The sequence below is a fragment of the Muscardinus avellanarius genome, assembly GCF_963383645.1.
Source record: "Muscardinus avellanarius genome assembly, chromosome: 3".
Lineage (NCBI taxonomy): Eukaryota > Metazoa > Chordata > Mammalia > Rodentia > Gliridae > Muscardinus > Muscardinus avellanarius.
The window spans coordinates 113519238-113651066 of NC_137788.1; the positions used below are offsets into that span (position 1 = coordinate 113519238).

General features: G+C 48.5%; 5 protein-coding genes across 9 annotated transcripts; 4 read left to right on the forward strand and 1 right to left on the reverse strand.

Moving 5' to 3' along the window:
* Positions 1 to 4871: 4871 nt before the first annotated feature.
* LOC308260268 (uncharacterized protein) lies at positions 4872 to 26305 on the forward strand (the record flags this gene model as incomplete). The annotated part of the gene is made up of 8 exons (XM_080691576.1): positions 4872 to 5146; positions 7317 to 7434; positions 14116 to 14154; positions 18832 to 18979; positions 19061 to 19100; positions 20665 to 20758; positions 20953 to 21055; positions 26181 to 26305. The coding sequence occupies 8 exons, from the start codon at positions 4872 to 4874 to the stop codon at positions 26303 to 26305; spliced, it is 942 nt and encodes a 313-aa protein (XP_080547702.1).
* Positions 26306 to 26709: 404 nt separating this feature from the next.
* ARHGEF2 (Rho/Rac guanine nucleotide exchange factor 2) lies at positions 26710 to 59957 on the forward strand (the record flags this gene model as incomplete). 5 transcript variants are annotated; one of them, XM_080692910.1, is made up of 22 exons in its annotated part: positions 26710 to 26772; positions 37891 to 38035; positions 40193 to 40260; positions 40577 to 40640; positions 41280 to 41409; positions 42233 to 42342; positions 42462 to 42608; positions 43667 to 43917; positions 44099 to 44224; positions 44542 to 44659; positions 44850 to 45098; positions 48465 to 48541; positions 50512 to 50681; positions 53022 to 53089; positions 54016 to 54216; positions 54528 to 54647; positions 54739 to 54806; positions 55403 to 55438; positions 55618 to 55672; positions 55838 to 56277; positions 57777 to 57960; positions 59884 to 59957. In XM_080692910.1, 22 exons carry the CDS (start codon positions 26710 to 26712, stop codon positions 59955 to 59957), a joined length of 2964 nt encoding a protein of 987 aa, XP_080549036.1. The 5 variants fall into 5 exon arrangements, with proteins under 5 accessions (XP_080549036.1, XP_080549035.1, XP_080549037.1 ...); XM_080692909.1 differs by having other exon boundaries at positions 55618 to 55668; positions 55834 to 56277; XM_080692911.1 differs by having other exon boundaries at positions 42468 to 42608; positions 55618 to 55668; positions 55834 to 56277.
* Positions 59958 to 65651: 5694 nt separating this feature from the next.
* RXFP4 (relaxin family peptide/INSL5 receptor 4) lies at positions 65652 to 67898 on the reverse strand (the record flags this gene model as incomplete). Its single annotated transcript, XM_080691577.1, is given in 6 exon segments — positions 65652 to 65955; positions 66358 to 66470; positions 67163 to 67350; positions 67353 to 67610; positions 67613 to 67703; positions 67707 to 67898. Coding segments are annotated over 6 exon segments (1146 nt in total).
* A 7180-nt stretch (positions 67899 to 75078) lies between these two features.
* Positions 75079 to 103963, forward strand: KHDC4 (KH domain containing 4, pre-mRNA splicing factor; the record flags this gene model as incomplete). Its single annotated transcript, XM_080692099.1, has 14 exons — positions 75079 to 75116; positions 75536 to 75752; positions 80550 to 80678; positions 80894 to 80973; positions 87033 to 87085; positions 89355 to 89518; positions 90318 to 90529; positions 92678 to 92738; positions 94190 to 94247; positions 94482 to 94735; positions 98546 to 98707; positions 101132 to 101244; positions 102858 to 102949; positions 103764 to 103963. The coding sequence occupies 14 exons, from the start codon at positions 75079 to 75081 to the stop codon at positions 103961 to 103963; spliced, it is 1833 nt and encodes a 610-aa protein (XP_080548225.1).
* A 2840-nt stretch (positions 103964 to 106803) lies between these two features.
* Positions 106804 to 115664, forward strand: RIT1 (Ras like without CAAX 1; the record flags this gene model as incomplete). Its single annotated transcript, XM_080693414.1, has 5 exons — positions 106804 to 106915; positions 107090 to 107146; positions 109355 to 109428; positions 109639 to 109830; positions 115434 to 115664. Exons 1-5 carry the CDS (start codon positions 106810 to 106812, stop codon positions 115662 to 115664), a joined length of 660 nt encoding a protein of 219 aa, XP_080549540.1. The 5' UTR covers positions 106804 to 106809.
* Positions 115665 to 131829: the final 16165 nt, after the last annotated feature.

A 131829-nucleotide genomic window follows, 5' to 3' on the forward strand; every position in this document is an offset into this window, starting at 1 on the left:
TTTGTGGTACTGGGCTACCTCCGGGCTACACTCCCAGACCTATTTTATACTTTATTTGGAAACAGTTGCTGAGAGCCTTGCTTAGTAGCTGAGACTGGCTTCAAACCTGCACAATCCTCCTGTCTCAGCCTTCCAAGTTCTGGGATTACAAGCAAGCGCCACCACACCACCACACCTGTTTTTTTTTTTTTTTTTTTTTTTTTTTTTTTGGTGGTACTGGGGTTCCTGGAAGCCCTTCTACCTCCGGGCTACACTCCCAGACCTATTTTTACATTTTTACTTGGAAACAGGGTCTCCTAAGCCAGCACGCGGCTGGCTTCGAACCTGCGCGATCCTCCTGTCTCTGCCTCCCAAGCGCAGGGATTACAAGCATGCGCCACCACGCCCAGCAACCTGGTTTATTTAATTGTTTTTATTGTTATTACTTTTCTATTTTGGTACTGGGGGATAAACCCAGGGACCTTCTACCTCCAGGCCATAACCCCAGCCCTATTTTATTTTCTATTTGGAAACAGGCTTTTGCTAAATTGCCGAGAGCCTAAGTTGTTGAGGGTGATTTGGAATCCTCTTGTCAGCCCCCCAAGTACTGGATGCATAGGCATGTACCACCATGCCTGACTGTATTTATTTATTATTTGTTTATTTTGGTTCCTAGGATTGAACACAGGGGCATTCTACACCTGATCGACACCCCAGCCTCCTTTATTCTTTGTTTTGAAAAAGAGCCTCGCTAGGTTTCTGAGAGTCTTGCTAAATTGCTGAGATTGGTCTCCAACCTGCGATCATCTTGTCTCTGCCTTTCAAGTACTAAAATTACAGGCATGTGCACCAAGCCCAGCTTACTGTTTCCAAACAGGGTCTTGCTAAGTTTCTGAGGGCCTCGCTTATTTGCTGAGCCTGGTCTTGAACCTTCAACCCTCCTGTCTCAGCCTCCTAAATATTGGGATTACAGGCATGAGCCACCACACCTGGCTCATTTTTTTTTAATTTGTGTTGGGCATTGAACCCAGGGGTATTCTAGCCCCGAGTAATGGTGCCAGACCTATTTTTTATTTTTATTTATTTTTGCAACACTGGAGATGGAACCCAAGGGCATTCTACCTCTGAGAGGCACCCCCAGCCTGATTTTCATTCTTTATTTTGAAATAAGGCCTTAATGAGTTGCAAAGGGCCTCGCTAAAATGCTGAGGGTGGCCGGGCGTGGTGGCGCACGCTTGTAATCCCCGCGCTTGGGAGGCAGAGACAGGAGGTTCGCGCAGGTTCGAAGCCAGCAGTGCGCGCTGGCTTAGGAGACCCTGTTTCCAAATAAAAAATGTAAAAATAGGTCTGGGAGTGTAGCCCGGAGGTAGAAGGACTTCCAGGAACCCCAGTACCACCAAAAAAAAAAAAAAAAAGCTGAGGGTGGTCACAAACCTCGATCCTCTGGTCTCAGCCTCCCAAATGCTGGAATTACATGCGTGTGCCACCATGCCCGGTTGTAGAAGGACTTCCAGGAACCCCAGTACCACCAAAAAAAAAAAAAAAAAAGCTGAGGGTGGTCACAAACCTCGATCCTCTGGTCTCAGCCTCCCAAATGCTGGAATTACATGCGTGTGCCACCATGCCCGGTTGTTGTTGTTGTTGTTGTTGTTGTTATTATTATTTACATTTTTGCAGTACTGGGGATGAAACCCAGGGGCATTCCACCTCTGACTCTGAGCTACACCCCCAGCCCTATTTTTTTTTATTCTTTATTTTGAAACAGGGCCTCACTAAGTTGTGGAGGGCCTCACTAAGTAGCTGAGGCTGTCCGTGAACTGTGATCCTCCTGTCTCAGCCTCTGAAGTACTGGGATTACAAGTGTGCGCCACAACGCCCGGCTCTGGCTCTTTTTATTTTGAAACAAGGTCTTGCTAAATTGCTGAGGACCTCTCTAAATTTCTGAAGCTTGTCTCCAACCTGCAGTGCTGTCTCTGGCTACTGGGATTACAAGTATGCACCACCACGCCGGCTAGGTCAGGTGCTCTTAAAGTTAAAAGTAAACTCCACTTCAGAAAGACATTCTAAGTTCCAGAGCACCTGGGAGGCGAAGAGGCAGGGAGGGAGGAGAGTGTGCTGCATACTTCTGTATACCTCACCCCAAAGCCCTGACTCTCTAGACCCCCACCCCTCACCTGCTGGAGGGTGTCTCCCAGCTCCCATTCTCCTGGGACCACCCCCAACCACTGAGACGGTAGAGTACCCTGGAGTCCCAGGATCCTTCTCCTCCCTTCCTTCCTTTTTTTTTTTTTGGTGGTACTGGGGGTAGAACCCAGAGGCTTTCTACCTCCGGGCTATATTCCAGACCCATTTTGTATTTTATTTGGAAACAGGGTCTCACTAAGTTGCTGAGAGCCTCACCAAGTAGCTGAGGCTGGCTTCGAACCTGCGTGATCCTCCTGTCTCAGCCTCCCAAGTGCGGGGATTACAAACTGCGCCACCATGCCCCGCTTCCTTTCTTTCTTTTTTGTAGGCTGAGACAAGAGGTTCTCAGGTAGCCAGGCGTGGTGGCGCATGCTTGTAGTTCCAGCATTCAGGTGGCTGAGACTAGAGGATCACAGTTCATGGACAGCCTCAGCTACTTAGCGAGGCCTTTTGCAACTCAGTGAGAGCCTGTTTCAAATTATAAAGACTTAAAAAGAAAAGTAGGACTAGCCAGGCTTGGTGGTGCAAACTTGTAATCTCAGCGCTTGGGAGGCTGAGACAGGTTCGAAGCCAGCCTCAGCTACTTAGTGAAGCTCTCAGCAACTTAGACTCTGTTTCCAAATAAAGTATAAAATAGGTCTAGGAGTATAGTCCAGAGGTAGAAAAGCCCCTGGGTTCCACCTCTAGTACCCCCACCACACACACACACACACAGGACTGGGAGTATAGCTCAGAGGTAGAATGTCCCTGAGTTCCATCCCTGGTACCTAAAAAAAATAATAATAAAATAAATTGGATGTAGTGGCACACACTTGCAATCCCAGCATTTGGGAGGCTGAGATAGAAGGATCTGGGTTCGAGGCCAGCCTTAGCTAATAAGTGAGGTCCTCTGCAATTTAGTGAGACCCTGCTTCAAAATAAAGAATAAAAAATCAAGCCAGGTGTGGTGGCGCTGTAATCCCATCATTTGGGAGGCTGAGACAGGAGGATCTGGGTTCATGCCCAGCCTCAGCTACTTAGTGAGGCCCTCTGCAACTCAGTAAGACTTTCTTTCAAAATAAAGAATAAAAAATAGGGCTGGGGGTGTAGCTCGGAAATAGAATGCCCCTGGGTTCAGTCCCCAGTACCACAAAATAAATAAAATAGGCCTGGGGTAGTACATGCAGCTCATGCGGCTCAGAGGTAGAATACGTCTGGTTTCAATCCTCAGTTCTACAAAAAAAAAAAAAAAAAAAGGATCAGCGGTGTCCCCGGGGTGCAGGGCACCATCTGTTTCCCCTTCTTCCTGTAAATCAGGCGGACTCAGGGATGGGGGCGCTTCAGTTCATTTCATCCATCTTGCCAAATCCAACCGGGGCAGAGACGGGAGGTCGATGCCGACTGGATGCATCCTCTCCTGCTTCTAGGGGGTCCTCAACCCCGGGGCTCCCCAGATCCTCCAGTGCCCTGCAGCGTCTTCTCTCCAGTCCACATCCCTGACTTTTCCTAAGGAGCATCTCCTGTTCCTGCTTTTCTCCCCACCCCCACTTCTCACCATGCCTCTTTGCCCCATATCTTAGGGTTGGAGGCTCCTGGTCTCCAGGGACCAGGCCCTGGGCTCCACCCTGCCCCCTGTGGATCTATCCTTCCTGTTTATTTTCAGGTACTGGAGATTGAACCCCGGGGCTTTCTACCTCCAACATACACCCCCAGCCCTTTTTATTTTTATTTTTCTATTATTAGTAGTATTTGTATTAATTAATTAATTAATTTGCAATATTGGGGATAAAACCCAGGAGCATTCACCTCTGAGCTATACCCCCAGCCCTATTTTTATTCTTTTTTTTCTTTCTTTCTGTGGTACTGGGGGTGGAACCCAGAGGCTTTCTACTTCTGGGCTATACTCTAAGACCTATTTTATATTTTATTTGGAAACAGTGTCTCACTAAGTTGGGAGAGCCTCACTAAGTAGCTGAGGCTGCCTGTGCAGCAATCCTCCTGGATCCTCCTGTCTCAGCCTCCCAAGTGCGGGGAGTATAAGGGTGCACCACCATACCCGGCTTATTCTTTATTTTGAAACAGGGTCTCTCTGAGTTGCAAAGGGCCTCACTAAGTAGTAGCTGAGGCTGTCTGTGAACTGCAATCCTGTCTCAGCCTCCCGAATGCTGGGAATACAAGTGTGGGCCGCCATGCCCAGCTTAGCACTTTTCATTATTTATTTATTTTATTTTTGCAGTACTAGGATGGAACCCAGGGGCATTCTACCTTCAAGCGACACCCCCAGCCCTGTTTTTTATTCTTTGTTTTTTTGAAACAGGGTCTCACTGAGTTGCAAAGGGCCTCACTAAGTAGCTGAGGCTGTCTTTAAACCATGATCCTCCTATCTCAGCCTCCCAAGTACTGGGATTACAAGGGTGCACCACCATGCCCGGCCCTAGCCCTTTTTTATTTTTATTTTGGAACAGTGTCTTATTATATTGCTGAGAGTCTCACTACTTGCTGAGGCTGGTCTCAAACCTGTAATCTTCCTGTCTCAGCCTCCCAAGTCCTGGGATTCCAGGCCTGCACCACCCCACGGGGCTCCTGATCGCCTTCAGCGCCTCAGTTATGTGAGGGCACCTGGGGCCCGGTAGCCCGGCTGACTGTGACACCCTTCCAGTTCCAAAGTTCTAGAACCCCACTCACCCTTCTCTTCCTTCTGGACTCAGCCTGGCCTGCGTGCGTCTCCCATGAACACAGCCGTCCCAGAGGTGTTCCTCGCAGGTGGAGACCCAGTGCCCCACGGAGTCCGCACTCGCCGCTGCCTGTCCGCAGTGGAATTCAGAGAGCAGCTGGAGGAAGAAGAGGAGAGCGAGGAGGAGCAGGAGGGACAGAAGAAAGAGGATGGCTTCCACGCGGTACCCCTCCGGAGATCCGGGGCTTTCCGCGCCCATGGGCACACCTATGACCCCTTCAAAAGACACAGTTGGGGGCCTGACCGGGATATCCAGGATCCACTGAGCAGGTAAGTCACGGGGAACCTCCTTGTCCCTTTCCCCAAGCCCTGGACCTTAGAGCAAGTGGTTGAGAGAAGTAATCCAGTGTCCTGGCTGCCCAGTGATCTCCCCAGAGACACAAGTATCTATATCTATAGATATATAGATATGTATTTGTATTGGGGATTGACTCCAGAGGCATTCTACCTCTGAGTTACACCCCATCCTTAGCCCTACTTTTTTTTTTTTTTTTTTGTGGGTCTGGGGCATTCAACCTCTGAGCTACACCCCCTGCTCTATTTTTTTAATTCTTTATCTAGAAATAGATCTCACTAAGTTGAAGAGAGCCTCACTAAGTAGCTGAGACTGTCTGAGAACTGTGATTCTCCTGTCTCAGCCTCCTGAATGCTGGGATTACAAGTGTGGGCCACCCAGTTTCTCAGCCCTACTTTAAAAAATTTTTTTAATTTTTAAATTTTTTTTTGCTGGTACTGGGGGTTAGAACCCAAAGGCTTTCTACCTCTGGGCTATACTCCTAGGCCAATTTTTTAAATATTTTATTTGGAAACAGGGTCTCACTAAGTTGCTGAGAGCCTCACTAAGTAGCTGAGGCTGGCTTCAAACCTGTGCAATCCTCCTTGTCTCAGCCTCCCAAGCGCAGGGATTACAAGCATGTGCCACCACTCCCAGCTAGCCCTACTTTTTATTAAATAATTCTTTACTTATTTTTGTGATACTGGTGATTGAACCCGGAGGCATTCCATCTCTGAGCTAGACCCAATCCCCAGCCCTACATTTATTTTATTATTATTATTATTATTATTATTATTATTATTATTATTATTATTATTTGTGGTACTGGGGATGAAGCCCAGGGGCATTCTACCTCTGAGCTACACCCCTAGCCCTATTTTTTATTCTGTATGTATCTTTATCCACCCTCAGTACCACCAAAAAAAAAAAAAAGAATAGTGACAGGCATCCTGGGTCTCAGTCTTCTCCCTGGAGCATCAGAACTGAGCCCATTTTTGGAAGATGGACATTGCCTTCCAAACTGGGACCCTCCCCAGGGGCCCTAGAGCCTCATCTCTACCAAATAGAGCAGGCTATCGGTGGGATAAGAAAGGAGGTCTGGAGCTGAGGTATCAGGACCCTTGGCTCCCACTAGGGTTTCACAGAACCAGCAATAACTCAGAGTCACATGGCCCCAGCTCCTCATTTTACAGATGAGGGAACTGAGGCCCAGAAAACGAAGATGTTCCTGGGGAGAAGCGGGCTCAGGGTTGGGACGTTGGGCCTGCTCCGTTCCCAGATGCCCGCCAACCCTCTGGTTCCAGGCCAACCATGGATGTTGAGCGCATGGATGGGGCACACAGCTGCTCTCATTCAGAGTTCTGCATATACTTGGCCGACTGGGGGAGAGGGATCCATCTCTTCCCCTCCCCCTGGAAAATCCCTGACCACTTCCCCAAACACAGAGGAAGTCAGAAAGAGAAGGCCGGGGGGTCGGCGTAGAGAGTTTAATGTGAGCGGCCATCGTAGGGGCCTGCTAGCCATGGACCGGCCTGTCTCCGCAGTGGTAATGGTCCCCTGGGACCAGTTCCTTTAGGTCTGGTGAGTGGACCGACCTTCTCTAGCTCCTGGGCACGGCTGGCTGGGCTGAGCCAGTGGAGAGGACTCTAGATCCTGTCCCTGAACTGGCGTGGGTGGGAACTCGGGTGCAGGACTCATGACACCTTGTACCAAAGGCAGAGATGCCCGGGGTGCTCTAATGTGATGCCCGCTGCATCCAGTGTCGCCCACCTTTTATGATTACACATTAATTCTGTGCCTTGGGTGGCGAGGGAATGGAGCCCTGAGGGCACCATGCAGCCGAGGGAAGGTGAGGGTTGACAGGAGAAACCAGGCCAGGAGCTAGAGTCTAGCGTATGTTCCCCTCCCCCAAACACTGCTGCAGCTCTGTCTTGGGTGCAGTAGCACCCTCTGACCAGCAGGGGGTGCCCTTGCCCGCAACCTGCTCTGCAAGCGAGGCAAAGAGGAGCCCCTAAGAGGAGTTTGCATTTTGAGTCTGGGCAGTGATGCCAACAGGAAGGGCTGGGCTGGGGGCACAGAACAGAGCCAGGCAAGGGCGGTGTTCCTCCCTGGTGCCCATCTCAGGCCACTGACTACTGAGGACAGTGGTGGCAATGTGTGTTGCAGGAGGCGGCTGCAGGCATCGGGATGCCCAAGCCCCCAGGAAGCCCCCTTGCTGCAGAGCCAAGAGGAACTGGACACCTTTCTGGGACCCCAGCAGCAGGATAGCCAGCCCTCCAGCCTGGTATGCACAGATGCCCATGCAGGCCACTGCCTGCCCCCACTGCAGCCGCTCGCCTGTCCAGCCTCCACTCTGTGCCTCCTCTGTTCAGCCAGCTGCCTGCCTCTCTGTGCCCGGGCATGGCTCTGACTTGGTCTCAGTCTGAATCTGAGAATCTGAATCCATCGTCTGTGTGCCTCTGTCTGCTTCCTAGGGTCTGTATACTGTCCCCACCGCAGTTCTCTGCCTCTGCGTCTTCCTCTAAGGCTCTTTCTTCCTTTCTGGGTCTGTCTCTGTTTTAATGTGGCTGTCTCTGTTCCTCTCTCCTGAAAAGAGGCCTGTTCTCTCAGCTATTATAACCCCATTTCCCGTAGTTGGAGCTAGACTTTGTGGGATAAAACTAAACATCTGGTACTCCAAAAGACACTAGTTCTTTTTTTTTTTTTTCAGTACTGGGGTTGGAACCCAGGGGTATTCTATCTCCGCGCTACACCCCCAGCCCTAGTTTTTGTTCTTTATTTAAAAACAGGGTCTCACTGAGTTGCAAAGGGTCTCACTAAGTAGCTGAGGCTGTCCGCAAACCACGATCCTCCTGTCTCAACCTCCCAAATGCTGGGAGTACAAGCGTGTGCCACCACACCCAGCAAGACACTAGTTCTTAACAGCATAACTGGAGGCGTACTGATTGAGAAAGGACTTAGATTGTCCAACCTTTGGCTTGAGGGAGCATACCTGGGGGTGGTGTCTCAAATCAGGATTTGAGGACCACTGAGGATTCACAGGGGCTTTGGAGCTGGGCATCGTGGCGCATGCCTGTAATCCCAGTAGTTGGGAGGCTGAGACAAGGAGGACCACAGGTTTGAGGCCAGACTCCCCAGTTTAGTGAGGCCCTCAGCAATTTGGTTGTTTCAAGATAAAAAAAAAAAAATTAAGCCAGGCATGATGGTGCAAGCTCGTAATCTCAGCATTTGGGAGGCTGAGACAGGAGGATCACGATTCATAGCTAGCCTCAGCTACTTAGTGAGGCCCTTTGCAACTCAGTGAGACCATGTTTCAAAATAAAGAATGGAAAATACACCGGGCATGGTGGCGAACGCTTGTAATCCCAGCATGTGGGAGGCTGAGACAGGAGGGCCACGGTTCGCGGACAGCCTCAGCTATTACTTAGTGAGGCTCTCTGCAACTTAGTGAGACCCTGTTTCAAAATAAAGAATAAAAAACAAGGCAGGGGGTATATCGCGGAGATAGAATGCCCCTGGGTTCCATCCCTAGTACCACAATAAATTAATAAATATATAAATAATAAAAAATAAATAGGATCTTGATACACTCCTGAGGCTGGCCTCCATCTTGCAATCCTCCTGTCTTAGCCTCCAAGTACTAGAATTACAGTCAAGTACCACTGTGCCTGTTCTAGACAGCATTTTGGAGCGTGTACCCTAGGTTCAAAGGAAACCTGTGAAGTTAGTATTGACGTCAAGTCCCAGTTCTGTCACTGACCGGGCAGGTAACCTTGAAGCAAATGTTCTTTATGTAACACCTTGGATCCCAAATCTGAAAAATGAGATTATTATAGTATTTTCAAATTTTCAAAGGGAGCTGGGTGTGGTGATGCCCACGCATAATCCCAGCATTCAGGAGGCTGAGACAGGAGGATCGCAGTTCTCAGACAGCCGCAGCTACTTAGTGAGGCCCTCTGCAAATCAGTGAGACCCTATTTCTCAATAAAGAATAAAAAAAAATAGATCTGGGGGTATAGGTCGGAGGTAGAATGCCCCTAGGTTCCATCCCCCCCAGTATCAAAAAAAGAAAAAAAATTACATCCATACACACACACACACATCTGTGGATGAGGTTGTAGCTCAGAGGTAGAATGCCCCCTGGGTTGAATCCCCAGTAACCCCCTCCCACACACACAAAAGAAGTTTTGGAGTCACTGAGTCTAGTAGAGGTTCCCTGAGGACACGGAGAGGGCTCAGATCTGCAAAGTTGCTAGCCTGTGGGGTCAGCCCTTGGCTGTCCAGGGTTCCAAGCCCAGACTCCCAGCCTCCTAGCCTCCACCTACAGCATGGAGGGAGGCTGAGACCAAGGCCTGCCTGCCACCGGTAAGAGGAGTAGCAAGGGCCCAGTTTACCATATCACGTGCTTTTTTTCTCCGAACGAATGGGTGCATGTCCTCTCCCTGCCACCTCGTGGCCCATTTCAAGGGGACAGAGTACAGAAAGGAGGACTTTGGCCAGCCAAGCCTGCCTTGCATCTTGAAATTTTAGTATTTGGGAAGTGAGACAGGAGGATGGCAAATTTGAGGCTAGCCTCAGCAGCTTAGCAAGGTCCTCAGCAACACAGACCCTGGGAGTGTAGCTTGAAGGCAGAATGTCCTAGGTTCAATCCCTAGTAACACACACACACACACACACACACACACACACACACACACACACACATACACAGCCGGGCGAGGTGGCACAGATTTGTAATCCCAGTACTTGGGATGATGAGACAGGAAGACTGCAGTTCGCGACCAGCCTCAAGTAGTTAGTGAGGCTCTCAGCAACTTAGTGAGACCCTGTTTCCAAATAAAGTATAAAATAGGGCTGGGAGTGTAGCTCGGAGGTAGAAAAGCCTCTGGGTTCCACCTCCAGTACCACAAAGGAAAAAAAAAAAAAAGCTACCCAGCCCAAAGGCTGGCGTGCATGATAATATCAGGGTTATATTTTCTCTTTCCCTTTCTTTGTAACTCTTCTCTCTTTCATCATAATCTTCTACTCCCATTTCCTTACTTATTGGTATTATTTTTTTCCCTATAGGTGTGTGTGTGTGTGTGTGTGTGTGTGTGTGTGTGTGCACATGCGTGTGCGTGTGTGTGTTACTGGGGATTGAACTCAGGGGGCATTCTACCTCCAAGCTACACCCCCAGCCTGATTTTATTTTTGGAAACAGGATCTCACTAGGTTGCGGAGAGCCTGGCTAAGTAGCTGAAGCTGGCTTTGAACCCTCTATCGTCCTGTCTCAACCTCCCAAGTACTGGAATTACAAGCATGTGCCACCACACTTGGCTAAGTTTTTGTTTCTAAACAGGGTCTCACTAGGTTGCTAAGAGTCTTGCTGCAAAGCTGGGCGTTGTGGCGCACGCTTGTAATCCCAGCATTGGGGAGGCTGAGACAGGAGGATCACGGTTCGCGGCAGGCCTCAGCTACTTAGCGAGGCCCTTTGCAACACAGTGAGACCCTGTTACAAAATAAAGAATCAAAACTAGGGCTGGGGGTGTAGTTTGGAGGGAGAATGTCCCTGGGTTCCATTCCCAGTACCAGAAAAAAAAATTATAATACTTTATTTGTGGATTTGGAGGGGGCAGGGCTCTCTTTTCTTTTTTGCAGTACTAGGAATTAAACCCAGTGCCACTAAACTATATATTCAGCCCTCTGCTGAGGCTGGCCTAGAATTTGCAATCCTCTTTTCTCAGCCTCCCAAGTAGTTGAGATTACAGTGTGTACTGCCCTGCCCGGCTAAATTATTATTATCTATATCCTGCTGGGTTCTTTTTTTTTTTTCCCAGATCCAATTATCTACTGCTATATAATAAACCAACCCCAAACTTCGTGGCTTAGAAATATACTTTTATTGGTGCAGTGTAATTATATGTCATGGTGAGGTTCAAGGTGATACAATCATACAGGTACACATCACTTGGAAAGGAGGTTTTTTATAGCTCAGGATTCTGTGGGTGGGTTTTTGTTTGTTTTTTTTTGGTGGTGGTACTAGGGGTGGAACTCAGAGGCTTTCTACCTCTGGGCTACACTCCCAGACCTATTTTATATTTTATTTGGAAACAGGGTCTCACTAAGTAGCTGAGGCTGGCTTCGAACCTGTGCGATCCTCCTGTCTCAGCCTCCCAAGTGCAGGGATTACAAGCGTGCGCCACCACGCCCAGCTTGTGGGTGGGTGTTTTGACGGGGCTCAGCCGACTTCTGCTGCTGAGCTCAGCTGCCCTTATTAATGTGTCCATAGCCGTCTGGTGTCTTGGGGTCAAGGATGGTGAATTGGTGGACTGCCGGTTCAACGCCTCAATTCTTCTCTACAAAGCCTGTCCAAATTCTTGCTTAGGCTCACTGGGCATTTTAACATGGATGAGATTAGAAGCTTTAAGCTATTTACTTATTTATTACTAGGGATTGAACTTAGGGGCATTCTACCTCTAAGCTATAACCCCAGCCTTATTTTATTTATTTATTTTATTTTATTTTTTTGTGGTACTGGGGATGGAGTCCAGGGGCCTTCTACCTCCGGGCTACACTCCCAGACCTATTTTTATATTTTATTTGGAAACAGGTTCTCTTAAGCTGAGGCTGGCTTTGAACCTGCACGATTCTCCTGTCTTAGCCTCCCTCCCAAGCACAGGGATTACAAGCGTGCGCCACCACGCCCGGCATTTTATTTTATTTTCTGCTGGGGATTATACCCAAGGGCATTTGACCTCTGAGCTATACCCACCAACCCTATTTTTTATTTTGAAACAGGATCTCATTAAATTTTGTTTTTTAAGCTGGGCATGGTGGTGCACGCTTGTAATCCCAGCAATTGGGAGGCTGAGACAGGAAGATCACACAGGTTCGAAGCCAGCCTCAGCTACTGAGTGAGGCTCTCAGCAATTTAGTGAGACCCTGTTTCCAAATAAAGTATAAAATAGGTCTGGGAGTATAGCCCAGAGGTAGAAAAGCCCCTGGGTTCCACTCTGAGTACTACAAAAACAAAAAATTTAAAATAATATATATATTTTTTTTGTGGTACCGGGGATGGAACCCAGGGGCATTCTACCTCTGAGCTACACCCTCAGCCCTACTTTTTATTCTTTATTTTGAAACAGGGTCTCACTGAATTGCAAAGGGCCTCACTAAATAGTAGCTGAGGCTGTCTTTGAACCCTGATCCTCCTCTTTTGTGTGTGTGTGTGTGTGTGGTACTGGGAATGGAACCCAGGGGCATTCTACCTCCAAGCTACACCCCCAGCCCTATTTTTTTTTTTTTTCAATACTGGGGATAGAATCCAGGGCCATTGTACCTTTGAGTTACACCCTCAGCCCTAGTATTTATTTATTTATTTATTTATTTATTTATTTATTTATTTATTTATTTTGTGGGTCTGGAGATGGAACCCAAGGGGATTCGACCTCTGAGCTATACCCCTGCCCTATTTTTTCTTTTTATTATTATTATTTTTTTATTATATTTTTATTGGTGCATTGTAGTCAAACATCTCAATGGAATACAAGATTTGTGAGGATATACAAGCACACAATACCCAATTAGCCTTTATCCAGGCCCCATCCCATTCCCTCCCCCTCCCTCGATCCCATGCTTGATTTAGTGATTGACTTTGATATAGTTAAGTACATATGTGCTCTAAAGAGATTCCATCGGCCGGGCATGGTGGCGCACACTTGCAATCCCTGCGCTTGGGAGGCGGAGACAGGAGGATCGCACAGGTTCGAAGCCAGCCTCAGCTACTTAGTGAGGCTTTCAGCAACTTAGTGAGACCCTGTTTCCAAATAAAATATAAAAAAGGTCTGGGAGTATAGCCCAGAGGTAGAAAGCCTCTGGGTTCCATCCCCAGTACCACCAAAAAAAAAAAAAAGAGATTCCATCTTCCCCCCTCCTGTCCCCTCTGATAAGTCACCTTAATTGCTCCTCCATAGGGCCCTTTCTTCAACTAGGTCTCCTCCTATTACCCATTTCTTCCTAGTTTTTGCATATGGGGGAAGCATCTGATTTTTTATTTTCTGTGATATTTCCCTGTGGATGCCACATTGCAGGCTCTGATCCCACTCTCAAAGGCCCTGGCACTGGCCTTGCCCAGGCTCCAATCCTGGCCTCGCTGGCCCCAGCACCGGCCTCATCACCTGTCATGCTCCAAACCCAGCTTCAGAGGCCCCAGCACCAGCCTTGCCTTATGGCAGTCTCCTATTCCGGCCTCGCAGGCCTCGGTACCGGCCTCGCCACATGGCAGGCTCCAATCCCATTTCTTGGAGGCCCCAACACCAGCCTTGTCTCACGGCAGGCTCCGATCCTGGCCTCGCTGGTGCTGGCATCAGCCTCACCACATGGCAGGCTCTGATCCTGGCCTCGGAGGCCACAGAAATGGCCTTGCCTTTTGACAGGCTCCAATACTGGCCTTGCTGGCCCCGGCACCGGCTTCACCACATGGCATGCTATTTTTTATTCTTTATTTTGAAACAGGGTCTCACTGAGTTGCAAAGGGCCTCACTAAGTAGCTGAGGCTGTCTGTGAACTGTGATCCTCCTGTCTCCGCCTCCCAAATGCTGGGATAACAAGCCTGCGCCACCACACCCGGCTGACTCCTTCTTAGTATGAAAAGCTGCAAATGATTTGTGGTCTGCTTAAAATTCTGCTACAATTTGCTAGTATTTAGTTTGGGACTTCTGTACTTCTGTGTAGAAGAGAGATAGCCATGATTTTCTTTTGTTGTATTGTCTGCATAGTTTTAGAATCAAAGTGATAACTTGTGGAGCCTTGCAGAAAGAGTTGAAGCATTCTGTTTTTAATCTTTGTTTTCAATATTTTGGAGGGACTTATATAAGATTTTTAGTGATTGCTTCTGGAAAAATCTGTCCAAAACTGTTTGGCCTGGTGTTTTGTTTTGTTTGTTTGTTTATAGGAAGATTAACTACTGATTCCATTTCCTTAATAGGACCACTCAGATTTTCTATTTCTTCTTGATTCAGTGTTGGTAAGTTATATATTTTTCACGAGAATTTCTTTTCTTTGTATATTCAAAATTACTGGTACAAAGCTGTAGGTAGTATTCTCTGATCTTTGAGGTTGTTGCTCTTGCTGTAGTCAGGGCCACTTCTTCTTTTATCTCGTGGTGTCAGGGCCCGAACCCAGCAGCATGGTACCTCTGAGCTATACCCCAGCTAAGACGTGCTAGAATCACAGGCAGGTGCCCCGGGTCCAGCTTAGGTCCACCTTTTTTTTTTAATTTTTTTTTTTTTTTTTTTTACGGGTCTGGGGATGGAACCCAGAGGCATTTGACCTCCGAGCTACACCCCCTGCCCAATTTTTTATTCTTTATTTTGAAACTGGGTCTCACTGAGTTGCAAAGGGCCTCACTAAGTAGCTGAGGCTGTCTGTGAACTGCGATCCTCTGGTCTCAGCCTCCCAAATGCTGGGATTGTAAGCATGGGCTACCATGCCCAGCTCTTAGGTCCACCTTTTCAAATTTTATTTTATTTTTTGTGGATAGATTGAACACAGGGGTTTCATCCCCAGCACCACACACAAAAAAACCCAGACTGGGAGGCTGAGGATGGTGGCTCATGCTTGTAATCCCAGTACTTGGGAGAGTGAGACAGGAGGATCACACAGGTTCAAAGCCAGCCTCAGCTACTTAGTGAGGCCCTCTGAAATGTAGTGAGACCCTGTTTCCAAATAAAATATAAGAAATGGGTCTGGGAGGGTAGCCTGGAGGTAGAAAACCCCTGAGTTCCATTCCCAGTACCACACACACACAAAAAACAAAACAAAACAAAACAAAACAGGTTGGAGGTGTAGCTTAGTGCAGAGCACTTGTTTTCTATGTGCGAGGCCCTGGGTTTGGTCTCCAGCATCATAAATAAATAATGGAATAATAAAATGACAGAGATCACTAGAGTCCCGAAATCTCCTGTGTTCCTTCCCATTCGAGGCCCTCTTTCTGGCACAAAGGACCACTTCCTTGACTTCTGCAACCAATTTTCTTTATAGATTCCTACCTAGGTGTATATAGATGCATCTCTGAACAGTCCGGATGGTTCTGTCTGTTTTAAGCTGGATACAAATGGAATCATTCAGTCTAAGTCTTTTGGGTCAGCCGGGTGTCTGCAACTCAGCGAGACCCGGTTTCAAAATAAAGAATAAAAATAGGGCAGGGGCTATAGCTCGGAGGGTGAATGACCCTGGGTTCCATCCCCAGACACACACACACACACACACACACACACACACACACACACACACACACACATCTTTTGGGTCTTGATTCTTTTACCCACATTCTCTTTGCAGAGATCCATCCAGAGCAAGCGAGCTGTGGTTTATTAGTTTTCATTATTGAATTGTATTTCAGCGTATTCCTTATCCAGTTTACTGAAGCAGGACCTCTGGGTTATTTGGTGCACTCTCTAAGAGACAGAGAGACTGTGTGTGTGTGTGTGTGTGTGTGTGTGTGTGTGTGTGTGTGACTGTAGATTGAACCCAGAGGCAGTCTACCTTCAAACTACACCGCCAGCCTGATTTTATTTCTTATCTGGAAACAGGATGTCCTTAGGTTGATGAGAGTCTCACTGCTTGCTGGGGCTGTCCACAAACCTCTGATCTTCCTGTCTCAGCCTCCCAAGTACTGGAATTACAGGCATGTACCACCTTGCCTGCCTCCAGATAGATTATTTGAAATGTGTCAAAACTTGCTTTATGGCCTCAAATGTGGCCAGTTTTTGTGGTACTCCATGAAAATTTAGACACAGTCTATGAGTATTCCTACTGCTTCTTAACCTTAGATCTAGACTGCTCCAATTTATTTCATTATAGCTGGGCATGGTGGCGCACGCTTGTCATCCCACCATTCGGGAGGATGAGACAGGAAGATCGCAGTTCACGGCCAGCCTCAGCTACTTAGTGAGGCCCTTTGCAACTCAGTGAGACCCTGTTTCAAAATAGAGAATAAAAAATAGGGCTGGGGGTGTCGCTTGGAAAAAATTATTTCATTATCTTCCTGGCCTGTACAGGTAGAGTTTGTAATCTCTAGAAAACATTCAGGTTAATGTGTTTTGTTTTGGTTTTCAGTACTGGGGAAGGACTCCAGGGGCATTCGACCTCCAAGATATACTTGTTGCTCTGTTTTTTATTCTTGATTTTTTTATTTTTTTGGTGGTACTGGGGTTCCTGGAAGCCTGTCTACCTCCGGGCTACACTCCCAGACATATATATATATATATATATATATATATATATATATATATATATATATATTTTTTTTTTTTTTTTGTGGTACTGAGGGTGGAACCCAGAGGCTTCCTACCTCTGAGCTATACTCCCAGACCTATTTTTGGAAACAGGGTCTCACTAAGTTACTGAGAGCCTCACTAAGTAGCTGAAGCTGGCTTCAAACCTGTGTGATCCTCCTGTCTCAGCCTCCCAAGTGTGGGGATTACAAGCGTGTGCCACCATGCCCAGCTCTCTATTTTATATTTTTGAAACAGGGTCTCTTAAGCCAGCACAGCTGGCTTCAAACCAGTGCGATCCTCCTGTCTCCGCCTCCCAAGCACGGGGATTACAAGCGTGCGCCACCACGCCCGGCTTATTCTTGATTTTGAAACAGGGTCTCACTAAGTTGCGGAGGGCCTCACTAAGTAGCTGAGGCTGTCTGCGAACCCAGATCCTCCTGTCTCAGCCTTCCAAATGCTGGGATTACAAGTGTGCGCCACCACACCTGGAGATTATATATATATATATGTATATTTATGTATATGTATATATATGTATGTATGTGTATATATATATATATATATGTATATTTTTTAGAGTTATGAACCCAGGAGCATTTAACTCTGATATACCCCCAATCCTATTTTTTATTCTTTATTTTGAAATAGGGTCTCAGTAAATTTCAATAGGCCCAATTAAGTAGCTGATGCTGGCCGCAAATATGTGATCTTCCTGTCTCAGCATCTAAAGCACTGGGGTTTCAAATGTGCACCACCATAACCAGCTAGGGTAAATCTTTTCAAAAGTACTTACTTTTATTGGGGGGAGGGATACTGGGGATAGAACCCAGGAGTGTTCTACCTCTGGGGCATGCTACCTCCGAGCAACACCTCCAGCCCTCTTTTTTTTTGGTACTGGGGATGGAATCCAGGGGCATTCGACCTCAGAGCTACACCCCCTGCCCTATTTTTTATTCTTTATTTTGAAACAGGGTCTCACTGAGTTCCAAATGGCCTCAGTAAGTAGCCTAGACTTTCCACAAACTGTGATCCTCCTGTCTCAGACTTCCAAATGCTGGGATTACAAGTGTGCGCCCCCACGCCGGGCTTCAAGAGTACTTTCTATATTAAAAAAAAAAAAAAAAAAAAAAAGGCTGATACACCGCTGGGCGCAGTAGTGCATGCTTGCAACTCCAGTACTCTGTGAGGCTAAGATAGGACAATGGCAGTTTACATACAGTCACAGCAACCTCCTGAGGTCCTCCATAACTTAAACTGTTTCAAAATAAAAATAAAAGCTGGGCGTGGTGGCACACGCTTGTAATCCCCATGCTTGGGAGGCTGAGACAGGAGACTTTGCATGTTCAAAGCCAGCCTCAGCTACTTAGTGAGACTCTTATCAACCTAGCAAGACCCTGTTTCAAAAAATGTATATAAAATAAAATAAAGTAGGGCTGAGGGTGTAGCTAGGAGGTAGAATGCCCCTGGGTTCAATCCCCAGAACCACAAAATAAAATAAAGCTGGGCGGCCAGGCGTGGTGGTGCACGCTTGTAATCCCCGCGCTTGGGAGGCAGAGACAGGAGGGTCGCGCAGGTTTGAAGCCAGCCACGCGCGCACTACCTTAGGAGACCCTGTTTCCAAATAAAAATGTAAAAATAGGTCTGGGAGTGTAGCCCGGAGGTAGAAGGGCTTCCAGGAACCCCAGTACCACCAAAAAAAAAAAAAAAAAAAAAAAACCTGGGTGTGGTAGCGCACATTTGTAATCCTAACATTGGGGAGGCTGAGACAGGAGGATCGTGGTTCACGGACAGCCTGAACTACTTAGGCCCTTAGCAACTCAGTGAGACCCTGTTTCAAAATAAAAAATAGGGCTGGGAGCGTAGCTCAGAGGTGGAATGCCCCTGGGTCCATCCCCAGACCCGCAAAAAAAAAAAAAAAAAAAAAAAAACAACTCCCAGAAACAGAAAGCTTAGAAATTTAGGAAGAAATCCTGGCTTTATTGTAGTTGGTTCCAAGCGGACTATCCAGATGTGGGTGGTGGAGAGGAATGAGGGGCCCAGCCTGGTAAACTGAGGAAAGCGGGGAGGGGGTGTGAAACTCGACCTTCCCTTGGCGTGAGGGCTCTCGTGGTTTCAGGCTCTGGATTCCTGTTGTCCATCCGCTGGCTCTCCGGAAGGCTCCGCCAGGGGCGTGCGCTCCAAGTCTGTATCCATGAGTGGCATTAGCGACCTCCTGGACCCCTCAGATCCAGAGAGTGAGTAAAGGCAGGGTACCAGGGATGGTGCGGGCCTCTCCCCTCCGCCTCACCGCTGGGCCTCGGGCTGCAGGGCTCCAGCTTCGCTGTTAACCAAAGGCGGAGGTCAGTTACCTGCTATATATGCCTTTTCCTCAAGATGGACTATTAGGAGTTTAGTGTGAAACCTCGAGCCTCCCCATTCATCAGAAACCGAACGGAAACCGCACCCCCCTTCTCTTCGCGCTGGTTCCCAAGTTCTTGGGCTCCCTGGGGCTCCCACAGACCCCGCCCTCTCTCCCCGAGCCGCCCTCAGGAATGGCGTCACAGGCACCTGTAGCCTGGGAACCTGACCCAGGTGGAGGGGGCGGGGGAGGCAGCCCTGGGCGCCTTTGTCTGGCTTTAGCTGGACACTTCTCTTCTCCTCCTTTGTTGGCAGGAAATTTCTCCCAGCTTCCAGTCACTGACCTCAGCACACGGTGAGTCCCGGGACTCAGCCCTTCCAAGGCCTAGATGGGGGAGGAGCGATGGGGTCCATGGATTCTGTAGCCCCGAGGGTCCCTGCTTCCCCAAACACATCTGTCCCAACCTTCCTGTTTAAAGACTCCAAATATCCTTTGCCCTGGGCTTCATAGAAACCTCTTCTCTTTGGTTCCAGTCGCCCCTTGGGATGGGGTGGGGGTTAGGGAACGGGAAGGTGGGTAGCCGGATCTCAGGGTGCTGGCTGGAGGAGAGAAAAGAGAGTCCTTTGTGGTTGTAAGTGACCTAAGGGGTAAATGGGCTGTTGGACAGTCTTAGAGAAGGTTGTGACTAAGGACCACGGATGGGCTTTGAATGGCTCAGATACCTTTTTTTTTTTTTTGTATTGGAGATTGAACCTACCAGGGGCATTCTACTTCCAAGCCACACCCCCAACCTTTATTATTATTTGAAAACAGGGTCTTGTTAAATTGCTGAGGCTGGCCTCAGACCTGAGCTCCTCCTATCAGCCTCCCAAGTACTTAAATTGTACAGGCATGCATCACAGTGTCCGGTCTGTCCTTCTCACTTGGAAGGGTGCCAAGTTATGGCAGTGATAATTGGCCAATAAGGAATCAATAAGGAGTCAGTAAGGAGGACTATAGAGCTCGCATAAGAAAGGGGCCTTGAGGCAGAGTTCAGGAATCAACTGGCGGCTAGGAAGTTCAATTACTATGTAAATAAGCATGCAAAATCAGCACCTGTTTACTTGGCTCGCAAGGCTGAAGCCTGATTAGAGTGGACTCCTTCCCCAGACAGTATGGCTGTGTGAGCCAGCTAAGGGCCCTTTAAGATACCGGAGTCTGATTTGTGTCCCGAGCTCCCGGGGCCGACACACCCTCTGGCTCCGAGTTTGGGATTAGCTCATGGGATGGGGCTGATGAAATCCCAGGAAATTCGGTCCTTATTGGCTTTTGGCCCAGAGGCTCTTTCCAAACAGCAGAGGGTCCACACAGGGCTCTTGTTCTGAGAGGGGAAAATGCCTGCCTCGAGGGCCCTCGCCCCATTCCACTTCCGCTGAGGAGCCACAGGAGAGAGGCCCTCCCATCTGCCTGGATTAGGTAGGAAGGGGAGGCCGCAGGCATCTGGGAGGAGCTTGGAGTTTTGTTCATAGAGGGGCCTAGCCGGGCGGGCGTGGTGGCACAAGCTGGTCATTCGGGCAGCTGAGACAGGAGGATCACAATTCCAGGATAGCCTCAGCTGCTAAGTGAGGCCCTTCACAACTCAGTGAGACTCTGTTTCAAACTAAAGAATAAAAAATAGGGCTGGGGGTGTTGCTCGGAGGCAAAATGCCCCTGCGTTCCATCCTCAGTACCACAAAGAAAAAGAAAAGAAAAAGAAAAAGAGAGGAGCTTGGAAAACCCAAGTGTCCACCTGCAGGAAGCTGTAGGAGGCAGCTGGGCTGGCTTCCTCCCTGGGAGGCCTTGGTCCACTCCTGTGACCCTGGCTTTGCACCGTTAGCCAGCATCTCTCTTAGAGCCTCTCTTTCTTCTTTTCTATCTCATCTGTTTTTTTTCTCTGCAGCCAAAGCCAGCTGGAAGGGGACCCGGGGACCTGGGCAGGCTCCTCCCTGCGACGGACCTTCAGCTTCCTCTTGAACATGACTGGGAAGTCCAAGGTAAGGACCCGGAACCGAAGCAGGAGACCTGGACCTGCTGCTCTCCCAGCTCTCTTCTTCCCACCGCACCCCATCCCACCAGGCCAGCCCTCCCCGACTCCCCTACTAGAGACTTAGGATAGTGGCTCTCAGGATGAGCGCACACAGGCTCTCTCCTGCTGTGTGCAAGTAAATCGGCTTTTCCCCACCTCCAGCTTAGCAGCCAGCTGTGGGCAGCTGGAAGAGAAAAAGAGGGGAACCTCAGGAGCTACGGAATAGCCCTAGCATCCCTCACGTGGGGCCCCACGCAGCTAAGAGGTGGGCAGGCGAAACCTTACCCACTGGACACGATAATAATAATTTCAGCAATACTTTTTCCTTCTCGGAGCATTAGCACTTGCAGAGGGCTTTTACACTCATAATTTTATGGTGGATTTAGCAAGTGGGGGAGTTGAAAGCAGCACAGAGCCGGAGGGGAGTCTCAGAGGTCATGAAGCACACGCACCCCTACGTGCGTGGCTGTGTGCATTCCCAGCCCAGGAAGCCAAGGCTCAGGTTCTCTGCCCTGCCGATCGCTCTGGTGTAACTGGGTGGCTCTGCCTGCAGCCTGGGTTTATTGTTACTGTCTTTATTTGCTGGCAGAACTAGCCACCCCCCCATTTTCCTCTCCTGGCCTCCCCAAGTATTCACACATTCTCCAGCCACATGAAAGCCAGGCGTGGTGGTGCACACTTGTAATCCCAGCGTTTGGGAGACTGAGACAGGAGGATCATGGTTCGTGGACAGCCTCAGCTACTTAGTGAGGCCCTTTGCAACTCGGTGAGACCCTGTTTCAAAATAAAGAATAAAAAATAGGGCTGGGGGTGTAGCGCGGAGGTCGAATGCCCCTGGGTTCCATCCCCAGTGCTGCAATTAAAAAAAAAAAAAAAAGCAGCAGCTTGGGACCGCAGCCTGGTAGTGCCACCCACCAGCAATCCCAGTACTTGGGAGGCTGGAATTAGAGGCTGGTGGTCTATCTTGGAGGTAGAACACCCCTGGGTACATTCTCTCCAAAAAAAGTGGGGTTCTCTGCCTGTAAGGTTGCTAACTACCTCACCCCTCTACCCAAGGGGCCAGGGCTCTCCCCCGGTCCAGCCTGGAGGTCCAGATGCCCTTCCCTAGGGCGGGCTGGGAATGAAGCAATGTAAACGGGTCGCCTCCTTAGCACAGCCTGTGGGCCAGGAGTTGAGGCTGGGTCTTAGGATCCGGTGGCTCTGAAGAACAACTGGAGAATTCTCACAGCTCGCCAGCTGTGGGACGGGTGGGTGAGGCCACTGGGAAGATTAGGATTCTTCTTTGCCAGGGGGGGAGCAGGGCTTTCTACAGAGCAGAGGAAGCACAGAGTCCTTGGGGTCTGAACCCCATTTGCCCATAAGCATCAGCCGCGTGTGTGTGTGTGTGTGTGTGTGTGTGTGTGTGTGTGTGTGTGTGTACTCGGGGATCAGTGCTCTTTTAATGCAGTCAATAGCTGATAAGGTCAGTACCGCCCAGGGCCACCCACTCAGGTCTCATCTGTCTCTGCTCACCCTTGGCCTACCAGCCAGGTAGGAGGTTGAGCACCCTGAGGAAGGGGCCGTGGGCAGAGGCTCTGGAGGCTGTCCAGAAGGAGGCAGGAAGAAATCAGAGTAGGCCAGGACCTGGGCCTTTCCTCCCCTGGGCTCTCCCTCTGTGGTCCTCTCTGTCCTTCTCTGCCCCACCCCCCCTTTTTTTTTTTAATATGAGGGATGGAACCCAGAGGCATTCTACCTTTGAGCTACATCCCCAGCCCTATTTTTTACTTTGAAACAGGGTCTCACTACATTGCAGGGACCTCACTAAGTAGCTGAGGCTGGCCACGAACCTGCCATCCTCCTGTCTCAGCCTCCTAAGTACTGGGATTACAAGCATGAGACCCAGGCCTTTTGATTTATTACTTATTATTATTATCATTATTTATTTATTTTTTGTGGTACTGGGGATTGAACCCAGGGGCCTTCTACCTCCGGGCTACACTCCCAGACCTATTTTATATTTTATTTGGAAACAGGGTCTCTTAAGCCAGCTGAGGCTGGCTTTGAACCTGTGCAATCCTCCTGTCTCAGCCTCCCAAGCACGGGGATTACAAGCGTGTGGCACCATGCCTGGCGATTTATTATTAATATTCAATTTCTTTGTGGCATTAGGGATTGAACCCAGAGGCATTTTACCTCCAAGCTACATCCCACCCCCTAGTCTTTTTTTTTTTTTTTTTTTAACTTGTTCTGGCTGGGGATTGAACCTGGCTGCTGGAGGCAGTTAAGCCTTAATTACCCCTTCCCAGAACACACAGGGCCGGGGTGATGAAAAGAAGCCAAGGCATATCCTGGATAATACAGAGCCCGGTACAGGTACTCTGGGGCTCTCTGCTTTCCTGAAACTCTTCCCGAGCCCTAAAGTGAGAGGGATCTATTTCGTCAAGTTAAATGGACTGAAGAAGGTGGTGGCTACTTTTAAATTCTGCCAGCCATTTGTGTTTTTGTGTATCTAAAAAATTATTTCTGAGAATCTGGAAGACATCACTGGATAGGGGTGGAGGGGGAGTTGCAATGAAAGGGAAGGGGTCTTGGGAAAAGGGTGGAGGGGATGAGCAATCCTCATGCCCCAGAGGATACAGAAAATGGAAACTGAGTCAAGCTGCAGGTTTAGCTCACAAAATGAGGCTTGTATTTATTTGTTTTGTTACTTTATTTTTTGTGGATCTGGGGATGGAACCCAGGGACATTTGACCTCCAAGCTACACCCTCTGCCCTGTTTTTTATTCTTTATTTTTAAACAGGGCCTAAGTTGCGGAGAACCTCACTAAGTAGTAGAGGTTGTCTGCGAACCACTATTCTCCGGTCTCAGCCTCCTGAATGCTGGGATTACGAGTATGCGCCATCATGCCTGGCTATTTATTTATTTATTTATGTCTGTCTGTCTGTCTGTTCTGGGAATTGAACCCAGGGGCATCTATCACTGAGCTTTAACCCAGCCCCCCCCCCCTTTTTGTGGTACTGGGGATGGAATCCAGGGGCATTCGACCTCCAAGCTACACCCCCTGCCCTATTTTTTTTTAATATTCTTTATTTTGAAATAGGGTCTCACTGAGTTGCAAAGGGCCTCACTAAGTAGCCAAGGCTGGCTGCGAACCGTGATCCTTCTGTCTGAGCCTCCTGAATGCTAGGATCACAAGCGTGTGGCACCGCGCCCGGCTGCAGGTGTTTTTAAAAGGTAGTTTTCTTTATCCCTGGCTTTTTTTTTTTTTTTTTTTTGGTGGTTTATGGACTGAGAGGTCCTTCAAGGGACCTAGGGTTCAAGTCTTAGGCATACTAGATGCCCAGGCAGAGTTTGGCCCTTTAAGATTCTACCCTCAGCTAGTGGCACCCCTGCTCCAGGCGTGGGAGAACAGCTGAGCTTCCCAGCTCAGGCCTGGTCTCTGGGCCCCCAGTGGGTGGAGCCATGAGGCCAGGATTTTGGCCTCTGCTGGCTGTTTTTAAATTTAGTACATTCCTTAGCCCTGGCTGACCACTGAGGGGAGGTAAGTCTGGGGTTCTGGGGCCAGGAACCTCTGGGCTGCTGGTTTGGGGGAGTTCTTGGGATCTTACCATAGTTCCCCCGCCACAGGTGCAAAGCTGGAGGGAGCAGTCTGGGCCCAGGACAGTCTTTCCTGCTTCTAACTGCCGTCCAGCCTGGACTAGACATGATTCATTTCCTCTTCTATCCCTTCCCCCAACCTCTCCCGTAGTGGGGACTGGACCCAGGGGCACGTACCACTGAGCTACGTGTACTCTGTCCTTCCTGTTTTGTTTTGTTTTTTTAAGGGTCTCCCTGAGTTGCTGAGGCTGGCCTCAAACTCTTTTTATTTTTGGTGGTACTGGGATGGAACCCAGAGGCTTTCTACCTTCGGGCTATACTCCCAGACCCATTTTTTATATTTTATTTGGAAACAGGGTCTCACTAAGTTGCTAAGTTGCTGAGAGCCTAAGTAGCTGAGGCTGGCTTCGAACCTGCGTGATCCTCCTGTCTCAGCCTCCCAAGCGCGGGGATTACAAGCATGCGCCACCACGCCTGGCATGGCCTCAAACTTTCAATCCTCCTGTCTCAGCCTCCCAAGTACTGGGATGATGGGCATTTGTGATGCCCTGGCTCCCCTCCTGTTTTCTGATCTTTGCTATATAAGGATCCTAAACAGGAGAATGGGTGAAGGTGAGGAGTTGCTAGGCAGGGGGGAGCAGAGGAGCAGTGTGGGGGCGGTGCTGGGGGTGAGGAGCCCAAGTGGCTCAGCCAGTGGCAAGGCAGTGGAGCCCAAAATAGAGGCAGAGGCTAAAATTGGCACCCAGGGAGTGCTGAGTTGCTGGGAACCTGCAGCCGGGTCTTGCAGCCGAGCAGGGGGCCGAACCTGGGTCAAGCCTGGGTCCTTCCTCCACTCCCTGAGGGATCAGAACCAGGCAGGACCCTGCCAGCACAGCTCACTCTGTCTCAGGCTCCCGGAGCAGCTTGCTTTTACCCAGAAACGGGAAATGAACCAGAGTGTGATCATAGTTAGATTGGAGGAGGAATTTTCCCCATAGCAGGAAGCTCAACAGGGGTTCAGCAGGGCGTGGCGGCTCAGGCTTGAGATTCCAGTACTTGGGATGCTGAGACAGGAAGATCCTAAATTCAAAGTCAGTCTCAGCAAATAATGAGACACTCATCACTCTAGTGAGACCTTGTTCCCCCCCCCCAAAAAAAAAAATAGGACTGGGGGCTGGGGGCGTATCTCGGAGGTAGAATGCCCCTGGGTTCAATCCCCAGTAACACACACACACACACACACACACACACACACACACACACACGGAGGTTCAGCCAGGTTGGGACAAAGGGTCCAGAAAGAAGTAAGTCTGCCTGCTCTCCGCTGTAGCACTTGGTGGTGCTCTGAGTCTGATCTCGGTTTAATTTGTAGCAGAGAGAACTAGGGTTAGACTCACAGAAGGACTTCCTGGGCTTCAGGAAAAGGGGGCAGATCCCACCTCCACCTCCGGGAGGAGCCGGCAGAGGCGGAGCCAGGAGGGTGAACCGTGGTGTCCGGAAGGGCCCCGAGGGTGGCGGCTTGTGGGAGAACTGTCTCCCCTGGATTCTTTCAGTCTGGGGAGCGGATCCTGGGCTTCCTACCTACCGGCTTTTAATTCCCCCTTTGACTTGCCCTCCCTCCCGCCGCCACCCCTGCCGCCACCCCTGCCCCCAGTCGTAAAAGAGGTCTGTCTGTCCTGGCCTGCTTTAGGGTGGCGGCTTGTGGGAGAACTGTCTCCCCTGGATTCTTTCAGTCTGGGGAGCGGATCCTGGGCTTCCTACCTACCGGCTTTTAATTCCCCCTTTGACTTGCCCTCCCTCCCGCCGCCACCCCTGCCGCCACCCCTGCCCCCAGTCGTAAAAGAGGTCTGTCTGTCCTGGCCTGCTTTGATGGGCCTGGAGTCCAGGAAGGAACTGGCCCCGGGCTCCCTGGAGAGCAGGGGGCGGATGGAGGCCTCCCACCCCATCTTTGAAGCCTGAAGTTTCGCGGTGGGGGAAGGGGAGGGGAAAGCGACCTGGGGTCCGGGGAGGGGAAAGCGACCTGGGGTCCGGCGAGGACTTGGGGCTGAGCACGGGGCGGGGGCTAATGAAAGCAGAGTTAAGGGGCAGGTCGCTGGGGCTGGGGGTGCCCCAGGCCCTGCAGGGAAGCCCGCGGAGGGGCTCTCCTCCCGAGCTGCCCCAGCGCTCACCCCCAGCCGTCCCGCAAGCCCGCCCGCCCTCGCGCTCCGCCTCCCCCCTTCCTGAGCCGGTCGTCGGGGGAGGAGACAGGGTTTGAGGAACTGGCCTGGGTGCCCGGCTAGGGGAGCCAGACTTCCTGTCCCCGGGCCAGCGTGCGGCGGACCCCTCCCCCGGCCCCCACCGCAGCCCACCCCGTCGGTCGGAGTATGTCTCGGATCGAGTCCCTCACGCGGGCGCGGATCGAGCGGAGCAGGGACCTGGCGAGCAAGGTGGGCTTGGTGCGCCCTGGGGGTCTTCCGCGCCCCCCACCCGGGCGGGCGGAGGCTCGGCGGGCGGAGCGGCCGGGCCGGTGGGTGGGGACTGTGCGCGTGGGGAGGGGGCTGGGGGCGCGCCACCCATCCAGACCCGCGCTCCAGCTCCGCGCGCGCTTCAGTGCGGCGGACCCGGGAGAGAGCACGCTCGCGCTGGGTCTGCTCCGAGCGGTCCGTCGGCGGGAGCGGGGGCTCGGGGGCCGCCCGCCAGAAAGTTGCTCCGGTAAGGGACCGAGCGGGAAGAGGGAGGCGCCCCCACCCGCGCTGGCTCGCGGTTCCCCCTTTGTCCCCGCCAGCCAGCCATCCATCCATCCGGTGGAGGGGGCGGGAGGGCGGTGCGCACGCTTCCTCCACCACCCCTCCAAGACAAAAGTCAGCTCCTCCCCGCCGCGAATGGACTTTCCAGCTTGATTCAGTTCCCCCCGCGGGCGACGGGTGGCTGGGGTCGGGGCGGCCCCAGTGCCGCCCACCCCCATGAACCCAGGTGTAGGGAGCGGAGCCCTTTGTGTCGCCGAGATCCTTCCCTCCGTCCTGGAATAAAAGGGAGGCCCCCAGCCCCATTTGCCCCTTGGGCCGCCTTCCTGCCCCCTGCACCGCGCTGGGCTCTGGGTACCTGGTCAGCTCCTGTCCCGACCCTCACCTGTCTCATTTGGAGTCTTGCTGTAGAATTATCCGACCCCTCCCCAGCCTGACCTCCTGACCACTCCTTAGAAAGGGGTCTGTGTACCCAGGCCTGCTCCCAAATGCTGTGACCTACCCACACCCCAGCCTGGATTTGTAGGTGTGGGGGAGGTGGCGGCCGGCAGCGGTTCCCCAGGGCGCCAGCACAGAGTTGCTTACATTCACCCTCGGCCGCCCTCCCTGCCCCAGCCGCCTTATCCACAGGAGGGCAGCCGCACCCCCTGCAGTCCTGGGGGGGGCGCCCCTCCCCCAGGCTACCTGCCTGGTTGGTTGCTAATTTGGGACGGGGTCCATCCTGGGGTGTGGACAGGGAAGAAGGTCTTAAGACTCTGGGGATCTGAGTAGAGAGAGGCCCTGGGGAGGTGGTCAAAGCGTGGAGAACTGAGGTGGCGGGCGCCGCCTCGGCCGGGCCAGGCCTCCAAAAGTCTGTTTATTTTTGCAACCGTTAGAGCCGAGACCCTGGATCAGGGCCAGGGAGGGAAGGGGGTGGGAGAGGCTTTTTGAAACCGCGGAAATTTGGTTCCACCCTAAAAAGGAAAGCCACTTGGGGGGCAGACCTGGCCAGAGGGTGTAGACAGAGGTCCAGGGAAGGTAAATACTTGGGGTCCTCTCTCCATTAATGGGAGGTGGGAGGCCAGATACCCGGATCCTGTGCCCTGTTATTTTTTTGGACCTGTTGTTTTTTTGGACCTCTCCCATAGCGAGGAGACTGGGGACCCCATAGTCTGGCTTTTCCTATCCTGGGTTGGCCATGGAGGGGTTATTTGGGAATCTGGCTGGGGTAGGGAGCTGGGGTCTGAATGGGTGGCTCCCAGAGGGCCAGGAGGCCACCAGGGGAGGGCGGCTTTCAGTTTGGGCTGGTCGGAAGGGGAGGGCCACCTCCGGAAAGCTGTGGTTACCCAAGGGGGGAGGGTTGGTTCTTAGCCAACAAACCCTGGGTCCCCTCTTCCCCCTCCCCCAAGCGTACCAGCTGTCTCCTTTCTTTTTATACTGTGGTGGGAAGCCGAGGGGGCCGCTGGAAGCTAGATTCTTTGAGGAAGATGGTCTTCCTGTACCTACATGGGGGGATGGGTCAGCGCTGAGGTCGGGCGCTCCACCTCCCCATCCCTCCCCGGCCTCCAGGAAGGAGGGATTGAAGTCTAACCTGCCCCTTCTCCTCCCCAGTCTCCTAGGATCTCTGCAGCCACCCCATGCTTCCTTTTCCCACTCCCATTTCAATTCTTCCAGGCTGCCTCCACCCCTCCATTCTTCCTGTCTCCTCCAGTCCCAGCGCTTCTGTTTTTCCTCCCATCCCAAACCCTAACCTTAGCGTCCTTCTTCGGAACAAAGGGTCTTTTTTTTTTTTTTTTTTTTTTTTTTTTTTGCTAAACAGGAGCCAGGGACACAGGGATGATGCTGGAGACTTGGGGTCTGCCCTGGGACCCCGCAGGACCCCAGCATTGGCGTGTGTGGCGGGCAGGTGGGCTGGGGCGTGAGGAGAGCCTCTTTCTTTGTTCTGAGGCCTGGAGAGGTGGCTGGCTTTGTGTGTGGGAGGAGTGTAGCCGAAGGGTGGTGTGGGGGTGGTTGGGGAAACCCAGGAGAGAGCCCAGAGGGGGCTGATGGCTTTGGGGGAGAGTTGAGGATTTGGGGGACCTCCGGGAGGCCGCAGAGATTTTTGGGGGGGTATAGAAAGACTACTCGAGGGGTCTTGAAGGTTGGGGGGGGAGCTGAATGCTTAGGGAAGTCCCTGGGGACTGCCAGGGCCTTGGGGCACCTAGGGAGGGGCCTGCCAGGCCACCAAAGGAGTTCCAGAGGTGACTGGTCTCCGTACCTCTGGCTCTGGAACTGTGTGACCTTGGAGTGGGGAAGGGACAAATTTGAATGTGTGAATCTCACTTGTGTGCGTTTCCTGTACCAACGCATAGAGGTGTGTTTCTCTGCATCTGTCTGCCCCCAGCTGTCGAAAGTTAGTGTTTGGAATAAGGGACACCTACCAGTGGGCTTCCAAGTCCTCCGGATGGGAGGACAGGCTCAGGTGTTAGCGCCAGCCCCCGAAGTCACCAGGAGCCCGCGGAGGTGGATGGGTCAGCGTGTCTGGAGTTGGTGAGGGAAGAGGCCTGCAGGAGCTGCTGCGGCCTCTGGGTTTGTTTGTGTCTCTTGGGGGGAGGGCCGGGGGTGGGGAGGCTGCAGCTGCCCCCCTCCCAAGCCAGCCGGCCTGCCCTGTGCCAGGAGGGCAGGGAGTCCTGGCACCGCTATTGTTCATCTGCACAAATGCCCGTCTGTTTGGATTGCCCCCCTTGTCTCTCTCCTGGCCTGACAGGTGTGGCCGGGTGGGGGGGCGGGCTGGGGTCCAGGGTGACCAGGCCCGTGGTGTCTCTTCTCTACGGCACTTGGCGCCCCTCTTTGGCTCCACAGATGCGCCCACCCTCGTGGTCCGCCTCCCTGTCATTCATTAAGCAAGCATTTATTAAGTGCCTTTGTGTGCTCCGTGGTGGCTTTCTGTGTTGTTTCTGGCATCTGCTTTAGCCGTCCACTGGGCCATCTCAGCCTCCTGCTTTCTTCTTGTTTCTGGTATCTCCCAAGGGAGCAGGGCCAGGCGGGGACCACCCAAGCCCTTCCCTCCTCGGTCAGAAACCTCCCCTCCTCATTTCCTGGCCCTATAGCCCACCCCCCCATGACTCAGTGTCCTTGTACCCTGATGTCCCAGGCTGAGCCACAAGTGACTCAAACCGCAGCCCTGTGGTTGCTGTACAGAGGGGCCGCGCACAGGCCTCGCCAGCTGGAAGAAGGGGCGCTGCCCTTTGGGTGGGGGTAGTTGATTCTGGAGACCCCCAGAGGCCTGGGTTTAGAACTAGGTGGCAGAGAGGAGAGTCGGCACAATCAATCATGGGGCCTCCCGCCAGCTTGTGGCCCGCTGGGGAACCAAAGGCCCGGCCTCCTCGTCACCCTGTCCCTTGTCCCTTGTCCCTTGTGGATGTCTGGGTTCTCATCCATCAGTGTAAGGCGATGAGAGGTGAGAAGCGGCCACATGTGGTAGGTAGCACAGGCTTGTAATCCCGGGGCTTGGGAGGCTGAGATAGGAGGATTGCAGGTTCAATGCCAACAGTTTAGCAACTTGGTAAGACCCTTCTTTCCTTCTCTCTCTCTTTCTTTCTTTCTTTCTTTCTTTCTTTCTTTCTTTCTTTCTTTCTTTCTTTCTTTCTTTCTTTCTTTCGTACTGGGGATGGAACCCAGGGGCATTCTACCTCTGTGCTACACCTCCAGCCCTATTTTTTATTCTTTATTTGGAAACAGGGTCTCACTGAGTTGCAGAGGGCCTCACTAAGTAGTAGCTGAAGCTGTCCACGAACTGTGAACTCAGCCTCCCAGATGCTGGGATTACAAGTGTGCCACCACGCCTGGCAAGACCCTCTTGAAAATAAATAAAAAGGGCTTAGAGGGGTCACTGAGAGGTAGAATGCCCCCAGCTCAATTCCCAGTGCCCTCCCAAATATAAAAAAGGAAGAGAAGGGAACCCTTCAGGAGGAGAGGGAGAGGAGGCTGAAGGCTCAGACTCTCATAAAGAACAAAAGGGAAGCCCGGCCTCCCAGCCTGGTGGTGCAGGCCTGTTATCCTTGTACTTTTGCGTGTGTGTGTGTGTGTGAGTGTGTAGTGCTAGGGGTGGAACCCAGGGGCTTTCAATGTCCAGGCTACACTGCCAGACCTACTTTATATTTTATTTGGAAACAGGGTCTCACTAGGTTGCTGAGAGCCTCACTAAGTAGCCCAGGCTGGCTTTGAACCTGGGCGATCCTCCTGTCTCAGCCTCCCAAATCCTGGGATTACAAGCGTGCGCCACCACACCTGGCTAATTCTTGTACTTGGGAGGCTGAGACAGGAGGATCACAGGTTCCAGGAAAGCCTCAGCAATTTACCAAGACCCTCACCAATTTAGGAAGACCCTGTTTCAAAAAAATAATGGCTGGGCATGGTAGTGGTACATACATGTAATCTCAGTGCTTAGGAGGCTGAGACAGGAGGATCACAGGTTTGTTGCCAGCCTCAGCAACTTAGTGATGTTGTCAACAACTTAATGAGATCCTGTTTACAAATAAAAGATAAAATAGGTCTAAGGATGTAGCTCAGAGGTAAAAGGCCCCTGAGTTCCATCCCCAGTTCCCACCCCCCAGCTCCACATGCAGACATCATAATAATAAAAATGGCAGGCTGAGACAGGAAGAGTTCAGGTTCAAAACAGCCTCAGAAATTTAGCAGGACTCTCAGCAACCTAGCAAGACCCTGTTTCAAAACAAAAACAATGCCAGGCGTGGTGGCACATGCCTGTAATCCCAGCATTCAGGAGGCTGAGACCTGAGGATCCCGGTTTGCAGACAGCCTCAGCTACTTAGTGAGGCCCTCTGCAACTCAGTGAGACCCTGTTTCAAAATAAAGAATAAAAAATAGGGCTGAGGGTGTAGTTCGGAGGTAGAATGTTCCTGGGTTCAATCCCTAGTATTACAAAAAAAAACACAACCCAACGGCTGGAAGTGTAACTCAGAGATAGAATGTGCCTGGGCTCAATGCCTACTAACCATAATAATAATAGTAGTAATAATAATAATAATGATAAATAATAGCCGGACATGGTGGTGCAAGCTTGTAATCCCAGCATTCCGAAAGCTGAGACCAGAGGATCACGATTCGGGGACAGCCTCAGCTACTTAGTGAGGCCCTTTGCAACTCAGTGAGAGCCTGTTTCCAAATAAAGAATCAAAAATAGGGTTTGGGGTATAGCCTGGAGGTAGAAAACCCCTGGGTTCTATCCCCAGTACTGCAAAAAAAAAAAAAAATAGAAATAGATAAATAAATTGACTGAAAAATTGGGCTGGGGGTGTAGCTTGCAGGTGCAATACTCCTGGGTTCCATCCCCAGTACCACAAAATAAATAAGTAAATAGATAAGCTGGGTCTGGGGGCATACACTTGTAATCCCAGCATTCAGGAGGCTGAGACAGGAGGATCGTGGTTTGCAGCCAGCCTCAGTTACTTAGTGAGGCCCTTTGTGAACTCGGTGAGACCCTGTTTTAAAATAAAGAATAGCCGGGCGTGGTGGCGCACGCTTGTAATCCCCGCGCTTGGGAGGCAGAGACAGGAGGATCGCGCAGGTTCGAAGCTAGCCCCGTGCGCTAGCTTAGGAGACCCTGTTTCGAAATAAAAATGCAAAAATAGGTCTGGGAGTGTAGCCCGGAGGTAGAAGGGCTTCCAGGAACCCCAGTACCACCAAAAAAAAAAAAAATAAATAATAATAATAATAAAATAAAATAAAGAATAAAAAAGAGCTGGGGCTGTAGCTCAAAGGTAGAATGCCCCTGGGTTCCATCCCCAGTACCGCAAAAAATAAATAAACAAATGATAGTAATAATAAAAAGGCTGATGTCGTTCAGTTCAGCGGTAGAGGTCGGCAGCCAGAGCCCTGGGGCGGGCACAGGACACCTCTGGAACAATAGTGCTAGGCGGCGCCAGGACAGCTTGCTTCTGGGCAGTGCCCACGCTGGGATGTGCTGCTGCTGTGGCTGCTGCCCGCTGCTGGCCCATCTCGAGAGGGGGTCACTTCAAGAGCGGGTGAGTGTGGAAAGGGGGCAGAGGCCACGCCCAGAGCACCTGGGCAGTGTGCAGGGCACCGCTTCCAGACCGGCTGCCCTGGGCCTCTCGCCCTTTGCCAGTCTGCACAGAGCTGGCAGGGCAGGTGAGTGCCAGCCACGGAGGGCAGAGGCCTGGATGGGAAGGGCTTTGCAGCTCTGACCCTTCGGGGGGGGGGGGCCCTGGCCTGACGTGTTTTTTTTTTTTTTTTTTTTTTTTTTTTTGGCGGATACTGGGGGTGGAACCCAGGGGCATTCTACCTCTGAGCTACACCCCCTGCCCTATTTTGTATTCTTTATTTTGAAACAGGGTCTCACTAAGTTGCAGAGGGCCTCACAAAGTACAAAGTAGCAGATGCTGTCTGTAAACTGCCATCCTCTGGTCTCAACCTCTTGGATATTGGGATTACAATCATGCTCCACCACGCCTGGCTAGCCCTTTTTATTGTTTATTTGCTTATTTTTATTTTGGAACAGGACCTTGCTAAATTGTTGAGGGTCTTGCTAAGTTACTGAGGCTGGCTTTGAACCTGCGATCCTCCTGTCTCAGCCTCCCAAGTGCTGGGATTGCAGGTGTGCGTCACAGTGCTGGGTACACATGCTCATACTATCAGTCTGTGTCATAGAGAAGGCTGGGAGGGCAGGAAGGAAAAGAGAGTAGGTGGTAGTGAGCGGGAAGAAATATTTGGATTTGCTCTTCAAGGTTATTATTCAGAAGCAAATTTGATGTAAAAAACATTTTGTCAATGAGAGAGCTATACTTTGGACCGTGAGAGGATTAGATCAACAAGCAACCTCCCAGTGATTCAGGTAGGTTGGGTACCAGTATAGGTACCTAACTGTAGATAGCTACCTAAAAGAAAGGCCGGCCAGGTGTGGTGGCTCACTCCTGAAATCCTGACACTCAGGAAGCTGAGAAAGGAGAATCACAGGTTCAAGGCCAGCCTCAGCAACTCAGTGAGATCCTATTTCAAAGTAAAAAAAAAAAAGAGGGGGGGGTCTGTGGGAGTGTATGTCAGAGGTAGGACACCCCTGGTTTCAATCTTTAGTACCTAAATAAATAGGGGGCAAGGGGTGTAGGTCAGTGGTAGAGCACTTGCCATGCATGTACAAGGTCTTTGGTTCTATCCCCAGTACGACAAATAAATAACTTTTAAAAAGGGCTGGGGAAGCCGGGTGTGGTGGCACACGCTTGTAATTCCCGCGCTTGGGAGGCGGAGACAGGAGGATCACGCAGGTTCGAAGCCAGCCATGCTGGTGTAAGAGACCCTGTTTCAAAAATATAAAATAGGTCTGGGAGTATAGCCCGGAGGTTGAAGGGCTTCCAGTAACCCCAGTACCACCAAAAAAAAAAAAAAAAGGGCTGGGGGAACTGGGTATGGTGGGGCACACTTAGAATCGCAGTAACTGGGAGGCTGAGACAGGAGGATCGCAGGTTCACAGCAAGCCTAAGCTACTTAGTGAGGCCCTCTGTAACTTATTGAGATTCTGTTTCAAAATAAAGACTAAAAATATGGCTGGGGGTTAGCTCAGAGGTAGCATACCCCTGGGTTCCATCCCTAGTACCACCATAAAAAAAAAAAAAAAAGAGGAAGAAGCAAGAAAGAAAAGTTGAGCTAGGAGTATAACTTGGAGGCAGAATTCCCTGGGTTCCATCCCCAGTTCTGCAAAATAAATAATAGTGGTGCACACCTGTAATCCTGTATTTGGAAGGCTAAGACAGGAGGATAGCAGGTTTGGGGCCAGCCTCAGCAATTTAGGCCCTCCACAACTTACTGAGTTGCTGTTTCAAAATTAAAAGTAAAATAGGGTTGGGAGTATAGCTCAGAGGTAGAATACTCCTGAGTTCAATCCCCAGTATATTCATATTTCTCTCCCTCCCTCCCTCCCTCCCTCTCTCTCTCTCTCTCTCTCTCTCTCTCTCTCTCTCTCTCTCTCTCACACACACACACACACACACACACACACACACACACACACACACACTTGGGATGCACCTCAGTGGTAAGTGTTCCTGGGTTTAATCTCCAGTATTAAGTAATTAAATAAAAAAGCCACTCTTATAATCCCAGTCCTTGTGAGGTTCAGACAGGAGGATTGCAGGTTTGAGGCCAGCCTCAGCAATTTAGCATGACTGTTTCACAATAAAAAGGGCTGGGGCTAGCCGGGCGTGGTGGTGCACGCTTTTAATCCCCACGCTTGGGAGGCAGAGGCTTGGGAGGCAGAGGCTTGGGAGGCAGAGACGGGAGGATCACGCAGCCTCGAAGCCAGCCGTGCGCCCTGGCTTGGGAGACCCTGTTTCCAAATAAAAATGTGAAAATAGGTCTGGGAGTGTAGCCCAGAGGTAGAAGGGCTTCCAGGAACCCCAGTACCACCAAAAAAAAAAAAAAAAAAAAAAAAAAAAAAAGGGCTGGGGCTATAGCTTGGAGGTGGAATGCCCCTGGGTTTAATCCCTAGTAACACACACACACACACACACACACACACACAAGCTGGGCATGGTGTATGCTTGTAATCCCAGCATTTGGGAGGCTGAGACAGGAAGATCACGGTTCCTGGACAGCCTTAGCTATTTAGTGAGACCCTTTGCAACTCAGTGAGACCCTGTTTCAAAATAAAGAATAAAAAGCCGGTGTGGTGGCGCTTGTTTGTAATCCCAGCATTCTGGAGGTGGAGACCAGAGGATCATGGTTCGTGGCCAGCCTCGGCTACTTAGCGAGGCCCTTTGTAACTCAGTGAGACCTGTTTCAAAAGTAAATAAATAAAAAGGCTAAAAACTAGGATTGGGGTGTAAGTCAGAGGTAGAATGTCCCTGGGTTCCATCCCCAGTACCGGGGGGGGGGGGGGATCAAAGGAGAAAGGGAGGCTGTGATACTAGATTCTGGAGTCTTCCCCTTCGTGCACAGGACTAGGGAGGAGGAGCCATCTGCCAGGGGTGGAGGGGAGCCAGGGATGCCCATAGTTGGGGAGGGAGAGGCCCTAGCAGAAATGGAGCCCAAGGAGGGAGAGCCTGAGCCCAGAGGGTAGGCCATGGAGAGACCAGGAGAGAGGGAAAGAGATGTGCAGGGCTGGGGGCGCATGGGGGGGATCCGGGCTGGCAGCCCCCACATTGAGGGGCGGCTCTCGGCCTGTGCCCTCTGACCCCTGTGCTGTTGACATGGGCCTGCACACTTCCCTATTCTGTCTGGGCCTCCCCTCCCCCGCATCCTGAATGCCAGTGTCCCCAGATCCCAGCCAGTACCCAGTGCCTCGCCTGGGCGTGGTCAGCTTCTGCTTTTCCCAGAGACCGGAGGTGGGAGCAGGAAAGGGTCTGCACACCAGTGGTCTCCCCATCTCTCAGGCTTCTGGGAAGCTCAGGGACTTGTGGAGGGACAGAAAAGAGGTCAGGGCAGCCGGGCGTGGTGGCGCACGCTTGTGATCCCAGTATTTGGTAGTCTGAGGCAAGAGGATCGTGGTTCTCAGCCAGCCTCAGCTACTTAGTGAGGCTCTTTGCAACTCAGTGAGACCCTCTTTCAAAATAATAAAAAATGGGGCTGGGGGTTTAGCTCAGAGGTAGAATGCCCCTGGGTTCCATCCCCAGTACCAAAAAAAAAAAAAAAAAGGACTAGGGGTGTAGCTTGGAGATAGAATACCCTGAGTTCAATCCTCAGTGCTACTAAATAAATAAGTAAATATGTAAATAAAGTGTGCTTTTACTACCAGTACTTGGGAGGTTAAAACAAGAGGATTGCAGGTTTGTGGCCAGCCTCAGCAACTTAGCAAGGGCCTTTAGCTTGGAGGTAGAATGCTCCTGGGTTCAACCTCCAGTTCCCAAAGTAGATGAATAAATAAGCCGGGCATGGTGGCGCATGCGTGTAATCCCAGCATTTGGGAGGCTGAGACTGGAGGATCGCAGTTTGTGGACAGCCTCAGCTACTTAGTGCAGCCCTCTGCAACTCAGTGAGACCGTTTCAAAATAAAGAATAAAAAATAGGGCAGGGGGTTAGCTCGGAGGTCAAATGCCTCTGGGTTCCATCCCCAGACCCACACACACAAAAAAAGAAAATCGGTCTGGGGCTGTACCTTGGAGGTAGAATGCTTCTGGGTTCATTTCTTAGTAACACACACACACACACAAAGTCCCAAGCCACAAACCAGGCTCCCCATGGCTAAAGGTTAGCGGGGGACAGGCTGCCTCTCAAAGCGGTGTCCCCGTGGGCTTTGACTCTGGTGTGGGCGGGAGAGGCAGAGGTTTAGGATTCTGACCCCTGGGTTTGGGATGCCCCTTCAGTCAATCTAATAAGGGGATCTCCTGCCCTCCCCTTCCCGCCCCCCCACGGTGACTGCCACAGAGCCAGTCTCCAGTACCGGTTGTCATGGTTATAAGAAGAGCTCACTCCCATAGATTGGAAAGCGCTCGTGAGCTGGCACCCTCCGCTTCGCCGCTCTCCCCTCCTCTCTGCGCATCTTCCCCCAGTACAGAGAAGAGAGTACAGCAGCCCGGGGGCTGAGCGGAGCCAGGGCTGGGAGGTGGAGTGAGGACGCGGAGAGCCAGAGCCAGGGACATGAGTGGCAATAGGAGGCAGCCCAGCCGCAGGGGCCAGGTGGGTCCGGACCTGGAAGCCCTTGGGGACTGACCATCCTGGGGCCCGGTGGCGCCTGGCCAGCTGCCTTTGGCACACTGTGGCAGGCTCCGCGTTAGGAATTGGTGTCTTTCCAGCCTCCCAGGCAGGCATCTCTGCCCTTGGTCCGGGTCTCTAGACTCTGGGTGCCCTGGCATCGTCCATCCTCATTCCCTGTGTGTCTCATCCCTTCTGCAGGCCCGGGAAAAGGAGAAGATGAAGGAAGCCAAGGATGCCCGCTATACCAATGGGCACCTCTTCACCACCATCTCGGTTTCGGGCATGACCATGTGCTATGCCTGTAACAAGAGCATCACCGCCAAGGAAGCCCTCATCTGCCCAAGTAAGTCGTCTGGCCCCGCATGTGAACCTCCTGGCCACCCACCCGATCTGTCTATGTGTCCTTGAGCCTCAGCTGGGGCCGGGGCCAGATGCTTGGTCCCTTGGTCCCCTGCCTTACACTCTGAGGGTGGCAGCCGCTGGCACGCGGCATGAGCAAGTCTATCTGGGGATGTGGGTGCAGGGAGGCTGGGATGGAGGCTGTCCATGCAGCTGTCACTGCCAGGCATCCTGCTTGCTCCCTGGACAGCTGCTGAGGGCTGGGGACCATGGGAAAAGCAGAGAAATGTGCTAGGATGACTGGGGAGGAAGCTGCCAGGCTCCCAGCTGGTCCTGCCCGTCTTTCCCCCGGCAGGTCTGGGCATCAAGGACTTGAGCAGCCCCTTCCTTTCTGTTGGTCAGGGGTGGAGTCTCACTGTGGTGTTTCAAGGAGAGAATGGGATTAGGACTCTCCATCTCAAATTTCCAGTCTGATGAGACAGCAGAGGGGAAGAGGGGTTAGAACACCCATCCTCACTCCCGCCCCAGAGTCGAGGGCAGCCCTGAATTTAGAGCGTGTGAGGGAGGAGTTCCTTCCTGCCTCCGCAGCAGCACCCCTCCCACAGCGCCTCCCCATTTTTGCCGCTAATTAGATCAAGGTATGGTGACCCGCCACCGACCAAGCGGCAGGGCGAGAGCTCTCGTCTCCAGTTGCTTGGGGGAAAGGAACCCCCAGAGGAACCAGGGAGGCCACCCCCCAACTTCCTCACTGCTCGGTTTACAGTTAGGAGGGTGAGATGGGAACCCCAATCTCGATCCCTCTAAAGACCTGACAAAATACCCAATGCGGAAACTCGTTGCCAAGGGAACTGGGGAGGCGGGCAGTGCTATTTTGAGAGCAGGTAGAAAGCGGAGGTTCCATCCAGAGACACTAGGTGTTGGGGGTAGGGAAAGGGGAGCTCGAGGTGGGGGTGAACCCCATTGTAGCCCCCCCAACACTGCCTGTCTACCCCTCTGCCCCACCCTGTTCACCTTGTATTTGTGGAAGTGAGCACCGGCACTGGACATTGTCTGGAGGAGTTAGCAGAGCTTCCTGTGTTGCTGGGCAGGGAGGGGAAGCTGCCCAGGGCCGAGGGCTGAGGGCACTTTGGGGAAGGGACAGCGGCGGTCCCAGCCGGGGCTTGGCCGCGCTCCGCTCTCCTACCCCATGGCAAGGTAGAGAGGGGGTTGGGAGAGCAGATGGAGTGTGGGAGCTGTGGGTTTGCCTTACGTGGGGAACACGACTCCCCAGGCCTGGAAGGGAGATGGCGGCCTGGCTGGAGCTGTACAGAGGGCTGGCAGGCAGGGCGGGCTATGGGCTGGGTGAACTGCCCGGGACCTCAGCCCCTGGGCTGCGAAGCTGCAGCCAGAGCATGGTCTTGGGCTTCAGGCACGCTCCTCCATCAGCTCTGTGACCTGGGCTGGTGACTTAGCCTCTCCCAGACAGGTCTTCATCTGCAAGATGAACAGAGTGGGGTCAGCCTCAAAGGGTTGATGGGGCTGGGCATGAGGGTGCACGCCGGCCAACCCCAGTACTTGGGAGGCTGAGGCGGGAGGATGGCAGGTTCAAGGGCAGCCTCAGCGACTTAATAAGACCCTATTTCAAAATAAATAAAACTAAAGAGGGCTGAGGGTGTAGCTCGGAGGTAGAATGCCCCTGGGTTCAATCCCCAGTACCGTGGAAAGAGGGAGGGTCTGATGTGAAGGAGGACGCGTATGCGTTCATTCCACGCGAGGGGATGCGAATGTCCCCTCTGCCCTAGCCCCGGTCCCCGCCGCCTCTGCACACCTTCTGTTCTGTGGGAGTCCTCGCCCATCTGCCCGCTCAACCTCCTTTGCGCTTCTGGCAGTGCGAACCCCTCCCACCCTCGCACACCCCTGGGCCATCTTGAGTTCAGGGCTGCCCACCCCTCCTGATGGCGTGATTTTATTTCACCCAGATCCCCCCTCTCTCTTCATTTCCTGCTTGAAGGAAGAGGGAGGCCGGAGGAGAGGGCATGGGGTGTGACCATGGCCCAGGCTCCTGGGAAGGGGAGAGTGTCCAAGGACACCACGGCCTGGGGGAGCTGGGTGTCTGCATGTGGGTGTGTCCCCTCCTGTACCACCTGGCCCTCCCTTCACCCTCTCTACCCCGCCCTCCCAGCCTGCAATGTGACTATCCACAACCGCTGTAAAGACACCCTGGCCAACTGTACCAAGGTCAAGCAGAAGGTGAGACTGCAGGGCGGGCGAGGGCTGGGGGAGAGGGTAGTGAGTCTGGGACCCTCGGGCCTTCCAGGCCTACCCTTCCCCACCCTGTGCTCCTCACCCCCCTCTCCACGGGGCAGCCCGGATCCCCCACCCCAGTCCACAGGCCCCAGTGGGCCAGGCTTACGCCATGCACACCGCGCCGGCTCGGCCACCCCGATGCCCAGCCTATACCCACGGTGTGGGCTTTCTCCCCGAGGGCCGGCCACCCAGCTCCTGCCCCGTGCCGAGGGGACGATCCTTGGGTGACAGCTGTCCCTGGTGTCTCTCTGTCTCGCAGCAACAGAAAGCCGCTCTGCTAAAGAATAACACGGCCTTGCAGTCGGTTTCTCTTCGCAGTAAAAGTGAGTAGTGGGAAATGGGGGAGCCCCTTGGGACCCCGGGCCCCAGGTTGCTCAGCCAGCCCATAGGCTCTGCTGCCCCCCTGAGGCCATCCCCAGTCACAGCACCCTCGTCTGTCCCAGTGTGAGCCACTAGAGGAGACTGAAGCTTGGTCCGGGTGCTTGGGCTTAGAGACAGGACAGGAAAGCCCCGGTGGGAGTGGGAGATGAGATGCTGGTCCCCGGAGCTTGGCCGCATCCTGTGTTGTTGTTATCAGAAAGCGGCGTCCTGGGCAGCTGTGAAGCGTCATTTCGGACAGCTTCAGTGTAGCAGAGAGAGCATAGAGCCCAGGCAGCAGGAGCAGAACCTCGGGCCTGCTCACCACCGGCCAGGTCGCCCATTATGGGACTCTGCTTTTCTGAGCCTCAGTTTGCACATAGACTTGTTTGGGGGAGGAGACAGGGCAAGAGAAAGGTCTCTATGAACTTTGAGGACCGCACAGATGAGTGATGGTTTTATCGTTAATGCTGCAACCGTCTTATCCCATATGAGAGTGTGGGTGTGGGAGAGGAGGCCTTGCTTCTAGCCGAGGAGTTCGGGAGGCCGGAATCCTGCGAAGGCCGCAGTTTCAAGTTTGTCCGCTCCGCATCTCTGCCCAACAGCAACCACCCGGGAGCGGCCTTCCTCTGCCATCTACCCCTCCGACAGCTTCCGGCAGTCTCTCCTTGGTTCTCGCCGGGGCCGATCCTCCTTATCTTTGGCCAAGAGTGTCTCCACCACCAACATTGCTGGGTGAGCCTGCGTTTGGGTGCACAGGAGCCAGGCAGCAGAGACTGGAGCCCTAGGCGTGCTCAGAGGTCCTTGAATATACCTGAGTTCAGGAATTGTAGACAGGTGGGCATGGTGGCGTACTTATGTAATCCCAGGACTTGGGAGACGGAGACAGGAGGACTGCAGGTTTGAGGCCGGCCTTTGCAAGTAGGGAAATTCTCAGCAACTTAGCTAGACCCTGTTTCAAAAAATAATAAAATAGGCTGGGGGTGTAGCTCAGAGGTAGAATGTCCCTAGGTTAAATCTAGAAAAACAACAACAATAAAAACAGCATGGTGGTACATGCCTATAATTCCAGAACTTAGAGGTTGAGACAGGAGGATTTTAGGTTCGAAGACAGCCTCAGCAAGTAGTGAGACTCATCAACCCAGTGAGACCCTGTTTCAAAACTAAAAAACAAGAGCCGGGCATGGTGGCACATGCTTGTAATCCCAGCACTTGGGAGGGTGAGACAGGAGGATCACAATTCATGGCCAGCCTCGGCTACTTAGTGAGGCCCCCTGCAACTCAGTGAGACCCTGTTTTAAAATAAAGAATAAAAAGTAGAGCTAGGGGTGTAGCTCGGAGGTAAAATACCCCTGGGTTCCATCCCTAGTACTGCAAAAAAAAAAAAAAAAAATAGAACTGGGGAGTGTAGCTTGGAGGTGGAATGCTCCTGGGTTCAATCTCCAGTACAAAAAAAAAAAGCGTCTAAAGAATTTAGGGTAACTGCCTCTCCATCCCTGCCTGGGGAGGGGCCTCTTGCCTGAGCGGGGGTGATACAGACAGCCTCCACTTCCTACAGACATTTCAACGATGAGTCTCCCCTGGGGCTGCGCCGGATCCTCTCCCAGTCCACCGACTCCCTCAACATGCGGAACCGAACCCTGTCGGTGGAATCCCTTATCGACGAAGGTGAGTGTGCCCCAGCCAGGGATGCGCGTTGGGGAAGGGCAGGGAGAGAGGATCCAGAGAAGGGCCTGGGACCCGGTGGTAAGAACAGGGCCCTGAGTCGCTGCCTGACTGGTGCGCAGGTGCAGAGGTGATCTACAACGAGCTCATGAGTGACTTTGAGATGGACGAGAAGGACTTCGCCGCGGACTCCTGGAGCCTGGCTGTGGATGGGAGCTTCCTGCAGCAGCATAAGAAGGAGGTGATGAAGCAACAGGATGTCATCTACGGTGAGCCAGGTCCCCCCCCCGCCCCCACCCCGTCCCGCCAGCCCCACCTCTCCCTCCTAACGGGTCGGCACCGTGACCCTGCCTGGCGCTGAGTTGCTTGGTGCCCTTGGTCTCCAAGGCTCCATCTTTATTCCTCCTTCAACTCGGTCCTCACTCTGCCTCTTGCCTGCCCACCACAGCTGGGGATGTGCAAACACCACATGGTTCTTGCCCTAACGTAGTTTACAGTTTGAGAAGACAAGACAGTAAACCGGGTGCAGTAAGCCGGGCGTGGTGGCACACGCTTGTAATCCCAGCACTCGGGAGGTTGAGACTGAAGGATTGCGGTTCGCAGACAGCCTCAGCTACTTAGTGAGGCCCTCTGCAACTCAATAAGACCCGGCTTCAAAATAAAGAATAAAAAATAGGACTAGGGTTGTAACTTGGTGATAGAACGCTTCTAGGTTCCATCCCCAGTACCACACACACACACACACACACACACACACACACACACACACAAAAAAAAGAATAAAAAATAGGGCTGGGGGTGTAGCTTGGATGTAGAATGACCCTGGGTTTCATCCCCAGTACTGCCAAAAAAAAAAAAAAGCCAGGCGTGGTGGTGCACGCTTGTAATCCCAGCATTGGGGAGGCTGAAACTGGAGGATCGTGGTTCGCAGACAGCCTCAGCTACTTAGTGAGGTCCTCTGCAACTTAGTGAGACCCTGTTTCAAAAATAAAGAATAAAAAAAAATAGGGCAGAGGGTATAGCTTGGAGGTCGAATGCCCCTGGGTTCCATCCCCAGACCTGCACCCCCCAAAAAAAAAAAATAATAATAATAAAGAAAAAGAGAAAGAAAACAATAACTTAGTGAGACCCTGTCGTTCAAACTAAAAATATGGTGTAGCTCAGAGGTAGAAAGAATGGCCCTGATTTTGATTTCTAGTACTATATACACACACACAAAAAAAAGAAGATTGTCTTAAGACCACAGTCATGCAGACATTAACTCTGAAGGGATGCACTTAGGGCCCAGGAGTCGAGAGCTCAAGGCCGCGTGTCCCCCACTTCACAGAGCTGATCCAGACCGAGCTCCACCACGTGCGGACGCTGAAGATCATGACCCGCCTCTTCCGCACGGGGATGCTGGAGGAGCTGCAGCTGGAGCCGGGAGTGGTCCAGGGTCTGTTCCCCTGCGTGGATGAACTCAGCGACATCCACACGCGCTTCCTCGGCCAGCTTCTAGAACGCCGGCGCCAGGCCCTGAGCCCCGGCAGCACCCGGAACTTTGTCATCCATCGCTTGGGGGACGTGCTCATCAGCCAGGTTGGGAGGCAGGATCCCGGGCGTGTGCGTGGAAGGGGGTGTGGCTGGACTGGGGGAAGCATTTCTTATCTCCATACAAACCCCAAGGGCAGAAGGGAGAGGTGGGAGGCCAGACGTGGGTCCAGGGAATACTGTTTGGTTTGGGGGTGTCCTGACCTACTCTTGTTCTCCGGATTTCTAGTTCTCAGGTCCCAGCGCGGAGCAAATGCGTAAGACCTACGCAGAGTTCTGCAGCCGCCACACCAAGGCCTTAAAGCTCTATAAGGAGCTGTACGCTCGAGATAAACGCTTCCAGCAGTTCATCCGGGTGAGCAAACCTCACCCCACCTGGCTCCAAGCCACCTCTTGTGACAGACACCCAGCTTCCCATGCACGGGGCAGCAATCCTGAGCTGGGCCCACGCGGTGGCCGGGCTCTCGCAGCCCGGCGCACCTGTCCACCTGTGGCCCTGTCTGCCTTCGCCCCTCAGTGGGTGAGCCATCATCCACACACTTCTCACTACTTGGTTGAGTTGGTCCTTGCTGCAAACCTGTGGCCGTGGGATCTGTTTCCAGTCGGAGTTTCTGGGCTGGCAGGAGTTAAATGCCCCTTCTGCGACCCTGAGCCCCATCTCTTCCCCTGTAGAAAGTGACCCGTTCGGCCGTGCTGAAGCGGCATGGGGTCCAGGAGTGCATCCTGCTGGTGACCCAGCGTATCACCAAGTACCCAGTGCTCATCAACCGCATCCTGCAGCATTCCCACGGTGCGTAAGAGAGAACACGGAGGGGCAGGCGGCGCAGGGGTACCCAGGGTCAGGACAGGCTCACGACGGCCAAGGGAAGGTGTTGGGTGCGGGCTGCGGCAGACTCTAGAGGCGGAAACCCCACCCTATGGGAAGTGGGGCTGGAGCGAAGCTGGCTGAGTCATCCCTGACGTGCGCCCTGTGGATCCAGGGGCCGAGGATGAACGCCAGGACCTGACGGCGGCACTGGGGCTGGTGAAGGAGCTACTGTCCAATGTGGACCAGGATGTGCATGAGCTGGAGAAAGGGGCCCGCCTGCAGGAGATCTACAACCGCATGGACCCCCGGGCCCAGGCCCCAGTGCCTGGCAAGGGTCCCTTCGGCCGAGAGGAGCTTCTGCGCCGAAAGCTTATCCATGATGGCTGCCTGCTCTGGAAGACAGCGACGGGGCGTTTCAAAGGTCAGTGGCCTGGCCCGGTGGAGGGCCAGAGTCAGAGTGTGGGGGGCCATCGACCCTTAGGATCTCTCTCCCCTTTTTTCTTTGCTTTTTTTTTCCCCCCTGCAATACTGGGGATGGAACCCAGGGGCATTCGAGCTCCGAGCTACACCTTCTACCCTATTTTTTATTCTTTATTTTGAAACTGGGTCTCACTGAGTTGCAGAGGGCCTCACTAAGTTGCTGAGGCTGTCCGCGAATCGCAATCCTCTGGTCTCAGCCTCCCGAATGCTGGGATTACAAGCGTGCACCACCATGCCCGGCTATTTATTTATTTAATTAATTTATTCTGCAGTATTGGGGGTGGAACCCAGGAGCGTTCTACCTCCAAGCTACACCCCCAGCCTTATTTTTTATTTTTTATTTTATTATTATTTTTGTGAGTCTGGGGGTGGAACCCAGGGGCATTTGACCTCCGAGCTACACCCCCTGTCCTATTTTTTATTCTTTATTTTAAAACCAGGTCTCACTGAGTTGCAGAGGGCCTCACTAAGTAGCTGACACTGTCCTCGAACCACAATTCTCCATGTCTCAACCTCCTGAATGCTGGGATTACAAGTGTGCGCCACCATGCCCGGCTGATATTCTTTATTTTTTGAAATAGGGTCTCACTGAGTTGCAAAGGGACTCACTAAGTAGCTAAGGCTGGCCGTGAATTGTGATCCTCCTGTCTCAGCCTCCCAAATGCTGGGATTACGAACATAATCCCATTATGCTCGGCTCCCTGTTTTTATTTTTTTATTTTATTTTTGGTACATGGGGTAGAACCCAGAGGCTTTCTACCTCTGGGCTATACTCCAAGACCTATTTTACATTTTGTTTGGAAACTGGGGTAGCTGGGGCCTCGGTACCCATGTCCTGGAGTACCTCCTAGGCCGGCCTGGGTATTTGTCAATCTTCCCCAGGCTGTCCCTCCCTCCCTTTCTCTCCTTCCCTCCCTCCCACGCAGCACTAAGAATATAAAGCACAGGGGGTGGGGGGAGTGTTTAAAAATAGCCAGGCTGGAGAGCTTCATTTCTGAAGACTTAGCAGAAGCCTCCCCTTCTGTGTGCCTACAGTTTAGGAAGATCCCCAAGGGCAAAGAGTGAGTGTGTGTTTTCTTACGAGTTTCACAGAATTGGACTTTGTTACCTCCTTCCCGTGGAGGGCCTGGGGAGGCCCAGGGAAATGGGGGAAGGGGTACAGATGACCCGTGTAGGCTGGCCTTTTAGTGTTTTTTTTTTTGCAGTACTTGGTATGGAACCCAGGGGCATTCTACCACTGAGCTATACCCCCAGCCCTACTTTTTATTCTTTATTTTGAAGCAGGGTCTCACTGATTTACAAAGGGCTTCACTAAGTAGATGAGGCTGTCCACAAACTGCGATCCTCCAGTCTCAGCCTCCTAAATGCTGGGATCACAAGCATGTGCCACCACGCCTGGCTTATTCTTAATTTTGAGACAGGGTCTCACTGAGTTGCAAAGGGCCTCACTAAATAGACAAGGCTGTCCACAAACCGTGATCCTCCTGTCTCAGCCTTCCAAATGTTAGGATTACAATCCATGTGCCACCACACTCGACCCAATTATTTATTTATTTATTTATTTATTTATTATTTTTTGAAACAGGGTCTCCCTAAGTTGCAGAGGGCCACACTAAGTAGCTGAGGCTAGCTGTGAACCTGCGGTCCTCTTGTCTCAGCCTCCTAAGGATTGGAAGCATGCATTTATTTATTTGTTTTTGTTGTACTGGGGACTGAACTCTGAGGTACCTACCTCTGTGCTGTACCCCAGCCCGATTTTATTTATTTGGAAACGGTCTCTCTAGGTTGATGAGATTCTCACTACTTTCTGAGGCTGTCCTCGAACCTACATCCCCTATCTCAGCCTCCCAAGTACTGAGATTACAGGTGTGCACCACCTCTCCTGGCCTTCGGGCCTTTTTTCACCAAAGGAAACTCACTTTCTCCCTCCCTATGGAGAACAAAGTGGGAAGTGAGACTGAGCCAGGGTCAGGGGAATTTAGGTCAGATACCTAAAAAGATCTTTTACTGGTAAGATATTAGACATGGAACTGAGATGCTGAAAAAACAGCCCCTCTTGTTCTGAGACTCATATGACTCACAGAAATCTAGGGCTTTGTTAGGGGTGGTAGGGCACACCTGAGGACCCAGTTACTGGGGAGGCTGAGGCAGGAGGATCATTTGACCTCAGAAGTTTGAGATCAGTCTGGGCACAGTATAATCCTAATACTTGGAGGACTAAGACAAGAGGATCACAGGTTCCAGGCCAGCCTCAGCAACTTAGCCAGACCTTAAGCAACTTAGTGAGACCCTGATTCAAAATAAAAATAAAGGCCGGGCGTGGTGGCACACGCTTGTAATACCAGCATTCGGGAGGCTGAGACCGGAGGATCGCGGTTCGCGGCCAGCCTCAGCTACTTAGTGGGGCCCTCTGCAACTCAGTGAGACCTGCTTTCAAAATAAAGATTAAAAAATAGGAAGCCGGGCGTGGTGGCACACACTTGTAATCCCAGCATTTGGGAGGCTGAGACCAGAGGATCGCGGTTCGCGTACAGCCTCAGCTACTTAGTGAGGCCCTTTGCAACTCAGTGAGACCCTGTTTCAAAATAAAAGAATAAAAAATGGGACAGGGGGTGTAGTTTGGAGGTCAAATGCCATCCCCAGACCCGCAAAAAAAAAAAAAAGTAAGTAAATAAATAAAAAGGTCTAGGAGTATAGCTTGGAAGTAGAATACCTCTGGGTTCAAACTCCAGCACCACTTTGAAAAAAAGAAAAAGAGTAAAGAAAAAAAGAAACCTGAATCAGTGTGCTGAAGAATTTTCTCTAAAGGCACAGGAGAATCCCTTTGTGATTACAGGATAGCCGGGCGTGGTGGCACACGCTTGTAATCCCAGTTCTTAGGAGGCTGAGACTGTAAGATCTGGGTTCGCGGACAGCCTCAGCTACTTAGTGAGGTCCTTTGCAACTCAGTGAGACCCTGTTTCAAAATAAAGAATAAAAAAATTGGGCTGGGGGTGTATAAGCTCGGAGGTAGAGTGCCCCTGGGTTCAATCCCCAGTACCACAAAAAAAAAAGAAAGAAAAAGAAGATCCTTTGTGGCCTCTCCTGGCTCAGGAGGCTGCTCTGTCTGGTGACACATGAGTCTTTCTTTTCTCTTTTGTTTCTGCACTGTCAGGGGAAGGTGGCGGAAGAAGTAACCAGAGGGGGGAGGGTGGCCAGGAGGGGAATCGAGGCTCTACCTGACGGGGTGGGCCTGGTCCCTGGGACAGGGAAGCAGATGCTCAGACCCTCTAGTGTGACTCTTCTCCTGTATTTATCCCCCGGCCAGATGTGCTGATGCTGCTGATGACGGATGTGCTGGTATTTCTCCAGGAGAAGGACCAGAAGTACATCTTCCCTGCCCTGGTGAGACCTCTTTTCAGAGCGCAGACAAGCATTTCAGGCCCTTGCCTCCTGCCCCGGAGTCCTCCAGAGTCCAGCAGTTGATTGTTGTAGCTGGTGCTATAATACGATAAAAAACAAAACTGGAAGAGCTAGCAGATACTGTTATAGGATGCAGCCACTTCTATACCTGTGTAGAAGGACCATTATCAGCATACATTATTTTATTTATTTATTTATTCTGCAGTACCAGAGGTTGAACCCAGGGGAATTCTACCTCCAAGACACCCCCAGCCCTATTTTTCATTCTTTATTTTGAAACAGGATCTCACTAAGTTGCAGAGGGTCTCACTAAGTAGCTGAGGCTGTCTGTGAACCGCGATCCTCCGGTCTCAGCCTCCCAAATGCTGGGATTACAAGCATGCGCCACCACGCCCGGCACCCAAACAGGGTCTCACTAAGTTGCTAAGGGCCTCACTTAGTAGCTGAGGCTGACTGCGAACCCAGATCCTCCTGTCTTAGCTTCCAAGTGCTGGGGTTACAAGCGTGCGTCACCATACCTGGCTTAGCATCATAATTTTATAGACGATCAAAGTAAAGCTGACCTGGGTTTGGTGGTTCACACCTGTGATAACAATACTTGGGAGGCTGAGGCAGGAGGATTGCAGGTTTGAGGGTAGACTTAGCAAGTAGTGAGGCCCTTCCCAACTTAGTGAGACCCTGTTTCAAAACAAGGAATAAAAATAGGGCTGGTGGTATAGGTCAAAGGAGAATGCCTCTAGGGTTTTTTTTTTGTGTGTGTGTGTGTGGTACTGGGGGTGGAACCCAGGGGCCTTCTACTCTGGGCTACACTCCAATACCTATTTTATATTTATTTGGAAACAGGGTCTCTTAAACCAGCTGAGGCTGGCTTCGAAGCTGCATGATCCTCCGGTTGGTCTCAGCCTCACAAGCGCGGGGATTACAAGCGTGCGCCACCACGCCTGGCCTACCCCTAGGTTTTAAAGGAACTCCAGATAATGGAGGGGAAACTCTATTGGAGCCAGGGAGGTGGTCTAAGTGAAATGGAGGGGGAAAAGTGAGAATCATTAATAGAATCATCGACTATGTGTATATATGTAAAAATACCAGCGTAAATCTCAGTACTCTGTATAGGGAAGGGGAAGATGGGGAGGTGTGGGGGGGGCCAAGTTCTGTGTACATGTCTGTCGCTGTCACATGATTTCCATTATGATATAAGACTATAATGCACAAATTAAAGCATATTAAAAATAAAAATAGAATGCCCCTGGGTTCAATTCCCAATACCAAAACCAAACAAAAGTAAAGCTTAAAGTTAAATAATTTGTCAAGAGCCTCACAGAAGTCTAAGTCCTTTCGGCTGGCACCAAAGCCTGGGCTTTAACTTAATATTGTAGGATGTCTTCTTGAATCCTTTGGGTATTCCAGGATTGAAGAACCAAACTCGCTACGTGTGGTGGCGTATGCCTATAATTTCAGTACTTGGGAGGTTGAGGTTTGAGACCAGCCTCAGTAACTTAGTGACACCCTGCTTCAAAATTATAAGTAAATAAGCTGGGATGTAGCTTAGAGGTAGAATACCCATGAGTTCAATCTCTAGTACCAATAAATAAAGACTGGTAGCCAGGCGTGGTGGCTCACGCTTGTAATCCCAGCATTTGGGAGGCTGAGACAGGAGAATCACAGCTCGTGACCAGCCTCAGCTACTTAGTGAGGCCCTTTGCAACTCAGTGAGACCCTGTTTCAAAATAAAGAATAAAAAATAGGGCTGGGGGTGTAGCTCGGAGGTAGAATGCCCCGGGATTCATCCCCAATACTGCCAAAAAAAAAAAAAAAAACCCTAAAATAAATAAATACACTGGGATGTAGCTTGGAGGCAGAATGCCCCCGGGTGCAATCTCTAGTATTAAAAAAAAAACTTAACCGCAAAGGACGGAATTCCCAGGCTCATCCCTCCCTTTCCCTGCCTGTAGGACAAGCCCTCTGTGGTGTCACTGCAAAACTTGATCGTGCGAGATATCGCCAACCAGGAAAAAGGAATGTTTCTGATCAGCGCGGCTCCCCCGGAGATGTACGAAGTGCACACTGCATCCCGGGATGACCGGAGCACCTGGATCCGAGTCATCCAGCAGAGCGTGCGCGTGTGAGTGTCTTCCCTGCGGTGGACAAGGGCACGGGGCACCCAGAGCATCAGGTCTCGGGCTGTGGTAAGCCCTGGAACAGAACCCAGCATTCGGAGGTCTAGGGAGAAGAAGATGTCACCGTGCGTGTGTCTGTGTGTGTGTCTGTGTGTGTGTCTGTGTGTGTGTGTCTGTGTGTGCACACGTGTGCGTGTGTCTGTGTATGTCTGTGTGACATTGGGGGTTGAGCTTTGAGCTCAGGGGCATTCTACCTCTGAACTACACACCCTCAGCCCATTTTATTTTTTATTTTATTTTATTTTTTGGGTCTGGAGATGGAACCCAAGGACATTCGACCTCTGAGCTACACCCTCTACCCTATTTTTTTTATTCTTTATTTTGAAACAGGGTCTCACTAAGTTGCAGAGGGCCTCACTAAGTAGCTGAGGCTGTTTGCGAACCGCAATCCTCCCGTCTCAGCCTCCAGAATGCTGGGATTACAAGCGTGCGCCACCACGCCCGGCATATTTTTTATTTTGACACAGCATCTCACAAGGTTAGTGAGAGTCTCACTTTGCTGGGGCTGTCCTTAAACCTGTGATCCTCCTGTCTCAACCTCCCAAGTACTGGGATTATAGGCATTGTATCCACTGCGCCTAGCTCGGTGGGTCTTTTTTTGAGGTACCGGGGATGGAACCCAAGGGCATCCTGCCTCTGAGCTACACCCCCAGCCCTATTTTTTATTTTATTTTATTTTATTTTATTTTATTTTATTTTATTTTATTTTATTGTGGTACTGGGGGTGAAAACCAAAGGCTTTCTACTTCGGGCTATACCCCCAGACCCATTTTTATATTTTATTTGGAAACAGGGTCTCACTAAGTTGCTGAGAGCCTCACTAAGTAGCTGAGGCTGGCTTTGAACCTGCGCAATCCTCCTGCCTCAGCCTCCCAAGTGTGGGTATTACAAGCGTGCGCCACCATGCCCGGCCTGTTTATTTTATTTTGAAACAGGGTCTCGCTGAGGCTGTCTGTGAACTGCGATCCTCCAGTTTCAATCTCCTGAATGCTGGGATTACAAGCGTGCGCCACCACGCCTGGCATGCATGTATTTTTTGTCCTATAAAGTCATATGTTTTATGCCGACAAAGCCCAACTACCCTTAAAATGAGGCCATGAACTGATAAGCAAAAGGAATGCCCAAGCTGGCACTTGGCGTGCATGCCCGCCAGCAGGACAGCCCGCACTGCATCATCATCCTGGTCTGCAGGCAGAGGACTATTCTTTGGATTGGTGGAACCCAGGGGCTTTTCTACCTCCGGGCTATACTCCCAGACCTATTTTATACTTTATTTAGAAACAGGGCTAAGTTGCTGAGAGCCTCGCTAAGTAGCCGATCCAATCCTGAACCACTGCGATCCTCCTGTCTCAGCCTCCCAAGCACTGGAATTACAAGCGTGCACCACCATGCCCGGTTTACCTTTGTTTTCTAAAATTGAATCAAAAAGAGGATAATGAAAGCATTGATACTACAAGAAACTTAACACAATAGAGGCCAGGAGGAATCTGGTGGGTGGATTAACGCAGCAAATCTCTCAGAGGCAGGGACTGAGGCAGTCAACTGTGTCTAATTGTGACTGGAAAAAAAAGTCAAAGCACAAACTAAAACGTTGAAAATGAGTTCCTGAGCCGGGCGTGGAGGCCACGCTTGTAATCTCAGCATCCGGGAGGCTGAGACCCAAGGATTGCAGTTCATGGCCAGCCTCAGCTACTTAGTGAGGCCCTCTGCAACTCAGTGAGACCCTGTTTCAAAATCAAGAATAAAAAATAGGGCTGGGGGTATAGCTCAGAGGTAAAATCCCCTGGGTTGCATCCCCAGTACCATTAAAAAAAAAAAAAAAAAAAAGAATGCTAATTAGATTTTTTTTTGCACAATAGACCCTGAATAATGCCTCTAACACCAGTTTTTGGGAATCTTTATAATTTTCATGAGAGATATATAGCAGTAAACGAAGATTATCAATGCAAAGAAAAGGAGAGGGCCTGGGATGGTGGTGCATACTTGTAATCCCAGTGTTTGTGAGGCGGAAACAGAAGGATCCTAGATTTGAATCCAGCCTTGGCAACTTAGTGAGACATTATGTCTCACTAATTTTATTCCAACTAAGAAATAAAATTGGGCTGGGGGTGTAGTTGGGAGGTAGAAGGGTTCGAGCCCCTGTACCAAAAGAAGAGGAGAGAATCCGGAGCGCTTAAAGCAGGGTGTGAACAGAGGGGTCTTCACGGAAGAGGGGCGCATAGAACACGCACCAGAAGGAGAGTATCCTGCGTGTAACCTGGCCTCCCCAACCTGTTCCCCGCTAGGTGTCCATCCAGGGAGGACTTCCCCCTGATTGAAACAGAGGATGAGGCGTACCTGCGGCGAATTAAGAGTAAGTGTCCCCAGGGGAAACTGAGGGCGAGATTTATGATGACATCCCCACATTGGAATACTATAAAATGATTAAAAAATACCAGGCGTGGTGGTGCGCACTTGTAATCCCAGCATTTGGGTGGTGGAAACAGGAGGATCGCGGTTCACAGCCTCAGCTACTTAGTGAGGTCCTCCAAAGTACTGGGATTACAGGCCTGTGCCACCATGCCAGGCTAACCCATGACCTTTGCCAGAAATCTCTTTTATTTTGGTCCTAAAACAAAATTAGATGTGCTCCTTCTCCACCCTCCCAACTTACTTTTTTCTTTTTCTTTCTTTCTTTCTTTCTTTCTTTCTTTCTTTCTTTCTTTCTTTCTTTCTTTCCTTATTTATTTATTTATTTATTTATTTATTTATTTATTTATTTATTTATTGTGGTGCTGAGGATTGAACCCAGGGTTTCAATCCTACCTCCAAGCTATACCTCCAGCCCAATTTTTTTAATCCTTTATTTATTTTTGCAGTACTTGGGATAGAAGGAACTCAGATGAATCCTACCTCTGAGCTACACCCCCAGCCCTATTTTGTATTTTTTTTTTTTTTTTGGCGGGTCTGGGGATGGAACCCAGGGGCATTTGACCTCTGAGCTAAACCCCCTCCTCTATTTTTTGTTCTTTTTTTTTAAACAGGGTCTCACTAAGATGTGGAGGGCTTCACTAAGTAGCTCAGGCTGACCTTAAATCTGAATTCTCCTGTTTCAGCCTCCCAAGTACTGGGATTCCAAGCATGCACCACGCCAGCGCCCCCCCACCCCCCAATTTTTTTTTTTTTTTTTTTTTTTTTTTTTGTAAATGCCAAAGGAACAAAATAAATCCTGCCTGCTTGCCCAGCCCCTCCAGGGTCCTGCGGGTCCCTGCCGTTGACTTGCCTTCTCTTTGTCCGCAGTGGAGCTGCAGCAGAAGGACCGAGCGCTGGTGGAACTGCTGCAGGAGAAGGTGGGGCTCTTTGCAGAGATGACCCACTTCCAGGCAGAGGAAGACGGTGGCGGTGGGATACCCCTGCCCACCCTGCCCAGGGGCCTCTTCCGCTCCGAGTCCCTCGAGTCCCCTCGTGGCGAGCGGCTGCTGCAGGATGCCATCCGCGAAGGTAAGAGTCCAGGAGCACCTCATCGCCATCATAATACGGCTCAGCCTGGTTCCACGCAGACCGCAGGGTGTCGATCCATGGTCCACAGTCGCCCCCTGTGCCAGTTCCCAGGAGGGGCAGATGGATGGGCATGCTCCTTGCTAATGTCTGATGCTTCTCCCCTGGCCCGTGAAGTATCTGTGCCTCTGATGCGATGATGTCAGTGAAACCCTGCCTCCTTTGGAGGACTCTCCCGACACCCCAGTGGTCTGTGTGTTGTTGAAGATGTGCTCTCTCTTCCTCTGTCCTCACCACCTCCTCTCTCCCTGCAGTGGAGGGCCTGAAAGACCTGCTGGTGGGCCCCGGGGTGGAGCTGCTCTCCACGCCCCGAGACCCAGCTGTGGCCTTGGAACCGGACAGCGGTGGTAACACTAGTCCTGGGGTCACTGCCAGTGAGTGTCAGCAGGGATCTGGGAGCAGGTGGGGGGGCTGTGAAGGTGGGGTGGTGCCAGGGAAGCGACTTCAATCCATCCTTCTTGACAGACGGGGAGGCCAGAACCTTCAACGGCTCCATTGAGCTTTGCAGAGCGGACTCGGATTCCAGTCAGAAGGTGAGTCCTGCCGGGCGTGGTGCTGCACGCTTATAATCCCAGCATTCGAGAGGCTGAGACAGGAGGATCAAGGTTCGAAGACAGCCTCAGCTACTTAGTGAGGCCCTCTGCAACTCAGTGAGACCCTGTTTCAAAATCAAGAATAAAAACTAGGGCAGGGGGTGTAGCTTCGAGGTCAAATGCCCCTGAGTTCCATCCCCAGACCCGCAAAAATAAATAAATAAATAAATAATAGAAGAATAAAAACTAGGGCGGGGGTATAGCTCAGAGGTCAAATGCCCCTAGGTTTTATCCCCAGACCTGCAAAAAATTAAAATAAATAAAAGTAAAGAATTAAAAAAAAGGGCTGGGGTGTCGCTTGGAGATAGACCCCCCCTTGGGTTCCACCCCCAGAACCGCAAAAAAAAAAAAAGGAATAAAAAAAATAGGGCAGGAGGTATAGCTCAGAGGTAGAATGCCCTGGGTTCCACCCCCAGTACCACCAAAAGAAATGAAAGAAGGTGAGTCCTTGGCTGGGGGGAGCAGCGGGCCCATGGGTCCCGGACCAGGCACCACGCCTCCTGTGTCTGACTCCTGCTCCTTGCCCATTTCTGCAGGATCGAAATGGGAATCAGCTGAGGTCCCCACAGGAGGTGAGGAGTGGGAATCGAATGTTGCAGGGACGAAGTGGACCGCATGCTAGCCTAAGACCAGCGACCAGTGTGGGGCGGTGGGAGTAGTCCACAGATGGTACTGAAGCCCCTGTTCAACTTCCCGGCAGTTCTCCTCTCCTGAAACTGGTACCCTTCCCCTCCTTCTCCTCTGTCTCCAGGAGGTGTTTCAGCGATTGGTCAATCTCTATGGACTTCTTCACGGCCTGCAGGTCTGTAGCAAAGGCTGGACTTGGGAAGGGGAGGAGCCAGGCTAGAGATGGCGGTTGGAGTGAGCATCTCATCCTCCCGGCTTTGTTTGGCGTGCCCCCAGCCCAGCTCTCCTGGGCCCTGGAGTAGCTCTCTGATCTGGCCCTCCGTCTTTATTCTATTCCCAGGCAGCAGTGGCCCAGCAGGATACACTGATGGAAGCCCGCTTCCCCGAGGGCCCCGAGCGGCGGGAGAAGCTGACCCGGGCCAACTCTCGGGATGGGGAAGCAGGCAGGGCTGGGGCCGTCCCCGCAGCCTCGGAGAAGCAGGCCACGGAGCTGGCTCTACTGCAGCGCCAACACGCGCTGCTACAGGAGGAGCTGCGGCGCTGTCGGCGGCTGGGCGAGGAGCGGGCCACCGAGGCCGGCAGCCTGGAAGCCCGGCTCCGGGAGAGCGAGCAGGCCCGGGCTCTGCTGGAGCGGGAGGCAGAAGAGGCCCGGAGGCAGCTGGCCGCCTTGGGCCACACAGAGCCACTCCCAGCCGAGGCGCCCTGGGCCCGCAGGCCTCTGGATCCTCGGCGACGCAGCCTCCCAGCCGGCGACGCCTTATACTTGAGTTTCACCCCGCCTCAGGTACTGGGCTTAGAGTGGTGGGCTGAGGACGGGCAGAAGGGCCGCAGAACCTAAAAGACATCAGGCTGCTGGCCATTGGTGTCTGGATGAAATCAGACAGCAAACTTGAAGAATATGAAAGTGTTGGTTGGAAGCCAGGCATGGTGGCGCACGCTTGTAATCCCAGCATTTGGGAGGCTGAGACAGGAGGATCGCAGTCCACTACTACTTAGTAAGGCCCTTTGCAACTCACTGAGGCCCTGTTTCAAAGTAAAGAATAGCTGGGCATGGTGGCGCACGCTTATAATCCCTGCGCTTGGAAGGCTGAGACAGGAGGATCGCGCAGGTTCGAAGCCAGCCTCGGCTACTTAGTGAGACCCTGTTTCCAAATAAAATATAAAATAGGTCTGGGGGTATAGCCTGGAAGTAGAAAGCCTCTGGGTTCCACCCCTAGTACCACCAAAAAAAAAAAACAAAAAAAAAAATAAAGAATAAAAAAATAGGGCTGGGGGTGTAGCTCAGAGGTAGAATGCCCCTGGGTTCCATCCTAGCAACACACACACACACACACACACACACACAAGATACTTTGAAATCTGGGCATGGTGGTTCACACCTGTAGTCCTAGTACATGGGAGACTGAAACAGGAGGGCTGCCTCAGCTACTGTAAGGCCTTCTTCAACTTAGACCCTGTTTCAAAATAAATAGTAAATAAATAAGTAAATAGGGCTGGGAGTCAGGCATAGTATTGTACATCTGTAATCTGATGCTACTTTAGAGGCTGGTTTGGGGGCAGCATCAGCAAGTAGTGAGACTCTCAAAAATCTAGTGAGGCTGTGTTTCAAAAAATAAAGAATAGCTGGGCATGGTGGTGCACGCTTGGGAGGCTGAGACAGGAGGATAGCGCATGTTCGAAGCCAGCCTCAGCTATTTAGTGAGGCTCTCAGCAACTTAGTGAGACCCTGTTTCTAAATAAAGTATAAAATATGTCTGGGAGTATAGCCCGGAGGTAGAAAAGCCTCTGGGTTCCACCCCCAGTAACACACACACACACACACACACACACACACACACAGAATGAAAAATAGGGCTAGGGTTGTAGCTCAGAGGTAGAATGCCCCTGTTTCCATCCCCAGTACTGTAAAGAAAAAAAAAAAATAGGGCTGAGGGTATATAACTCAGAGGTAGAATGCTCCTAGGTTAAATTCTCAGTATCACACATACATACATATACCAAAAAGTAAAAAAAGGATGGCTGGGGTTGCAGCTTAGAGATAGAATACACCTGCGACCAATATCCAGAACCAAAAAAGAAAGAAACTTTGACATGTGCAGGAACAGATACTGAAAGAATGTAGCCTGGGGTGGTCACACCATGATTTGGTGGCGAAGGTCTGGAAGGAGCCATTGGTGAGGCCCACTGCAGGGAGGGCATGGGGGTCCGCAGGACGCACCATCCTGGGCTAAGTGGACCCCGCAGTCTGGACACACGCAGCTCAGCCCCTGCCACTGTCCACAGCCCAGCCGAGGCCATGACCGCCTGGATCTACCTGTGACCATTCGCTCCGTCCACCGGCCTTTCGAGGACCGAGAGAGGCAGGAGCTGGGTAGCCCAGAGGAGCGGCTACAAGACAGCAGTGACCCGGACACCGGCAGTGAAGAGGAGGGCAGCAGCCGCCTATCTCCGCCCCACAGTCCACGAGGTGAGACCCTGCTGGGCCATGGAGCGCAGGTGGGCTACAGCCTGGGTGCACGAGCCCACCGGCTGTGGCTTCCCAATGGCTGGAACTGCCCCCTGAGATCCATGGTGTCTCCTGGGAGGGACAGAGAGGACTTCCTGTTCTGTTCCTTGAGTCCTGGGGCTCTCGGAAGCAGAATGTTGGAAGGGGCTCTCTTCCAGTTGCTTTTGGTGATTCCCCACTTTTCTAAGTAGAAATCAATTTATTATTATTATTATTCTGTGCAGTGCTGGGAATTGAACCATGCTCACCACTGAGCCACACTCCCAGTCCCAAGAAATAGATTGTTAGCTGGGCATAGTGGCCCATGCTGGCGACCCCAGTACTTGGGAGGCTGAGACAGGAGGACCGCAGGTCAGGGCCAGCCTCAGCTATGGAGTGAGGCCCTCTGCAACTTAGTGAGACCCTATTTCAAAATAAAGAATAAAAAATTGGGCAGGGGGTGTAGCTCGGAGGTTAAATGCGCCTGGGTTCCATCCCCAGACCCGCAAAAAAATAAGGCTGAATGTGGTGGTGGGTTAACTTCTCCAAGTTATCAGAGGAGATAGTGAGAGCTGGACATGGTGGTGCATGTTTGCAATCCCAGCATTTGGGAGGCTGAGACAGGAGGATTGCAGTTCCAGGACAGCCTCAGCTATTTAGTGAGGCCCTTGGCAACCCAGTGAGATCCTGTTTCAAAATAAAGAATAAAAAAAATCAAGCCAGAGCCGGGCGTGGTGGCGCACGCTTGTAATACCCGTGCTTGGGAGGCGGAGACAGGAGGATCGCGCAGGTTCGAAGCCAGCCACGCTGGCTTAAGAGACCCTGTTTCCAAATACAAAGTATAAAATAGGTCTGGGAGTATAGCCTGGAGGTAGAAGGGCTTCCAGGAACCCCAGTACCACCAAAAAAAAAAAAAAAGATGGGTGCGGTGGCACATGCTTGTAATCCCAGCATTCGGGAGGCTGAGAATAGAGGATCCTGGTTTACCGACAGCCTCAGATACTTAGTTAGACCTGTTTTCAAAATAAAGAATAAAAAATAGGGGAGGGGGTGTAGCTCGGAGGTCGAATGCCCCTGGGTTCCATCCCCAGACCCACCCAAAAAAAAAAAAAAATCAGGCTGGGGGTGTAGTCAAAAAAATGAAAACAGAAAAAAATAGGACTGGGAGTATAGCTCAGAGATAGAAGTCCCCTGGGTTCCATCCCCAGTACCAATAAATAATAAATAAAGTAGGGCTGGGAGTATAACTTGGCAAGAGAATGCCCCTGGGTTCTATCCCCAGTACCAAAAAATAAAAAAATCAATTAACTAGTTAATTAAAATGGGACTAGGGGTAGCTCAAAGGTAGAATGCCCCTAGGTTCAATCCCCAGTAAAACACACACACACACACACACACACACACACACACACACACACACACACGATTATTATAGTAAAACAATTTTGGGGGGGTACTGGGAATGGAACCCAGGGGCATCCTACCCCCGAGCTACACCCCCAGCCTGATTTTTTATTCTTTATTTTGAAACAGGGTCTCACTGAGTTGCAAAGGGCCTCACTAAGTGGCTGAGGCTGTCTGCAAACTGCGATCCTCCTGTCTCAGCCTCCTGAATGCTAGGGTTACAAGTGTGCACCGTCACGCACAGCTTGATTTCATATTATAATCTTCTGATGTTTTTCGGTTTATTGATGGAATTGTATCTAAGTGCCCTTACAAAAGGCACCTAGGACTTATAGATGGGGGTACATTTTGGGGCATTGACGACAGAGATTTTTCCCCCACCAAGGATTCATCCATGCCCGGCTCTCAGAGCCCTCCTCCCGCTCGTGGAGAGGCATGACTGTGGGGTACAGCTCCTCGGGGGAGACCCTACTCACTCACCCCCTTTACCTGTCCCTTCAGACTTCACCCGAATGCAGGACATCCCGGAGGAGGCGGAGAGCCGCGATGGAGAGCCCTTGGCCTCAGAGAGCTAAGGGAACTCCTGCCCCTGCACTGCACCCCGCTGAAGAGCATTCCTGAGGGGGCAAATCTTGGGGGCTCCAACCTGCCGGTGTTGAGAGATCATTCGAAAGAACTGTCGATTGTCCTTGCCAGCTCTCGGGATCCTTGGATACCTGGGGCCACTTAGGAAGTTGGGGGATTTAGGCCATAGCACCCCCTTTTGGGTGGCATCCAAAAGCTACACCACAGATGCCAATATTTCATGCCTTCTTCCCTCTACTTTAGGAAAATTTATTTATTTATTGTTTATTAGTTATGGGGGGGTGGGGAGAGGGGAGATTTAAAGGACCAGGGACATGGGAACCAAGCCATAGGGATCAGGGGGCCTTGTCCTTGAACACTACTGGGGGACTGTCAGGCTGGGTTCTAGCCCTGACAACCTCCCCAGCAACACCCATCCTTGACAAGAGGCTGCAGCCACAGGACCCTACTGCCCCTTTAAGGAGGGTTGTGGGCGGGGCCACGTCCCTCGCCCCGCCCCCCTCTGCCACTTCTTCCTTCTGTCCATGGTTCGGGAAATCCCAGGGCAATAACCTGGCTTCCTAGTGCTGATGGAATAGAGGTTGGAGGTGTTAGGGGTGAGGGAGGGGGAAACCCACAGGGACCAGAATGTTTTGCTGTTGTTTTCTTTTTTTGTACCAAAGCCAACTGCACGTGTTTTATACTTTTAAGAAGACTAGGCAGTTAGAGATGTAGCCTTCTATGTCCACACCTCTGAACTTTAGGGCTAGGGAGACCGTGTCGTCTCCCTTCATCTATAGTAATGGGGCTCCTATTTTGATGACTTTGTCGGCCATTTGGGAAAAAGTTCTAGGGTGGCCCGGGAAATCTCTACAAACCCTGACCTCATCTCCCACCTTGGCTACCAAGACCTGAAACCTTACAGTGAATTTGGGGGGCTTTTCAATGGACTCTTCCCCCAGTACCCACCAGCTCTAGCCATTTTTCTGCCAATATGATTGTTAAAAAAAAGAAAAAAGCAAAAATATCAAGCAGGGAAAATTAAAGACCTGAAACCCCATGAGATGCTGTCTGGTATCTGCCAGTTCTGAAGGTGATGGTGAGACAATGACCTGAGTTTCTCTAGTGGGGTCTTGTGCCTGAAGGGCCTCTGCCTCACTGAAAAGAGAAAGCATTAACAAATGAAGCTGGCCGGGCATGGTGGCACACGCTTGTGATCCCAGCATTCAGGAGGCTGAGACAGAAGGATCGTGGTTCGCTGACAGCCTCAGCTACTTAGTGAGGCCCTTGGCAACTTGGTGAGACCCTGTTTTAAAAATAATATGCCGGGCGTGGTGGCGCTCCTTGTAATCCCCGCGCTCGGGAGGCTGAGACAAGAGGATCGCACAGGTTGGAAGCCAGCCTCAGCTACTGAGTGAAGCTCTCAGCAACTTAGTGAGACCCTGTTTCCAAATAAAATATAAAATAGGGCTGGGAGTGTAACCCGAGGTAGAAAGCCTCTGGGTTCCACCCCCAGTACCACAAAGAAAGAAAGAAAGAAAGAAAGAGAGAGAGAGAAAGAAAGAAAGAGAAAGAAAGAGAGAAAGAGAAATAGGGCTGGGGGTGTAGCTCAGAGGTAGAATGTCCCTGGGTTCCATCCCCAGTACTACACACACACACACACACACACACACACACACACACACAGATAAAATGAAAGAACTCAGCAAGGTTCCTGCAGCTGTTGGTGATGCCAGGATTAGAAAGCTTATTTTCGTCTGTGTGTGCTTAGAAGTGACATCTGCCTCTTGCCCCCTTTGGCAAGGTTCCTGTCACCCTCTTCCCAGGGTAACTCATTTTCAGAGGCAGCTCTCTTAGGAGCTGTTCTTTTGCTTAGCCTCTTTGAGAGGCAGTAAGAGATGAGCTGGTTTCAGTTCTTGTTTGTTTGGTAGATAGCCGATGCTTGGCTATGAGGGGAGAGAGAGTCAAGGGTTGCTGATACACACACATCCCCCCCATACCCTGAGGGGGAGATGAGAAAAATGGGGCTCAGGACTCCAGCTAGAAGGAGGAATTGAAATTGAGTGATGGGCTGTCAAGAATTGTCCAGTCCACCAGCATTTGGACTTTACAGGGAGCTTTATCTCATCCATGATGGGAGTCGTTGAGGGCAGGAAATGATATCATATCCTGCCAAAAAGCTGCCAGGCCAGAGTAGGCACACCAGGAAGGAGCCAGTTCTCCCAGTTCCAGCCCTTTACTACTGCCCCCCACCCCTTGGTTATTCTGTCTAAAAATGTCAGAGATTGAAGCTTCAAAAACAACACAGGTCTCAGCACTTGTCTCCCATCAGGACACAGGCCTGCAAAGCTGAACGGAGGGAGGACGTGGGGATGGTAGGTAGCACCCAGAGGCCACTGAGAAGGGTCATAGATCTAAGAAGCAGGAGGAAGCTCCCATAGCAGGGGTGGTAAGCCATAGCTGACTGCAGAGCATCCCTGCTTGCATCCCAGTAGCTCAGGACCCTTTCTTTACCAAAACCCCCTCCTTGCTAGGCCTGGTGGTGCAAACCTGTAATCCCAGAACTTGGGAGGCTGAGACAGGAGGATCGCAGGTTCAAGCTCAGCCTCAGCAATTTACTGACACTGTTTCCAAATAAGAAATAAAAAGGGTTGGGGGTGTAGCTCCAGAGGTAGAATGCCCTTGGGTTCAATCCCTAGTACTATGGAGGAAAAAAAAAAAACTAGCCCCCTCCTTGTACTCAAGCCCGAATTGTGGCACCAAAGCGCTTTTCTGAGATGCTGGTGATAGCCAGTTTTTTTCCCCCCTAGGGACTGGGAATGAGACCCAGGGGCATTCTATCTCCGAGCCACACCCCCAGCCCTATTTTTTAATTCTTTATGTTGCTGAGGGCCTCACTAATTAGCTTAGGCTGTCCGTGAACCGCAATCCCCCGGTCTCAGCCTCCCGGATGCTGGGACACAAGCGGGCACCACCACGCCCGGCTCCACTTCAGTTTTCAAAGCTCTTGTGGCTTTGCACTTCAGGGAGCCAAGATCCAGCCTCTACCAAACACTGCAGGGTGTGTGTGTGCGTGTGTGCGTGTGTGTGTGTGTGTGTGTGTGTGCGCGCGCGCTCTAGTTACTAGGGATTCATCTTGGGCATTTTACCTCCAAACTATAACACCAGCCCTTTTTTATTTTTTATTTTGAAATGGTCTTACTGAGCGGGGCGTGGTGGTGCATGCTTCCAATCCCAGCGGTTCAAGGACGCCCTCAGCTACTTAGTGAGGCTCTCTGCAACTTAGACCCCATTTCAAAATAAAGAATAAAAAGTAGTGCAGGGGGTGACCCCTGGGTCCTATCCCCAGATGCGCAAAAGTAAATAAAAAGAAATGGTCTTACTGAGTTGCTGAGCCTGTGCTCAAACTCGCAGCCCTCCTGTCTCAGCCTCCCAACACCTGGGATTATAGGCAGGCGCCACTGTGCCCGGCTGACACTGACAGAAGAGGCCCAGACCTGCTGTGCCCAGCCTGCCACGCCCTCCATGCAGGTCCCTGCCTCAGTTTCTCCCCTACCCCCTCCAAAGCCAGGCCTCTGTGCATTCATTCATCTCTGACTTTTGTCAATATTTACCACCACTTCCCATAAAGCTGAGACGCTCCCCCAGAGGAGCCAATATCCGGAGCCCAGCTGGACCACCAGAGAAGCTGCTGGGGTGGGAAGGGGCGTACTTAGCAGGGGGAGGGGCTTCCATCTTCTTGAGTTAGCTGGGTCCAGACCTGGAGTTTTAGGGACCCATTTAAACATTACCAAAGAGAGGAGATTGCATATCAAGAGGATAATTAAATCTCTTTCCCATTGCCCAACGCCATGTGAATTGGGTGGCCTCTTTGCTCGACTAAATGGACAGGGGCTTCTGGAGGCACCAGCCTCCCCTCCAGAGCACGTGTTGCTGCTCCTGGACCATGGGTCCCGGGGTGGCCCTGGGCTAGGAGACCACACCAGGGAGTTGGTCCTGAGTGTGTGTGGGGTCCACAGAGGTGGAGGTCACCCTGTCTCCTCTGCTGCCTCACTTTCTAGATGCTGCTCAGAAAGTCCCTCTGATGGCTTTTTTTCCCTGGAACTGGAGATGGAAGCTAGGGGCATTCCACCTCTGATCTACATCTCCAGCCCTATATTATTATTATTATTATTATTATTATTATTATTATTATTATTATTTAGCAGTACTGGGGATTGAATTCAGGAACATTCTACCTCTGAGCTACACTCCCAGCTCTATTTTTTATTTTTTATTTTGAAACAGGGTCTCACCAAGTTGCAAAGGGTCTCACTAAGTTGCTGAGGCTGACCTCAAACGTGCGATCCTCCTGTCTCAGCCTCCCAAGTACGAGGATTACCAGAGTGCACCACCGTGCCCAAGTCATCTCTTTAAATCAGGATTTGGAAAGCCGGACATGGTAGCGCACACTTGTAATCCCAGCATTTGGGAGAATGAGACAAGAGGATCTGGGTTCGCGGACAACCTCAACCTTTGCAAGTCAGTGAGACCCTGTTTCAAAATAAGGAATAAAAAATAGGGCTGGGGGTGCAGCTTGGAGGTAGAATGCCCCTGGATTCCATCCCCAGTGCCATAAATAAATAAATAAATAAATAAATAAATAAATAAATAAATAAATGTAGGTTTGGGAGCATAGCCCAGAGGTAGAACGACCCTGGGTTCCATTCCCAGTACTACAAAAATAAAAAAATTGACGAACAAGTATTTTCAATCAGCACCAGGGTTTTACATCTAGGGTTTGATAGATGCCTGTGATTCTAGCAAGACCCCACACCTAGGATGTCCCTTCAGAGGAGGCTAAAGCTTAACCTAGCATCAAGTTTCTGTGGGCATCTCTGAGACATAAGAAGAGGGTCAGCTGGGTATGGTGGTGCACATTTGTAATCCCAGTACTTGGGAGGCTTAAACAGGAGGATCACAGGTTCACGGCCAACCTTAGCTACTTAGTGAGGCCTTCTGAAACTTAGCGAAACTCTGGGGTTTTAAAATAAAGAACAGCCAGGCATGGTGGCACACACTTGTAATCCCCGTGCTTAGGAGGCGGAGACAGGAGGATCACGCAGGTTCGAAGCCAGCCTCGCTGGTTTAAGAGACCCTGTTTCCAAATAAAATATAAAATAGGTCTGGGAGTGTAGTCCAGAAGTAGAAGGGATTCCAGGAACCCCAGTACCACCAAAAAGAAAAAAGAAAAAAAAAAAAAAAAAAAACAGGACTGGGCGTGTAGCTCAGAGAAGATGGCTTGAGAAGGAGAACATTTTTTGCCTTGGTGCCAGAAAAGGAGAAAAGGAGTGCCCTGTTTTGAGCTGAGAGTACAGAAGAAAAGAGGTGGACCCTCAGTTCTGTTAGCCTAGACCCCTAAGGAAAAATTTCTTGGAAAAACTTGCTGAAGGCAGAAACTGTCTCACACTGAACTAGATGTGGCACTGGGATAAAAGATCAAGACAATTCATGGATAAAGAGATTTATTCTCAGTCCCTCTTCTTTCCTGCCTCCAAAGAGACTTTGTCACATCCTGCTTTGACCTGGGTTAGGCTTCCCTCACCACACCCAGATTTGATCAAAGATCAGACTTCCCCCAAAGATGCTGCAGCTTGGCAATCTTGCCCAGCCTCTTCCTGGGATATGTGTGTGGTCCCACACCCGGCAGATCCCAGAAAGAGTGTTTAACTTGTGGCGTCACCCGGGCAACCCTTCGACCCTTTGGCAACTGTCGTGGGCCTGGGAGAAGGGCCACTCTCCTGGGGAAAAGGTGCTCCCCACTGCCTGCCTACCTCCTTTAGGGCCACATGCTCCTCCCAGCCTGGCCGCCTGGGCCACAGTCTCGATCGCAAGTTCCTGACATTGTCATCCAGGTTCTGCTGGGGCTCCTGCCACAGGAGACAGTACAGTTCGAGGTTGACACAGCTGTTGCCGTGTGCCAGGCAGGTGGTGACCGGGAAGACTACGTATGGGGCGTGGTGGCACACGCTTGTAATCCCCACTCTTGGGAGGCAGAGACAGGAGGATCTAGCAGGTTCGAAGCCAGCCTCGCTGGCTTGAGACCCTGTTTCCAAATAAAATATAAAATAGGTCTGGGAGCCGGGCGTGGTGGTGCACGCTTGTAAACCCCGTGCTTGGGAGGCTGAGACAGGAGGATCACACAGGTTCGAAGCCAGCCTCAGCTGCTTAGTGAGGCTTTCAGCAACTTAGTGAGACCCTGTTTCAAAATAAAATATAAAATAGGTCTGGGAGTATAGCCCGGAGGTAGAAAGCCTCTGGGTTCCCCCCCCCCCCGCCGTTCCACCAAAAATAAATAAATAAATAAATAAATAAATAAATAAATAAATAAAATAGGTCTGGGAGTGTAGCCTGGAGGTACAAGGCCTCTACCTCCAGAGCGCCAGGTCAAACTTCACTAGGATGCCCCAGAGTATGACCACATGGTTGGGGTACCAGCAGAAGAAAAAAGAGGCCATTAGAATATGGACAGAAGCAAGCCGGGCGTGGTGGCACACGCTTGTAATCCCCACGCTTGGGAGGCTGAGACAGGAGGATCACATGGGTTAGAAGCCAGCCTCAGCTACTTAGTGAGGCTCTCAGCAACTTAGACCCTGTTTCCAAATAAAATATAAAAAAGGTCTGAAAGTATAGCCCGGAGGTAGAAAGCCTCTGGATTCCACCCCAGTACCACAAAAAAAAAAAAAAAAAAAAAAAGAATATGGACAGAAGCTGGGCGTGGTGGTGGTGGTACATGCTTGTAATCCCAGCATTCGGGAGGCTGAGACCTGGAGGATCATGGTTCGCGGACAGCCTCAGCTACATAGTGAGGCCCTCTGCAACTCAGTGAGGCCCAGTTTAAAAAATAAAGAATAAAAGAGCTTGACGTGGTGGCGCATGCTTATAATCCCCGCGCTTGGGAGGCTGAGACAGGAGGATCACACAGGTTCGAAGCCAGCCTCAGCTACTTAGTGAGGCTTTCAGCAACTTAGTGAGACCCTGTTTCCAAAAAAAAAAAAAAAAAAAGTCTGGGAGTATAGCCTGGAGGTAGAGAGCCTCTGGTTTCCACCCCCAGTACCACCAAAAAATAAAGAATAAAGAAATAGGACGGGGGTGGGGGGTGTAGCTCGGAGGTTGAACGCCCCTGGGTTCCATCCTCAGACCCGAAAAAAAAAAAAAATACAGAGCAGGCAACCACCCTGAGGTCCTCTCGCCATGGCTGCCACCACCGCCGCAGGAAGACCAGCAGCAGCAGGTAGCTGGTGGTGGTGATGCCCAGGGGTACCACGAAGGCCAGGACCACCCTCTGCAGCTGGTAGGCACCCAGCCAATACTTGCTGGGGAAGCGTAGCAAGCAGAGGCACACCCCCCAGATCTCGCCCTCGGCCCAAAGATGGCCGTGGGCACAGTCACCAGAGCGGCCACCAGCCACACTACCAGGGTGGCCATGCGGGCCCAAAAGAGTGAGAGGTGGGCGCCCGGCCCCGCAGCCATGACCACCAGCCAGTAATAGGCGATGCTCAGGGCCACGATGAGGAAGATGCTGGCATAGATGTGGAGGACTTTAGCTGTCAGGACCATCTTGCACAGGGCACTTCCAAAAGGCCAGTGGAAGTCCAGGGCCGACTCGGCAGCCCAGAAGGGCAGGTGAACGCCAGCCCTAGGTCAGCCAGAGCCAGGTTGAAGACGAAGGTGTCGGAAGGTGGGCCCGGGGCTGGCTGAGCACAGTTCCCCAGGACTCACAGCACCCACAGCACCACCAGATTTCCCAGCAAGCCAATGACCCCCACCAACCCATAGGCCAGGGTGACCGTGACCCTCAGGGCAAGGAGCTGGACTGGCATGGCAGCATCCTCTGCGCTCAGCACGCTGTCTGCAGAGGTGTTCACCCCGGAGATAATGGGCAGAGGGGAAGAGGCGTTGGGCGTGGGCATCGTGGGGCACAGGAGGTCGGTGGTGCCCGGGGCCACCGTAGCTCCTCTCGACAGGAGACTCAGGGCACAAGTGTCTCTCTGGGACCTCTGACTGCCGGGAGCCCTGGCCTGCGCCCACACCCACACCTCAGGGGGAGGGCTGTGGGTGACCAGCTACCCCCATCCTGTTGGGCAAGATTGGTGGTAGGTGGGGCAGGGCTGGGTCTGAACTTAAACACGTGCACGTGTGTGTATGCATGCTTGTGTAAGAGAGCTCTATACAGCAGAGAGGAAGGGGAGAAGGGAGAGTTACCCATTGTATAAAGCAGCCCCAGCCCGGTGTGATGGTGCACGCTTGTAATCCCAGAATTCAGGAGGCTGAGACAGGAGGATCGGGGTTTGAGAACAGCCTCAGCTACTACTTAGTGAGGCCTTTTGCAACACAGTGAGACCCTGTTTCAAAATAAAGAATAAAGCTGGGCATGGTGGCGCACACTTGTAATCCCCGTGCTTGGGAGGCTGAGACAGGAGGATCGCACGGGTTCGAAGCCAGCCTCAACTACTCAGTGAGGCTTCAAGCAACTTAGTGAGACCCTGTTTCCAAATAAAATATAAAAAAAAGGTCTGGGAGTATAGCCCGGAGGTAGAAAGCCTCTGGGTTCCACCCCCAGTACCACCAAAAAAAATAAAAAATAAAAAAAAAAGAATAAAAAAATAGGGCTGGGGTCGTGAAGCTTGGAGGTAGAATGCCCCTGGGTTCCATCCCAGTAAAAAGCAGCCTCAAGCTTCCACCCCAGGGAGAGCTGGACATCCCCTGTCTCAGGAGCGACAACGATCAACTAGAGCCCCTACAGTCCTAATAGTACAGAGCCCTGCTGCAGAAAGTGCTCCCTGGGGGCCCAGGGAAAAAGGTCAGGGAGGGCACAGGGGCAGCAAGGGAATGGGTGAGTGAGAGAAGGGCAGGAGCAGGCTCTGGACGCATCTGATGCCACTGGCTCGCTTTGCCTTCAGGTGAGTTGCTCACTGGCCTGAAACTGTTTCCTTGCTTAAAAATTTCAGGAGTTAAGCCGGGTGTGGTGGGGCATGCCTGTAATCCAGCATTTGGGAGGCCGAGACAGGAGGATCACCTCAGCTACTTACTGAGGCCCTTTGCAACTCAGTGAGACCCTATTTCAAAATAAAGAATAAAAACCAGGCAAAGTGATGCAGGCTTGTAATCCCAGCACTTGGGAGGCTGAGACAGGAGGATCACACAGGTTCGAAGCCAGCCTCAGCTACTTAGTGAGGCTTTCAGCAACTTAGTGAGACCCTGTTTCCAAATAAAGTATAAAATAGGGCTGGGAGTATAGCCCGGAGGTAGAAAGCCCCTGGGTTCCACCCCCAGTACCACACACACAAAAAAAAGACTAAAAAATAGGGCTCGGGGTATAGCTTTTGGAGGTTGAATGCCCCTGGGTTCCATCCCGGGTACTGCAAATAATAATAATAATAATAATAATAATAATAATAATAATAAAAAATAATCAGGAGTTAGCTGGGTGTGTTGGCCCACTCCGTAATCCTAATAAATGGGAAACCCTGACAGGAAGTTTGCAGATTTGAGGACAGCCTCAACAAGTAATGAGATTCTCATCAACCTAATGAGACCCTGTTTCTAAATAAGTAAATAAATAAATAGGGCTGGGAGTGTAGCTTGGAGGGAGAATGCCCCTAGGTTCAATTACCAGTAACACACACACACACACACACACACACACTATATATATATATATATATATATATATATATATATATATATATATATTATATATTTCTTTTTTCAGGCGTTAGATGAGTAGATGAGTGTGGCGGTGCACATCTGTGGTCCCAAGGACATTAAGGCAGTAGGATCACTTTAGCCCAGGAGTTTTTCATTCTTTCCTTTTTCTTCTTTTTTACTTTTTCTTTTTCTTTTGTTTTGTACTAGGGACAGAACCCAGAGCTACATTACCAGCCCTATTTTTAATTAATTATCTACTTATTTATTGAGCCTGGTGTGGGGGCACACGCTTGTCATCCCAGCATTCAGGAGGCTGAGACAGGAGGATCGTGGTTCACAGCCAGCCTCAGCTACTTAGTGAGGCCCTTTGCAACTCAGTGAGACCCTGTTTCAAAATAAAGAATAAAAAAATAGGGCTGGGGGGGTAGCTTAGAGGTAGAATGCCTCACTAAGTAGCTGAGGCTGTCCGTGAACCGCTATCTTCCTATCTCAGCCTCCCAAATGCTTGGATTACAAGCATAGGCCACCATGCCTGGCTTGCTTTTTTATTCTTTATTTTGAAATAGTGTCTCACTAAGCTCAAAGGGTCCCACTAATTCTCCTGTCTCAGTCTCCCAAGTACTGGAATTAACAAGTGTGTGCCACCATGCCCAGCTTTGTTTTTTTGTTTGTTTGTTTGGTGGTACTGGGGTTCCTGGAAACCCTTCTACCTCTGGGCTACACTCCCAGACCTATCTTATATTTTTATTTTGAAACAGGGTCTCTTAAGCCAGTGCGGCTGGCTCCGAACCTGCGCGATCCTCCTGTCTCCGCCTCCCAAGCGCGGGGATTACAAGCGTGGGCCACCACGCCCGGTGTTGTTTTTTTTGTTTGTTTTTTGTTTTTTGAAATAGGGTCTCACTAAGTTGCTGAGGCTGGCCTCAAACCTTTGGTCCTTCCATCGCAGGCTCCCAAGTATTGGGATTACAAAAGACCAGGCATCGTGGCACAAGTTTGTAGCTTGTCATCCAACATGCTGTGTGCCACCTCACCCAGCCTGAGTCCAGTTTTTTTTTTTTTTTCTTTTGTGGTAGTGTGGGTGGATCCCAGGGGTTTTCTACCTCCAGGCTACACTCCCAGACCTATTTTATTCTTTATTTGGAAAGAGGGTCTCACTAAGTTGTTGAGAGCCTAAGTAGCTGAGGCTGGCTTCAAACCTGTGCGATCCTCCTGTCTCAGCCTCCCAAGCACAGGGATTACAACCATGCAGGCCCAGCTAAATCCAGGAGTTTCTGAGGCAGCCCCAGGCAACATAGCAAGACCTCTTTTCAAAAACAAAACAAAACAAAAAAGAAACTGAGGGGCTGGGAGTGGAACACAGTGGTAGAGCATTGTTTAGCATGCACGAGGCTCTGGGTTTGATCCCCAACAGGGTTGAGGGGGCGGAATCAGATAAAAGTCTCTGTTTCCAAGCCGGTCGCGGCGGCTCACATTTATAATCCCAACATTCAGGAGGCTGAGACAGGAGGATCGCAGTTTGCAGACAGCCTCAGCTACTTAGTGAGGCCCTTTGCAACTCAGTGAGACCGTTTCAAAATAAAGAAAAATAAAAACAAAAACAGGGCTGGGGGGTGTAGCTCGGAGATAGAATGTCCCTGGGTTCCAGCCCCAGTACTGGGAAAAAAAAAAAAAAGTACATAAAAAAGAAAATACTAGAAAGGGCTGGGTGTGGCTGGGAGGTAGAAGGTCCTGGACTCAGCCTGCAGTACCTCGCACACACAGTCTCCCTCACAGGGGCCTGTGATGATTTATGTCCCAGGTGGGGCAGCACTTGATCGCCTTTGCAGGGGCGACTGTAGGTGACTTCAAAGGGGGAAGTTTGGCTTTTGGGGCGCGGAGTGCAGGATATTGAGCAGCTATTGTTATCTGGGCCCTGGCCTGGTGCCAAATAAAACACAGGTTGGAATTCAACTTTGCAGCGAGTGACCTTGAGGCCAAGAACAGGGAGGGAAAGCAGAGAGGAAGCCACAGCTTCCTGCTGCCCCAACTGCTGGGACGCAGATTGTGAGGACCTGGACCTGGGTGCGCCTGAGCCCATCACTGCTCTGGATCAGAAGTGGTCCTCCGGACCCGCCACCCTGACCCCACCGCCTACTCCTGCAGCTGATTTGCCTCCCCCCCCCCAGTACGGGGGTGTGGGATGGAACCCAGGAGCATTCTACCTCCAAGCTATTTTTCATTCTTTATTTTGAAACAATCTCAATGAGTGGCAGAAAGCCTCACTAAGTAGCTGAGGCTGGCCACAAACCCAGGTCCTCCTGTCTCAGCCTCCCAAATGCTGGGATTACAAGCATGAGCCACCACACCCGGCTATGTTTTTTATTTTGAAAAAAAAAAAAAAAAGTCTTGCTAAATTGCTGAGAATCTTGCTCTGTTGTTGAGGCTGACCTCAAACCTGTGATCCTCCTGTCTCAGCCTCCCAAGTACAGGGATTACAGGAATGTGCTCTCATGCCCAGCTCCTTCACAATTTGAAATATACATTATTAATTTTTTATGCAAAAAATATATATTTTTTTTGTTTTGAAACAGGGTCTCACTAAGTAGCTGAGGCGAGAACCTGAGATCCTTCTCTCTCAGCCTCCTAAGTACTGGGATTACAAGAGAGTACACCAGGCTACGTTATTATTAATTTTAGTTACCATGTTTTGTAATACATCTAAAAATAAAAAGATACCTCCATATGTAATATGTCTCACTGAAACTTTGTACCCTTTCACCAACACTGCCCTTCGACTCCGACTCCGGACCACCCACCCTGTATGTAGAAACCCCTATTTGTCTCCTAAGAGCTCAGTTGTTTTAGGTTTAGCATGTGGAATCAGGCCATATTTGTTTTTCTATGCCTGGCTTATTTCAGTTTGCAAAATGTCCTCTAGGTTCATCCATGTTATTGCACCTGATGGCATGTCCTCCAGCCCTATGTGGTATGTGTGTGTGTGTGTGTGTGTGTGTGTGTGTGTGTGTGTAACTGGGGATGTAACCCAGGGGCTATTTCCCCTGGGCTATACTCCCAGACCTTTTTTTTATACTGTATTTGGAAACAGGGTCTCACTAAATTGTTGAGAGCCTCACTAAGTAGCTGAGGCTGACTTCGAACCTGTGCGATCCTCCTGTCTCAGCCTCCCAAGCGCAGGGATTATAAGCCTGCGCCACCACGCCCAGCTCTCCAGCCCTATTTTTTATTTATTTATTTACTTATTTATTTTTGGGTACTGTAGATTGAAAGCAGAGGCATTCTATCTCTGAGCAACACTCCCAGCCCTATTTTTTATTCTTTATTTTGAAACGGGCTCACTGAGTTGCAAAGGGCCTCACTAAGTAGCTGAGGCTGACCGTGAACCTGGATCCTCCTGTCTCAGCCTCCCAAGTACTGGGATTACAAGTGTGCACCACCACACCAAGCTTCATTCTCCTCTCTTGACTCTATACCAGAAATGAAGGTGAGAAAATATTTCTAAAATGACTTTTCACAGAGATGACATGAGTATTCCCAATAGAAAATCATTTTGTTTGGAAAAATTACTCAATAAGCTCTTTGAGGTGACACTCAGGGGGTGATGTGGTAAACAGAGGGGACCTGGGGGAAGCCCACTCTTCATCCTTTCTTTTTTCCTGCTGATGCCAACAGCAGGAGCTAGTTTGGTATTTTTTATACCCAAGAGACAGGTGTGGGAATGCAGCGCCACCCTCTGGAGAAAAGGAGACTGAACCTCAATAAAAACTGCCATCCTAGCCAGGGAGGGTGGCACAGCATCATTATTATTATTATTATTAATTATTTATTATTATTATTATTATTATTATTATTATTAATGTAATCCCAGCATTCAGGAGGGTGAGACCAGAGGATCGAGGTTCTTAGCCAGTCTCAGATACTTAGTGAGGCCCTCCATAACTTAGATCCTGTTTCAAAATAAAGCATAAAGCCGGGCCTGGTGGCACAGGCTTGTGATCTCCGTGCTTGGGAGGCAGAGACAGGAGGATCATGCAGGTTTGTAGTCAGTCTCGCTGGCTAAAGAGACCCTGTTTCCAAATAAATAAAAAATATAAAATAGGTCTGGGAGTACAGCCCGGAGGTGGAAGGGTTTCCAGGAACCCCAGTACCACCAAAAATAAAGTAAAATAAAATAAGGTCTCGCTAAGTTGTGGAAGGCTTCACTAAGATCCTGAGACTATCCTCAAACCTATGATACTCCTGGGCAAAGACCATTCTTTTTTTGTGTGTGTGGTAATGGGGATGTAGCCACAGGGGTATTCTACCTGTGCGCTATACCCACAGGCCTATTTTTCTTTTTTTTTTTTTTTTAGGTACTGAGGATGGATCCCAGGGGCATTCTACCTGAGCTACACCCCCCCCCCCCCGATCTATTTATTTTATTCCTTATTTTGAAACAGGGTCTCACTGAGTTGCAATGGGCCTCACTAAGTAGCCGAGGGCTGTCCGCGAACCGCGATCCTACTATCTCAGCCTCCCAAATGCTGGGATTACAAGTCCTGTTTGTAAATAAGAAAATTGTAAGTCTAATTTCCATTCTCATAATTATCCCCAGATGACATTTTAAGAAAATGAAGGGCCGGGAGTGGTGGCACACGGTTGTAATCCTAGCGATTGGGAGGCTGACAGGAGGATGGCACAGGTTCGAAGCCAGCCTCAGTTACTTAGTGAGGCTCTCAGCAACTTAGTTTTCAAATAAAGTATAAAATAGGTCTGGGAGTGTAGCCCGGAGGTAGGAAGCGCCTGGGTTCCACCCCGAGTACGACAAAAAATAAGAAATAAAATCGGGCTGAAGGTGCAGCTGAAAGGTAGAATACCTCTGGTTCCAATTCCCAGTTCTACACACACACACACACACACACACACACACACACACACACACACACACAAATGATCTTTATATACCCTGCCAGGTGCACAGACATTAAAAAAAAAAGTTAAATTCTTCACAAGATTTGACTTTTTGTGACGAGTCCTTTCTCTTTCTAAACGGTTAACTGAGACTTGAAGTCGGTCAAATCCCAGGACGGCTTTCCACCACCGTCCAGAGGCTCGAACTAGAATCTGGGGGAGAAACCTGCTTAATTCCATGACTCATTCGTATTGTCTTCCAATCCACTACCTTGCCCACAACAAAAATGGGTTCTCGTCCCCCCGATTCCGCCTTTAAGCTAGACGCGGCGGCCATTTTTCCTAAGGGCAAGGCCCAGGCTGGAACGCCACACCCCCCGGCCGCAGAAGCGCCCGACGCCCGGAAGTCCCCGAGCGTCCAATCGGAATCGAGCTCCGCGCCGGAACTTCGCGTCCTCGCGACCGGAAGAGGCCGTGCGTCAGGGCGTTGGGGGCGGAAGTGACGGGAAAGTGGTAGCGGGGTAGTTGGCGGGTGGTTGAGTCGAGCCGGTCGCCATGTCCGCGGGGAGCGCGACACATCCTGGAGCTGGCGGGTAAAGCTTCGCGCTGGAGGGCGTCGTAGCGAGCATGGTGACGCGGGAGAGGCGGAGGGACCACGAGGAGCTGCGTGTGGGTGGAGGGGGCACTTAAATAGGAAGCGTACGTCTTAGACGGCCGGAGTTTGGAGGAGAAGGGTAGTGAGCAGGCCTGGGGCCCCTGGAAAGGGCCACCGGGGATCCCAGGGAGGGGGGAACCAGGGACTTTTGAGAAGAGCGAAGGAGGGTTGAAAGGATGTGGGGATTTGGGGAAATGTGGCAGTAACTCACTGCCTAGGTGAGATGCGAAATTTAGACCTGGCAGGAGATTCACAGGTGGAACATGATGGAGGAAAAATGGTGTGCCAAGGCGTAGTAGGGGGAAAATGAGGTATATCAAAGCTTTGGGGCCTAATATTTTTTTTTTCTGCCTGTAGGCGCCGCAGCAAATGGGACCAACCGGCTCCAGCCCCCCTTCTCTTCCTCCCGCCAGCGGCCCCAGGTGGCGAGGTCACTAGCAGTGGGGGAAGCCCTGGAGGAGCCACAGCTGCTCCCTCCGGAGCCTTGGACGCCGCTGCCGCTGTGGCTGCCAAGATCAATGCCATGCTCATGGCCAAAGGGAAGCTGAAACCAACCCAGAATGCTGCTGAGAAGGTATTTGAAGAGTGGCTAATTGTAATTCTGGAGTTCTTTAATCGTGTTTTATTTATTTGTTTATTGCGGTACTAGGAATGGAACCCAGAGTACTCTACCTCCAAGTTACACCCCCAGCCTTATTTTTTATTTTTATATTGAAACAAGGTCTCACTGATTTGCAGAGGGCCTCACTAAGTAGCTGAGGCTGTCCAGGAACCATGATCCTCCTGTCTGAGCCTCCTAAATGCTGGGATTACAAGCCTGTGCCATCACGCCCGGCTGTATTTATTTTTTAACGTTACTGGGGATTGAACCTAGAGGCATTCTGCCTTTGAACTACAGCCCAGCCTGTATTTATTTCTTATGATGAGAGTCTCACTACTTGTTTAGGCTGTCCTGGAACCTGCCGTCCTCCTCTATCTGCCTTCCAAGTACTGGGATGACAGGCATGTGTCACTATGCCTGACTCTATTTTTTTTTTCTTTTTGTATTTTTGGTATATGTATGTTGCCCTGGGGATTGAACCCAGGGGCATTCTACCTCTGATTTATACCTGGAGTCCTATTCGATCATGGTATACCTGCACTCTTCCTTTCTCAGCCTCCCAAGTATTGGGATTACAAGAGTGTGCTGCTATGCCCAACCTCAGGTGCAGTAATTTAATGGCCATTTAATTTTGGAACTTTCCAGGTGATTTTTTTTGGTAAATGTACCTTCTTATGAGTTAATTTTGATTGGGATGGTTATATCTATAAATGAAATAGTTTGTTTTGAAGCTGGGCATGGCACACACCTGTAATCCCAGTACTTGGGAGGCTAAGTCAGGAGGATCACGGTTCACAGCAGCCTCAGCTACTTGAGCTGGGGGAGTAGCGCAGAGGTAGAATGCCCCGGGTTTCATCCCCAGCACTGAAGAAAAAAAAAAGTGTTTTGTCTTTGTGCATTTAGTCAAGCTTCAGTTCTGTTCTTATAGCCATTCAAAGTAGGTTAATACTTTTTTTTGTGTGTGTGGTACTGGGGGTAGAACCCAGAGGCTTTCTACTTCCGGGCTATACTCCCAGACCCATTTTATATTTTATTTGGAAACAGAGTCTCACTAAGTAGCTGAGAGCCTCACTAAGTAGCTGAGGCTGGCTTCGAACCTGCGCGATCCTCCTGTCTCAGCCTCCCAAGCGCGGGGAATACAAGCGTGCGCCACCACGTCCGGCGGTTAATACGTTTTTGATACGTGTACTTTTTTCCTAATGTTAAAAGTCCAGGTAAATGAAATGAGCTAAAAAAGTTATCTCCAGGTAGAATTAAAGGCATGGACTTTAATGACTGTGCACTTAAACATGAACCAAAATGAGATATAATTTGTATTTGGGGCATTTTGCTGTTTTCATAGATGTTTTGAAGTCATTTATTGTTTATGTTATAAAGTTTCTGGTATAATTTGAATTTCATAATAAGAAGGAGTCTGATTGAAACTCTTTAATTTGCTGTGGAATTCAAGAATCTTATAGATTAATAGTGGCAGTTAGTATTGCCAGAATGCATGCTTTGTAATTAAAAAACCTGAACTCAGGGGCATTCTACTTCTAACCAAAACCCCAGCCTCCCTGCCCCCCCTTCTTTCCTTCCTTTCTCTGTTTTTGAGGTCTGGAGATTGAACTCAGGGGTATCATGCCTACCTCTGAGCTATACACCAGCCTTATTTTTTATTCTTTAATTTGAAACAAGGTTTCAGTAAGTTGCAAAGGGCCTCACTAAGTAGCTGAGGCTGGTTTTGAACCTGTGATACTCTTGTATCAGCCTCCCAAGTACTGGGATTGCAGCATAAGCCTCTACCACGTCTGGCTAAAAAAAAAAACAAACAAAAAACTTTTTACTTAAATGAAAATTTGTTTCCTACATTGAAGAGTTCTGTGTTTGAAATTTTTTGGAGCCAGGTGTGGTCATGCATGCTTATAATCCTAGTACTTGGGAGGCTGAGGCAGAGGATCGTAGGTTCAAAGCCAGCCTCAGCAACTTAGTGAGACCTTGTTTCCAAACAAAACAGAAAGGGCTGGGAATATAGCTTGGAGGTAGAATGCCCCTGGGTTCAATCCTTAGTACCACCAAAAAAGAAAGGACAAAGAAAAAGAAATTTTGGGGGAAATGGCATGGTGGTGCGGAGGATTGCAGGATTGGCACCAACCCCACCAATCTAGCAGGACCTTCTTTAAAAATAAAAAATATGGAGCTGGGGATATAGTTTAAAGGTGGGATGTTCCTGGGTTTGATCCTTAGTAACATACACACACACACACACACACACACACACACACACACACACACACACACACTTTTTCTTCTGAGCTGCTAGTTCTTCATGAATGTTTATCCATTGTAATTCTAATACTTGGGAGGCTGAGACAGGAGGATCACAGGTTTGCAGTCAGCCTCGGCTACTTAGTGAGACCCTCTACAACTTAGTGAGACACTGTTTAAAACTGAAGGGAAAAAAATAGGCCTGGGGGTATAGCTTGGAGGTGGAATGCCCCTGGGTTCAATCCCCAGTACTGCCAAAATTATAATAAAAAATAAAAAGACTTAGGAGCCAGATGTGGTACTGCACACCTGTAATCCCAGTATTTGGGAGGCTGAAACAGGATTGAAGAAAAAGGCCAACAGCACATGAAAATTTACTGAGGTCTTGTTTCAGAATAAGAAATAAAATAGGGCTGGGGAGCCAGATGTGTTGGCCCACATTTGTAATCCCCGCACTTGGGAGGCTGAGACAGGAGGATCGCACAGGTTCGAAGCCAGCCTCAGCTACTTAGTGAGGCTCTCAGCAACTTAGTGAGACTCTGTTTCCAAATAAAATATAAAATAGGTCTGGGAGTATAGCCTGGAGATAGAAAAGCCCCTGGGTTTCATCCCCAGTACCACCAAAAAAAAGGGGGGGTGGCTGGAGGTGTTAGCTCAAAGGTAAAGTAACCTTGGATTCAGTCCTCAGTCTCACAAAGTTGGAGGGGGGCCTCAGGGGGTGTGGCTCTGTGGTTGAGCCCTTGATTATGATGTATAAGTCTCTGGTGTAAATTCTTAGCACCACACACAAAAAAATTGAGTTTACCTGAAGTTAACATGGAATATAAATACTAGATTTAGAATGATAATACCTGGGTTTGAAACTCAGAATTCTCACTAGTTATATGGCTTTTGACACAGTGAACTTCAGTGTCCCCACAGGTAATACTATACCTTCACTGTCCAGTGCGATAATCACCAGTCACGCATGGCTATTTATTATTTTTATTTGTGTGTGTGTGAAGGTATTGTGGATGGAACCCAGGGGCTTTCTACCTCTGAGCTACACTCCCAGATCTATTTTATATTTTATTTGGAAACAGTCTCACTAAGCTGCTGAGAGCCCAACTAAGCTGAGGCTGGCTTTTGAACCTGAGCGATCCTCCTGTCTCAGCTTCCCAAGCGCTGGGAATACAAGCTGCACCACCGCGCCCGGCTACACGTGGCTATTTATATACAACCTGAAATTCAGGTCTTTAGTCGTACTAACCACATTTCAAGTACCAAGAGACACAGACTGCTCCAATAACAAACACTTATATTATCACAGAAAGTTCTGTGCATAAAACTAATATGTATTGTAAGAAATCAGTGAGTTAAAATTTGTAAATGCTGGGCCAGGCAGTGATGGCTCTGTAATTCCAGTACTTGGAAGGCTGAGACAGGATCGCAGGTTCGAGGACAGCCTCAGCAAGTAGTGAGACGCTCATCAGCTTAGTGAGATTGTTTCAAATTAAAAATTTTTTAAAAGTAGGGCTGGGAGCGCTCTCAGAGGAGAATGTCGCTGGGTCAATCCCTGGGATGCCCCCTCCACACATACAAAGTATAAATGCCTCTTTAGGGGCAAAGTTAAAGTGATAGTATGTCAACTTTAGTTTTGCCTTTACACATTAAAAATGTATCTGATGCTTAGAGTAAACAGTATTTTTATTTTATTCTGTTTGGTGGTGCTAGAACTGAGCCCAGGGCCTCCCTTTTGTTAGGCAAGTGCTCCAAACAGCATTTTACTTTCCTTGAGCAGATGGCTAGACATTGGGGTCAGATAACAGTCATATCTAGTTATCTGGAGTTGCTCATAGCTTGAACTGAAACCAAATTAGCTTTAGAAGTTTACTGCCTTTTTATCTATTTCTCCCCTTCCCCTTTGGTGGTACTGAGGATTGAACCCAGGGCATTTTATTTCTACTGCCCTCCAGCTCTTTTTCTTTTCTTTTTGCAGTACTGGGGATGGATCCCGGGGCCCTCCAAGCTATACTCCCAGCCCCATTTTTTATTCTTTACTTTGAAACAGGGTCTCACTGAGTTGCAAAGGTCCTCACTAAGTAGCTGAGGCTGTCCTCAAACCGCCATCCTCTAGTCGCAGCCTCCTAAATGCTGGGATTACAAGCATGCGCCACCATGTCTGACTTCCTATTTTTTATTCTTTATTTTGAAACAGGGTCTCACTAAGTTGCAGAGAGCCTTACTAAGTAGCTGAGGCTGGCTTTGAATCTGTGATCCTCCTGTCTCAGCCTCTCAAGTACTGGGATTACAAGCCTGCGCCACCACACTCAGCTTTTGATTCCTTTTTATTTGGCTTTATTTCAGTTTATGATTGTTTTATTCTGTTTATGATTTCAGTTTATGATTAACAACCAAATAAAACTGTGTTTGTAGGAAGGGGGGAAGAAGGGAGGTGTTGAACTTATGAAGGGATAGCTTTTAACTGGACAACTGAAAGCATATTTTATCGTATAGACCTTTTAATCTAATTTCTCTTTGTAGCTTCAGGCCCCTGGCAAAGGCCTAAGTAGCAATAAAAGCAAGGATGACCTGGTGGTGGCTGAAGTCGAGATCAACGATGTGCCGCTCACGTGTAGGAACCTGCTGACTCGAGGGCAGACCCAGGACGAGGTGCGGAGTGCTTGGGGTTGTGGGGGAAGGTGGCCGGTGAATTCAGGAAGTGCTCCCCCACTAGTGGGGAAAATGATCTTGCTATCTGTTGAAATGCATTAATCATTTTTTAAAGTTTTATTTTACAAAACACATAATTGTCTACATTGATGGGGAACAACCTGGTTTTTTAATACATGTATATGGTCTTTATAATAGATTCTTTCCTCTTTTAGATCAGCCGGCTCAGTGGGGCTGCTGTGTCAACTCGAGGGAGGTTCATGACAGCGGAGGAGAAGGCTAAAGTGGGACCAGGGTGTGTGTGTATGCTCATTTTCTGCTTTGGGGAAGGGTTGGGTGTATGACGCACAACTACCTTCATGCTTTTCAGTTTTAGATAACATATAAAGGATGTTTGTTTATTAGCATGAGGGTGTGTGCATGATTTTGACAGAAGTATTATTACCCTTTTTTTTTGGCACTACTGTTGATGGGACCTAGGGCATTCTGCCTCCGAGCTACACCCCCAACCCTGTTTGTTTTATTTATTTATTTTTTTGCTTGTGCTGGGGGTGAAACCCAGGCACTTTACCTTCGAGCTATACTTCCAGAACTATTTTATACTCTATTTTGAAACAGGGTCTCACTGAGTTGCAGAGGGCCTCACTAAGGAGCTGAGGCTGGCTGTGAACTGGTGTCTACCTGTTTTAGCCTCCCAAATGCTGGAATAACAAGTATGGGCCATCACACCCAGCATTCATTCATTCATTCATTCATTCATTCATTGTGTGTGTGTGTGTGTGTGTGTGTGTGTGTGTGTGTGTGTTTGTGTTGCTGGAGATTGAACCCAGGGGCATTCTACTTCTGAGTGATACCTCCAGACCTACATGTTTTTTGTTGTTTTTGTTTTTTGGGTCTGGGGATGGAACCCAGGGGCGTTTGACCCGCCGAGCTACACCCCTTGCCCTATTTTTTATTCTTTTATTTTGAAACCGGGTGTTACTGAGTTGTAGAGGGCCTCACTAAGTATCTGAGGCTGTCCGCGAACCACGATCCTCCAGGTCTCAGCCTCCTGAATGCTGGGATTACAAGCATGCGCCACCATGCCCGGCAACCTACTTTTAATTAATTAATTTAATTACTATTATCATTATTATTATTTGGTGGTACTGGGGTTCCTGGAAACCCTTCTATCTCCGGGCTACACTCCCAGACCAATTTTATATTTTTATTTGGAAACAGAGTCTCTTAAGCCAGCGAAGCTGGCTTCGAACCAGCACGATCCTCCTGTCTCTGCCTTCCAAGCGTGGGGATTATAAGCGTGCGCCACCACGCCCGGTCTTTTAATTTACTTACTTATTATTTTTGTGTGTATGTGGGTACTGGGGATGGAAGCCAGGGGCATTCTACCTCTGAGCTACACCCAGCCCTATTTTTTATTCTTTATTTTGAAATAGGTTCTCACTGAGTTGCAAAGGGCCTCACTAAGTAGCTGAGGCTGTGTGAACCAGGATCTTCTGGACTCAGCCTTCCAAATGCTGGGATTACAAGCGTGTGCCACCATGCCCAGCCTACTTTTTATTCTTTATTTTGAAACTGTTTCACTAGGTTAATGAGAGTCTCAGTATTTGCTGTGATCCTCCTGTCTTAGCTTCTCAAGTAATGAGATCACAAGCATGCACCATCAGGCCCAGCTTGTACTTTATGGTTTTACTGGGAGAAACAAATTACAATAAATTAGCCAGGCATGGTCGCGCACACTTGTAATCCCAGCTAAGACAGGAGGATCGCGCTTCGTGGACAGCCTCAGCTACTTAGGCCCTCTGCAACTCAGTGAGACCCTGTTTCAAAATAAAGAATAAGCAATAGGGCTGGGGTGTAGATCGGAGGTAGAAAACCCCTGGATTCTATCCCCAGTGATGCAAAAAAATATAAATACAATAAATTACAATAAATCATAAAAGAAGATATTGGTTAACATACATACGTCTCAACTTTTTTCCTATGGAAATAATAACCTCACAAAAGGGCCCATACTTTAACTCCACACACACATAGTACGCACTAGGGATTGAACCCAGGGTCTCATATACACCAAGAACAAGCTTCACTGAACTGCAGCTCCAGGTCCCTTCCCTTTAAATTTTTTTTTCTTTTTTTATTTTTATTCCTTTGCATGTGGTACTAGGAATTGAACCCAGGAGTGTTCTACTTCTGAATTATATTCCCCAGATCTCACAATCTTATTTTTTTATTCTATTTATTTATTTTTGCGGTACTCAAACCGCAATCCTCTGGTATCAGCCTCCCAAATACTGGATTACAAGTGTGCACCACCATGCCCGGCTTTATTTTTATTTTTTTGGCACTGCAGTTGAACCCAGAGGCATCCTACCTCCTTATTATACCCCCAACTCAATTTTGTGTTTTATTTGGAAACGGTCTCACTAAGCTGTGGAGGACCTTGCTAAGTTGTTGAGGCTGGCTTCAAACCTGTTCTCCATTCTTACACTCTAAAAACTGGGATTACATGCGTGTGCAACCATGCCTGGCTCTATGGTTTTTTTTTATCTTTTTTTTTTTTTTTGGTATTAGGGATGGAACCCAGGGATATTCTACCTCTGACTCATACTCCCAGCTATATTTATTTATTTATTTATTGGTGGTACTGGGGTTCCTGGAAACCCTTCTACCTCTGGGAGTGTGTATATATATATTTTTTTTATTTGGAAACAGGGTCTCTTAAACCAGCAAGGCTGGCTACGAACCTGCGTGATCTTCCTGTCTCTGCCTCTCAAGCGTGGGGATTATAAGCATGCGCCACCACACCCGGCTCCCAGCCATATTTTTTTATTCTTTATTTTGAAACAGGGTCTCACTGAGTTGTAAAGAGCCTCACTAAATAGTAGCTGAGTCTGGCTGCAAACTGCGACCCTCCTATTTCAGCCTCCCAGATGCTGGGATTCCAATTGTGTGTCATCATACCCAGCTTATTTTTTATTCTTTTTTTTTTTTTTTTTTTTTTTTTTGCGGGTCTGGGGGTGGAACCCAGGGGCATTTGACCTCTGAGCTACACCCCCTGCCCTATTTTTTATTCTTTATTTTGAAACCGGGTCTCACTGAGTTGCAGAGGGCCTCACTAAGTAGCTGAGGCTGTCCGCGAACCGCGATCCTCCAGGTCTCAGCCTCCCGAATGCTGGGATTACAAGCGTGCGCCACCACCCCCGGCTTATTCTTTATTTTTAAATGGGGTCTCGCTAAGTACCTGAGGTTGGCTGAGAACCTGGGATCCTTTTGTCTATGCCTCCTAAGTACTAGGATTATAAACATGTGTCATCAAGCCAAGATAATTTTTAATTGTTTTTATGATGATCATTCCTACTGGGTTATCTCAGTTTAGATTTTTCTTTTTATTCATTGTTTTAGCTTCTCTTTATTGTCAGTTATCAAGTAAATTTGGGAAATGCAACCTTTTTTTTCTTCTTTTGGGGTCACTGAGAATTGAACCCAGGGCTCATGAGTGGTAAGCATGCACTCTACCAAAGAGCTGCCTCACCAGCCCTTTTATTATCAGCTTAAACTAAATATGGGTAGGAGGCAAATTGTGCAAACTACACTAAACTTAGGTATTTGAACTACTATATGTGCTAATTAACGTTTTAAACGCAGTCATTAATTTTCTTTTAACCATCCACTTATTAAATCCATATGGTTATTTAGGGGTAGTGATGCATGCCTGTAATCCTGGTACTTGGGAAGCTAGATAATAGGATTGCAGATTCCAGGATAACCTCAGCAACATAGAAAAACCCTGCCTCCAAATAAAAAACTAAAAAGGACTGAGGGCATGCCGAGACAGTAGGATCACAGGTTCTGAGCCAGCCTTAGCAATTTAGTGAGGCCTTCTGCAACTTAGTGAGACACTGTTTAAAAATAAGGCATGAAACAGGGCTGTGGTGTAATCTCCAGTATCACCAAAAAAAGAGTATATGATTACTAACCGCTTTCATTACTATGTAAATCTAAGCAATCTTTGAGAATCTCAAGCATCTTCTCAATTGATACAGGCCTTTTATTTATTTATTTGAGGAACTAGGGATTCAACTCAGGGGCATTCTACCTCTGAGCTCCACCCTCAGCCCTATTTTATATTTTATTTTGAAACAGGGCCTCATGTGTTGTGGAGGGTCTCACTAAGTAGCTGAGGCTGGCCATGAACCTGCGATCCTCCTGACTCAGCCTGCCAAATGCTGGGATTACAAGCGTGTGCCACCACTCACAGCCCTTTATTTATATGTATATATATTTTTTTTTTTCTTTTTTTTTCCTAGTACTAGCAATGGAATTCAGGTACTGGCGATGGAATGCAGGGGCATTTTACCTCTAAGCTGCACCCCCAGCCCTAATTTTCATTCTTTAGTTTGAGACAGGGTCTCACTGAATTGCAAAGGGCTTCACTAAGTAGCTGAGGCTCTCCGCGAACTACGATCCTCCCGTCTCATCCTCCTAAATGCTGGGATTACAAGTGTGCGCCACTGCGCCTGGCTCATTCACGTATTTTTTCAGATAGGGTCTTGCTAGGTTGTTGATACTGTCCTTGAACCTGCAGACCTCCTGTTTCAGCCTCCCAAACACTGGGATATAAATGCATGCTGCTAATGTCTAGCTTGCCATTTAACTTTTTTTTTTTTTTTTTTTTTTTTTTTTTTGGCGGGTCTGGGGATGGAACCTAGGGGCTTTCAACCTCTGAGCTACACCCCTGCCCTGTTTTTTATTGTTTACTTTGAAACAGGGTCTCACTAAGTTGTGGAGGGCCTCACTAAGTAGCTGAGGCTGTCCGTGAACGGCGATCCTCTGGCCTCAGCCTCCTGAATGCTGGGACTATAAGCATGTGCAACCTTGCCCAGGTCTAACTTTGTTTTTTATTGGGTACTGAGGATTAAACCTTGAGGCATTTTACCTCCAAGCTATGCCCCCAGCCTAATTTTATTTCTTATTTTGTAACAGGGTCTCACTAGGTTGCTGAGAAGCCTCACTAAGTTGCCGAGGCTGGCTTTGAACCTGTGATCCTCCTATCTCAGCCTCTCAAGTACTGTGATTACTAGGGTGTACCACCACCTACCAGTTAAGTTGTTTTTTGGGGGGCTGCTGGGGATGGAACCCAAGGACATTATACCTCCAAGTACACCCCAGCCCTATTTTTTATTCTTTTATTTGGAAACAGGGTCTCACTGAGTTGCAAAGGGCCTAAGTAGCTGAGGCTGTCATGAACTGCGATCCTCCTCTCTGAGCCTCCCAGATGCTGGTTTTACAAGCGTGCGCCATCACGTCTGGGTAAGAAAAGTTTATTTAAGTGGGCGTGGTTCAGCATAACAGTAATTTGTGTACTTGGGAGGCTGAGACAGAGGATTGCAGGTTTGTGGCTAGTCTTAGCATCGTAGCAAGAATATTTGGAACTAAGTCTCTGTTTCAAAAATAAATAGGAGCCGGACTTGGTGGCACACGCTTGTAATCCCAGCATTTGGGAGGCTGAGACTGGAGGATCACAGTTCGCAGACAGCCTCAGCTACTTAGTGAGGCCCTCTGCAACTCAGACCTGGTTTCAAAATAAAGAATAAAAAAATAGGGCAGGAGGTGTATCTCGGAGGTCGAATGCCCCTGGGTTCCATCCCCAGACACACACACACACACACACACACACACACACACACACACACACAAATAGGGTAGCTGGATGTTGTGGTGCACGCTTGTAATCCCTGCGCTTGGGAGGCTGAGACAGGAGGATCGCACTGGTTTGGAGCCAGCCTCACTGGCTTAAGAGACCCTGTTTCCAAATAAAAAAAATATAAAATAGGTCTGGGAGTGTAGCCCGGAGGTAAAAGGGCTTCCAGAAACCCCAGTAACACCACCACCAAAAAAAAAAAAAAAAAAAAATAGGGTAGGAAGCCAGGGGTGGTGGCACACATTTGTAATCCTAGCATTCAGGAGGCTGAGACCAGAGGATCACGGTTCACAGATAGCCTCAGCTACTTAGTGAGGGCCTCTGCAACTTAATGAGACCCTGTTTCAAAATAAAGAATAAAAAATAGGGCAGGGGGTGTAGCTTGGAGGTCGAATGCTTCTGGGTTCCATTCCCAGACCCGCAAAAATAAATAAATAGGGTAGGGGACATAATTCTTCATAGTTTATCCCAGCAAAGGAAAAAAAAAAAAGCGAAAGTTTGTTGCTTAGTTATAAAACGATGTTCTTAGAAATTAACTAGCAATAGCTTCTGTTTTTTACTTAGAAGTTTTTTCATTACAGATTGAGTAATCTATCCATCTCAGTTGATTTTTCCCAGTTTGGGATCAACTTTTGTATTTCTCTTTATAGGGATCGTCCATTATATCTTCATGTTCAAGGTCAGACTCGGGAGTTAGTGGACAGTAAGTAATATTTTTGGTTCACGTAATACTTGTGAAGTGCAAAGTACCAGGTATATAACAGATTTGCAAACCTTCTCTGATGGCTGTTGTAGCTCTAATTTATGAACTAATGTGTTAGTGTGTATAGGGCTTTAGAGAGATGAGCAACGTGGTAGGTAACTTTTTATAATCTCTTATTTTTTTTTTTATTGGTGCATTGTAATCATATATCACATTGGAATACAAGACTTGAGAGGATATACAAGCACACATCATCCAATTAGCCCTCATCCAGCCCCCATCCCATTCTTTTCCCCTCCCTAGATCCCATGCTTGTTTGGTGATTAACTCTGATACATTTGTTTGTGTACCTCCTGCTCCTCCATCCTCCCCTATTCCATACCCTCTGATTGGTCACCTTAGTTGCTTCACTATAGGGCCCTTTCTATAGCTCAACATCTTTCTGTTGCCCCTTTCTTCCTAGTTTTTGTTGATTAGGGGAAGCATCTGATTTTTATTTTCTGCGATATTTCTCTGTGCATGCCTCGTTGCAAGTACCGATCCCACTCTTGACGGCCCCAGTAATGGCCTGGCTACCTGGTGGACTGATCTAGACGTCGCTGGCTCAAGCAGCGGCCTTGCCTCATGGGAGGCCCCGATTCTGGTCTCGCTGACCCGACACCAGCCTAACCCCTCAGCTGGCTCCAATCCCGGTCTCGGAGGCCCCAGTAGCAGCCTTGCCTCCTGGCAGGCTCTAATGCCAGCCATTGGCCCTGGCACCGGCCTAACCCCTTGGCAGGCTCCGATCCTGGCCTCGGAGGCCCCAGCACCGGCTTTGCCTCACGGCAGGCTCCAATGATGGCCTTGCTGGCCCCAGTAGCGGCCTTGCCTCATGGCAGGCTCCGATGCCAGCCATTGGCCCCGGCACCGGCCTAATCCCTCGGCAGGCTCCGATCCCGGCCTCTGAGACCCCGGCACCGGCCCTGCCTCGCGGCAGGCTCCAAAGCCGGCCTCGCTGGCCCTAGCACCGGTCTAACCCCTCGGCAGGCTCCGATCCCGGCCTCGGAGGCCTCAGTAGCGGCCTTGCCTCACAGAAGGCTCCGATGCTGGCCGCTGGTCCCAGCACCAGCATAACTCCTGGGCAGGCTCCGATCCTGGCCTCGGAGGCCCCAGCACCGGCCTTGTTTCACGGCAGGCTCCGATGCCGGCCTCGCTGGCCCCAGTACCGGTCTAACCCCTTGGCAGGCTCTGATCTTGGCATCGGAGGCCTCGGTAGCAGCCTTGCCTCACAGAAGGCTCTGATGCTGGCCACTGGCCTAACCCCTCATCAGGCTCCAATCCCGGCCTCGGAGGCCCCAGCACCGGCCTTGCCTCACGGCAGACTCCAATGCTGGCCGCTGGCCCTGGCACCAGCCTAACCCCTCAGCAGGCTCCAATCCAGGCCTCAGAGGCCCCAGCATCGGCCTTGCCTCACAGCAGACTCTGATGCCGACCACTGGCCCCAGCACAGACCTAACCCCTCGGCAGGCTCTTATCCTGGCCTCGGAGACCCCAGCACCGGCCTTGCCTCACGGCAGGCTCCGATGCCGGCCATTGGCCCCGACACTGGCCTAACCCCTAGGCAGGCTCTGATGCCAGCCACTGGCCCCGGAACCGGCCTAACCCCTCGGCGGGCTCCGGTCCCGATCTCGGAGGCCCCAGCACCCGCCTTGCCTCACGGCAGGCTCCGATGCCAGCCTCGCTGGCCCCAGCACCGGTCTAACCCCTCGGCAGGCTCCGATCCTGGCCTCGGAGGCCTCAGTAGCGGCCTTGCCTCACGGAAGGCTCAATGCTGGCTGCTGGCCCTGGCACCAGCCTAACCCCTCGGCAGGTTCGGATCCCAGCCTTGGAGGCCCCAGCACCGGCCTTGCCTCACGGTGAGCTCTGATCCCGGCCTTGCTGGCCCCGGCCCCAGCCTGTGTTAGGTAACTTAAAAAGTGTATTGCCAGGTGTGATGGCTCATGCTTATGATCTTAGTACTTTGGATGCTGAGACAGGAGGATCGCGGTTCACGATAGCCTCAGCTACTTAGTGACCCTTTGCAACTCAGTGAGACCCTTTTTCAAAATAAAGAATAAAAAATAGGGTTGGGAGTTTAGCTCAGAGGTAGAATGTCCCTGGGTTCCATACCCCATACCACCAAAAAATAAAAAGTGGATTAATGTTTGTGTAAGTAAGCGTTTGTCTTTATCATCAGGCGATAGTTTGTCCATTCGCTTCTGTGGTATAACATCTGTGTGTTTTTCCCTAGGAGCTGTCAACCGAATCAAAGAAATTATCACCAATGGAGTGGTGAAGGCCGCCACCGGGACAAGTCCAACTTTCAATGGTGCCACAGTCACTGTGTATCACCAGCCAGCGCCCATCGCTCAGCTGTCTCCAGCTGTTAGCCAGAAGCCTCCCTTCCAGTCAGGGGTATGTTTTGGAAGCGACCATATACCTATGAAAATGACCTATGCTGGACAACACGTTATGAAGACAAAGACCTGAGAGTTACCTGCTTCTGGTAGTCTACTGATCTAGGTTTCTGGGATAAAATATTTGAGCACCTGTGTTTATCATGACACACTGTGAAAGGGGATTGACAGATCAGGGGATGTATGTGCCTTCTACAATATGAAGACAATAGTGTTGATTTTATAACTGCTAACTTGATGGCAACTGGAGGACCAAGAAGGCGGAGTCTGATGAAGTAAGACTTTGCTGATACAGTCCTCCTATAACAAGGGGTTGGAGAGAGCAGCCCTCATTGGAGAAAATCACAGGGCTGACTGTACGACCCAACATCCTAATGCAATTTACAACACACTGCTTTTGCTGTAGTTTTTGATTGACTAAATCAGTTGAAGAGACGTGGGTATGGGTATATGTACCTAGTATTGGATGCTGGGTTTTTGCCTTGAGAACAACAAAATGTGCTGTTTTGTGGGTCTGAAAAGTACATGAACATGAAGGATTCTTGTGTCTGTCTGCTTTGTGGTGCTAGGCATTCCAGTCCAGATTCTTGAGCATGTTAGAAGCGTGTTCATAATGTTCTGCCACTGGGTTCCAGCCCGAGGCTGCTACTTAAGCTCTTGATAGTTTATTATAGAAGTTTAGGGGACCGTAGAAGTGATCAGATGTATTTGGAGGATTATTTTATGCAATAATTTTTTGGGAGGAAGTGGATTTAACTATGTCTTTGTTTAATCTAAGGTATTTATTCTTCCTACAGATGCATTATGTTCAGGATAAATTATTTGTCGGTCTAGAACATGCTGTGCCCACTTTTAATGTCAAGGAGAAGGTGGAAGGTCCAGGCTGCTCCTATTTGCAGCACATTCAGATAGAAACGGGTGCCAAAGTCTTCCTCCGGGGCAAAGGTTCAGGCTGCATTGAGCCAGCATCAGGCCGAGAAGCTTTTGAACCTATGTATATTTATATCAGGTATGGAGTGATGGGGCATGGGACATTGGATTCTTGTCAGCTTGTCTCTACAAATGGCAGTAATTTCAGAAGGAACAGGGAAAAGAAAATAGCAACATGAGTAACTGGGAATTGTTTTTGAGTAGTAATAAAACTAACTGAGGTAGCCAGGTGTGATGATGTAAGCTTGTAATCCCAGCATTTGGGAGGCTGAGACAGGAGGATCCTGGTTCGCAGGCATCCTTGGCTACTTAGACCCTCCGCAACTTAGACCCTGTTTCAAGAGAAAGGATAAAAAATAGGGCTGGGGGTATAGCTCGGGAGTAGAATGCCCTTGGGTTCTATCCCCAGTACCGGGGAAAAAAAACACTAACTGAATTAGGAGATCAATTGTGTCTTAAATATTTAAGTCTCAGGTTTTGTTTGTTTGATGTTTTGCTGTACTGTGGATGGAACCCAGGGGCGTTTGACTTCCGAGCTACACCCCCTGCCCTATTTTTTATTTTGAAACAGGGTCTCACTGAGTTGCAGAGGACCTCACTAGGTAGCTGAGGCTAGCTGTGAACCACGATTCTCCCGTCTTAGCCTCCTGAATACTGGGATTACAAGCGTGCACCACTACACCCAGCTGAGTCTCAGTGTTATACAAGTCTGTGGTCATAAAAATGAGGTATTATAAACTTAAAATAACTTTTCATTTAAAGTTGTGAGCTAAGCGTGGTAGTGCACACTTGTAATCTCAGCATTTGGGAAGCTGAGATTGGAGGATCACATTTTGCAGACAGCCTCAGCCACTTAGTGAGGCCCTCTGCAACTTGGTGAGACCCTGTTTCAAAATAAAGAATAAAAAAAAATAGCGCAGTGGATGTAGCTTGGAGGTCAAATGTCCTTGGGTTCCATCCCCAGACCCGCAAAAAAATAAAATAAAGTTGTGAGCTGGGTATATTGACCCATATCTTTTAGTCCTAGTACTTGGGGGGGTGAGACAGGTGGATCACAGATTCTCAGACAGCCTCAGCATATGGTAAGACTGAACAACCTAGTGAGACCCTGTTTCAAAATAAAAATAAAATAGGTCTTGGGGGTATAATATAATCAGCTTTGTGTGCATCCCAGGGCTCAATCCCCAGTACCACACACAAAATCTGATTATAATAATTTTGTAGCTTTTAAGTTTTTTGGGGGGTGGGTCCTGGGTGTTGACCCAGAGACACTCCCCCCCCTCAGTGTTGCTGGGGATGGACAAGGAGCCAAGAGCATTCTACCTCCAAGACACATCTCCAAGCTGGGCATGGTGGCGCACGCTTGTAATCCCCGTGCCTGGGAGGCTAAGACAGGAGGATCGCACGAGTTCAAAGCCAGCCTTAGCTACTTAGTGAGGCTTTCAGCAACTTAGTGAGACCCTGTTTCCAAATAAAATTCAAAAAAGGTCTGGGAGTATAGCCCAGAGGTAGAAAGCCTCTGGGTTCCACCCCCAGTACCACCAAAAAAAAAAAAAAAAAAGACATCTCCAGTTTATTTTTCATTACTTATTTTGAAACAGGGTCTCACTAAGTTGTGGAGGCCATGCTATGTAGCTGAGGGTGGCCACAAACCTCCAATCCTCCTGATCCTCAGCCCCCAGGTACTGGTATTACATGCATGTGCCACGCCTGACAACCCAGGTATTCTATTTGCAAGCTACACCCCCAGTTCCTGTTTTTGAATTTCTTATTTATTTATTTATTTATTTATTTATTTATTTATTTATTTATTTATGCATGCTGTAGTGGGGATTGAACCCAGGGACATTCTACTTCCAAGCCACACCTCTAGGCCTACTTTTTTTTTTTTGTGGGTCTGGGGATGGAACCCAGGGACATTCCACCTCTCTGAGCTACACCCTCTGCCCTAGTTTTTATTCTTTAATTTGAACCATGGTCTCACTAAGTTACAGAGGGCCTCACTAAGAAGCTGAGGCTGTCTGCAAACTGCCATCCTCCGGTCTCAGTCTCCCAAATGCTGGGATTACAAGCGTGTGTCACCACACCCACTTTTTTTTTTTTTAAGACAGGTTGTTGAGAGTCTTGCTAAATAGTTAAGGCTGATCTTGAATTTATGATCCTCTTGTAGAACTCGTTATCCTTTATTTTTCTTTCTTTCACATTTCTCATTTATATTTCTTTTCAGTCATCCCAAACCAGAAGGCCTGGCTGCTGCCAAAAAACTCTGTGAGAATCTCTTGCAAACAGTGAGTTGTGTGTACATGTATCTTTGTATATTTTTTTTTTTCCTTTTTTGGTGTTTGGGAGGGGGTCGATGGGAACTGAACCCAAGGCTTCACACAGGGTAAACTCACATAAGTGTGTACATAACCACTGAGCTACACCCCTTCCCCAACAGTGAGTTGTATTTGTTTGGTACTCATTCAAAAGAGCTACTGCTATTTTGGGGTGTGTCTTAGTATTTTTTCTACTGGTATTAGTTTCCTATGGCTGCTTTATCAAATACCACATATAAATTGGACTTAAACAACAGAATTAGCTAGTTGTGATGCTGCATGCCTCTAATCCCAGTGCTTGGGAGGCTTGGTCTTACTAAGTTACAGAGGGCCTCCCTAAGTAGCTGAGGCTGTCTGCGAACCTCGATCCTCTGGTCTCAGCCTCCCGAATGCTGGGATTACAAGCGTGCGCCACCACGCCCGGCTTGAAATTATTATTTTATTCCAGAATTGAGGTTATTGGGGGGAGTTCTCATTATTATACATGCTCCTGATTCACATAACTTGGCTTACTAGCTTAGAGCTCTGCCTCATTTCAGTTTAGCTTTGGCTGGGTGTGATTGCACATATACTTGGGAGGCTGAGACAGGAGGATTGCAGGTTGTAGGCCAGCCTCATTTATTTTTAGAACAGGGTCTTTAAGTTGGGTGTGGTGGCACATGCTTGCATCCCAGTACTTGGGAGGCTGAGACAGGAGGATTGCAGGCTTAGTGTCAGCCTTGACAACTTTGCGAAGATCTCAGCAACCTAGTGAGACTGTTTCCGAATAAGAAGTAAAATCAGGCTAGAGGTGTAGCTCGGGAGTAGAATGCTTTTAGGTTCAATCTTCAGTACCAGTAAAAAAAGAACAGGATCATCCTAGGTGCTGAGGTTGGTATCAAACCTGTAGTCCCAGGCCTGGGGTGGTGGCGCACACTTTAATCTCAGCATTTGTGAGGCTGAGACTGGAGGATTGTGGTGCGTGGCAGCCTCGGCTACTTAGGGAGGCCCTTCACAACTCAGTGGGACCCTGTTTAAAAAAATAAAGAATTATGCTGGGCGTGTTGGCGCACGCTTGTAATCCCCGCGCTTGGGAGGCGGAGACAGGAGGATCGCGCAGGTTCGAAGCCAGCCGTGCTGGCGTAAGAGACCCTGTTTAAAAAAAAAAAAAAATAGGTCTGGGAGTGTAGCCCGGAGGTAGAAGGGCTTCCAGGAACCCCAGTACCACCAAAAAAAAAAAAAAAAAGAATAATAATTTAAAAAATCACAACCCTGTAGTCCTCCTGTTTCAGCCTCCTAAGTACTGGGATTGCAGGTGTGAGCCTCCACCACCTGGAAATATTTTAACTAATTGCTTTCGTTCTAGTGTTGTACTTTTGGATCCTTAGGTAACGACCCAGTGGATGGGGCTGTCTCATCATTTGTCTTCCCTTCTCTTTCAGGTTCATGCCGAATACTCTAGATTTGTGAATCAAATTAATACTGCTGTACCTTTACCAGGTACGTGGAGCTTGACGTGTTTAAAAAGTACCGTTAGTGATAATTGTGTATAAAAGGGATGCATGAGGCTAGACTGACTGTGCCAGGGCACCGATGATGTTCCCTTCAACTTAGGATTGATTTAGAAAGCCATTGAGTTTCAGTGTTTTTCTTCCCTAGATATTAAGTTTAATATTCAGCTAAAATGTCTCATTCTGCTGCAGCTGATTAAACACTTTTTTTCTTCCCCCTCAGGCTATACACAACCCTCTGCTATAAGTAGTGTCCCTCCTCAGCCACCATATTATCCATCCAATGGCTATCAGTCTGGTTACCCTGTTGTTCCCCCTCCTCAGCAGCCAGTTCAGCCTCCTTACGGAGTACCAGGCATGGTGCCGCCTGCCGTCTCATTGGCACCTGGAGTCTTGCCAGCAATACCTACTGGAGTCCCACCAGTGCCAACTCAATACCCGATAACACAAGTGCAGCCCCCAGCTAGCACTGGACAGGTAGGACGCGGGAGTGTTTGTAACAGTACATGCGTGCTTACCTGTCACTTGCAGCTTGTGTTCATTTCACAAGGCCTGGCATAAGATGGTTTACATAAGCGGGGCGTGGTGGCACACACTTTTAATCCCAACATTTGGGAGGCTGAGACAGGCGGATGTCATGTTCTCGGACAGCCTCAGCTACTTAGTGAGGCCCTGCACAAATTAATGGCACCCTGTTTCAAAATAATAAAAATTGGGCTGGGAATGTTAGCTTGGAGATAGAATGCCTCTGGGTTCCATCCCCAGTACTGCAAAAGAAAAAAAAGTTTATATAGAGTGGAAGCCATTAGCAGTTTTGTTTTGTTTGCTTGTTTTTTGTGGTACTGGGGGTGGAACCCTTTTCTACCTCCAGGCTATACTATCAGACCTATTTTATATTTTCTTTGGAAACAGGGTCTCACTAAGTTCCTGAGAGCCTCACTAAATAGCTGAGGCTGGCTTCGAACCTGTGCGATCCTCCTGTCTCAGCCTCTCAAGCACTGGGATTACAAGCATACAACACCATGCCTAGCTGTCAAATTTTTTGTAAAGAGCCATATGGGAAACATTTTGTGCCTTTTGGGTCATGTAGTCAGGCCCAACTGCATCACTTTACAGCACAAAGGCAGCTGTAGACCATGCCAAAATGAACGAGCATGGTTGTCTTCAAATAGACCTTAATTTGTAAAAATGAGTGGCAGCCAGAATCATACATGGGATGTCCTTCCTTATCCCGGAAGTATTAGCAGAGTCTTCAGGGAAGAGGCTGGCCTATGGCACGCTTCTCAGTGGTTGGAACCAAGTTAGCAGTTGTGATCTTAGTAGTAGTGTATATATTTGCAGTGTTGCATATTGCTTGAGAGATCTATGAACTTTTCCAGACTCAAGGATGTCTAGTCTCAAACAGATGTCTAGTCTCCCTCCGTGGGTTATGTATAACCTGGGGGCAGGGAGAAGTTGTCAGCATGGTAATGGATTTATGGTCGGTCCTTCCCTGTGGGCCTCTCATAGTGTACCCATGCCAGAGCAAAGTGCAGCTTGGAACCATGGCCCAGCCTCCTTGCCTGTGGGCTGTGAGCACTGAAGACGGTTGCACAGTTTGAAACAAACAGGGCATGTGAAATAAAGACTGTTAGTAATTTCTAGTCAAATTCATCACCACCACCACAGATGGAACCCGGATACACTACTACTGCGCTCCACTCTCAGCCCTAGTGATGTTTTAATTTTGAGGCGGGGTCTCCCAAAGTTGCCACCCCTGGCCTCTAATTTGTTATCCTCTTGCCTTTGCCGCCTAAACAGTAGAGCTTACAGGCATGGCCTACCATCATGGGCTAGTTTTTGTACTTATTTATTTGGTGTGGTATGGGGAACTGAACTGGGTGTACTGTATGTCTGAGCTATACTTCCTGCCCTATCCTGTTATCTATTTCCAGTACTGGGGATGGAGCCCAGGGGAATTCTATTTCTGAGCTCAAAGGTAGAACTCCTTTGAGATCAATCACAGTACAAAAAAAAAAAAACAGAGCTGGGGTGAGAGAGCGCCAGGGCTCATCTTGCTCTCTGTCCTCTTTGATCTTTGATCGTGGACTTACGACTTGACCTATCCAGAATGTGGACATAATGGTCAGTTCCATGGTGTGCAGTAAGTGTGATCAGCCCTTGTTTCTACCGCTATCACTAATAATAAACAACACCTGTCATTTGTTGACTGCTGAGATCACCATTAAAAAACCTCCTTCTGAAGCCACATGGTAGCGCATGCCTTGTAAACCCAGCATTTGGAGGCTAAGACAAGATTGCAGTTTTGAAACGAGCCTCAGCAATTTATTTTTGTGGTACTGGGGGTGGAACCCAGGGGCTTTCTACCTCAGGACTATACTCCCAGACCTATTTTATATTTTATTTGGAAACAGGGTCTCACTAAGTTGCTGAGAGCCTAAGTGGCTGAGGCTGGCTTTGAACCTGTGCGACCCTCCTGTGCGCCACCAGCCCTGCTCAAGCCTTAGCAATTTAGCAAGACTCAGCAACCTAGTGAGACTTTGTTTCAAAATGAAAAAAATACAGTCCGGGCGTGCACACTTCTAATCCCAGTATTTGAGAGGCTGAAATAGGAGGGTTGCAGGTTGGAGGACAGTAATGAAGCAAATAATGAAACTTTTATTAACCTAGCAAGACTGTTTTAAAAATAAAATAAAAATAGAGCTGGGGGTATAGTTGGCAGGTATAGTGCCCCTGCATTCAATCCTCAGTACCCCCCCCCCACTTAAAGAATAAAAAGAAGTGGGTGTGGTGGTGCACAGTTATAATTCCAGTATTCGGGAGGCTAAGACAGGAGGATCACAGTTTGCGGACAGTCTCAGATACTACTTAGGCCCTCTGCAACTCAGTGAGACCCTGTTTCAAAATAAAGAATAAAAAATAGAGCTGGGGTGAAGCTCGGAGGTCGAAGGCCCCTGGGCTCCATCTCAGTGCTGCAAAAAAAAGGGGGGGGGGAAGCAAGGAATAAAAAGGAGCCGGGCGCGGGGGTGCAGCTTGTAATTCTAGCACCTGGGAGGCTGAGACAGGACGACTGCGGTTCACAGCCAGCCTCAGCTACTTAGTGATGCCCTATTCCAAAATAAAGAATAAAAAACCTGGCTGGGGGTATACCCGGGAGGTAGAATGCTCCTGGGTATTATCCCTAGTACCGTCTCACACACACACACACACACACACACACACAAAAGAATCAACAGGGCTGGGGGAACTGGGCATGCTGACACATGCTTGGAATCCCAGCATTTGGGAGGCTGAGACTGGAGAATTTCAGTTTGCGGACAGCCTTAACTACTTAGGCCCACTGCAACTTAGTGAGACCCTGTTTCTTTTTTTTTTTTTTTTTTTTTTTTTGGTGGTACTGGGGGTGGAACCCAGAGGCCTTCTACCTCTGGGCTATACTCCCAGATCTATTTTACATTTTTACTTGTAAACTGGGTCTCACTAAGTTGCTGAGAGCCTCACTAAGTAGCTGAGGCTGGCTTCGAACTTGTGCAATCCTCCTGTCTTAGTCTCCCAAGCGCGGGGATTACAAGCGTGTACCACCACGTCCAGCTGAGACCCTGTTTCAAAATAGAAAATAAAAAAATAGGAGATGTAGCTTGGAGGTCGAATGACCCTGGGTTCCATAACTAGATCCGCCAAAAGAAAGAGAGAAAAAGAAAGAAAGAAAGGAAGAAAGAAAGAAAGAAAGAATAAAAAAATAGGGCAGGGGGTGTAGCTCGGAGGTCAAATGCCCCTGGGTTTCATACTCAAACCTGCAAAACAAAAGAATATAATTTAAAGGGCTGGGGATATAGGTTGGAGGTAGAATACCTGAGTTTAATACACAGAATCCTAAAACATGCGCTTGATATGGTAACTTATGACCATGCAGTGGTAAATGAAGTTTCTGCCACTAGGCCTAACCATTTATGATCTAGAAAGCACTAAGAGAAAGATCTTGCTTGATGAGCTGAGCCCAGCTAAGGGGCTGGAGTGGGTGTTTCTCAGGGGCCATGACTCAGCTCCTCGGTGCATAGTGGGTTTTTCTGAGAACTCAGAGCGCTGTATAGTTCGTCCGCCTGTCTGTCGCTGGGGTGTACTGTGCACAGCCACTGATACGACCCCGTGTTATGCAGGGGCGTGATGGAGGAGCTGCGTGGGAAGGCTCCTGTGTTGACATGGGTGACTCAGGTAGACTCGGTGCTGTTCCTCACTCGCCCATTGGGCTAGCTCACTTTTTCCCACCTTGGTTTGTTTTGGTCCCAGAGTCCGATGAGTGGTCCTTTTATTCCTGCTGCTCCTGTCAAAACTGCCTTGCCTGCTGGCCCCCAGCCCCAGCCCCCACTCCCAACTCAGCCCCAGGCGCAGAAGAGGCGATTCACGGAGGAGCTGCCGGATGAACGGGAATCTGGACTTCTTGGATACCAGGTTAAATAAAATACCTTGTTTTCTTTTCCTCGTCCTAATCTCCTCCTTTATTCTCCCTTTTAAGAAAGATAAATGTACACCTGTACCAGCTGTCATCCTAAGTACGAGGACTTATGCTTTCTGGAATCTAGTTGGTCTAGTTTTTTAGTCTTGGTTTAATGGACGAGCGTTCTTTGGGGTGGGTTTTGTCTGTGGGGGTCAGTGTTATAAGAAAATACAGCTGGGCATTGTGGCACATGCCCATAATCCTGAGACAGGAGGAACAGGGTTCAAGGCCAGTCTCAGCAACCTTAGTTGAGGCTGTCAGCAACTTAGGAAAACCCTGTTTCAAGATAATAAAATGGAGTCTAAAATGGTGGCATATACCTATAATTTCAGTACTTGGAAGCCTGAGACAGGAGGATTGCAGGTTCTCAGCCAGCCTCAGCTACTTAGTGAGACCTTCTCTCAAAATATAAAGAATAAAAAATAAGGCTGGGGGTGTAGTTCGGAGGAAGAATGCCCCTAGGTTCAATCCTCAGCACCACCAAAAGAAAAAAAGTAAAATAGGGCTGGTGGTGTAACTCAGAGCTACAATGCCTCTCTGTTTAAATTCCAGTACCACACAAAGAGTAAATAAAATAGGGCTGGGAACTAACCCAAAGACAGATGCTTTTGGGTTCAATTGCTAGTATTAGAAAGAAAAAGCCAGGAGTGCTGGCGCACACTTGTAATCCCTGCAATTGGGAGGCTGAGTCAGGAGGATTGCACAGATTCGAAGCCAGCCTCAGCTACTTAGGCTCTCAGCAACTTAGTGAGACCCTATTCCAAATAAAATATAAAAATAGGTCTGGGAGTAGTCCGGAGGCAGAAAGCCTCTGGGTTCTACCCCTGTTACCACACACAAAAAAAATACAGTTTTTCATGTGTCCCATGATATGTCTAGAAGTTGTATAGAATTCTTTGCTTTTTCTTATTCATACAATAGACTCTTGAAAGCCTCTGATAGTTCTTCCTTACATATCAGCAAAAACTGTCAGTCTACCCATATGTGGATTGTATTTTACCTTTGGCTTTCAATTTACCATTCTCTCTTCTTAAGAAATATACATAGAGCCGGGTGTGGTGGCGCACGCTTGTAATCCCAGCATTTGGGAGGCTGAGACAGGAGGATCGCGGTTCGCAGACAGCCTCAGCTACTTAGCGAGGCCCTTCGCAACTCAGTGAAACCCTGTTTCAAAACTAAAAAAGACTAGAGCCGGGCGTGGTGGCGCATGCTTGTAATCCCCGTGCTTGGTAGGCTGAAGACAGGAGGATCATCCGGGTTCTAAGCCATCTCAGCTGGCTTAAGAGACCCTGTTTCCAAATAAAATACAAAATAGGTCTGGGAGTGTATCCTATAGGTAGAAGGCCCCTGGGTTCCATCCCCAGCACCACCTAAATAAATAAATAAATAAATAGGAATAGGAGTGTAGCTCAGAGGTAGAATGCCCCTGAGTTCCATCCCCAGTGCCACAAAAAATACACACACACACTCCTAAAGAGCTGGGTGTGGTGGTGCACACTTGTAATGTCAGTGCTTGGGAGGCTGAGACAGGAGGATCCGTGTTCGGGGTCAGCCTCAGCTACTTAGGCCCTCTGCAACTCAGTGAGACCCTGTTTCAAAATAAATAATAAAAAATAGGGCTTGGGGTGTAGCTCAGAGGTAGAATGCCCTTGGATTCAATCCCCAGCACCACTAAAAGAAAAAAAAATACTTAGAATGATTCTTTACATACCCATACTTGTAAACATAGTCATTCCCTAGTTAAAGGCTATACACTGAGATGTAGCCTAGAGTGGTAGCATAGAGATGGGTTTGATCTCCAGTGCCACAGAAAAAGAAAATGTAGTTGAGGTTCAGTTTATCAGAAAGTGAAATCACTGTAATAACACTGCCAAAATGCTTGAGGCATATTTTTAAGCCACAGCATTTTACAGTTTATGACTAGGTTTGTAGGTACCAGTTAGGCAGTCATTTCAAAACATAACGTAATGGCTGGGTGTAGTGGCCCACGCTTGTCATCACCGCGCTTGGGAGGCTGAGACAGGAGGATCGCACATGTTCGAAGCCAGCCTCAGCTGTTAGGCTCTCAAGAACTTAGTGAGACCCTGTTTCCAAATAAAGTATAAAATAGGCCTGGGGGTCTAGCCTGGAGGTAGAAAAGACCCCGGTACCACAAAAAAATAATAATTTAATGAAGATACCATCCTTTACTAGGACCTACAGAGAAAAATAAATCCCTGCTTTTGACAATAGTTCTACTCGAAATCCAAAAGTATATAGTACATTTTATTTTATTGCAATTTATCAGAAAGATGAGGCACTTGACAGTTACATTAAGGAGCTAAAGTCAATACAGCAGTTGTAGATTTGCTAATGCTACTGTATTTTTCTGCTCATAGCATGGACCCATTCATATGACTAATTTAGGTACAGGCTTCTCCAGTCAGAATGAAATTGAAGGCGCAGGATCGAAGCCAGCAAGTTCCTCAGGCAAAGAGCGAGAGAGGGACAGGTGAGTGAGTGGGACACTTCTCTGGCCTTTGTGTGTACCATTGCCGTAGTGATGGCAGTTGCTCTGAGCTCAGTGTCTGAAACTGAACAGACCTCATCTACATCATATAACCTCCTGTTGGGATTGACGCAGTAACAGTATCCTGTTATGCCTTTCACAGTGGTTACTGTCAGCTGTGAATAATTCAGTGTACTTGTTCAGATATTTCCCTCAACTTTGTACCTTAGCCATTTTTCTGAATGATCATGGATGAATGTACCAGAAATGGAGTCCAGTGTACCATCCAGTGCTTGCATTCTCCTTTCTCATCTTGTGGTTTTAGTGTTCATGAGAAGAGCTGAGTTCTGCAACAGTTCATTCTGATTTTGGTGTGGCCTGGCTATGTTAGACAGGCATTATTATGTTATGAAGGACTTCGAGTAGGAGGGAAGGTGGAAAGGCTTGAAATTAATGGTTCATTTGCGGGGGCTGGACTCAAACCTGCAGCCCCCCTTGCCTCAGCCTCCCGAGGACTGGGATTATAGGCATGTACCACCAGGACAGGAAAAACTAATGGTTAAAGTGAGTTTACACTAATACCGGTACTTGATAGGGTGGGACAAGAGGACCTCGTGTTCTAGACCAGCTCATGGACCTTAACAAAACCCCGTTTCAGAATAAGTAAAATGGGAGGGATATAGCTCAAGGGTAGAACCACTCTGGGTTCTGTCCCTAGTACAGCAACACAACAACAAAATATGAATTTATAGGATTATTTGGAGACTTCACTATTATTTCACTTGTAATCTAGTGGAGATGTGAAAAATTGAATTTGAGCTGTCCATGGTGGTACATGCCTGTAATCTCTGTACTTGGGAGACAGAGACAGTCAGGAGGATCGTAGGTTCTAGGTTAGCCTTAGCAAGTAATGAAACTTGTATTAACCCAGCGAGAACCTGTTTCCAAAAAAGAAATAAAATCAGGCTGTGGATGTAGCTCAAAAGTAGAATGCCTCTGGGTTTAATCTCCAGTACCATACACACAAAAAATTTGAGCTAGGCATGGTGGTACACACCTGCAATTCTAGTTCTTGGGATTCTTGTTTTAAAATACAATAAAATAGCTGGGCCACACTTGGGAGCAGAGACAGGATCGCACAGGTTCGAAGCCAGCTGCGCGCGCTGGCTTAGAAGACCCTGTTTCCAAATAAAAATGTAAAAATAGGTCTGGGAGTGTAGCTCGGAGGTAGAAGGGCTTCCAGGAACCCCAGTACCACCACAAAAAAAAAAAAAAAAAAAACAAACAAACAATAAAATAAACCAGGCGTGGTGGCACACGCTTGTAATCCCAGTACTTGGGAGGCTGAGACAGGACCACCACAGGTTCGTGGACAGCCTCAGCTACTTAGTAAAGCACTCCACAACTTAGTGAGACTCCTTTTCAAAATAAAGAATAAAATTGGGCTGGGGTGTAGCTCCGAGGTACAATGCCCCTGGGTTCCTCCCCCAGTATGTTAAAAAAAAAAAGTCTTTTGGTATATAGGTCAAAGGTAGAGCCCCCTCCCCCAAGTTTAATCTCCAGTACCAGACAAATTTGTTTGAAAATGATTTTCATTGTTTTTCCCTTTTAAACAGGCAGTTGATGCCTCCACCAGCCTTTCCAGTGACTGGAATAAAAACAGAGTCTGATGAAAGGAATGGGTCTGGGGCCTTAACAGGGGGCCATGGTGAGTAGGTGTGGCTGGGGGCACGGGCTAAATCGGATTGCTCTTAGGCTGCTAGTTTCCTAACCTGATTGTTGATTCAGGTGCTTAGTGTAGTCTATAATGTACTGGCTAATGAGAATGCTTTTTTTATTTATAAAGAGAGCATATAGTTACGCAGCCTTTTATTTTCACGTGATGTGTGTCTAGCAAAGTGTCAGTTGACTTATATTTATACATAGCAACAATGACATTAAAATCCTAGGAAATACTAATGATTGGTAGTTCATTTCCAAATTCTGTTGCCAACACCTTAACACCTGGAAGTGAGCTGATACAGACTTAATAGTGATTTTCCTTTATGTGGGAGTTGAGTCTTGGCTCCTGTCGCAGCCTGTGCTGTCAAAGCATCCAGAACCCTCGGTCCTGTAGAGATGCCTGGGGCCATGTTCTTTGTATATGGTCATGATGAAAATGAACAAAAGAAAAACCATTATTTTTCCTTTCTTCTTTTAACTCTTTAAAAGGTGAAATATCAACCCCAGAGACTCATTTGCTAACTTTCCTTTTTTCTTTTTTCTTTTTCTTTTTTTTTTTTGTGTGTGTTTCTTTTTTCTTTCTGTTTTCTTACATGGTTCTGATGGATTCACATTTGCTGATGCTGGTGCTGTTTTTCGTGTGATCTTCGACGGTTTTTGGTGACCATTGACCTTGTGGCCTCAAAATGGTGTCCAACTAACCACTTAAAATTAACATCTTTTTTTTATTAACCAATTTATGGTATTATCTTTTTTTTTCTTGGTGGGGAATGGGGTTGGGGTGTTTTTCTCTCTTCTAGATTATCCAGCCAAAAAGATGAAAGCTACAGAGAAGGGCTTTGGCTTGGTGGCTTACGCTGCAGACTCATCTGACGAGGAGGAGGAGCACGGAGGTCATAAAAGTGCAAGTAGCTTCCCCCAGGGCTGGAGTCTGGGGTACCAGTACCCTTCGCCACAGCCTCGCGCCAAACAGCAGATGCCATTCTGGATGGCCCCATAGGGAGCAGTGGAGCAGACTGACCGCCGTGACCTCTTAGCAATAATGCATGCATTTGATTTTACAAGCCCCGGGGGCCTGTACTGGGAGCCATCTTGGACCTTGGCAGAAGGTAGAGACGCAGTGTCCCCTTTCTTAAAGGGGCTCCATTCTTAAAACATTCGTATTTCTGCAGTGGCATTAAGATCTGTTAAAATTTACTTAGAACCACAAATTTGTCTCAGAAGCTTTTTAACAGTTGGTAAAATGTGCTTGTCCAGTGAAGCATCCCAACAGGGTCGTCCCTTTATACACTTGACCTGGTCCAGTTTCAACATAAAGACAGCTGACATATGTCATTTTCTGACATAAAGACAGTTTTATTTGTATTTTACTACTGTTGGGTCAATTTTGATAATAACTGGTTACAAACAAAGCCTTACTATTTAGTGGGGAAATGATTTTAAGACCATCCTTTCCTTTTTAATACCTGATTCGAAGATCCTCATCCCTGTTTCAGTTTGGATTCATTGTGTCTTGGAGAATGCTGTTTTACTAATTTAACATTGTCAGATAGAGCTGGATCCTGAACGGGAAAATGAAATTATTTTTTCATTGTGTCTTTATGGGGATGGTCCAGAGCTGACACCTTTGGGCACATTTGTGTCAGATAGCCATTGCTGTTTTTACTGCTCCTTGTCTTCAGCCGGGCCAGAGAAATCTACCTGACTAAAAGCTGGTCAGAACTCACCACAGAAATGCGACGGTGTCTGTCGCTCAGAACTGCTGCAGCTCATTAGAGGACCGGCCACACCCACCAGGACGCTGGACTTGGCGACTTGTCCTTTTTTCTTGGCATCACAGATTTTGCCAAAAGAACTTTTTTGTATCAAATATTGACGTGTGAAAAGTGAAGGAGCTAGTCTGCTGAACCAGGAGTAGTTTGAGATACTGAACTGTCATTTTGCACATTTGAATACTTTGCAGGCTGGCTTTGTATAAACTTATCCTCTGGTTTCTTATATGTTGTAAATAATTAGATCATAATTTCATTATAAATAAATATATAAATATTCTGCTTGTGAGCTCTGATTTTTATCTTCTACAACCCACTCATACACTAAAATTAATGTTTTCTATTCAGCATGTTGTAATTATAACTTCCCCCAAACCATATATAGACTCCAAAGTTTGTGTGTAGTTCCAAGAGTTTATAACTGCAAAACATTCCTTAAAGGCTAGAAGAATATTTTTAGGTTTTTATTAAAGCTAGATATATTGTATTTTCATAATTTAGCTGTACGTTATAGGGAGAAACTTTTTTTTTTGTACTGGGGATTGAACTCAGAGGCTTTCTACCTCCAAGCCGCACCCCCAGCCCAATTTTATTTCTTTGAAATGGGATCTCACCAGGTTACTGAGAGCCTCGCTACCTTGCTGAGGCTGACTGAACCTGCAATACTCTTGTTTCAGCCTCTCAATTACTGAAATTACAAACCCAGCTCTTGGGTGAAGCTTTTTAAAATTTTTTTGGTACTTGGGATGAAATCCAGGGGCACTGTACCTCTGAGCTATACCCCAGCCTTATTTTTTAGTCTTTCTTTTTTTATTTTAAAATGGTCTCACTGGGTTGCGATGGGCCTCACCTAAGTAGCTGAGGCTGTCCACAAACCTCCATCCTTTGGTCTCCACCTCCCAAATGCTGGGATTACAAGGGTGTGCCACCATGACTAGCTTGGGTGAAACATTTTAAGAGATGGAAGTTATTAGATAGACTTTGTTTAAAAGGAAGAAAGAAAGCCTGGCGTGGCACAGCTTGTAACCCCAGCGTTCGGGAGGATCTTGGTTTGCGGACAGCCTCAGTTCCTTAGGCCCTCTGCAGTTTAGACCCTGTTTCAAAATAAAGAATAAAAAATAGGGCAGGGGTGTAGCTCGGGGGTAGAATGCCCCTGAGTTCAATCCCTAGACCCACAGCGATACAGACACGTAGGGCTGGGACTGAGCTTGGGAAGGAGAGAAAAGCATTGGGGCCGAAGTTGGCATCAAGCCGTCAGACTAAAGCTCCTTCTGCTTCCGTGTGCGGCTAGGGGTGTGCGTGCCTGGTTTGTGCCATCTTCAAGGCCACTTGAAGCTTTTCCTGCCAGAACAGTAAGGAGCCCTTTGGGCCTGCTAGGCATTCACTCTCACTGAGCAGCACCCCGACCCCGTAACTAAATTTTATCTCTTCGTGTTTAAATACATAGCTCTGGCGAGGAGGCCGCAGGGGCCCGCGGGGAGTTGGAAGCCCTTGGTCCTGAAGGCGCCTGTCCCTGCGCTTGGGCTCAGTTCTGCTTTGGGGAAGGGTCACCACGCGGCTGCTGCCCCTCTCCTCCTGCACGCCCCCTCCCTGCAGCTCGGGGACCTGGACCTTGGCCGGGGGCGGAACTGGGCTGGGACCTGGGCGGGGAGAGGTCCGCCCGGGGGCGGGCCTGCGGCTCGGCACGGCCCTCCCTCCCCTGCGTCCCCTCCCGCGGGACAGCCGGCCTGTGGCGCCATCTTCCCGGCGGGCCGGCCGGAGGGTCACAGGTCAGAGCCCGGGGAGGAGGGGGCCCCGAGCGGCCGCAGCGCCCCAGGTCGCGGGTAGGGCCGGGCTGCGGGCGGGAGGGGGCGCGCAGCCCCGGGCCCGGCCCTGCCCGGGTCCTCCCTCTTCCGATGCTCCCGAGTTCTTTGTGTCCGTGTCTTTTGGGGAGCGCGGCGAGGGCCAGAGCGCCGGACCTGCCGGGCCCTGCGGGCGGTGCCGGGCCCCTGCGAGCGCTCCAGGCTCAGCCCTGTCTGCCCCCCTTCCAGGTGGCCTCTCCTCCGGCGGCCGGACCCGGAGCCCCAAGAGGACAATGGATTCCGGAGCTCGCCCAGTCGGCAGCTGCTGTGGCAGCCCGGCCGGGCTCTCCCGGGAGTACAAGCTCGTGATGCTGGGTGCCGGTGGCGTGGGCAAGAGTGGTAGGTGACGGTTTCCATGTGTCCAGAAGGAAGGGATGGAAAGTGCTTTGAGTAAAATGACCTCCTCCTGAGCCAGATAGACTTCTGCCGGTTTGTTGTGCAATGTTCATACTTAAAATTCTTGCCGTGGGTCACCCTCTTAGCGACTGTAGCTTTTCATTTCTTGTTTTGAAGCGATGACCATGCAGTTCATCAGCCACCGGTTCCCGGAGGATCATGATCCCACCATTGGTAAGTTAGGCCTCCAAGTACACCCAGTATTTGGAATCTTAAAAAGTGATGTCAAACTTTGTCTATTTTAAGCCTCTTCCGGCTCATAGAAATAGGATATTAGCGGGGTATGGTAGCACAGAGACAGGAGGATTCCGGATCTGAGGTCCGCTTTAACAACTTAGTGAGACTCAGCAACCTAGCAAGGCCGTCTTTTCTTTAAAAATAAAAGAGAAAAGGGGCTAGGAGTATAGCTCATATTTAGAATGCAATCACAACTGCCAAAAAAGAAAAGAAACAAGGGTTCCAGAGCAGTTGGTAATCCATTGAATATTGCCTTTTTTTCCAAGCTCAGCTCTCTGTGTACCTAAGCCATTTTTAACCTCTGTCCTGCCTGAGCTGAGCTTTAGTGGGGCAACTTTCTTTTCCGTTTATTTTATGGTCAGCTCACTGTCTGGTCTGACCGAAGGACAAGCTGGAAGGCACTTACTGAAGCCTTTTCTTGCTGTCACTTCTCTTAAGGGTCTAGCTTGAGGCTGACTGTAAGTGTGAGTCAGCTGGTTTGAACTTCCACAAAAGGAAGCAGAAAAACAAGTAGAGCCAGCCTGCTGACCTCTCCCACCCATGCGCTGACCTGGGCTCTTCCACTCAAAGCCCTTCGTTTATTTCCTTGTACCTGAATTTCTTTTTTTACCCCTGTCTTTTCTGGTCTTCGGATCTCTCTTATTGTTATCGTGTGAGGAAAGCAAAGTCACTCTGGCTGGGTGTGGTGGCACACACCTGTAATCCCCAGACTTGGGGAGGAATTCTCATACTTGGCAGGCTGAGACAGGAGGGTCGCAGGTGTGAGGCCAGCACATGCTAACTTAAATAAATAAATAAATAGGGCTGAGGTGTAGCTCAGAGGTTAAATACCCCTGAATTCAATCCCTCGTACCAGATAAACAAGTCACTGTGTTTGCGTTACCCTTTTGTTTCCTTAATTGCTGTTCTCTACAAAGGCTAAGAACATCGTTGTGATTCCTAAACCATAAGGAAGTGGGTTTGATTCTAAGGGATCGGATCCCGGTCTAAAGGAGAAGTAGTGGCAGCGGGGCGCACAGAAGCTTGGCCAGACCATGTTGTTTTCGTGTGTGGCACTCTGCCATGGTGCTGGTCTCTGGGGCTTCCACAAGCTCTGTTTCCCACAAAGCCAGCACCTGCTCTGTGGGAGCCTAGCTCTGGATATAATCATTTTATACAGTAGGTGCTTCTCTAGAATTGGGGAAAGTAGAACCAGTTATTTTATTTATTTATTTATTTATTTATTTATTTATTTAATGTGTGTGTGTGTGTGTGTGTGTGTGTGTGTGTGTGTGTGTGTTTTACTGGTGAATGAATTCAGGAGTTACACCCCCAGTCTACTATGTTATTTATTGTATAAATAATAATACTGTAAATAATAATACTGGGGGTAGAACCCAGGGGCTTTTCTACCGCTGGGCTATATTCCCAGACCTATTTTATACTTTATTTGGAAACAGGGTCTCACTAAGTTGCTGAGGGGCCTCACTCAGCAGCTGAGGCTGGCTTTGAACCTGTGTGATCCTCCTGTCTCAGCCTCCCAAGCGCGGGGATTACAAGGGTGTGCCACCACGCCCAGCTTAATTTTGTTTTTTTCCCATGTACTATATCAGATTTTTTTTCAGGTGTGCACCACCATGCTCAGCATGGTGTGTGTGTGTGTGTGTGTGTGTGTGTGTGTGTGTGTGTGTGTGCGCGCGCGTGCGCGCGCACACGCTTGTGTTTCTATGGAGGGGACCCAGGAACATTCTATCTCCAAGCTACACCCCCAGTCCAATTTTATTCTTTTATTTTGAAACGGGGCCTCACTAAGTAGCTGAGGTTGGCTGTGAACCTGCCATCTTCCTGTCTCAGCCTCCCACGTACTGGGACTACAGACATACGCCACCATACCCAGCTTAGGAGTTTCCTTTTGTTTTTGTTTTCTTGATACTGGAGATTGAACCCAGAGGCATTTCTACCTCCAAGTTATACTCTCAACCCAATTTTATTTCTTATTTGGAAACAAGGCCTCACTAAGGGGTCAAGACTGGCTTCAAACCTGCGAGCCTCTTAGTACTGGGATTACAAGAGTGTACTACCATGCCTGGCTATAAGACAGGTTTTAATGTAGGTATTTTGTCCTGTTTATATGTATTTATCATCTACCTTTCTTCCCTCCTATAGAAGATGCTTATAAAATTCGGATCCGTATTGATGATGAGCCTGCCAATCTGGATATTTTGGATACCGCTGGACAGGTATTAAATCCTCAGATGCTACGAGTGGAGGCTTCTCAGCAAAGGGAGGGGGAAGGCTGCAGAGCAAAGATCACTGTTTTTCTCTCTTAACTTTTCATGCACTCTGACACAGGATGGCAGGTAATGGACATCCCTCTTCCTGAATCAGAAGTAAACAGCTAGCGCGTGGTCCTCGTGGCACCACTTGTCACTGGCCCTTTCTCCCTGCAGGCAGAGTTCACAGCCATGCGGGATCAGTACATGAGGGCAGGGGAAGGGTTCATCATCTGTTACTCCATCACGGATCGCCGAAGTTTCCACGAAGTCCGGGAATTTAAACAGCTTATTTATCGAGTTCGACGTACTGACGATACCCCCGTGGTCCTGGTGGGAAATAAGTCTGACCTAAAACAACTAAGACAGGTGAGGAGAGAGAAGAAGCGGTTATCCATCATCTTGTGGGAAGGTCGATTTCATTGCTTGATTTATGGATTCCAGCATCTTAAAACAGAAAATCAAAATTAGCATCTCCCTCACCTTGAAAATGTCTCTATATCTACCAGCTTGCTATTATTCCAAATAAAATCTGGGTCTTAGGAATTCATTTACATAAAAGAATTTACACGATTTTTATCAGATGGCAAGTAGAATACCCAGTCAGTAAAGGGTTATAGAATGTTCATTTCCTAAAACTTCAGAAATAAATCTGTTTTGCCAGCTGAGGCAGCACATACCGTAATCAGAAACTCAGGAGGCTGAGGCAAAGGATCACAAATTCAAGGCAAACTTAGCAAGACCATGTCGCAAACAAAAATAAAAGAGCCGGAAGTATAGCTCAGTGGAAGAGTGCTTGTCCAGCCTGTACAAAACCTTGGATTCAATCCCCAGTTTATGCAAAAGAAAAAAAATTGCTTATGTTGCAACAGGTGAAACTTGGGTCAGGCTTACTCTGTTTATTTATTTATTTATTTATTTATTTATTTATTTATTTATAGTACTAGGGATTGAATCCAGGGGCATTTGACCTCATGCGCTATACTCCCTTCCCTGTTTTATTTTGAAATGGGTTTTCATTCTGTTGATGAGTCTCACTACTTGCCGAGGCTGTCCTTGAGCCTGTGATCTTCCTGTCTCAGGTTCCCAAGTTGTGGGATTACAGGCATGTGCCACTGTGCCTGGCTCAAACTTTATGATATGCTTCCCGGTGGTAAGGATTATAAACCTAGGAAGAGGTGACTGAGAAATGCAGAGGATCTTGGTATGAGTGATACCCTTCAAGTGAGCAATGACTTTTTTGTGGTGCTGGGAATGGAACCCAGGGGCCTTCTACCTCCAAGCTATTCTTTATTTTGAAACAGGGTCTCACTGAGTTGCAAAGGGCCTCGCTAAGTAGCTGAGGCTGTCTGGACTGCGATCCTCCTGTCTCAGCCTGCTGAATGCTGGGATGACAAGCGTGCGCACCAGGCCCGGCTGGCAGTGACATTTATACCTGTGGGGTGCCTCAGTGCAGAGGTGATGGTGTAGTGAAGTACCCACACTCAGATCACTAGTGGAAGCAACAGACGGGGCGAATCTTTTGGAAGCAGCTTGACATTAGCTAAATTTGTAAGACTTCTCAGCTAACCCACTGGAAAAGTCTCTTGAGGGGTTTATATATCAAATGTTCATTGTCAGGCTATTTATGGTAGCAGAAACTGAGAAATAGTTCAGCTGTCTAAAAGTAGGGGAAATTACGACATATCCATAAGTGAATGTATTGATTTTGCCTCTCTAATTTTTTTTTTTTTTTTTGTATTACTGGGGTTCCTGGAAAGCCCTTCTACCTCCGGGCTACACGCCCAGACCTATTTTTACATTTTTATTTGGAAACAGGGTCTCCTAAGCCAGTGCATGGGGCTGGCTTCGAACCTGCGCGATCCTCCTGTCTCTGCCTCCCAAACGCGGGGATTACAAGCGTGTGCCACCACGCCCGGCCTGCCTCTCTAATTGTTAAAGTATATATCTCTTTATCATGTGCTTTATTTATTTATTTATTTATTTATTTATTTTTGCGGGTCTGGGATTGAAACCCAGGGGCATTCGACCTCCAAGCTGCACCCCCTGCCCTATTTTTTTTATTCTTTATTTTGAAACTGGGTCTCACTGAGTTGCAGATAGCCTCACTAAGTAGCTGAGACTGTCCGCAAACTGTGATCCTCTGGTCTCAGCCTCCCAAATGCTGGGATTACAAGTGTGCGCCACCACGCCCGGCTCATGTGCTTTATTTTGGCACTGGGGATTAAACCTAGTGCATTCTACCTCTGAGATACACTCCCAACACTCCCTGCCCTATTTTTTTTATTTTTATTTTTATTTTTATTTTTAATTTTGAAACAGGATCTTACTAGGTTGATAAAGTCTCACTACTAGCTGAGGCTGGCCTTGAACATGGGATTCTCCTGTCTTATCCTCTCAAGTATTGGGATTACAAGTGTGTGCCACAATGTCCAGCTTGTGCTTTTCTTTCTATTTATTGTACTATGAATTGAACCCAGGAACATGCTACCTCTGAGGCTTCAGCCCGTGTGTGTGTGTGTGTGTGTGTGTGTGTGTGTGTGTGTGTGTGTGTGTATGTGTGTGAGAAAGAGACAGAGACAGAGAGAGATACTAGGGATTGAACCCAGAAGAATTTGACCTCCAAGCTACACCCCTAGTCTATTTACTTTTCATTTTGAAGCAGGATCTCCCTAAATTGCTGAGGGTGGCCTTGAACCAACAATCTTGTTTCAACCTTCCAAGTAGTAGGTCCCATTCCCAGGACCAAAAAAGAAAAAAGGGCCGAGAATGTAGTGGTAGAATGCCTCTGGGTTCCATCCTCAGGACTGCAAAAAAAAAAAAAAAAAAAAAACAGAAACAACAACAAAAAAATTGAAACAGTTCTTGCTAAGTTGAGGGTCTCTCATGAAGTTTCTGAGGATGGCCTTTAACTGTGATCCTCCTTTCTAAGCCTCCCAAATGCTAATATACGCATGTGTCATTACACCTGGCACTACTCTATTTTCAAGAGAATTTTGAGGAATGGATATTAAATAACATGGATATCAATATGTAATCTTAATATTCTTCATACTTTTAATTTCTTTTTTTGGTATTGGGAATTGAACCCAGAGGCATTCTGTCTCCAAGCTACACCTCAGCCCTATTTTTTATTCTTTATTTTGAAACAGGCTCTGAGTTGCAGAGGGCCTCAAGTAGCTGAGGCTGGCTGCGAACCCCGATCCTCCCAAATACTGGGATTACAATCATTTGCCAGCGCACCCATCCCAGTTTAAATTTCATTTTCAGAAAGAAAAGAGGCCAGACATGGGGGCGCATGCTTGTAATCCAGCATTTGGGGTAACCACAGCTTTTGGGAAGCGGAGACCGGAGGATCACAGTTCGCAGACAGCCTCAGCTACTTAGTGAAGCCCTTTGCAACTCAGTGGGACCCTGTTTCAAAAATAAAAAGACTAGCCAGGTGCCGAGCGTGGTGGCACAAGCTTGTAATCCCTGCGCTTGGGAGGCTGAGACAGGAGGATCACACAGGTTCAAAGCCAGCCTCAGCTACTTGGTGAGGCTCTCAGCAACTTAGTGAGACCCTGTTTCCAAATAAAGTATAAAATAGGTCTGGGAGTGTAGCCCGGAGGTAGAAAGCCTCTGGGTTCCACCCCTAGTACCACACACACAAAAAAATAAATTAATTAAAAATTAAAGAAAAAACTAGCCAGGCATGGTGGCGCACGCTTGTAATCCCCGCGCTTGGGAGGCGGAAACCAGGAGATCGATGTTCAAGGACGGCCTCAGCTGCTTAGTGAGGCCCTTCGCAACTCAGTGAGAACTGGTCTCAAAATAAAGAATAAAAAATTGGGCTGGGAGTGTAGCTCGGAGGTAGAATGCCCCTGGGTTCTATCTCCAGTACCACCAAAAAAAAAAAAAAGGGGGCTGGGGGTGTAGCTCAGAGGTACATGGCCCTGGGTTCCATCCCTGGTACCATAAAAAAAAAAAAAAAAAAGAAAAAAGGAAGGAAAGAAGAAAGAGAAGAGAAGAGCCAGGTCGTAGTGGCCCACATCAATATTCCCTCCGCAACTTAGTGAGACCCTGTTTCAAAATGACAAGAAGGAGGAATCTGAGAAGTCTGATGATGACATGGGATTTGGCCTTTTTGACTAAATTCTCCCTAAATAAAGCCTTTTTACATATCTTGAAAAATATATATATAAGAATAAAAAATACAGTTGGGGGTGTAGCTTGGAGGTAGAATAGCCTCTGTTATCGATCCCCAGTACTGCAAAAAATAAAAAATATAAATAATAAAAATAGGGCTGGGAGTATAAATGTGAGGTAAAATTATCCTGGGTTCAATCCCCAATACCAAAAAAAAATAAAGCTGGGAGGTAGAATACCCTTGGGTTTAACCCCTAGTACATAAAAAAAGAAAAAAGAAAATAGACCAGAGCCAGGAGGCATGGTGGTACTTACCTTTTTTTTTTTTTTTTTTGGTGGTACTGGGGGTGGAACCCAGGGGCTTTCTACCTCCGGGACCCATTTTATATTTTATTTGGAAACAGGGTCTCACTAAGTTGCCGAGAGCCTCACTAAGTAGCTGAGGCTGGCTTCGAATCTGTATGATCCTCCTTTCTCAGCCTCCCAAGGGCTGGGATTACAAGCGTGCACCGCCATGCCCAGCTGGTGCATACATATTATCCCAGCTACTCAGAAGAATGAAGAGCCAGCATGGTGGTACTCATCTATAATTCCAATACTTGGGAGGCTGAGACAGGAGGATCGCAGGTTCAAGCACAGCCTTAGTAGCATAGCAAGACAGTTTCAAAACAAAAATAAAAAAATAAGGCTTGGGGTATAGCCCAAAGATAGAATACTAAAGTACTGGGTTCAATCCCTAGTACAACCAAAAAAGGGTGCGACTGAGAACTGGGGTGCAACTCAGAGGTCGAGGTCCTCTGGCTTCCCCAATACTAGAAAAAGAAAAAAGCTGGCCATGTTCCGCACACCCACCCGCCTGCAGGAAAAGCTGAGCTAAGGGGATGGCAGGTTCGAAGCCAGCCTCAGCAACTTAGTGTCAGCAACCAAACAAGACCCTGTTTCAAAATTAGAAATAAGCCGGGCATGGTGGCGTACGCTTGTAATCCCTGCGCTTGGGAACCGGAGACAGGATTGCACTGGTTTGAAGCCAGCCGCGCTGGCTTAAGAGACCCTATTTCTAAATAAAATATAAAAAATAGGTCTGGGAGTGTAGCCTGGAAGTACAAGTGTTTCCAGGAACCCCAGTACCACCAAAAAAAATAAAAAGTACAATCGGCCTAGGTGTGTAGCTCTGGGGATTGGATTCAATCCCCAGCACCACTCACACAAAAAAGAAAATAGACCAGAAATAGAATCTTGTCATTTGAAGGCAGGAGAGACCTTACAGTCATGTAACCCAGCCTCCCCTAATTATAAAAGTTACTGTACTCTGCCTCCCCACCTCTAGAACATAGGAGTTCTCTTCCTACGGGGATGGCCCATATACCTTTTTGGACAGTTTTCATTGTTTTTTATTGTTAGCATTCTCAATTTTTATCTGGGGGTGATGCCACACATTTATGATCCCAGTATTTGGGAGGCTGAGAAAGGAGGATCACAGGTTTGCAGCCAGCCTCAGCAACTTAGCGAGAGACCCTGTTTCACAAAATAAAATAAGCCGGGCGTGGCAGCACACACTTGTAATTCCAGTACTTGGGAGGCTGAGACAGGAGGATTGCACAGGTTCGAAGCCAGCCTTAGCTACTTAGTGAGGCTCTCAGCAACTTAGTGAGACCCTGTTTCTAAATAAAATATAAAATAGGTCAGGGGTATAGCCGGAGGTACAGACCCCTGGGTTCCATCCCCAGGACCAAATAAATAATAAAATAAGGCGAGGGGTGTAGATCAGTGTTTAGAAGGCCTCTGGGTTCAGTCTGCAGTACCAGCAAAAATAAATAACTTTTTTAATATTAACACCATTAAAGGTCACCAGAGAAGAAGGATTGGCTCTGGCCAGAGAATTCAGCTGTCCCTTTTTTGAGACCTCTGCTGCATACCGATATTACATCGACGATGTCTTCCATGCCCTCGTCCGGGAAATACGCAGGAAAGAAAAAGAGTTAGTGCTGGCCATGGAGAAGAAATCAAAACCCAAAAACAGCATGTGGAGGAGGCTGAAATCCCCATTCCGGAAGAAGAAAGATTCCGTGACGTGAAGGGAAGGCGGAGCGTCTGAGCTGCAGCGCGTACCGGGGCGCCCAGTGTCCTGCAGTCATGAGGTGGTGCTTGTTCTTTCTCCTGTTCTGACATCGTCTTGAGTGACTGCTGAGCGGACACACCCCACTGGGCGTTTTCAGCCATGTTGGTATTTAAAGTGTCGTCTCTTAGTTGATTCTCATTTATTAACCCCGTGACATACTCTCTGCTTTTAAATTGTCGCCCTAGAATTTGATCTAGCATTGTTTCGGGTTATGTGGCCTGTGTTAATTAATTCTTGTAAGTTGTTTAGACCCAGGAGAATGTGTATACGTCATGTGTGTAACTAATTTCGCAGGAGTTATCTGTGCTGGACACTCCCAGTACCCTTCTCTTCAGTTTCCTTGGGCTGTCCGAGAGAAGGACCTCCGACTCGGCTGTTCACACTGCTTCCACGAGACAGAACTAAATCTTACGGGGAGATCAGCGCTACGGGTCACAAGGAGCTATGCTGCTCGCTCCTGTTGCAGAGTATGAAGTGATGAGGATCGGGGCAGTTGGGTCAGCCGCTTACAGGAAGTGGTCTAGACCAAGGTGAAGCCCCTGGCCTGGCTTCTCTGAGAAGTGCACGTTGGCCCAAAGGCCATGGGGTGGGTAGACAGACAGACAACCGTCAGTTTTGGCGAAGATCCCCTAGGAGCTTCTTCCTTTCCTCTTCACAGGGTTTTGTCCTTCTTTACCTTCAAAGATAAGCCCCGGACTGTTACACCATTGTTTCAGTCCTTGTTTGGGACAGCCAGTGCCTTGAGCAAGTGTTTTCCCCGCAGACACACACCCCAGTACATTAATCGCTGCCTGGTGCTTTCCCTTCCCTTCCCTGTGCTCTTGGAAAGAGCTGGCCTGCGTCAGCATGTGGGCGCCCTGTGTGGAGCCGGCTGCGTTCTCCACGAGGAAGGGAACTCAGTAGTTGGAGAGGAATCGCACGTGTGGCCAGGTGTGGTGTCGCACGCCTGTCATCGCATTATCCTACTATTTGGGAGGCTGAAAACGGGAGGATCGCAGGTTCCACATCAGCTTCAGCAGCACAGCAAACCTCTCATCAACCTAATGAGGCCATGTTTCAAAACGAAAACACAACAAAAAAGAGAGCCAGGGGTGTAGCTAGGAGGTAGAATGCCTCTGGGTTCAGTCCCTAATACAAAAAAAAAAAATATATATATATATATACATACACACACATATTGAGTGTGTGCCTTCAGGTCATCAGGGGCCACTAAACTCATTGCTTAAGAAAGTCCTGGGTCTTCTGTTGAATGGGGCAGTTGTAAAGCTTTAATATTCAGATACGTGTATTTTGTATGGAATCTGAAGATTTCCTTACAAGGACATTACTAACTTTGCCTCAGGTTTGTCTGAGCCTTGACAACATGTTGTGCTCTCTGTACATACTTGGAAAACTGTTGTTCTAGCCAGAACAGCTTTAAATATTAGTGGTCAGTTCTCTGTTTCAGGATCGGGATGATTCTCATTTCCAAACTTGTCACGTGCAGAGAGTAAACGCAGATGTGCTAAGAGTGTTGTGTCGTGTGCTGATATTAAATGTCACCGAAGCAGTGTCCAGCGTCCACCTGGAGCTCTCAGCAGACGGCTCTGTGTGACACCTTTTGGTTTGGTTTGGTTTGTAGGTTCTGGGGATTGAACTCAGGGCCATTCTATTTCCAATCAACAACTCCAGCCCTGTTTTTTTATTCTTTATTTTGTAACAAGGTCTCTAAGTTGCAGAGGGCCTTGCCAAGTAGCTGAGGCTGGTGGAAAACCTGCAATCCTCCAGTGTCAGCCTCCCAGGTACTGGGATTACATGCGTGCGTCACCATAACCAGCTGTGTAAGACCTCTTAAAAAACAGTTCAGGCCAGGCGTGGTGACACACACTTGTCATCCCAGCATTTATTTGGGAGGCTGAGGCCGGAGGATCGCAGTTCACGGCCAGCCTCAGCTACTTAGTGAGACCTCCACAACTCAGTGAGACCCTGTTTCAAAATAAAGAATAAGCTGGGCGTGGTGGCTCACGCTTGTAATCCCGGTGGTTGGGAGGCTGAAACAGGAGATCGCACAGGTTCGAAGTCAGCCTCAGCTACTTAGTGAGGCTCTCAGCAACTTAGTGAGACCCTGTTTCCAAAATAAAGTATAAAATAGGTCTGGGAGTGTAGCCCAGAGGTAGAAAAGCCCCTGGGTTCTACCCCTAGTACCACCAAAAAAACAAGAAGAAATAATAGGGCTGGGGTTGTAGCTTAGAGGTGGAATGCCCCTGGGTTCCATCCCCAGGACCGAAAAAAAGAAAAAAAGGAAAAGTTAAACAACTTTAATTTAAAAATTATAAAAGAATAAAAAATAGAACTGGGGTGTAGACCAGAGGTAGAATGTCCCTGGGTTCCATCTCCAGTACCACAAAACAAACAAAATATAAATAAATGAATAAATTACCTCCACTATCTGATCACTAAGAATAGAGCTTTAGCTGGGTGTGGTGGTGCACACTTGTCATCTCAGCATTTGGGAAGGTGAGTTGGGAGGATCATAGGTTCAATCCTCAGTACTGCAAAAAAAAGAAAGAAAGAAAGAAAAAAGTACTACATTTCCTATGAGTTCTGTGTGTAGTACTGAGGATTGAACCCAGGGACATTCTGTCTTTTATCTATACCATGGCCCTATTTTTTTTTTAATTCTTTATTTGGAAACAAGGTTTTCAAATAAAGAAATTAAATTGTGGAGGGCTTCACTAAGTAGCTGAGGCTGGCTATGAAACCGTGATCCTCCAATGTCAGTCTCCCAAGTACTGGGATTACAGGTGTGTGCCAAAACACCTGTGAGCTGTTTTTTGCTTTTTGTTGTTTGTTTGTTTGTTTGTTTGTTTGTTTGTTTGTTTGCAGGTCTGGGGATGGAACCCAGGGGCGTTTGACCTCCCAGCTATAGCCCCTGCCCTATTTTTATTCTTTATTTTGAAACGGGGTCTCACTAAGTATCTGAGGCTGTCTGCGAACCAGACCAAGATCCTCCCATCTCAGCCTCCCAAGGTACTGGGATTACAATCATGTGCACCCCAGCCCAGCTGGGAGAGTTCTTCATTTATGCACTTGTTTATAAAGACAGTTTGTATGACAGGATACAAAACTAAAACCATTTGTTGAGCTTTTCTATTACTTACCTATGAGTGGGTACATATGTTTGGATTTTTTTTTTTTTTTTTTGGTGGTACTGGGGTTCCTGGAAGCCCTTCTACCTCTGGGCTATACTCCCAGACCTATTTTATATATATTTTTTTGAAACAGGGTCTCTTACGCCAGCACGGCTGGCTTCGAACCTGCGTGATCCTCCTGTCTCCGCCTCCCAAGCGTGGGGATTACAAGCGTGCGCCACCACGCCCGGCAAGGAATTATTATGGAAAGGTTTTTTTAAGAAATGGAGCTGAGTATGGTGATGCACGCTTGTAATTCCAGCACTTAGGAGGCTGGGATAGGAGAATCACAGATTCAAGGACAGTCTCAGCTACTTAGTGAGGCCCTCTGCCACTTAGCCTGTTTAAAAATAAAGAATAAAAAATAGGGCTGAGGCTGGGCGTGGTGGCCCACGCTTGTAATCCCAGCATTCGGTAGGCTGAGACCGGAGAATCGCAGTTCGCTGACAGCCTCAGCTACTTAGTGAGGTCCTCTGCAACTTAGTGAGACCTGGTTTCAAAATAAAGAATAGGACTTCCGGGAAGATGGCGACCGAGAAAAGCGGGGCTTAAGAGCCCCGCTAACAACCAATCTCCATTACCACAAAATCAGCGCCTTTCATAGCCAGAAAACACAATCAGTAGAGAAACAAAAAAATCACCAGGCTCCAGAGAGAAAGCGGACTGAGAACAGAGCTCAGAGCCACAGAGGAGATAACCGGCCTCATGCTCGAGGACGCGGCAGCAGCGCCATACTGCCGGCGGCAGCGGCAAATTCACCGGACGACTACAGCAAGCCGAGGTGAGCTGCTGCGGAACAGCCAGGCGGAATTTCTCGCCACAGGTAAAATCTAAAGCTCCCAGTGGCTGAGCTCAGCACACGCCGCAGGGATTCAGAGTGGAAATCAAAACCAAGAAGAAATACTCCAGCCTCACGGCCGAGGACGTAGCAGCGGCGCCATATTGCCACCGGTGACAGCATCAGAGAATTCACCGAATCCAGTACAGCTACATCTGCGTACTCAAGAACAGTGAGTCAAATTGCGGGCCACAGAGGAGAAATCCCAGTACTGTACTCCCTGGGACTTGACCCAGTGGGGGAGGGGCGGTGGCAGAGATATTACACCATAGGAGAACGTGAAACCTGGCACCCCCCACAGTCTAAAGCAGCCTCTATCGACTCTCTGGGTCAGAGACTCTGTGATACAACCCAGTAAAGGAGTAGTGGGGTCCGAGATACTACTGACTCGAGATCCAGAACACCTTAAGTGAAGTCATAGTGACCCAAGGGAAGAAACCAGAGAAGGCACAAACTTCTGAAATCATGGGAAAGAGGAATAATACTGGAGCAATGAATGCCCACAACCCCACAACATCAGAACACAATAGAAAAAAAGAGATTTCTAGAAGATCAAATCAGGAAAATAACTGTAGAAATAATAGAGGTGCTTCGAAAAGAACTCAGAGAGAGCCAAAAAGAGATAAAAGATGCAATTAATGAAGTAAAGGCCTCAATTCAAAGCACGAACAACCGATTAGACCACATGGAGAACAGAATCTTGCTCTTAGAAGATGATCATTCCAAAAATGAATGCATAGTTTCTAATCTAGGAAAAAATATCGACAGCAGGAATCTGATATTGAAGAAATATGGGCCCATTTTAAGAGAGCTAACCTAAGAATAATTGGAATAGAGGAGGGAAAAGAAAGTGAAACCAAAGGGATCAACAATCTCTTCAAGGAAGTAATAGCAGAAAATTTTCCAAACATAGAGCAAGAGGTTGATACACAGGCCCAGGAAACGTATAGAACTCCCTTTAGACAGGATCGGAGAAGAGGATCCCCACGCCACATAATTGTCAAAATGACCAATGTGGAAGCCAAGCAGAGAATCTTAAAGGCAACAAAAGCAAAGGGCCAAGTGACATTCAGAGGCAAACCAATTAGAATCACTCCAGACTTCCCAAACCAAGTCATGAGAGCCAGAAGGGCTTGGAGTAACATATTCCAAACTCTGAAAGAAAACAACTTCCAGCCAAAAATTTCCTACCCAGCAAAACTTTCTATCAAATTAGATGGAGAAATAAGAAGCTTCCATGACAAACAGAAACTGAAGGAATTTTTGTCTTCAAAACCAGCACTAGAGAAAATACTCAAAGAGATTAACTACAAAGAAGAAATAGGTAACACACACCAGAACCAGAGAAACAAGAGTTTCCATCCAACAGTCAACTAAGATTGGTTATCTGTGGAGATTCATTATTTATGTTAGTCTTTTACCTATCTCTAAATGGTCTTGTTTGCCTTTATTGTTGTTAATTTTTAGGATTTCTAGTTGGAATATTAATATACCTTCAGATATAGCATTTGGAAATATTTTATCCCATTCTATTAGTAACTGTTAACTCTGTTTACATTGTCTTTGGATATACAATATTTTTTTTTATTTTTTAGGGAGTTTGTATACTCTTCTGTTGCCTGTGCCATTGAAATCATATCCAAGAAATCACTGCCAATTTCAGTGTTGTGAGGTTTTATGACCCAGATTTTCTCCTAAAAGTTTATAGTCTTAAGATTTATATTTAGGTCTTTTATCTATTTTGAGTTAATATTTGTATATGGGATTAGGAAAGGGTCCAACTTTATTCTTTTCCATGTAATTATTATGTTTCAACAATATTTAGTTAAAATATTATTATTTCTACCACCAAATGTTTGTGGAAACCTTGTCAAAAATAACTTGACAATATAGGGAAGAATTTAGCTCTAGGCTTTTATTTAACTCCAGTGGTTTATATATCTGCCTTTAGAACAGTACTACACTGTTTCAATTATTGTAGCTCTATATGGTTTGAAATCAGAAAATATATATCTTCTAGCTTTGTTCTATTTCAAGATCGTTTTGGGTATCTAGAGTCCATATTCCATATTAGGATAGAGTTTTTTTCTGAAAAATAAATATATAAATATATGATACTTTCACCTAAAAAAAATAGAAAAAAAATATTCTCTGGTAAGAAAGAAAGTAAAAAGAAATATTGAAATGTTATCTTTAAGTCATCAAAAGCTTGGTATCAGACAAATGAAACTATTATGTGAGATTATCATTTTTAATTTTGGATAAATTGCTATAATACTAGATGTCAACCACTAAGCCAAGCATGGGAGGGAGGGATGGGGAGAGAATGGGGTGGGGATCGGGTGGGGGCTGACTGGGCGATGTGTGCATCTATGTCTACAAAAGTTTGTATCCCACTATGATGTATGAATACAGTGCACCAATAAATAAAAAATAAATAAATAAAATAAAGAATAAAAAATAGGGCAGGGGTGTAGCTCAGAGGTCAAATGCCCCTGGCTTCCATCCACAGACCCGCAAAAAAAAAAAAAAAAAAAAAAAAAAATAGGGCTGAGGATGTTGCTCAGAGGTAGAATGCCCCTGGCTTCAATCCCCAGTTCCACAAAAATAAATAAAAGGACTGGAATGGAGGTCAGTGGTAGAATGTTCCTGGGTTCATTACCCAGTACTGAAAAGAAAAAAAGCCGGGTGAAATGGCACATGTCTCTCAGTACTTGGGTGACTAAGGGGATCACTATTTTTTTATTTTATTGGGTTTTTTTTTTTTTTTTTTTTGCACTACTTGGGGATGGAACCCCACATGTGTTCTACTTCGGAGCTACACCCCAGCCCTAATTTTTTATTTTTTTATTTTTGGTACTGGGGATATAACCCAGGGGCTTCTACCTCCAGGCTATACTCCCAGACTTATTTTATATTTTATTTGGAAACAGGGTCTCACTAAGTTGCTGAGAGCCTCACTAAGTAGCTGAGGCTGGCTTCGAATCTGTGCGATTCTCCTGTCTCAGCCTCCCAACCACTGGGATTACAAGCATGGCACCACCACGCCCAACTTCATCAACTTAGTTTTAAAATAAAAATAAAAGCCAGATGTGGTGGTGCACATTTATTATCCCAGTACTTGGGAGGTTGAGATAAGAGGATTGCTCAGGTTCAAAGCAGCAGCTACATAGTGAGGCCCTCTGCAACTTAGACCCTGTTTCAAAATAAAGAATAAAAAATAGGCTGGGCATGGTGACGCACACTTGTAATCCCCGCGCTTGGAAGGTGGAGACAGGAGGATTAGCAGGTTCAAAGCCAGCTTCGCTGGCTTACGAGACCCTGATTCCAAATTTACAAAAAGTAATAAATAGGTCTGGGAGTGCAGGCCGGAGGTAGAAGGGTTTCCAGGAACCCCAGTACCACAAAAAAAAAAAAAAAGAAGAATAAAAAATAGGGCAGGGGGTGTAGCTTAGAAGTAGAATGCCCCTGGGTTCCATCCCCAGACCCGCAAAAAAATAAATAAAGTAAAAATAAAAATATTCCGTTTTAAAATAAAAAATAAACTAGGGCTGAGTGTGCCTCGGGTAGAATATCTGGATTCAATCTCCAGTACCACCAAAAAAAGAGTAATATTCTGGAAAATACTGACTCAAAACTTTCTGTAGTGTCAGGCATTGTGACACACGACTGTATTCTGAGTACTTGGAGGCTGAGACAGGAAGATCACAGATTTAAGCTTGCACAACATATTTTAGTGAGACTTGGTTTCAAAATAAAAAATAGACCGGGTGTGGTAGCCCACTCCTGTAATCATAGTACTTAGGAGTCTAAGACAGGAAGATTGCAGGTTTGAAGTCAGCCTCAGAGCAGGACTCAGCAATTTAGCAAGACCCTGTTTCCAAACAAAAAATTTTTTTCAAATAGGTCTAAAGGAGCCGGGCATGGTGGCGCATGCTGTTAATCTCAGCATTTGGAGGCTGAGACAGGAAGATCTAGTTTCGAGGACAGCCTCAGCTAGTTAGTGAGGACCTTTGCAACTCAGAACCTGTTTCAAAATTAAGAATAAAAAGATAGAGTTGGTCAGGCGTGGTGGCACAGGCTTGTAATCCCCGCGGTTGGAAGGCAGACACAGGAGGATCGCGCAGGTTCAAAGCCAGCCATGCTGGCTTAAGAGACCCTTGTTTCCAAATAAAAATATAAAAATAGGTCTGGGAGTATAGCCCAGAGGTAGAAGGGCTTTCCAGGAACCCCAGTACCACCAAAAAAAATTAAAAAGATAGAGTTGGGGGTGTGCCTCAAATGTAGAATGTCCCTGGGTTCCATCCCCAGTACCACACACATACACACACAGAAAAAATAAGTCGATCTAAAGGTTTAGCCTGGAGGTAGAATGCCCCTGAGTTTATCTCCAGCACCATAAAAATAATAAGTAGTTGACTGGGTTTGATGGCCCATGTCTGTAATCCCAGTAATTGGGAGGCTGAGACAGGAGGATTACAGGTTCAAGACCAACCTCATCAACTTAGTGAGACCTTGGCTCCAATAAAAAATAAAATAGGAGCCAGGCGTGATGGCGCACGCTTGTCATCCCAGCATTCGGGAGGCTGAGACAGGAGGATCGTGGTTCGCGGACAGCCTCAGCTACTTAGGCCCTCTGCAACTTAGTGAGACCCTGTTTCAAAATAAAGAAGAAAAAATAGAACAGGGGGTGTAGCTTAGAGGTTGAATGTCCCTGGGTTCCATCCCCAGACACGGACAAATAAATAAATAAATAAAATAGGGCTGGTTGTGTAGCCTCAGCACCAAAATAATAACAGTAATAATAAAGTAGGGCCGAGGGTATATAGCTCAGAGGTAGCATGCCCCTGGTTTCAATACCCAGTACTACAAAAATAGTAAATAGATAGATGGATGGATATGCAGACAGATAGGTGGTAGGCTGAGATGTAGATCAGTGTTCTCCTTGACTCATTCTCCAATATTGCCAAAGAAGCAGAGAAAGGAAGAAAGAGGGAAGACTATCTTGTGAAGGAAATCATTGGCAACATGAACTATTAGTTTTCATGTTTGGGGTATCCTGAGATTTCTTTTTTTTTTCTTTTTTTCTTTTTTCTGAATGGGGATTTGTTTACCTTCTCACGGTATTCTACCTCCAAGCTATATCCCATCCGTGTGTGTGTGTGTGTGTGTGTGTGTGTGTGTGTGTGTGTGTGTGCGTGCATGCGTGTGTGTGTGTATGTGTGTGTGTTGCTAGAGATTAAACCTAGGGACTTCTACCTCTGAGCTGCAACCGCAGATCTTTATTCAAAACAAACAAACAAACAAAAACAGGGTCTCCATAGGTTGCTGAGAATCTCACTATTTGCTGAACCTACAATCCTCTTTTAGCCTCCCCAGTACTGGGATTACAGACATGCCACCACACCCTGCCCTAAAATTCTTTTTTTTTTTTTTTTTTTTTTCCTTCAGTACTGGAGATTGAACTCAGGGGCTTTCTACCTCGGAGCTACACACCCAGCCCCATTTTTATTTTTTTATTTGAAATAGGGTCTCACTAAGTGGCAGAGAGCCTCACAAGCAGCAGAGGCTGGCCCCAAACCTGCAGTCCTCCTGTTTTAGCCTCCCAAATACTGGGATTACAAGCATGGGCACCACCACGCCTGGCTGCCCTAATATTTCTTATCATCTTTTTTGGGGGAGGGTACAGGGGATTGACACCAGGTCCATTCTACCTCCAAGCTATACACCCAGCCCTATTTTATTATTTTTTTTAATTTTAAAACAAGGCAGGGTCTCATTAAGTTGTTGAGACCAAGACCTGTCTCAGCTTCCAAAGTACTGAGATTACAGGTTATGTCACTTCACCGGGCATTCTGATGAACTTTTAGACAGGAGTTGGTCTTGAGACAAAATGACTAAGATGTTTTAGCTTTGTCTAAGGATTGCTTTAAGGAAAGAAAGGGGAAAAATAGCCTTTATTTGCAGCTTCTGGTTGAAAGTGTACATTCCTGGGCACTTATGACCACAGGGTGAAGTCAGCCAGTTCTCAGAACAAAAGCTGCTGGGGTGGGGACATGTCTCATTTCCTGCCCTTCTTCCCAGGGCTGGCTATTGCTAGAGTCTATTACGGTTTGCTCTGAGCCAGAAATAAGTCTTGAACTCCTGAAGCATCGCCCACCGCGTGCCTTTTTTGCTTCCTTGCAGAGGTGTACAGAGGTGAAGTATGGGCGGTAAACCTGCATCCTCCCAAACACTGGAATCCAGCCAAACCTCTGCTGGCCAGGGGGCATCCACACCCCGTAGTCAGTCAGAAGTACTCCACAGTCTCATCCAGAACATTCCAGCCCCTCTGACTCTCCCCTCTTCCTCTCTTTTTCTCTCATTGGTTTTGGGGATTGAACCCAGAGAACCTCAAATTGAACCTCAAATATATGCCCCTAGCCCTTTTCATGGCTTAATTTTGAAATCAGGGTCTCAAGCCGGGCGTGGTGGCGCACGCTTGTAATCCCCGAGCTTGGGAAGCAGAGACAGGAGGATCACGCAGGTTCGAAGCCAGCCTAGCTGGCTTAAGAGAGACCCTGTTTCCAAGTAAAAAGTATAAAATAGGTCTGGGAGTGTAGCCCAGAGGTAGAAGGGTTCCCAGGAACCCCAGTACCACCAAATAAATAATAATAATAAATATCGCAGGATGCACCAGGCGTGGTAGTGCATGCTTGTAATCCCAGTGCTTGGGATGCTGAGACAGGAAGATTGCACAGGTTCAAAGCCAGCCTCAGCTACTGAGTAAGGCCCCTCAGCAACTTAGTGAGACCCTGTTTCCAAATAAAATATAAAATAGGTCTGGGAGTATAGCCCAGAGGTAGAAAGCCTCTGGGTTCCACCCCCAGTACCACATATACACAAAAAAAGGATATCGCAGGTTCGCAGCCAGCCTCAGCAACTTAGACCCTTTTCAAAAATAAAGAATAAAGCCAGATGTGGTGGCTCACGCTTGTAATACCAGCACTTGGAAGGCTGAGACAGGATGATCGCACAGGTTTGAAGCCAGCCTCAGCTACTTAGGCCCTCCGCAACTTAGTGATACCCCATTTGAAAATAAAGAATAAATAAAAAATAGGGCTGCGGGTGTAGTTTGGAACCTGAATGCCCCTGGGCTCCATCCCCAGACCTGCAAGCAAAAAAAAAAAAAAAATAGGGCTGGGGGTGTAGCTCACAACTCAAGTGAAACCGTTTCAAAAATTTAAAACGACTAGCCGGGCGTGGTGGCGCACGCTTGTAATCCCTGCGCTTGGGAGGCAGAGACAGGAGGATCGCGCAGGTTCGAAGCCAGCCACGCGTGCTGGCTTAGGAGACCCCGTTTCCAAATAAAAATGTAAAAATAGGTCTGGGAGTGTAGCCTGGAGGTAGAAGGGCTTCCAGGAACCCCAGTACCACACACACACACACACAAAAAAAATTTAAAACGACTAAAAAACAGGGCTGGGGGTGTAGCTCAGAGTCAGAGGTAGAATACCCCTGGGTTTAATCCTCAGTCTGGCAAAGTAAATAAGTATCAAAATAAAAAATATAGGAGGTTTCGGCTGTTCGCCTCAGCCTGTGTGTCGCTGCAGCCATGGCCTGCAACTGGGATCCAGCTGCAGGCCGAGAATCGGCCGCTGCGGTGTCCGAGGCCCTCAAACAAGCAGAACCGAAGGCTGAAGTAGGCTGAAACAGCTCAGGCTGAAACCAAACAGTGCCACCTGCTAAGGGAGAAAGAATTCAAAGCCAAGGAAGTGCGGCCTGGGGTGGAGGAGACCCAGGAGGAGATGAGCACCCTCCAGGCCCACTTCCGGCAGAACAGGGACGAAGTCTTGGATGACCTCTTAGCCTTTGTCTGTGACATCCATGAAAACTACCCCATAAATGGATAGAAGAAAAAAGCACGTGTTCTGTGAATGTACGTCTTAGATGGTCTCATGGAATACGAAGATTTGGTATTTAGCTTGAGTTCTGTTCTTGTGAAAGGCATTTTCCTATAATAGGTCCCTTCGCTTTTTGGAGAGTAGCAATTATTTGTACAGATTTAGTCCTTATCCAGACCTTTCATCATTTTACCTCCCTTTTCTTAGAAATTTAATTGTGTATATATTGTCTGTTTTTCTATGCCTTTTAGCCCAAGCCACATACGTGTCAGTGTTGACTTTTCTTTCTTAGATCTAGTAGGAGAAAAACACAATCCTTTTTTTTTGTTTGTTTTGTTTTTTGTGGTACTGGGGTTCCTGGAAACCCTTCTGCCTCCGGGCTACACTCCCAGACCTATTTTATATATTTTTATTTGGAAACAGGGTCTCTTAAGCCAGCGAGGCTAGCTCTGAACTAGCGCAATCCTCCTGTCTCTGCCTCCCAAGCGCGGGGATTACTAGCATGCGCCACCACGCCCGGCTAAAACACACAATTCTTTAAAGAAAGGGCCAGGCGTGGTGGTGCAGGCTCATAATCCCCGTGCTTGGGAGGCAGAGACAGGAGGATCACGCAGGTTCAAAGCCAGCCTCTCTGGCTTAAGAGACTAAAATATAAAATAGGTCTGGGAGTGTAGCCCAGAGGTAGAAGGCCCCTGGGTTTCACCCCCACTACCACACACACAAATAAAATAAAATTAAAAATTAGGGTTGGGGGTATAACTTGGAGGCAGAATTCTCCTGGGTTCAATCTCCTCATACCACAAAATAAAAAAACAAGGACCATTCTCCTGCTTTCTCTCTTCCTGTCCTGAGGAAGAATAATTTACATAAAAGATGAGGCGTGAATCATTCCAGACTTAAAGGCACACAGAAATTCACGAAGAGTTGCAATGTTCATATCACCCAACGTATTACTACAGAATATGGCACTGACCTTTTTAAGTTTGTAATTATATAATTACACATGTATTTGTGTGGCTCTTAGCTTGTCCTCTACTGAGCCCCATAAGAAGAGGACTCTCACCTGTCAATATATCGTTTCCCCACTGCCTGGCATATAACAGACACTCAAGAAGTAAGTGTCCCTGGGTATGTAGCACACACCTGCAGTCCCAGCCCTCGGGAGGCAGGGATGGGGAAACCGCACGTTCCTGGCCAGCCTCAGCAACCTGGTGAAAGTCTGTTTCAAAATAAAAAATAAAACAGGGCTGGGAGTGTAGCTCAGAGGTAGAATGACCCTGAACTCAATCCCCAGTATCACACATACACACACATACAAATTGAAGCCAGGTATGGTGATACATAGGCTGAAACAGGAGGATAGCAAGGTTATTTAAGGATAGCCTTAGCAATTTAGCGAGACCCTGTTTCAATTTGTGTGTATGTGTGTGAAAGAGAGAGAGAGAGAAAGAGAGAGAGAGAGATAGACAGACAGACAGAGATACTATGGATTGAACCCAGGGACATTCTACCTCTGAGCTACATCCCCAGCCCTAATTTTTTCTTTCTTTCTTCTTTCTTTCATTTTTTTTTTTTCAGTACTGGAGAAGGAACCCAGGGCCATTGTACACCCCCAGCCCTATTTTGTGTGTGTGTGTGTCGTTTTGGGGATGGAACCCAGGAGCATTCTTCCTTCAAGCTATACCCCAACCCTATTTTTTATTCTTTATTTTGAAACAGGGTCTCACTGAGTTGCAAAGGGCCTCACTAAGTAGTTGAGGCTGTCCGTGAACCACGATCCTCCTTTCTCAGCCTCCTGAATGCTGAGATTACAAGCGTGTACCACCACCCCTGGCCCCAGCCCTATACTTTTTAAATTTTTATTTTGAAACAGGATCTCTCTAAATTGATGAGAGTTTCACTAATTGCTGAGGCTGACCTCGAACCTGTGATCCTCCTGTCTCAGCCTGCCTCCCATGCACTGGGATTCCCTGCCATGTACTGGGATTCCAGACACTCACTATCATTTAGCTCATTCCAAGGAAAATAAAAATGTCCCAGGTAATCCTTTTTTTTTTTTTTTTTTTTTTTGTGGTACTGGGGATGGAACCCAGGGGCATTTGACATCCGAGCTACATCTCCTGCCCTATTTTTTGTTTATTTTGAAACTGGGTCTAACTGAGTTGCAGAGGGCCTCACTAAGTAGCTAAGGCTGTCCGCGAACCGCGATCCTCCAGTCTCAGCCTCCCGAATGCTAGGTTTACAAGTGTGCGCCACCACGCCCGGCTAGCCATAGGTAATTCTAAATCAGATGATATTGGGGGAAAAACCTAGAACATCCTGCAGGGGTCTGAATGTTAACTTCATAGTCACCCGTCATGGAAGAGAATCACACTGATCACTGTGCCTGTTTAATGCGAATCAGTCTTTATTTTGCACTTGTGTGGTGCATTAACAAATTCAACATACAAGATAGCATTATATATTGTAGGTTAGAGTTACAGCAGTATGCAGTTTCACACAATTCATGTTAGCTTTTTTCGTTTTTTTTTCTAGTTTTTTTTTTTTAATTTGACACGTTTATTTTATTTTCGAGTTTTTGTTTGTACAAGAGAAGACACAAGGTAAAGAAAGACGATCACTTTGGGGAGGGATCATGGTGCGGGCGATGTCACCATCATGGCCATAGTAGAAGCCTTCCAAGAAAAGGGGTTTGCGATGTCCCCTCTCCGGAGCAAGCCGCCCCTGTCCCAGCAACCAGTTCTATCTGTTTTCGTACCTAGAGCACCATCCGTAAACACATCCATCTGGGCTGTGCTCTACTGAGAAGAACTGAAAGAAGGGATAACTCATAAAGGGACTTCTGTTATTACCAAACGCTCTTGGCATCCTGAAGGACTCAAGACACACACAGAGAAGGACCGGCTCTTGGAAAATCCAAAGTGACCATTCCCTAACCCATTCCTGACCACGAGTGCCTTGTGCAAAAAAGTAGGATGTGACTCTCTTGTCTTGCGACTGACTCGCAGGGAGAGGTGCTCTGCCTCCGCCCGGCCGTCAGTCAGCTCCGAACCAACGGACGCGCCAGCCAAAGTTCACTGAGAATCTTTGGGACGGCGACGTCCAGGGCACGGTGGATCGGGCCTGAGGTAGGAGGGAGGAATCCTGGACGGTCCACCTTTTTCTGGCAAAGACACCAAGGCAGGTCCTAGCCCTGGGACAGGACTGCTGGCTCCTCCCCTGTCACCTCACCCCCCCTGCTCCATAGACCCGAGGATGCCTGGGAATAAAGCTAGGAGGAGCTGGGGAGGAGGAGCGGGTGAGGCTGCCTTCCCAGACGCGGTCAGGAGGAGCTCCAGAGGCACACAGGGCAGAACAGACTCACTCCACCTCTTGCATTGTTCCCGGGAAGGAAACGAAAGCGGGTCGCTCAGCCATTTCTGACCTTTAGACATTAAGGCGATGAAGGGAACCATTTAAAAATTTCTCCTAACGGGGCTTTGGGATGCTCCTGACAGATTTCCATTAAACTAGCTCAAAATGCATTTTTAGAAAACGAAAATTATTTTTTTTCTACGTATGATACAGTATTTACATCCCGCGGGTTAGATAGCACAGAGACGGGGGGGTTGTGTGTGACCCCCAACTGCCAGTGAGATAGTGAGTTGGATTATGGGGGTGGGGGCGTCAGGGACAAGAACAGAGTGGGCTTCGTGCCTGCACAGAACTGCTCTGCACCCTTAAGAACCTGGGTTAAAGCCAAATCGAAGGACAGGAGCAGACTGGATTTTTGTTGTTGTTTTTGGTACTAGGGATTGGATCCAGGGGCATTCTGCCTCTGAGTTACACTCCCAGACCTTTGTATTTTTTATTTTGAAATGGGGTCCTGCTAAATTGCTGAGGCTGACCTCAAATCTACGCTCCCCCTCTCTCAGCCTCCCAAATACTGGGATTACAGGCATTGACCATCATGCCCAGCTGCAGATTGGATTTAAATACACAAGAGCTAAGGGATGAACAAAGCCGGTGTCATTACCCCCTCCATAAAGACTCAGCGTTTCCATTCTCTTCCCAAAAACAAGTTAAAAAGGGATGATTGTGAGCCCAGCATGGTAGCACACGCTTGTAATCCCAGTACTTGGGAGTCTGAGACAGGAGGATCCCTGGTTCGAGGACAGCCTCAGCAAGTAGTGAGACCCTCAGTAAGACCTCAACAAGACTACAGCCTCAGCAAATAGTGAGACCTGTTTC